Source organism: Aethalodelphis obliquidens, unplaced genomic scaffold (assembly GCF_003676395.1).
Source record: "Aethalodelphis obliquidens isolate GAN/ISIS:26980383/991018 unplaced genomic scaffold, ASM367639v1 scaffold91, whole genome shotgun sequence".
Classification (NCBI taxonomy): domain Eukaryota; kingdom Metazoa; phylum Chordata; class Mammalia; order Artiodactyla; family Delphinidae; genus Aethalodelphis; species Aethalodelphis obliquidens.
Window position 1 is genome coordinate 1,577,499 of NW_020838035.1, and position 143,078 is coordinate 1,720,576.

The following is a 143,078-nucleotide window of genomic DNA, read 5'->3' on the forward strand; positions in this document are numbered from 1 at the left end:
ACTTTTGTGTTCATCTCGGGAAGTGCAGAAGCCCTGGTGTTGCAGACGGGCTGGACCCCACCCGTAGACTACCCTCCGCGGAAATATTAGTTTCCAGTGGCACAGGCTTGCCTCGTCTAAAGCTCTTAGGATAGTAACCCAGAGCAGTGGCGGTTTCCTGGGAAGACTTCCTCTTGTCACGGATGACGGTGTAAAGAACTGTTGTGTGTTTCACATCAGCCTCTCCAGGTTCAAAGGTATGACGTTAAGCACACCTGCGTGGGCTGCCTCCACAAATCACCTAACTTGGGAGAGGGCTGCTATGACGTATCAGTCATGAATGCTGGGTCTTTCTCCCTTCTGAAGCTCAGAAACTCTGCCAGTAGTTTGAGGGGTAGGCATCTGCGCCACCCCCTGCTGTTGAGGACTCAACCCCTCTCCACGCCCGTATCCTTTCTGTGACCTCTCCTCCCTGCGTTATCCAAAAGCGTTTGGAGTTTCTTTCTCGAGGTATTGCTGGAGACCGTCGTCTGGCTCTTTAACTTGTTCTGTTTTTGACACTATAATAACTTTAGAGTATATGAAATGGTGTAAAAAAAAAAAAAAAGGATTGGTATTTATCCTATCCATTCATTGCTGCGTTCAACAAATACCTATGACCTGGTGTGCACAGTGGTGAACATGACATTCAGGATTCTCCAGGATGGAACACAAATAAATGACATCCATCCGTGGATGGGGTCGGCCAGTCGTCAAGAGCTGAGGGCCAGGTTGGTCAATATGCTTGGGTTCCCTCGCTAACTGGCTCAGAGCACCTGGGTACAAAGGTGGAGAGCGTCCATGTTCTCCCCAGTGAGTCATCACGGGTTGCCTTTGAGGTCAAGATTGTGCACGCTGACTTGCTTCATAATAAGAAAAAACGCATACAGTCTTTTTGTAACTCTGAATAACATTGGCATTTTTATAAGCATTGCAATCATACTATAAGCATAAATGCCTCATTAAAGAAGAGAAGAGTGAAAGGATGGGTATTTCTTTAAGGATATGAAATTATGACTGATTCATAAATAAGTATACATTTAAGAAATATGTCAACTAGGCTTTTCTTATGGATGGTGGATGTACATTGTTGTAGACTCAGTTTAATTTCATGTTCACATTAAAATAAACATGATTTTATCAAAGATCTGTCTTTTGAAAAATTGAATTTAAATTATGTGGCCTGGATCATTAAATACTTGGCATAACGATTGCTTTTTAAAATCATTTTGGAGCTCCCATATGAAGAAATCACAGTCCAACAGATTTTGAAATCAACAGAAAGATTTTATTTAAGGGCCAAAGGGAGACAATACCAGTGGAGGATTTGTTATAAGTCTGGGTCATAATGGGTTTGATTAACCCACTTAAGCTGTGGCCAAGTTTTTGCTGTCAAGATGCTGCAGTGAATATCTCTGTAAGCACATTTTTGTGGCTGTGTGCAAGTGTGTGTGTTGCATTAGTGCCTGAAGTTGGCTTTGTGAGGAAAAAAAGCATGTGTATATTTAATTTTTATGGACACTGCCCAGTCATCCCCCATAGAGGTGCAAATTCATGATACCCCCCAGTGATGTCAGATCTGTTTCCTCTGCCGTGCAAACTTTCTGATTGGTGCCAATCTGTAAGTTGAAAATGATATCAAATCAACTGCGTTTACATTGCATTTCTCTTAACACAAGTGAGATTGAGAATCTGTGTAGGGGGGACCCATTTGCATTCCATTTCTGGGGGAAATGAATGCATTTTGCCTATGTTTTTATGTGTTATCGGCCCTATCCTTATTGATTTGTAGGAACTCTTTACATATTAAAGATATGACTGTGAAGTAAGTAGCAAATACTCTTTTTCACTTTATCCTTCACCTTTTAACTCTGAAGTGATATTTTCCCCCATTCATTTTTATTATTTTTGCACAGTGAAGTTAGTTAATGGTTTCTGGGCTTGCTGTCATACTTCTAACACTTCTCTGGGGTTTTTTTTACATTAAAATATTTGATCCCCTATGAATGCATTTCTGTAAAGAGAATGAGGAAGAGTTTCCTTGGTATTTAGTTTTTTAAAAACCGCCATGGGATAATCCCATTATTCCCAAACCATTTATTGAATAATCCATGTTTTCCCACTGATTTGAAATGCAGTTTACATCATCCACTAAATTTCTGGACCTCCCAGGGCAGGAAGTATTTTTTTATTTTTTTCTGTCCTATGGGATCCTTTACAGAAAAAGGTTGGTAACACCTGCTTGAATACATAAAATACCCGTACTTCAAACTGCGTCTTGCAGGGGTCAGATGTGGTGGAGCAGGTAGTGGCCAGTTATAATATGAAAAAACAGCTATAATAAAAACAGTAGAGTTTTAATTATTTTGCTGCCATAACAAAATACCACAAACTGGGCGGTTTAAAGAAGAGATGTATTCTCTCCGAGTCCTGGAGGCTGGAATCTGAGATCCAGGTGTGGGCAGGGCTGGTCCCTCCTGAGGCCTCTCCTCTGGGCATGTAGACGGCTGTCTCCTCCCTGTGTCCTCACTCGGTGGAGAGTTGTCTGGTGTCTCTTCTTACAAGGATGCTAATCCCATCATGGGGGCCCCACCCTTATGGCCTTATCTAACCCTAATCACTCCCCAAAGACACCACCCTCTAACACCATCCCATTGGGGTTTATGGCTTCCACAGATGACATGTTGGAGGGACACAAGCATTTGGTCCACACCACTGGGCGATGTGCTCAGCACCCCCTAGAGGTGGTCCCACAGAAGCCCTGGGTCCCCCCTTTCTACCATGTGCCTTTCCCCCATCCCTTCCTCAGCCTCCACTCTCCATCCCTCCCCTCCCCTTCCTACCCAGCCTTTAAATTCAGTGTGAGGTAGGACTTCCCTGGCTGTCCAGTGGTTAGGGCAGGAGGCGCAGGTTCAATCCCTGGTCTGGGAACTAAGATCCTGTATGCTGGTATAAAATAAAAGAAGAGAAGAGAAAATCAAATCAGTGTGAGGCTACAACCCTCCCCAGAAGCCTCTAGGACACAAGCTGGGTGCAGAACCTCCCAGGAGCCCCCCAGCCTTGGTGTGCTCCCCCATATTACCAAACATTACACTGCAACCCTCTCCTCCTCTTTGTAAACAACTCTTCTTTCTCTGTCTCCACACAGCCGGCATCTAGCCTGCCTCTCTGGCTCAAAACAGCTGTGCGTCAAATGTTTGTTGAATGAATGCACGAGCTCATCTGATGTCCCACACTGTGGAGCTGGAAACTCTGGAATTTATAAATCTGGTGCTTCCACAGCTGCATAGCACAGGGACATCAGCTTGGGGCTTTGTGACCACCTAGAGGGGTGGGATAGGGAGGGTGGGAGGGAGATGCAAGAGGGAGGAGATATGAGGATATACGTATATGTATAGCTGATTCACTCTGTTACACAGCAAAAACTAACACCATTGTAAAGCAATTATACTCCAGTAAAGATGTAAAAAAATTAAAAAATAAAAGAACCTACTGTATAGCACAGGGAACTCTACTCAATACTCTGTAATGGTCTATATGGGAAAGGAATCTTAAAAAAAAAAGAGTGGATCTATGTATATGTATAACAGATTCACTTTGCTGTACACCTGAAACTAACACAACATTGTAAGTCTACTATACTCCAATAAAAGTTTAAAAAATAAAATAACTCTGGTGCTTCCAACCAGTTCTTTTTTTCTTTTTTGAAATTTTACTGAAGTATCATTGATTTACAATGTTGTGTTTAATTTCTGCTGTACAGGAAAGTGACTCGGTTATACATGTATACATTCTTTTTCATATTCTTTTCTGTGACAGTGTATCACAGGGTATTGACTATAGTTCCGTGTACTGTACAGTAGGACCTTGTTGAACCATTCTATATATAATAGTTTGCATCAGATCGTACTGTAATATATATACCGAGATGTATGTAAAATTTATACATTTATATATAAATAATATATATATCGCATATAATATAATTTCTATCTGAAAGGTGTAACTCAGGTGTATGCAACTGGAAATAAAATGCTTCCCTCCACACAGAGGGGTTATTTTCTAGAAGCCTCTATCCAACCACTTCTTACACAGCTCAGGTGGAAAACGCGGAGAGAGGGCCAGGTGAAATTTGCTTCTCTGGCCCCAGCATCCCCAGCCAGACTGACTGTCCCGGCCACCTACAAAGAAACTGAGGTTCACGGATGCAGCGCGACTCTAAAGGTACAGGGTCTTCAAGTCGTAGAAGCAGAGATTAAACGTGAGTCTATACTCTGATCGTTGCCTTGGCGCTCTGCTGGGTCTGGCGTTGGCGTCGCCCTGCAGGAGGGTTCAGGGGAAGGACCCCAGGCAGGGAGTGTCCTGCCTGCACCCAGGGTTGGCGCCTTTGATGCTGGTGCATCTCCCATGCCCGCGGGAAGCAGACCCAGGACACCCATTGGTGCGGGGCAGCCACCTGTTTCCCCAGCATCCTGAGGCTGGTTGGCAGCGTAGCGCAGGGAGGCGGGCTCCCCGGGACGCCCTTCAGCATATACGGGCACACGCCTCGCGGGCTCCGAGCCGTGCCATTTGGGACGGAACGCCCAGCCCTTCGGCTTCTGGCAGAGGTACTCCAGTTTGGTTCATCCTTTCTGCTTGGAGACATTGCCTGTTTCCCTTGCAAACTGGGAAGCAGAAGCCAGCACATCCGTCCAGCGAGGGTGGGGTGGCCGGATCGCCCAGCGCGCCCTGAAGGTTCACCTGAACGGAAACCGAGGATGGAGCCCTGGTGGGGCCTCTTCTGCCTCACGTTCCTGTGTTCTGTGATGCACGTCCGAGGTAAGGGAGGGTTTGCTCTGGGGAGAGCCGCGTGGGTGTGCATTTCTATCTGGCTGCTTTAAAAAAAAAAAAAAAAAAAAAACTCCGCCCCAAACCACTTCCACTCAGGAAATGGCTCGAAGGTGCCAGATAGTAGAAAAACAAAAAAACAGACCAAGTATGATGGCTTTGAGGGGAGCAAAAGGGGCCGGGTTCCAATTCGGGGTCTGGGAATTGGATCCAGAAGTGTAGGGTGCGGACTCAGTACTTAGACGCCAACTGTTTTTGTGGTCTGCTTTTGATCTCTGTGTGTCACACACGGAAAAAAATGAGCCGTGTTCCTGGGGCGTGTTGGGATTTTTCAATTCCTTGTTTTCGATTTAAAATAATCAGGGCTGCGTTTCTGGATGGGGACAATGGAGCTGAGACCCAGCTTGGTTCTGTGGGACTGATCACCCAAGATTGGGTTTGCTGGAAGGGCAACCTCCGTTCAGGTTTTTAGACATTTCTCACCAATGTCACCCCTCCTGTTGGCAAATGAAAAGCATCTGAATTGTTGACGCCCCAAACTTCAATACAGGTTCTTCTGGTGATGCCAGGATTTTGGTTTGTCGGGGAGCAGAGGTGGGGAGGGACCTAGTTTGGGAACTATAATTTACCCGTGACGTGTAGGATTTAACCGCAATTGGATAAGCTCCTTTGGTCCTCATTTGAATTTTAGGAGGTGGAGGCCCAGGCAGGATTTAAGAGTGAGAAGTGTTGTAGGTTAGGAATTGAAAGGATTTCATTGGGATGGCAGTCTTGTGACATTTCCTGTTTATCCTGTTTGAGGATGGTTGTTGAGGGGCAGATGTGGTTTTGTGAGACATCCTGGCACCCAGAGCCCAGGATCTTCCCCGAGACCCTTCCAGGAATCCTTGCTGTCTGCACAACGTGCCCCCCGGCACGTGGGTCACGCAGAAACGCAGTCCAGGCGCTTCTGTTTGCAGGGAGACGTTAGTCCCTGAACTGACACCAGGGCTGAGAAGAGCAAGAGAGCAGAGCTCTGATTCTACACAGACCCGCCCAGAAACCGAGACAGCAAAACCTGTCTGAGCGTTTATTCCTGCTGCTGTGCACACGGTAGGAACTGTGGGTTCACCTGCGGGCTCAGGCAGCTCCGCCTCCTCCCAGGCACAGTCGGGTTGCTCCTTTGGGGATAATGGGATGTCAGATTCCTTCAGCGCATCACGTATGTGCTGGGGAAACGTATTGTGGATTTAACCGCTGTTCTTCAGAAGAGAAAACAATGCAGGAGGCGGCCCTGGCTGACGTTAGCTGAGTGCTCCCGAGGATGCCCAGGTTACGTTCTTTTGATGAGGGCGTGACTTGCGACGGGCTCTGCGGGTGTTAATCGAGTTCATTCTCACACAGCCTTGGGCGGGGGCTGCCAGGCGTGGTGCACTTTTTCTGTCTCTCTTTCTTTTTAAATATGTTTCCTGTTTTGATCGAACACGGAACTTTTTTTTTCTTTTTGAAGATGATATTATTTTATTTTATTTTTGGCCATGCCGCACAGCATGTGGGATCTTAGTTCCCTGACCAGGGATTGAACCCGTGTCCCCTGCATCCCTGCATTGGAAGCGCAGAGTCTTAACCACTGGACTGCCAGGGGAGTCCCTTGATGCCCTTTTTTTTGGATGCCCTCTTATAGATGGGTACACGGAGGCACAGAGGTGTTCCATCATTTGTCTGAGGTCCCATTGCTGGGAACATGCACAGGCAGGAGAGGTGCGAGGAGGGACGGGAAAGGTAGTGAGGTCTGGATCAGGGTGCGTCGGTGTGAAGATGTTGTGCAGCTGGCCCGAGTCCTGGGTAGTTTGTTAAATGCATGGACCACCCCCTCACACCCCAAACCACCAGCAGCTGTCGGCGTGAGCGAGTTCACGAGGTCCCCAAACACTTCCTGCAAGGCTGTCAAGCTGCTTGTTACCAAGGCTCCGGAAGAGCAGACTATCGCTATGGTGAACGTCACTTAACGGTTCTTATAATGACTAAACTGTGTGTATAACATAAAATGAGAATTTGATTACAGTCCGAGGCATAGGGGTTTACAATGCGGCGGTGTCAGATTTCCAGTGTATGGAATTACCTTTCGCTATCAAACCTGGATGCACTTGAAGGACCGTGAGACCAAGACAGGTCTTCGAAAAGCTGATAGAAGCAGAAAATGGAAACGCCAGGGGCTGCTTGTCGTGTTTGGTTGGTTGAGAAAAAAAGCTGTCTATCTACCTTTCTATCTACCTACCTACCTATCTACCTACCTATCTAGCTTCTGTCTATGTATCTATCTATCAACTATCTAATATCTATCAACTATCTACCTACCTACCTACCTACCTACCTATCATCTACCTATCAACTATCTAACATCTATCAACTATCTAACTACCTATCTATCATCTAGCTAGCTAGCTATAATACAGGTATAACTCTAGATTTTGTATATATATATATACATATATATATATTTTCTTATATTCCCTTTTTTCCTGTATATCTATTGTATCCTGGGTATACATTACCATTTTCCTGTATCTATATTATACAGTGGCTCTGAAATCCCCTTCTACATGTATTGTATCTTCTTCTCCTATCAGACAAGACTAAACATCTGTGTGTGCTTAGACAGAGCTCCTTTTCTACCTACAGACTAAAAAAGTACCGGTATCCCCTGGTATTTGAGGGGGATTAGTTCCAGGACCCCCTGGGACACCAAAATCCATGGATACTCAAGTCGCTTATATAAAATAATGTCATATTTGCATATAACCCATGCACTTCCTCCCGTAGACTTTATTATTTTTAATTTTTATAAATTTATTTTATTTATTTAGTTTTGGCTGCGTTGGGTCTTCGTTGCTGCGTGCGGGCTTTTCCCTAGTTGAGGCGAGTGGGGGCTGCTCTTCATTGCGGTGCACGGGCTTCTCATTGCGGTGGCTTCTCTTCCTGCAGAGCACGGGCTGTAGGCGCGCAGGCTTCAGTAGTTGTGGCTCGAGGGCCCTAGAGCACAGGCTCCGTCATCTGCGGCACGCGGGCTCTAGTTGAGGCGTGCGGGCTCGGTAGTTGCAGCGCGTGGGCTTAGCTGCCTCGCGGCACCGGGATCTTAGCTGCCAGGCCAGGGATCGAACCTGCGTCCCCTGCATTGGAAGGCGGATTCTTTACCACTGGACCACCAGGGAAGTCCCCTGAAGTATATAGTATTTTTAAAGACAATGGAGCCAGAGTCAAAAGGGGCACCTTAAATTTGCCTGAAGGAAGTCGGGCTTTGTTCCCTGGGAGTCCTGCTTCAGCTGGGTGAAATCCCTCAAGGACAAGAACGTCCTACCCATGTATGGCGTGCAAAGTGGCTTAACCTGTGACCGCTGGTTCCGGAAGGACTGGCTTCAATTAACCCACGCTTCAAATGAAGCCTGTAAATTCCTATGTAAAGGAATGGAAAGCAATTGTCTTGAAGGGCAGCCGTTCGTGACACTGGCCGGAATAATAAAATCTAAGATCCTGCCTGCCTGTGAGGGGTGGGATTCTTGTCCCCTGATGGACCCACTCAAAGGTAATTAAATTCAGCACCTATAAATGCTGCTGCTAACGGCTGTAATTGGTGACAGGGCTTTAGATAGTAATCAGTTTTCCCCCCTCTTCTCAGAGCTAGCCTGGGACTGGTTTTCTCCTTCAGAGGGACTAATTCAGGGGTTAGTGAGTGGGAACTGGGACACGTGCCTCTATCGTGGTCGCCGTGGAGGCGTGGTGGGTTTTTTCTAGTGCATGGTGTCCTCCTCAGCGCCGTGTCATGATTATTCCAACAGCTCTGCCCTTTGCAAAAATTCCCTTTGTCCTGTAGGCTTGTGGGTCTGAGAAGTTCAGGGAAGCAAACTCTGATACAAAGCATCTTAGAATCTTGCTGGGGTAGAATTTGACTGGGGAGGGAGGGGATGGGTTACTAGAGATAACGAGAGAATTCCTCCAAGTGCCACTCAGGTGGTTTCGTCTCAAAATCCCTCCTAAATAGCTTTGTTTTTGGAGGGTAGGGGTTCTTGGGTATGGTGCTAAGACCTCCCGCCCAGCAGCATGAGTCCTTTTCAACGCCCATCTCCAGGACGTCAGCAATGGGTGACCAGCCTTATGATCGCAGACCCCACGCGGCTCCTTTCCCCTCGGTGTTTACAGAGCCCAGAACATGTGGGATCGATTAGCAACGGCTGAGCCAGCTAAACTAAGCAGATCAGAAACACGTCTTATGTTCCCGGCCCCGTCTTAGGCTCCGATTGAAAAAAAAAAAAAAGCTAGTGGAAGTAGTTGCCCTGAGGAGCTGCATCCCCCTGCCCCCCAGCTCCACCGAGGTTGAACCTCTGAATCAGCAGCGTCCACCTGAGTGATGTCCCTGGCAGGGCTGCACCCGGTGGGGCTACGATGTGAAGCACGTGGGGAGGGTCTGGGCTGCAGCCCCTCTGGGGCTAAACCTCTGGCCTGCGGGACTGGATCGTCGCCAAGTCCAGGGTAGGGGAGCGCCTCATACTGGGTACGGTCCGCCGGCTCTGTGCATGAGTCATGCCCACGGGCCTCCCAGCAGCACCACAGCTAGGGACAGCTTCCTCCACGACCTCCCCTCGTCAGAAGCATCTCCAAACGGAAGGAGGCTGCTGGAAAGAGAAGGGGACACAGAATGGGGTTAGGGCAGGGCGGAGGGACTTGGCTGTTCTCAGAGCCCCAGACGGCGCTCCCTGGCTTCCGGCCGTGAGAAGGCCAGCCGGCAAGGCTACCACATCCCCAGAGACGACCCAAGGCCCTTTTGGAAAACAGCTCCCGCCCAGCCCCGTTGGCTGTGCGATGGATTCGGGAGAGGCCGGGAGGAGACAGATAACAGAGGCTTTGATCATCTCAGAACAGGCAGTGGCCTGACGCTCAGGTTGGAGGACACTGTGTAGGTGCATCTTCACGGGACGCCTGGAACTCCTGGGAAGAGTCCGGTGAGAGTTATCTGTAAACTGCCAACTGGCGATTAGAATGCAAACTCCGGAGCTGCCCTTGTAGCTGAGGGGCATGGCAGGGTGGGGGGCGCCCTGCACCGGTATCTGTCCTTTCAAACTGGAGGGAGGGTCAGCCACACCCCCACTGGCAGCCCTGGAAGGGATGTGTCTTCAGAGTCCCCAAGGCTGACGCTGATTCCTGTCACCCAGCCCCTGCACAATGACCCAGAGCAGAGAGTGGCCAGCTTGTCCCCAGAAGAGGACCTGGCAGAAGCTGGAGGGACACAGACCCTGGCCAAAGAGAGGGGCGCTGAGGACAGATGCGGGACCTCCCTGTGTTAGAGACGGCTCTCCGGGGTTTCGCCTGTAAACGCACTGAGCCCCGGCCTCCAGTCCGGACCGTGAGGCTGCCGGCGGATGCCCTCTGACCTCAGCTCCTCTGCCGTCCAGTTTCAATTATATTGAATTGTATAATCTATGGATGCTGTCTCAACAGAGCTCTTTTCAAAAGCTCTTTTTTATCAGCCAAAGATGAGATACAAGTTGGTCAGCTCAGAGGTTTTCTGATTGGGCTCCTCTAGTTTTAGAGGCGGCGAAGGTGATGGGTGGGATGTGTGTGGGAAGAAGCCCTTAAACTGGCAGGAAAGGAACACTCAGCTCGTTAAAAAGGTTTTGTGTGTTTTTTTGAGATAAAATTCACATGCATCAGAGTCACCCTGTGAACGCTTTGAAAGTGAATAGTGCAGACATTTTTGTTTAGCATGTTCACAATGTTGTGCGACCATCACCACCATGGAATGCCAGAATGTTCTTATCACCCCCATAAGGAACCCCATACCTGTGAGCAGTCGGTGCCAGTCCCCCCGACTCACTGTTATCCACCCAAGTTTCTCCGAGTTGAGCTTGTAAGAAAACTGAAATCCAGCCTCCGCTTCTCTCCAGACCCTAGACTTCTTCATAGTATTTTTAGCAAGTCTGAAACTCGCACGCCAACAAAATATCTGGGCCCCTGAACACTGGGAGGGAGCCGGGGTTGAAATGTTTGGGAAATGCTTGCGGGGGTGTCACGGAGAGGCGAGGGCAGCGCGATTCTGGGCCTCAGTCCAAGATGCATTCTGTCTTAGCCATAAAGGAAGATATCCACAGTTCCAGCCACGGAGCCGCCACCGTACCGCATTTCCCAAAGGCATCCCCTGAGGTGTAAACTGGGGTCAGAGTGTCTCCCGGTGCGTAAACCACTATCTTCCACACGGCTCACATGTCACCTCCTCCAGGCAGACCTCCAGGTCGGCTCACACAAGACGTGCAATTGCCCCCGCTGCCTTGTGGTCCCCGCTACACCCTGTCCCCACCTTTAGGGATATTCACGGGTCTCTCTCCCCTAGAGAACCAGGAAGCAGGGCTAGTGTCATGGAAGGTCCCGTCCCCATTGGGTGACAGTGTGCCTCGATCAGAGTCGCAGTTCGTAGATGTTTGCAGGATGCACGGGTGCTTTGGCTTTCCAAGACGTCTATGTGCTTTGCTCGAGGCAGCTGAGATCCCAGGAGCATCTCCCTCCTGTTTAAGATGGGGATACCAGGAACTTCCCTGGTGGTGCAGTGGTTAAGAATCCGCCTGCCAATGCAGGGAACACGGGTTCGAGCCCTGGTCCGGGAAGATTCCACATGCCGCGGAGCAACGAAGCCCGTGCGCCACAACTACTGAGCCTGCGCTCCAGAGCCCGCGAGCCACAACTACTGAGCCCACGTGCCACAACTACTGAGCCCGCGTGCCTAGAGCCCATGCTCCGCAACAAGAGAAGCCACTGCAATGAGAAGCCCACGCACCGCAGCAAAGAGTAGCCCCCGCTCGCTGCAGCTAGAGAAAAGTCCTCACGCAACAACAAAGACCCGGCACAGCCAAAAAAATAATTAAAAAAAAACTTTTTTTTCCTTTTTTTTTTTGCGGTACGCGGGCTTCTCACTGCTGTGGCCTCTCCCGTTGCAGAGCACAGGCTCTGGACACGCAGGCCCAGCAGCCATGGCTCACGGGCCCAGCCGCTCCGCGGCATGTGGGATCCTCCCGGACCGGGGCACGAACCCGTGTCCCCTGCATCGGCAGGCGGACTCTCAACCACTGCGCCACCAGGGAAGCCCCTAAAAATATTTTTAATTAAAAAAAAAAGATAGGGATGCCACTGGCAGCAACATGGATGGATCTAGAAATGATCATACTAAGTGAAATAAGTCAGACAGAGAAAGACAAATACCATACGGTATCACTTATACGTGGAATGTAAAAAATAATACAAATGAACTTATTTACACAACAGAAACAGAGTCACAGACATAGCAAACAAACCTATGGTTACCCAAGGGGAAAGCGGTGGGGGGGGAAGAATAAATTAGGAGTTTGGAATTAGCAGATGTCAACTATTGTATATAAAATAGATAATTAGCAAGGACCTACTGTACAGCACAGGGAACTGCATTCAATATCTTGTAATAACCTATAAGGGAAAAGAAACTGAAAAAATATATATATGTATAACTGAATCACTTTCGCGTACAGCGGAAACTAACACTATATTGTAGCTTAACTATACTTCAATAAAAAAAAAAAAAGGACGGGGGTGCCGTCATCTTCCTTCGGAGGCGTCTTTGGTGAGGGGCCCAGCCTGCCAGGGGAGCCAAGATGTCGGCTTGACAAGCACACCACAGGGGACGTGGAGAGAGGGGGGGGGGACTTTGGTCTTCCGCTGACCTCAGCGGAAGGCTTGACCTTTGCACCAGGGGGGATGTCTGGGCAGGTGGGGCCAAGGGGGTGGAGACAGGTGTCAGGGGGCCCCGACGGTCCCGTCGCGGTGTGACCTAGCGCCCTGTCTCCCCACAGGTCAAGGTGACTTTGATTTGGCCGACGCTCTCGATGACCCCGGTAAGTGCCCGTCTTCTCTAGGAGATGCTGTGCTTCGCAGCCTCTGTCAGCTCTGTGGTGCCTCGGGGCTGGGGGTGGCGGGGATTCCGAATTCCAGGCAGTGAGAGCTCTGTTTTTCACCTAAGACACAAGCCCCAGGAGATGGACCTTCACATCCGGCCTTAGCTGTGGGGCTCGGTCTTATGTCTTGGTAGGTCTGGGCTCCCCAAGCCAGCGGTCCGCGCATACCCTGGAGGGTTTTCCTTCTCTTAAATGTGGTTCACCTCTATTCGCGGGGCATCTACGACTTGGAAGACCCCCCCCTACACCCCACCTGTGTGTGGCCACTACCCTTGAGGTCAGCTGGACCTTCTTGCCAGCAGAAAGGCTGACTGTACATCTCCTGGGCCCGGGAGGAAGGTCTGGATTAAGGCCCACAGCCAAGCTGGGTGGCAGGAGCGTTCAGACCTGGGGGCTTGGGGAGGAAGGAAAGGTTGTGACCTGCAGGCACAGTGGGAAGAAACATCAGTGCTTGTCTACTCAGAAAAATCAGCTTCTCCTGTCATCAGGAGAACCCCCGGTCACTCATCACACATCAATTACGGTGGATTTTCCGAGAAGTAAAGAAGGGACGTGATCACCAGACCCACTCAACTTAAAAAAGGATGACAACCAGGGCTTCCCTGGTGGCGCAGTGGTTGAGAGTCCGCCTGCCGATGCAGGGGACGCGGGTTCGTGCCTCGGTCCGGGAGGGTCCCACATGCCATGGAGCGGCTGGGCCCGTGAGCCATGGTCGCTGAGCCTGCGCGTCTGGAGCCTGTGCTCCGCAACGGGAGAGGCCACAGCAGTGAGAGGCCCGCGTACCGCAAAAAACAAAAAACAAAAAAATGTTCACGCAGGGCTTCCCCGGTGGCGCAGTGGTTGGGAGTCCGCCTGCCGATGCAGGGGACACGGCTTCGTGCCCCGGTCCGGGAGGATCCCACATGCCGCGGAGCGGCTGGGCCCGTGAGCCATGGCCGCTGAGCCTGCGCGTCCGGAGCCTGTGCTCCGCAACGGGAGAGGCCACAGCAGTGAGAGGCCCGCGTACCACAAAAAAAAAAAAGAAGCTTGAGAACCAGGGGACAGGGTGGCCTCCAATAGCAGCCTGTCACCACTTCTCCACTTACGAGCCGGGGAGTGACACTCAGCACTTCTGTACTCTCAAAGGAGCTGCTTTTAAAATGAAAACACACCTTAGGAATCATAGAATTTTAACAATATTTCTTCTGTAGAGAATGACATTTTGAAAGATATTCATTATCTAAGTTTTTACATTTCTGATATGTTGGAATTTTTACTACATATTATTTTGTAATCCGAAAACTTGCAGACATGTAAGAAATAGAAAGAACAAAATAATGGAGGCAAGACCTGCTCCCTCCGCAGTTTTCCCCACTGACTGAGGCTTTTGCTAGTGGTAACCGTGACAGAGCAGATATGAGATTATTGTCAGAGCACCAGACAAGTGTAGTGATGCAGGTCAAAGCTGACACGCTGCTTCCCCCGTCTGACTGCAATGGTGAAGGGCTCAGTCCTTCCCAGAGTGGACGGGCTGTGAGGTCAGGGTTATAGGAGGGCCAGTGCTTGCAGCCACACTGCGGGGCATTGGGAGGTACCGCCCCACATTCAGCCTGGGTGGTTGGCACAGGGTCTGGGATGGATAAAGAAGGAGCACGCCCAGGGTAGGGCACACACGCAGCTGAGGGCTGTGGTGCAGAATCATCAGAGGCGTTTTATCAATTAAAAAACGTCATCAACCTGTGAACTGGCAATTCCCCTCCTAGGAAGAAAGGGAAGGATTGAAAGGAGAGACTCAGAGGCATATGTGTTTACAGCGGCGTAACTCATCATCGCCAAAAGGCAGAAGCCACCCAAATGTCCATGGACGGATGGATGGAGAAACAGCCTGGGGTCCAGGCATACAGTGGAATGTGACTCAGCGATGAGAAGGCGTGAAGCTCTGACCCAGGCTACCACGTGGATGGCCCTTGAACCCACGATGCTCAGTGAGAGAGGGCTTTCTGCAGAGAGGAAGGACCCTGTCCACTGTGCACCCGGCAGTTCCAACCTCCCTCACCCTCGTCAGGGGCCACCCCTCGGAGCACCATCCCCCAACCTCTTCCTCCTGCCCCTGTCTGCCCACCCACACTGCACCCCCCAGACTCACTGAGCCTGGCAGACAGGTACGCTGCAGCTGATGCCCCGTCCATGAGTGCTGACCTCAGGGAACCGAAACCACCTGGGAAGCGGTGGCCCACCGCGTTTACACACCCCCGGCAACAACAGGCACTCCGCAAACTTTTGTCACGTGAAGAAACACGTGCAAGAAAGTGAGAGAAGCATCATCCTGGAATCGGGGGAAGCTTCTCTCCAGATCTGCCTTCAGCCGCCCTACCCCTGCTCTGCAGGCACGTTTGTGGGGCACCAGCTCTGCGCCCCCTGCCCTGGATGCTCTTTGCTCAGTCGGTCCTCCTGCTGGCGTCCCAAATCTCGCTACCTCACCTCCTGCAAGGCTCGGATGAAACTTACTTCCTAAGGAGCTTAGCCGACCACCCCAGGAAAGCTTTGCTCCCCCAGCGGGACCTCTGCATAGCTCCCGTGGAGACTGGTGGGCATGGGTTTTAAAGATGCTTTTGTTCTCCCCCCCCCCCCCCCCAATACAGAGTGGAATTTGTGTTCATATCATGTCTGTGTTAGCGCCTTGAAATTCTCATTGCTTATTAGCGCATTAACGATTCTTTCTTGGAGCTGCACGTAAATCCTCAATGCGTACTGAATGTATGTCCTCTTTCTCCGCAGAGCCCACCAAGAAGCCGAGCTCAGGTGAGGGACTCCCTGGCTGCACAGAAATGAGGCTGCGCCCCTGAGATGAGGTTTTTGAAGGTGTTTCTAGGGACGTGGAGTGTGTGAAAGAGGGGCAGGTGTTTATAGCAAAGCCTAGTCCTTGGGGAACTGGAAATCAAAATCACAGTGAGACGCCATTCCTAGTAGGACTGCTAGAATCAAAATATGGGCGATACCAAGTGTCGCTGAGGGTGTGGAGACATTGGAGCCTTCGTGCATTGCTGGTGGGGATAGACAATGGTGCAGCCTCAGCGGAAAACAGTCTGGCAGCTGCTCAGAAAGCTACGTATAGAATTTCCCTATGACGCAACAGTTCTACTCCTGGGTATAGACCCAAATGAACTGAAAACAAGGATTTCAACAGAAACACGCACACTTAGGTTGATCGTGTATAATTCCTACGTTAGTCCAGGAGAGAAAAATTAAGAATAAAGTTGATGAAAAGAAGGATAAAGTTGATTGAATGAAGAATAAACTTGATTAACTAAATAGAGAAAAATGAAGAATCAGCTTGATTAAATGAAGAATAAAATAAACTTGATTGAATGAAGAATAAAGCAAACTTGATTAACTAAGTAGAGGTCCAGAAATTTGAAAAAAGAAAAGAAAGGAAAAAAAATAAAATAGTAGGAATAACGTAACGTTAATTACTGTAGATGTAAAATGATTTAATGACTGTTAAAAGACAGGGCTTAAAGCACTTTTAAGTCGGTTATATGCTATTAAACAAAGTGAAAGTAAATGTTTGCGTGAAGAGTTGGAGGCAGATACCGGAGGGAAGTGGCATCACGTAGCAAATGTCGCACAAAATAATCTTCAAGGCATGAACAGTTTTTTGGGTTTTTTGGTTGGTTTTTTTTTTGCATACAATGTAAAGGCTAAACAGTTCCTTCTGTAACTGTGTGTACGCAGTCTTTTCTTTAAGTTCTACGTTCCGAGGTTTTCCTTCTAGCGGCTAAGTGATTTTTAGCGGCTCGATGGTGATCTGTGAGCAGCAACTGTGACTCAAATACAAGATCTAGTTCTTATTTTATAGGCTGCTACTGACGGAAGGACATTCTTCTCTTCTAAACATGCAGTGTTGTCTTCCCCACAGATACCTACCCAAAGCCGACGCCTCCCCACCAGCCACAGCCCGGAAATCCCGACAACAGTGGAAGTAAGAAAGTTCATTCATTTCAAAGCAAGTTTGATGAAAGGTGCCTCTTTTTTTTTTTTCCTTTTAACTATGAGTTTTCATCTGACCGCTTCTGAAGTAAGAACCAAGTCAGCTTTTATGGGGGCGGGGGGGGGCAGTTTGCATCATTTTATTTCCTCGTTGTGGACGCTTGGAGAATACTGAGCATTTGGGGACGTCGTGCATTACTGTGCTGCAATTTTAATCAGGCTGGAGGACGAGTCTTCTTCTAGCTGTTTCCGTGGTTCCTAATAAGTTCCCTTGCACTGTGCGTTTTAGGTCATTTATCTTCAGTTTCTCCTTTGTTTTAAAAGCTTGGCAGACACTACGCCTATAGATCACTTTAAAAAAAAGGGGGGGGGGCCGGGAGGGGGGTAATATTAGCCAATAGCCCATAAAGTCCTCAGCAATTCAAAAACCCTAAAGACCTAAAAGCTGACCAGGCAGAGGTGACCAGTGACACTGGCCAAGTTGAGAGCTTGCGGAAGCTTCCTGGAAGCTTGGTGTGGCCTTGGGATGGGTGGAAATTCATCTCCTCGGCGGTGGTGATGGCCATGGTGAGGGAGATGTCATGAAAAGTAAGACGTAGGGTTCTACGAAGGTGTTACCTAATTGCAAAGCAGCCCAGGCCACTAACTGCGTTCGTTAATGGACGCTTACGTCACTACTTTGTCATCCTTGATACCGAAACTTGGCCTCTGTACAGTGGTGCCAAATTGAATCTCAGAGACAGAGTTTCAGGTGAAGTAGAAAGAATAGCTTCGTTGCTTTGCCCGGCAAAGGGGGACACAGCGGGCTGCTGCCCTCGTAACTGTGTCCCTGGGCTTCCCTGGTGGCGCACTGGTTGAGAGTCCGCCTGCCGATGCAGGGGACGCGGGTTCGTGCCCCGGTCCGGGAGGATCCCACGTGCCGCGGAGCGGCTGGGCCTGTGAGCCATGGCCGCTGGGCCTGCGCGTCCGGAGCCTGTGCTCCGCAACGGGAGAGGCCACAACAGTGAGAGGCCCGTGTACCGCAAAAAAGAAAAAAAAAGTGTCCCTACCTGGGGTGGGATTCGGTGAGGAGTTTTATAGCAATGGTTCAAAGGGTGGGGCTGCTGAGAAGGACCAGGGTGCCTGCAGGGCCTGCACTCCTTCAGTCTAGACGTCACCTGGGCTCAGGTGCTCCCCTGATGGGCTCCCCTGTGCTTCTCAGAGGTTATCAAACTGTGGCCTTCTCTTTGGAATGAAGAATGTCTTATCAAGTAGTTAACATCGTCCATTTGTTGGGGTTTTCAGTATCTGACAAACAGTATGGTCACGTGTATCCCTTGAGGGGAAACCAGGACCTGCCCCCAGGCTGCACTATTGTGTCTTCACTGCTCCTCCCTTGTCTCTGCATCCCCTCCCTTCCCTGATTGGCAACTGTGAATCTGCCCTGTTGGAACTCAGGGAAGGTCATGGGGGCTGAAGGAAGCCTATTTCCTGTAATCAAGAAACGGGGGACACAGGAAGGCTTTTGTGCCCAGGAGCTCCACAGGGCCCTGCTCAGTTTCATCCCCTTTAGTTTTCTTTTTCCCCTCCAATTTTAACATCCCAGCTCCATCGATTCCTTTCTTGTAAAAATCCCTCCCAGCCTTTTCAACAAACTATTGTCCAGTGGAGCGCTGTTGTTCTACAAGGTGCGGATGGAAATCCCTCCTGGGGAGCGTTTCTTGCTGCAGGCTATTTGGGGATCTCGGGTTAAACGTATTCCCATGGGCTTCCCTCCTACGGGGTCCAGAGAATGTTGGATGCTGGCCATCCTGTAAGATGAGTCACCCGGACCAGGGTGACTCACCCACCCCAGGGCGTGGGTAGCAAGCCTCAGGCTTGGGAGGGGTCCCTCTGTGACTCAGGGTTCCAGCAGCTGACACATTCCAACGAGAGGAAGGTTGCTTTCTGGCCTTTGTTTTCAAGCTCTGCTAAAACCCAGTGGGGAGATGCCTTTACAATGGTACCCCCAAATAACGAATTTATATTTGATACGAGTTATATGGCTTTTGGTATCAGCCTGACTGTCCCTTAGAAGCTAGTTCTGCTGATGGTTTATTGTGTATTGGGGAACACGTCTTGATTAAGGGGTTTTGGAACACTGATGAGACTCAGTGAGTATACTTTCTGCCTAACCCGTTTGGAACGATTCATAATGAAATGATAAAACGTGTAAAAACAGGCACGCAGCAAACTCAACACACACAGCAAACGAAGAGGGGAAAGAACTTGATTAGAACTTAAGTATGGAAACAGCGACACAGGAGTAGACGCTCTCCTTAAATTTCACGCTTGCCCTCTGGCTCACCCAGGTCCTGCGTGTATCTCTTGAGAAGCAAGGTGAGTCATTGAAGGCAGTGGTGAGCAGTCCCTTGAATACAGGGTGTTCTGGAACATTCTGCTGTGCCAGAAAGGCTCTGCAGGTGGAATGGGAGATCCTGGCAGAGACAGCGTTTTGTGCCAAGGCTCTGGGGCAGGAAGCTTGGGCGAAGTTTGAAGGGCAGATTAAGGGCATTTGTGACAAAAGTTAAGATTAACTCCAGTGAGGGAACGCACACACGCACAGCAGGAAGGGTAACACGTCATCGAAAACGTGAGATGCTTCTGTCCTGGTACTGATGACGGGCTTTTGCAAACAACGTGACATCTGCGATAACGCTAAACATCGGAACGTTCACGGGGCGGCGTCTGCCAGATTCTTTTCAGGAATCCGTGAACTTCTTGCTTTCAGAACCAAAGGAGGAGGTTCTGGGTGCCAAGGTCAACACGGTGTTTAAAGCTTTGGAGATGTTGAGTACCAGAGGCTCTGTGAAGGCGAGAAACAGCAAATATAAACAAGCCGGAATGTCATGTTGTATTTCGGCTTTCTGTATTGTGTGAACGGTTCATTGCGGGAAGATGTCATTCTTTTCCTAACATCAGCTTGGTGTTTTCCAACAGATATCTATCCAAGGCCAAAGCCACTGCCACGTCCCCAGCCTGGCAGCTCTGACAACGGTGCAGGTGAGTCCGGAGTACTGAGATGCCTTCCGGAAGCATTGGGAGGGATGCAATGGACCATCTCGGAATTCTGTCCTCGGGCGCGTTTGAAATACGCAGAGGTTCTTTAACAAGGAGTCCACCTGCTGTTACCAATCTCTCTGTTGACGGAGGATGCGTTTTGTTTTGTTTGGGGCTGAAAGAATGCAGCGCGCCCCAAAGACATCTCACGTCACTATGGAGGAAGGGGATTCTCTGTGTCCTTGGTTGCCCTGTTTTGGGTGTTCCGTTGAGTTTTGCTTCCCCTGTCAAGAGCCGTTTGGGGCCACGTGGCCTGAGTTCCCACCATAGATCGAGTGACGTGTTGGGAATCCAGGCACCTGGGGGAGGACCGCTCGGGAAGGGATGCTGGCTCATGGTGGTGGGAGAATCGCAAGAACTCCACGGCTTGGCCAGACACGTGTGCCGACGGGTGGGTGCTGGGCAAAGCTCAGCTCTACGGGTATCCTCGTTTCCAGCTGGTTGGGCGATGGGGAGTTCCCCCATTTCCGATTCTCTTGAGATATTATTCGAACGTTGAATTCCTAGGGTGCAAAACACCGTTGCTTACGCCCAGCCAGACAACCTTCAGAGAGATCCAAGCATCCTTTCTCCCCTGCAGGTTTCAGCTTGGGGTGGGGGGCATGTCTGTCTCCAAGACCTGACCTCTAGATCCTAAGCTGTGATCCTTTCTCTGCATCCCTTTGCGCTGCAGCAGGAGATCATGTTATACTTTGTAATGTGCCATGCCATGCAATTGTGGTTAATTTATTTCCTTGAGTTAGAATGAAAAGTACACACACACACACACACACACGCGCGCGCGCACACACGCACACACACACGCAGGGATTTTTGCCTTTCCTCCACCGATGCATCCCCAGAGCCAGAAGCCAGACATGGCACACAGTAGGTCCTGTAAAGATCGGTTGCATGAGCAATGCCTTAGCTAACTTCGGCGACGGAGAGCTCACCCCTAAACCCCTTCATCAGGACACATATACCCTCCACCGTGTGGTTGACTTGAAAGGTCTAACGGCCCCGCCTCCAAAAGGCTGTGCTCTTTGACTGACAGCGTCCAGCAAGATGTTCCTAAGGGGTTCTCACAAAGCTGTTCTCTGTTCCAAGGTGTTTCAGGAGACACCCTTTTATCATTATCATTATTATTATTATTAATTATTATTGGCCACGCGTCACGTGGGATCTCATGGAAAATTGTATCCGGGCCAGATTTGAGGGTGATATCCCAGGTAGAGCATCTCAGAAAAGTCTGAGAGCTGTTCCGCCCCGTTTAGAAGTCAGGGCCCACTTCTGTAAGTTTTTTGAGACAGAGGGCTGGACCTCGCAGCGTGTACTAGTGACAGGTTACACAATCTAAGCGTCACTGTGGCCCCTTACAAGATGGAGAAGGAAGGTTACCTTGTTAGGAGTCGTCTTGCTGGCGCTGGGAAAATGCTGCCGTTTACGGTTGAGCAGATATTCCTGCCGATGGGGGAGGTCCGACCAACGCCTAAGGCAGGTACAGATGCCCAGCGAGGGGTGGAGAGAGGAGGCCAAAGGGAAGAGAAAATTTCTTAGGTTTAAATGTTTCTTGCGCTGCCATGAAACCTGAATTTTATTTCACATAAAGGATGATAAACGACACAGATGAACGGGCAGACGAAGAGACACAGGGCGAGGGGGTCCCAAGTTAGGAGCTTCTGGAGTTGGGGTGCCCTGCCTTCCACCGTGTAGATAAATTCACTCGCTCGGAAGCTCTCCAAACCCCGTCTCCTGGGCTTTTGCAGAGGCCCTGTCACGGGAGCCGGATGAACTCCTCGGCCACAGGACAGGGTGAGGCTGAAAGCCCCCACCCTCCCATCGCTGGTTGGTTGCCCTGTTTCCAAAAGTCACCTCATGCACATAAACTCAGGTGTGGTTCTGAATAACAAAAGACACCTTCATCTCTTTTGTCACTTCACAAAAGACCCCTTTATCATTCCTATCATTTAGGAAATTCCAAGGGGCTCTGTGTTTGGATTAGGGAGGAAAACCAAACACGTATATTTCTGATGAAAATCACAGTGTCCTGTCTGCAACCTCTTTGTAAATCTTGCTTGAGGCTAGGGGTGGAAGTAGCAGGTTGGGGTAGACCCGGCCCCCTCCACCTCCACTGGTCCCGCTCCCCTGCTAGCTGTAACGCCTGCATCTCCCCTTCCTAGCTCTGTCTGTCCCCACCTGCCCGCTGGGAGGCCAGCTCCGTGAGAGCAGAGGTTTGGTCTGCTCTGCTCGTGGCCGTGTCCCTATCAATTTCATGGCGCTGCAGCAGAAGGCAGCCCGACCAGCTCTTCCGAATAAATGAATGACCGTGTGCTTGTCCCCTTCTAGGTGGAGACGGCTACCCCTCGCATGGCAACCCACAAGGTAACACACAGGGACGGGGCAGCCCACCTTTCCAGGAGCGAGCTCTCCACATCACTGTGGGATGAAGTGGGGTAGACGTGTAATGATTTCAACCTGAGGGTGTTCAGGGAGCACCTACTGTTCCCATGCTCGTCTGGAAGCTCCTGAACACACACATCTGTCCTTCAAGGAGGGGTCCATCCTGTGGGGGTCAGAGAGGGAGGGCGAGGACGGTCCTCAGGCTGCAAGATGCCTCGGAGCTCCGAGAGCAGGGCTGGGGTTCGTGGACCTGCCACTGGGCCACCAATGGCGTCCCTTTCATTGACCACTACTGACCGGTGGCCAAAATGGAGAGGAGAGGGGAAGTCATGGCATTCAGCCTTGGAGAGCCCCCAGAGGGCACTGCCAGCCCCATCACAGGTCCAGAAAAGGGGGCTGGAGTCCGGATGGTGGGCTGTTGTTGTGTGTCCCTGGGAGGATGGGGTCCAGTCTCTTGGTCATCTGGCATTTGGGTGGAGAGTGACAGTGAATCTGCCCAGCTGACCCCAAGACTTTGGGAACAAGAAAGGTGTTGAGGTGTCTCTCCAACCTTCAGACCCTATCCCCGTGTGGAGTCTCAGTGCTGCTGTTTGCTGGGTGTAGGGACATTCTGGGGAAGTCCATGGATGCGTCTCTCCTCGTGGGCAGGAGGTGGGGCAGGAGGGGTGCATCTCAGGGCAAGAATCCAGGTCTGACACGTGGTTTGACGGGGTCCACGGCAGGACAGAGGGACTCATCCTAGCCTGGGGCAGAATGGAGGTGGGTAAGGATGCTCCTGGAGGGGACCATCTCCAAGGCCGGGTCTTAAGGATGGGTGGGAGGCAGCCAGGACAGGAGAGGTAGGTGCTGTGGTAGGTCGGGCTGGGTACACCCCCGGGAACAACTGTAGTGTATGGGGCCAGGGTGTGGAGTGTGATGGGCAGGGGGCAACACTTGGGACTGGCCAGGCGACCCCATGGGCACGTCTGCACTTTCTACATGCTCCATGGGAGAAAGCCTGCCCCTGTTTATACCTATGTGACGCATGGATCAGAGGGCCAGTGATGGTCAGGGAGATCAGTGTTAAGACCCACTTAGTTCCCAGACTAAAGAGGATGTTGTAGAGACAGTGGACATGGGGATAAGAGGTCAGCCTGGAGGACCATTTGGTAGTCACCATTGATATCACGTGGTTGATTTGTATGGGATGGCAGAGAGGAAAGAGGTGTATCAGTTAGCGGTGCTATGTAACAAAAGAGCCCCAAACACAGTGATTTTAAACAACCACCATTGATTATGATGATGTGAGTCGCAATTGGGCTAAAACCAGCCCACATCCATCCAAGAGGCCAGGCCAGGCTGGGCCACAAGGCAGCCAGACACGGTACCAGAGAATAAAGAAGAGCATCACAGCTTCATGTCTGCCGGAGGTGGAATTGTTGCAGGACGAATGGCAAGTTTCCCTCCCAATTTTATCTTCCCTAAGTGTAAAGCCTAATAAGTATATGAATAAATGTAACAAAACAGAAGCAGACTCACAGATACAGAGAACAAACTAGCGGGTCCCAGTGGGGAGAGGGAAGGGGGGAGGGGCAAGATAGGGGTAGGGGATTAAGAGATACAAACTGCTGTGTATAGAATAAATAAGCAACAAGGATATGTTGTACAGCATAGGGAATAGAACCAATATTTTATAATAACTTCAATGGAATACAATCTATAAAAATGTTGAGTCGCTCTGTTGCATGCATGAAACTAATAGAATATTGTACATCGACTATATTTCACTTAAAAAATTACTTTAATAAAATAACAACCAAAACAACTTAGGTCCAATAGACACACTGACACGTCTTCCCACGAATCATCTGTATCTAGGAAATTTGTTCTTAAGATGAAAAATGTTTCATTTTATTTAGAATTTATTACTTTTCAAAAAGTCCTTGAAGTCGTTTTGTTTTGTTTTTTTAACATAGGCCTTTAGAGCTGATTTGAAACCACACCTAAATGATGGCTTTTAAGATCTCTTCTTGTTATACATTTTTTTTAATTGAAGTATATTTGCTGTACAATATTATATGTTACAGGTGTACCATATAGTGTTTCACAAGTTTTAAGAGTTATACTCCATTTACAGGTATTATGGAATATTGGCTATATTACGTTATAAAATTCTTTGACAAATATACGTTACTTAATTTATTTAACTTAGGTAATGAAAGGCTAAATCCTTTTGAATACAATCTATCAAAAAAGTTCATGCAAAATGCATACTTTGATTTCGTGAGTAAAAGGTTTTGTGTCTGCTTTTGTTTAACAAGGCAATGTGTTTAAAAAGATTGCAAATAGGGGCTCCCCTGGTGGCGCAGTGGTTGAGAGTCCGCCTGCCAATGCAGGGGACACGGGTTCGTGCCCCGGTCCGGGAAGATCCCACATGCCGCGGAGCAGCTGGGCCCGTAAGCCATGGCTGCTGAGCCTGCGCGTCTGGAGCCTGTGCTCTGCAACGGGAGAGGCCACAACAGTGACAGGCCCGCCTACCGCAAAAAAAAAAAAAAAAAAAAATTGCAAATAGAGTTGAAAGCAGTCACCCGCGATGCACCTGTGTGAGCTGTGTTCAAGTGTCACACTCAATAAGTGATAACATATTTTGAATTAAAAAATACTTTCTGGGGTCCTTCGCTGGTAGTGTTGTTTCTGATACAGTCCAGTGTAGACCCCCTTGCATAATGGAGGGATGTTAAAGCTGGGCCTTTATTACGGACCCACGGGGGACTTGAGAGATGCTTTTGAAAAGGTTTTCTCATCTGTAAGATTTGGTTTCACTGCCACAGACCTTACATAAGTAACTTGCTTTTGTTTTCAGTGCACTTTCAATCACAAGGGAGTCGGCAAAGATATTTGGGTGGAGTCTGCAGTGTTTAGACCCTTCTCCCAAAAGAAAACCACAGAAGGACTAAATTGCAAACCTTTCTGTCGAAAGGTGCATAGACCCCAGGGAAATGGGTTGGGGCCAGGGCTGGGGGCGTGCTGGGACTTTCTGCTTCACCTTTGGGTCCAGGCTTCCGGGTTTGAAGAGTTACACGCCCAAGGACGGGTGGGTAGCCGTCCTTGGGAGCAGAGATCCTGTCTGCTGAATCGTGAAAGCCCTAAAGACATCGCTAAAGGGAAGATGGGCGGGGGGTGGGTGGAGAGGGGAATGCTTTATTGCAGAAACAGCAGCTCAGATGTTAACTCGGGGTCTCCCAAGGTTTGGTTCTGAGACCAACCGTGTCTGAATCTGTCTGTGTTTTGCCAGGGGGCCTCCACCTCCAGGAAGGAAGCTATGAAACAAAAGCCTGTTCCAGGAGTATTTTTTTAAGGATTTGGGCGAATTCAAAATCCCAAAACCTACCCTTGGCCTCCCTCTGCTGGTGGGTGGGTGGTACTGCGCAACCCCCTGGCCGGGGCGAGCCTTGGTGTACGTAACCCCGGACCCTGAAAGTTTGCGGGGCGGGTGGGGAAACAGATTATGAAGAACAACGTTACTTTCCGGGCAACATGCCTTATCATTACAGAGACACTGTGCATTAATTTCGCTTGCATCTTCGGCCAAACTCTGTAAGCACTTGTGACCCCGGGAGCTCAGGGCTGAAAATGGGCAAGGAAAGTGAGGCATCATCTCAGGCGCAAACGTAAGGGGGTGGAGGGAGCCCCAACGAGCGAAGTCACCAAGATCAATACTATTTTAGTGCCATATTTTTTTTTTAAAAAAATAACAAAATGGCAAGCTACAGCCTGCCGGCTTGCTGCCTGTTTATGTCAGTGAAGTTTTACTGCAGCGAGAGGCAAGTGAGGCATCGTAGACTGGAGCCCACGTTTATTTCACGTTTCGATACTATGCTCACGGTGGGCTTTTTTGGGCTTTCATTATGATTTTTTTTAAAAAAAACACTGCATTCAAGTATTACGACATATCCTGGGTTTTTTGGCACCTGCTACAATTTGGTGGCCACTCACCTCCCCCTATTTGAATTTCTGCAGCAGGGGCAGCTTTTGTTCTTTCTGGTTCATACCCTTCCCGTCTATATGAGGTGGAGGCCCTTTCTGGTTAAAGCAGTGTCCTGTCTTGAAGCTCTCTCCTGCCTTTTTCGGGACTAGATAAAATAACATGTCCAGCTGATTTACTTTGCTGTACAGTAGAGACTAATACAACATATTATAAAGCAACTACACTCAAAAAAAAAAAAAATTCTGTCTGCTTCCTCAATTATCGTTTAATGATAACTTCACCAGGTCCACGAAGGGACCGAATTTGGCTGCAGTTCTGTGAAAGTTAGCGAGCTCAGAGTCAAGACATGCTGTGACATCACTTGGGCACCCCTCCCACAGTGTGCAGGACTGATCCCTGCTGGGTGCAAAACCCGTAAACCGTCTAAGAAATATGGCAGCTTGACCTTCCCTCTGTGGTCCGGTGTTGATGCCCACCATGTGGCCAGGGAATGCCCACTCTCTCCCGAAGGATGGTGGGCACGTACGTTGGCCAGCTCTGCAGGGGTTAGGAGCAACGCACGACCTGTGCGTCTGTGTGCAGCCCAGTCCTGGAGCTTGTGTGTCTTGTAGGGACAGTGATGGGGATGGGGGCCTCTCACATGGCGACAGAGGTCCATGCGCTCAAGGGGACCGTGTGAGCCTCACACTTTGCCTTTATTTCGTCAGATGGACGTAATAGTAACTCCCCGTTTGGAGGTTATGAAGACTAATTCGGCCGCATCCCCCAAAGGGGTTTCTACAACTAGGAGTCGTCACCCAAAAGATAGAGTTACTCGATTCACTTAAAATGTTCTAAACCCTGAACAGATAGAAAGCAGCAGAAAAGATAGCAGGACTTTGAGATCAATCCGTAGAGTTTTTTTTTCTTTTTTTCCTGGCTATGACATCTTGCATCCAATCTTTCCTTACAGAACCAGAAAACATCTGAGGCCTTCAAAATCCACCCTTTGCTTTGAGATAAAGGCTCCACCCAGACCAGAACCACCCTCATCACTCCCGTGCCATGTTCCTTTCCTTCTCCGCTTAAGCAGCTGCCCTGAAGGGTTTCCCCTCCTGTTTGCAATAGACGTGCTACCTAACCAAGAATTCCTAATTCCTCAGACACATCGATCATCATAAGGTAGACAGCTGGACCTTGGGTTGTAAAATGACTGCTTGATCTGTTGGTTCCATCGTGAATCCGGACAGAGAGTCCAGCTCTGGAATGAACTCCGAAACTACCTCCTGTTGTGACCTCGGGCCATCGACGTGGTCACAAAGCACAGGGGCAGCAGGATAGCACCGGGGTCTCGGGCGGGAATGCCATCGGCTTCTAAAAGATGCAGACAGACTGCTGTTTGGGTTTCCAGCAAGCTGGGGTGAGAAGATTGACTGATGCCATAAGTTTCTTAGTTATGTCAGGAATCCAGACCTGTTCACCACCGCCCGTGAATCGGGAATGAGTGATTCCCGACACTAACGGCAGAATTTGAACGTTATGTCAGCTCCCAAGAGTATTGTCACCTGCAGAGGATGAGGCTGGATTTGGGAAATTTAAGTGCAAAATCGCTGATGTGGAAACCGTCTCGGGGAAGTGATCATGGGGTGCTTTTTTCCTGTGAAATAGTCCAGTTTCTACATTTTTTTGGAGAACGTGGGGTAGAAATAGAGATTTGCAGATGTTGTGGCTTTTCGTATTATTTTTGGTCTTTGATCCTCCGTGGGTACCAGTTCTTAAGGCGACGGCAGTGCCTTCCTTGGTTTATACTTTTCTTTTTACTGGACTAGATGATCTTCTATCCTCAAATATCTAAAACGCATACTAGCTGTTTGGTTCTATTTTAGTAATGCTTTAGGGGAGAGGGAAAAGGATGGTTTGGGCAGATTAGTAGAGTTTGATTCAACTGAGATTAATGCTGATAGAATTGTAGAGTTTAAATATTAGAACCAAAGAGGAAGCCAGCCCGCTAGAATCTGGACCTCATAAAGAGGACACGTTAACATTCCAAATATTTATGCCTTGAGCTCACCCTTAAGGATTGAGAGCTGGGTCTGCAAAGAGAAGTTGAAAGCAGAAGGCGTTTGCAAGAGCTTCCCCAAAATGGAAAAGAACTTAAAACTAAAGGTCCTGATGAGACGGCTCAGAATTGCATGCCTTCCCGTCCTGGATTTACAAAGATTTGAGCCATTTGAAGACTGTATTTCCTATTTTACGATGCAGGTCCTAGGACTCTTCCCAAATCTTGTTAAGCTTCCCCGTAAGTGAGGATGCCCGCTAAACATAATTTAACTCTTGTTCAAAAGTGTGTGTATGTACACACACAGATTTACACACAGATGTACATAAATGGAAGTTAAGCATTTTGAAAGGTAACTCCATCCCTTTTCTGTAACTGTCATGGGCAACTTTTCATCATTTAAAATACATGTAAGAGAAAAAAAAATCGGCCTTGTTGGTTGTGTTCTCTTTTCTATATTTTGCACGTATAACCATGAGACAGCGGTGAAAGGGTCAAAAAGTCATGAAGCTACGTAGCTTTGCATGTATCCAGGAAAGCCCTTTCTACTCCGTTGTGCATCCTTTGGGCGCATGGCCTTGGAGGCTTATGGCTGAGATGGTCGCCCCCCACCCCCGCCCCCAGCTCCGATGGACCCAGCAGTTGTTTGAGAACCAGAGGGGCATCTGGTTCCAAAGGAAGAAATGGTGTCCTCAGTACCCTGTGGAAGAAGATGGATTATGAACACATAAAGAAACATACAGTTGGAGAACAGCGGAATAAACATCACCCCGATGACAAGAGGAAGATACGGTTAGTGTTCAATGTCGTTTAAATTGAAGTATGTGAATAAGGCTCTCTCGGGAAGCCTCTCTTTAAGGCTTTAAGTTCTGGGGATCGAATGTCCAGCATGATGACTCTAGTTAACAGTAATGTATTCTATACGTGAAAGTTTTTAAGAGAGTAGACTTTAAGTATTCTAACCACAAAAAAATGGTAATTATGTGACAGGATGGAGGTGTTAGCTAAGGCTGGGATGGAAATCCTATTGCAGTGTATACACAATGTACACTTTATTGTATATATATTGTATATATCACAATGTACACCTTAAACTTCCGCAATGCTACGTGTCAATTATTATCTCAATGAAGCTGGGGGGAAAAAAAGCTCTTTCTGACATTTTCTTCCCGAAGCGTTTTTTGCTTGGATTCCGTAGGCATCCAGCACTCCACATGCACAGATGATCATTTCAGTGGCCTTGGCAAGATTTTCTTCTTTCTTTCCATGGCACATTCACTATAAATTTGATATTCTGTGATAGTTCGTTTTCTACACACATATATGTATCTGGGGGAGTGCAGCTCACTCAGTGACCATATGTTTCTACTGACGTCATAGAATCTGACTTTCAAATGATGTTTACTCCCGACGGCGGCGAAGCTTGTTCATTTCTGAGACCGTTTCATAGGATCTGCGTGTGCATCTGTTCTTTTATCTTCTTTCAGATAATTTAGTGTAGATTTGGTGGCTTTTTCTTGCAGACATTTGGACGACTCCTTTATCTGAGCTCATCCATCAGTCTCTTCGAAACTCCTTGTGATTCGCGTTCGAGAAGGTCTCCAACATCTCACGCATTTCAAATGCAAGGAGGCATCATCTGTAGTAGAATCATTTCTACCTTCAGCAAATGGTTTCTAACATTTTGTTTGTTTATTGAATTCACTCTTTCTTTGCACCCTCTGGTTTCTTACGAAAGCAGATTTACGCTCTCCCAAAGGTGGACACATTCATCCAAACCCTCTGTTACTTTTCTGGCTGTGTTAACCTGAGATAGTCATTCTTAAATCTCACCCATCTTCCTTTTCATTCATTGACAAGTGTCACGTTGAAATGTCTCGTGACGCAGGTGACAGATTTCGGATCCCCATCTGTAAGACCGCGAGCCTGGGGCAGGTGCAGATGAGTTCTGCTGGTTTTCAATAGCTTTTCAGAACGCAAGTTCTAATAGCAGTAACCAACCGTGTAATTCTCTCCTCGAATTCCTGCTCTGAACCCATCAACCTTTTCAGGACACGTTAATCCACGTTCACAGGGGGCTTGAATTTTTTTTTTTTTCCAATTAAGCCCACTCATAGTGAGAACCATAGTAAGGCAAGTCATCAGAAGCTAGTCACCAGCCTTAAAAAACCGACGGTTCAGCCACCGTTTCTGAGAAAATGATTCCTCTTTTCACTCGTAAACTCACGAGGGGACATTAGTTCTGGAAAGCTGCCTGCTTTGGTAGAAAGAACACAAAGCTGTCTTCTGATCCTGTTTCTTACGATGACGATGAGGCTGAAACCAGGCAGACTGAAAGCCCTTGTGGTTCCTGAAACCCACCATTCTGATGGGGCAAACTTTTCTTTGGAGAGCCGCCTTCTATGTTAAGGATGTATTTCTTGAATCTTCACATTTTGGGGACACACCCTTGGCGTCCATCACATCTCTAACCCTGGCAGCTTTCACCTTGGCCCCCAAAGCAGGTGGTACTGTTACCAGTTAGGGTTCTTGGCCTCCTTAAGCTATAGAAATTGATCAGAGGCCAGACAAGAAATTCACGCCAGGCTTTATTGGGGCCCCTGCTGCAGCGCGGGGCGGGGGCGGTGGGGGGGGGAGTGAGAACAAATAACAAGTTCCCTTGTTTGCTCGCTCCCTGGCGGGGGGCAAGCTTGTTCCTTAAGTGGGCTGAGGGTACGGGTGGGTCCAGGGGTCGGGCTGGAGGGGAGGCTTAGGTGGGCTGCCCACCCCTTAGGTGGTGGTGTGTGCAGGGGCCATGCGCAGGACCCTGCTTTCGCTCCGGGCTCTTCAGAAGTGGCAGGTGGGCTTTTTGGTCTCTTTGTATCTTATTGTTCATCATTTGTCCCAACTGCGCATGCACGCGGTTATTTTTAGTCCCGTACATTTTCTCTGTGTGTTGCTGTCTAAGAGATCTCTGTCCGGGCACAAGCCCTGCAGCAAAGGGTCCCGGGTCCCAGCCTGTCTCAGTACTTTAAAGGTATTATTATCTCTGCAAATGACTTTTTCAGCACTTTGCCTGTTTTATTCCCAGGAAATGGTGTTTGTTGCTTCTTGGGGTCCTCCAAACTCCCGCGGTTAGGAATTCTGTGGAGGGACCATCCATGAATCCAGGTCCGGTTGTTGTCCGGAGATCTGTTCTCTGCCTGTTGTGTAGGTGACCCCGCCACACCGACAGTGCATCTACTCAGAGCTCATGCAGAAATGGCCCCTTTCCCATCTCTTGGTCTCTTGGTTCAAAACACAGGGTGGGTAGTTACCCTGCAGACGGGTAAAGTGAGAGGTTCTGCAGTTTTGCGAGGATTTGGGTCTAGGTGATGATTGCTTTTTGAGCCCATCAGAGGCTGCTGTCTTCCGGCCCATGAGAGAATTGCATTTCACATTTTGCCCGGGCGGCCCCCTGAAAGTGTTCAGGGCTTTGTTCTGTGCAGAAGGGATACTGTATGGTGCATGGATTTTATTCCATGTGATAACGTTTCCATGCAGACGGGACCTTGGACCCCAGGAGAAAAGAATTAATGAGATGCAGAATTCCATGTGTTGTCTTGTGATTCTAATGACTTTTCTGTAAAGGGAGAAGATGTGTATATGTATTCTGTAAAAATAGAAAGATGTTTTACTTAAAGGGAGTTAAGCCTTAGAGCTGCAGAAATTTCATTTTTTTCCAATATATTATTCTTAGGTCTATAGTCTTAAAAATCTTTTAAAACAACCTGCACAACAATTTCAAAATTCAGTAAACAAAAGAGGAAGTATTGGATATTAGTTTTCACTCAATTTACTAATGAAAATTTCCCAAAACAGTGGCGGTCCTCCAATTCATATATCCCCAAGAATCTTATAAAGTCTCCTGACATTGTGAAAGCCCATAGTCATTTTATATTAATTAATTCAGTTAAATCGAGTTCCATTTTGTTTATTTTTACAAATAAACATTTTCTATGACACAAATGAACATAACTATGAAACAGAAAGAGACTCACAGACATAGAGAACAGACTTGTGGTTGCCAAGGGGGAGGGGGGATGGGGGAGGGAAGGATTGGGAGTTTGGGATTAGCAGATACAAACTATTATATATAGAGAATGGATAAACAGCAAGGTCCTACTGCAGAGCACAGGGAACTATATTCAATATCCTGTGATAAACCATCATGGAAAAAAGTATGAAAAAGAATATTAAAAAAAGAAGAAATGACACAAAAACCTTAATTATATAACATTTTAAAATATAAATCAATTGAAAGAAATAAACATTTTCAATTTGGCAGACAGAGAATGATTTATTAGATCATCAAGCCAATGTTAAATCTATCAAAGAGTAGCAACCTAGAAAGTGAACAAAATAACTGATGTTCTCATTAGAAACACCAAGTACCAGTTTGAGTAATAGTAACGTCAATGACATATACATATGTTCTATTTTAGTAGGAAGACATGAAAAAAAACCAGACTTTTAAGATACATTAAATATTTTACACATGTACACATACACATGGGTGTCGTTGACAGTAAATTGTTAGTAAAGGTATAACGAGTTCCAAGGTTGACGGGGCAGGTATAGTGTATTGTAGTCCCCACCATGCACCCTCCAGGGTGCAAGTAGTGACTATAGAATTCAGGAGATTTACAAAAGAAGTCTCCCCCAGAGTGCTCAATTACTTGTCGAGCCATTGTAAATTTGTGAAATGGCTTTAAAATTAGTTTAACACTTTTAAAAATCACGGTTAAAAAAAAATGGGTAATCATCAATACCTGGCACATTGCTATAGCCCACGCACACTAGGGAATCAGAGACTCCCAGTGGATGTCCCATGGAAAAGGTCACCATCTGCTGTGGTGTTTTTAACGTAAATGTTAGTCTTGGTGGGGTTATTCCTGCCTATTCTGCTTTCTTTAGAAATCCAACGTCTTCTAACACAGCTTCTGTCTGAGCCTGTTGGTGAAAGGCTCGTGAGATTTCCTGGGAAAGAAAGAAAGAGGGTCAAGGCGTTCATGGGCCAGCCCCATCCTGTGAACCCTTATTTGCAGGTCAGACCCATAAGGGATTAGAATTAGCTCGTCTGGTTTCCCACCACGTACTATTCTGGTTCCTGACACTAAAGGGCTTCGGTGATGTGGGTTGGCCTCTGCCCGAGTCCCATCTTCCTAATGGAGGCATGTCCCCCGCAGTTCCAAATATAAATGCAGTGCACATCTGTGCCTTGCAGCTATCTCCCTCCGCATCGTGGCCACCCCTTCTCACACTGGCATGCGTCCAACATAACTGCTCCTCTATGAATAGCTGGGGATGGATAAATGGTCTGTGGAAGCACAGACGACGTTCCAAACTCCCCTCAACTGAAAATAAAAACAGCACTTGGACCTGACAAACATGGAACATTTTGCCCCTGGGGTGGAGGGCTGGGGGCAAAGCTGACACGCTCACCTTTGGCCGTAGACCAAAGGGGAGTTAGTTAGCGAGATGGGGCCGTTGCAGTCCCAGCCCTTTCCCCGACCCTGCGCATTCCCTCACCCACCTCCTCTGCCCAAACTTTTGTTCTCTAATCTTGTATCCACTGCCCACATCTTATGCACTATAACTTTTTATTGTTTATTGCCCGGTTTTTCCCCTCCCCCCTGCCCCCAGAAGGTACATCTATAAAAGCATGGGTGTGTCCATAACTACTAGAGTGGTGACTGGCATGCAGTAGGTGCTCAATAACTGTTTATTCAATCAACACTTGGAAGAATGAATGAATCTGTCTCAGCTCAGGCTCCCATAATAGAACACCACAGACTGTGGGGATTCAACAACAGACGTTTGTTTTTCACGGTTCTGGAGGCTGGGAGTCTGAGATCGCCGGGTGGGCAGATTAGTTCCCGGTGAGGCTCTCTTCCAGATTTATAGACGGCTGCCTTCTTACTGTGTCCTCACATGGTGGAGAGAGAGCTCTGGTGCCTCTTTTGCTTCTTCTAAGGACGCTAATGCCATCATGGGAGCCCCACCCCCATGACTTCATTCAAACCTGCCCAGGGGCCCATCTCCTAACACATCCCATTGGGGGTCAGGGCTTCAACATGTAGATTTTGGGGGGACACACATTCAGTCCATAGCAGAATTTCTTTTTTTAAAACAAAATTATTTATTTTATTTTTGGCTGCATTGGGTCTTCATTGCGGTATGCGGGCTTTCTCTGGTTGCGGCGAGCGAGGGCTGCTCTTCACTGAGGTGCGCGGGCTTCTCACTGCAGTGGCTTCTCTTGTTGCAGAGCCGGGGCTCTAGGCTCGCGGGCTTCAGTAGTTGCAGCACGCAGACTCGGTGGTTGTGGCTCGCAGGCTCTAGAGCGCAGGCTCAGTAGTTGTGACGCACGGGCTTAGTTGCTCCGCGGCATGGGGGATCTTCCCGGGCCAGGGCTCGAACCCGTGTCCCCTGCATCGGCAGGCGGATTCTCAACCACTGCGCCACCGGGGCAGCCCCGAATTTCTTATTTAGGCCACAAACTTCACATTACAGAGGAGGTGTTTCCTCTTGTTATTTTAGCTAAAGACCTTTATGTGATTAGAGATGTGAACAAATGTGAGGTTTTAAAATATATATTATGAAATAAAATGTGCCAACATTTGGAACAGCTCCAGATGACCCATGCATGATGTTGCAAGATCCTAAGTGGATAAAGGATCCGTCTGAAGTTCAAGATAAAGCTGTGGATTCTAACTTTATAGAGTACAGAATTCATTGATTGGTCTCCAGATTCCATGCTGAAATCATGGAACCTTAAAGAAACTACCAATTATCAAGTTTTGGTGTGGCATCAAAGAAGAATGTCAATTGTGTGAAAACCCTATTAAAATATTCCTCTCTTTTCTAACTACCCACCTGGGGGAGGCCAGATTTTCTTTACCCATTTCAACCTAAACTATTATTGCAACAGAACAAATGTAGAAGTAAATATGAGAAATTAGTCATCTTCTATTAAGCGAGATATGAAGGAGATGTACAAGTGTGTAAATTAATGTTACTCTTTCCCTCTCCCCCAGTTTTTGTTTGGGAAAATAAATTTATTTTTCTGTAAAAATATGTTATTTATACAAAATGGAATGGGTTTATTATTATCTTTAAACTTGTTAAATGAATAAATATCAAATTTTTTCAGTTTTAGGGGCTTCCCTGGTGGCGCAGTGGTTGAGAATCCGCCTGCCGATGCAGGGGACACGGGTTCGTGCCCCGGTCCGGGAGGATCCCACATGCCACAGAGCGGCTGGGCCCGTGAGCCATGGCCGCTGGGCCTGCGCGTCCGGAGCCTGTGCTCCGCAACGGGAGAGGCCACAGCAGTGAGAGGCCCACGTACCGCAAAAAAAATTTCAGTTTTAATTTCTAATACAGAAAATATGGATACTTACAAATAAATATGTAAAAATTTCAGTTTTAAATTTGAATATAAAAAACAGATATTTATAGATAAATATCTAACATTTTCAGTTTTAATTTCTAATACAGAAAATATGTTTCTTTAAAACCTACATAAGCAAAAGTTCTTTGGGTTTCGCACTAGTCTTTCAGAGTGTCGGGAATCCAGTGACCAAACTGCTTGAGGATTTCTGCCATGTGGTATAAATTAGGATGCTTTTATGCTGAAGTAGCAGAAAGTCCATCTCAAAATAGCTAACACTATAAAGACAGTATCTTGTAAGGGGACTTACTGAGGTTTAGGGCGTCTGGACTGGGGATAATTTGAGGATTTAATGGTGTTCTCTAATGGTTCACCGGGTATTAACCAGTTTCACTCCTGGCAGAAAATGGCTCTGTAGCTCCAGCCATCACAGCCCCACCCACTAATATCTGCAGGCCCAATTAAGGCCATTTCCTCTTTTGAGAGTGAAGACCTCTTTCCAGAAGCCAGCAGCTAACCCCGCCTCCTTCCTCACTCACACACTGTGGGCCACACAGCCCCTCGCTGAAATTGGGACGCATATGTCCTGGATTGATGCGTCCCAATCCAGTTCTGTTAAAAACAAATAACAGAAAAATGAATGGCGGTTGAGTGGTTACCAGTAGCACGTGACGTAAATGCTTTGCTTCCTGTTTTCTTGCGGTTGTGGTCCTTTATATCTTGCTAGGTTAATGTGTACAGATAAAATACAGATATATAAGGACTTCCCTGGCAGTCCAGTGGTTAAGACTGCGCCCTTCCAATACAGGGGCCGTGGGTTCCATCCCTGGCTCGGGAACTAAGATCCCACATGCCGCGTGGCCAAAAAATTAAAAAAGAAACACAAACGGATCTATCATTGCAGCTGGGACGCACGCATATATGGACGTATACATACTGCAGACATCTTTTCTCTCCTTCTCGCACTTATCTTTCAAGGTAATTCACAGGATCTTTGTCACAAAAACGTGGCAGGTGACGCAGTTGGCTGGCATCTTCTTCTGGCTCCTGGGCTTGAACCATGTCCGCCGCAGCGCCCTGTAACTTTCCAACAATGTTGCAACCGACGTACCAACGAAAGGCTCAATTTCTCTGAATGGCTCCCGGGGAGAAGGCAGGGTCACCTTCGCCGCGGGCAAACCTCCTTCGTGCGGCACCCCGAGAAGAGACCGCCTTCCGCTGACGGCGCCCACGGCTCACCAGGTGCCCACCCTCCTGGCTTCCTGGAGACCCTCCCCCTCCCCCAGAGGCACCGGCAGCGCCCACGGCAGGATGCCTGCTCTGGGTTTCAAAACGGACCTAACCTTTGCCCAGGGATCTGGGAGGACTGCCTGTGGCTGACGGCCCTCTGCCCTGCTTTCCGGCCTCCAAGGCAGAGCTGGAAGGACCGGGTGGGCGAGTGTGGGGGCAGGGGCTGGGGGCGCGTCTACGGAACTGGGTGCTGGGAGGCGAGGCAACCTGCTCGGGCGTCCTGAGCCTTCTCTTTAAACATCTCTGCAGTTCCCCGCAGCTCCTGTCCGGGTGCAACTTCCTTCCCACCCTCTCTAGCCCCTCAGGCTGCCGCCGGTCCCTCCCCACAAAGCCCAAATGTCGGCAATCAGAACCGCGGTTGTCAACCTTGAGGGTGGATGGGGCGGGGAAGGGGGGGCTTGTTAACACAGGGTACGTATGAGAGACTCAGTTTCCTGATGTTCGGGAGACCTGAGAACGCGCATTTCTCAGAATTTCTCAGGGGATGCTGATACCGCTGCCGGTCCAGGGCTGACCCAGGGAAGCAAAAGATGGGAGGGGGGGCGAGCTCGGAGTGAAACACAGCCTGGGGGGGACCAGCTTGGGTGGGTGGATGGGTGGGTGGGAGGCGCTGCTAACTTCTCCCAAGTGTACCAACCGCCTGGCGTTATTTCCCGTCCTCCTGGGGCTTGGGTAGGATTCCGAATTCCTAGGATTCTTTACCTGCGGGAAAGCTTCATGAGACGGTGCGTTCAGGGATGGGGTTGAAGGAATCCGCCTGCGCAGTGTCTGGGTTTCAACTTGGCCTTGAAGGTGCTCATTTTCTCCCCAACCCGGCAAGGACGTGCCGTGATCCACGCCCCCTCCCCCAACCTGGACTGTAGCTTGTTAACCCCCTCTTCCCCTCTGGGCCAAAGAAATCCCCTCCTCCTCTCAGCTGGCGTCAAAACAGAGACACAATTGTCAAGCTGTCACAAGTGGGGAGGGGGTGCTCCTGGCACCTGGCGGGTGGAGGCCTGGGACGCTGCTTCACGCCCCACAGGGCACAGGACGCCTCACATCAGAGCCACCCAGCCCCAAATGTCAGTAGTGCTGAGGTTGAGAAACCCTGACTTAGCATCAGAGATTCTATCTTCTATTTACCAATCAACCTCTCTCTCTCTCTCTCTCATCTATATATTATAATTGTAATTAACCTACCTATCATCTATCATCTGTGTATCTATCCTGTCAATCTATCCACATGTCAGTCATCTATCATCTTCCATCATCTCTCTTTCTCCCTCTCTCTCTGGCTATAGTTCGCAACCAGAGACAACTGTACTCCCCCAGAGACACTTGGCGATGCCCAGGGACGCTTGTACTGTCACAGCTGGGAAGAGCTACTGGTATCTGATGGGTGGAGAGCAGGGAGGCTGCTCCGCCCCCCACAGGGCACAGGACGCGCCCATGACAGCAAAGACTTTGGTCTTTGCTATCTATCTATCTATCTTTGGGTCTATCACCTACCTATCTATTATCTATTATAATTCTATTATCGTTTACCTGCTAGATCTGTCATCTCTGTATCTCTATCTGTCTATGATTTATCTGTCTGTCTATCATGATCTATCTGCGATTGTAGTTTGAAACTCTGCATGGCTCTCTCCCCAGGGGCACAGTTGGTGATGTGTGGAGTCGCTTTGTGGGGTGTGGGTACCAGGGATGCTGCTTCACAACCCCAGTGCACAGGACACCCCACATCCGAGAGTCACCCACTTCTGAACGTCCCTGGTCCTGAGGTGGAAATCCTGCTGGCAGGTAACTTCTAACCCAGGGCAAAGGGAAAATTTTAGAATCTCACCACCACCCTGCAATGTGGACTGAAGGACGCAGACGCTGTCTGGGACGTTTCAAAGGGGACCTCTTGTTGTTGGAACGCTCTGGCAGGTCCTTTTCCCCATATCCCCAGTGTCACACATGAGCACTGCACCCCTGGGGCAGAAAGAGGCCAGAATGGGACCAAAGGGAATGACCCTGTGGCACGTGTGAGTGGGGACACTTGGCAAACACTGGAGACAACAGTCAGACAAGCACAGAGGCTGGGAAACCGTCCCCTTCCTCTGGAAGCCAGGGGGCCGCTGGGGGCTGAGGAGACCTCGGGGCTCAGAACGGACCCTTCCTGAGACTGTCCGGCTGCGTCAGAAGCACCTGAGCCTCTTTCAGGTTGGCTGGCAGGGGACAGAAACCCAGCACTGTCATATTAAGTAAGTCAGAGAAAAACAAATATCATTTGATGTCACTTACATGTGGAATCTACAAAAATGATACAAATGAACTCGTGTACAAGACAGAAACAGTCACAGATGTAGAAAACAGACTTCGGGTTACCAAAGGGGAAAGGGATGGGGGAGGGATAAATTAGGAGTACGGGAGTAACAGGTACAAACTACTGTACACAGAACAGATAAACAAGGACCTGCTGTATAGCACAAGGAACTATATTCAGTATCTTGTTAGAACAAGATGGAAAATAAATGGAAGTAGATTCTTTGTATTAATCTTTTATGAAAAAGCAATAGATTCTTTTCTATAATGGAAAAAGAATTTTGAAAAGAATATACATGTAACTGAATCACTTTGCTGTATACTAGAATGTAACACAACATTGTAAATTAAATATACTTCAATTTTTAAAAATGGTTAAGGAAAAAAACAAACCCAAACCAGCACTGACTGCAGGAAGAGTCTTCCCCTGGTTGTTACTCATATCCTGATGCTTCCACCAATGGTTCAGAAGCTGCAGGGATTTCGGGGAGACTTCTAGAGGCCCAGTAAGTCCCGCAGACATCTTGCAGCACCCCGATAATAAGTACGTGCACATAGTGCCCAGGGGGCGGGCAGAGGGGTCCGTGCCCTTTTCCTGGTTAGCGACATCAGCCACACTTTCATCGCATACGAGATCTGCGTTCTGCAGACAGCGTGATGAGGTGGGGTCCTGCCCTAGCGTTTTCCAGCCGGCCTGGCCCAGCTCTGTCACCTGGACGCGATTTCTGAGATAGCTCTGAGCCCATCTGTGACAGGATGCTGAAAACATCTGCGGCATCTGTCCCTCGAGGCCGATGGCTATCCATCCACGGTGCTGTGTCTGTGGACAGATGCCCTGAGGCTCTGGGCTCTTGCCTCATCTGTCTCCCCACATGGCACGGGGAATCCCCTTCTTATTCCAAGGCAAGTGGGCCCCGATGGCTTCTAAGCCTGCAAAGCCCCCTGTTCCCCATGGGGCATGAAATCCAGCAAAAAGCCCAGACAGAGATCCCAGTCTGCTGGGCGCTGGGTGACATGCACGCCTTACTGCGTCGATCGCTGACGAGGTTTAGCATCGGCTATGTCCTCTCTTAAGATTTTTTCTGTCGCTTCTTGAGCTGAAATTGTACCGGTTCCCAAAGTGTGAAATGTGGAACCCTGAGGGGGCGGGTTCCCTGAGATCAGGACATCCGCGTGGGAAGAACTCCTTTGTCTTTGTTAAAACTATGTTGACGTTTGCACAGACGGTGGAGAGGCAACACGGGGCGGGGGGGCGGGGGGTGAGGCCTGCTGGGGCTATACTTGGTGTAGTGGAGAGATGACCCCTCCCCCCCGGGACGCCTTCCACCCACCCCCCCCAGGTGACATTTTCAGAGCAGGAAGCCCCGTTACTCAGGAATGTCCATTCCTTCTGTCGATCCGTGTTCCCTGGACCCTTGATCCCGCAGGACATGACAACGTGCTGGATGGGCAAGGTCCAGCAGGTGGGAGAATTCCTGAGATACCGCCTGGTTTCTCGGGCCCCTGGTGCTTACGCGCTCCTATGGCCCCAGCCAGTGGCTGCACCCACCCTGAGGACAGCATCTGGCCCACTCCTCTCTCCTTCTCTACAACCCGCCGTGGCTCACAGGGTTCAGATGGCGACTCATCCACTCACGCGGGCATGCACTCACACGTGCATTCATTCATTCCATTCGTCCACTCCTGCATTCACACGTTCGTTAATTCACTCGCTCATGCATGCATTCATTCATAAATGTATTCCCTCGTTTATCTACTCCATTCATTCACTCATAATTCTCTCCCTCCCTGACGCACGTATTCAGCAGCCGAGGTGCCCATCACTCCATCACTCACTCATTGATTTTCAGTTACTCTCTCCTGCGTACACGCACCGTGCACGCTTGCATGCCCCTTTCCTTCGCTCACTGAGCGTTCGTTCAGTAAGATCACGTTTCCAGCGTGGCCTCTGCCCGGGCAGCGCGCCGGCCTTGGGCCCGGCCCGGGAGGCCACTGCAAACGTTTACTTTGGGGCTGGCCGGTTAAAGGTGAGATGTCCGAGCGCAGACGCCTCAGACTCCTGGATTGGGCGGGGAGGGGTCGGGGGGCCGGGGCGGGGCGAGGATGCCCGGCGGCCGCTGCCCCCTCCCGGCTCTCCTTCCGGGGCGCCAGGGGCCGGGCACGAGGCGGCGCCGGCCTGGCGCGGGGCTGCGGCGGTCGCGTGGACCAGCGCCCGGGGCGGCAGAGCTGGGGCGGGGGCGGGCTTCCGGAGCGCAGCCCAGCAGGCCGGGCAGAGGCGCTGGGGCGCCGGGGACGCGCGGTGGGCGCAGGGCAGGGGCGCCGGCCCGGGCAGAGGCTGCCGGAGCGCCGCAGGTGCCGGGGCGCAGGGGCCGGGCGGCGCGGAGGCGGCCTGGGCGCGGCGGGGACTTGGCGCTGCAGCTGCCCGAGCGCGGGGGAGGAGCGGGGCGGGGCGCAGGGGTGCGGAAGGCCGGGGGGCGGGGGAGGCGCCGGCGCCAGGCGGAAGCTTCGGGGGCGCAGTGGAGGTGCTGGGCCTGGGGAGGGGCGCGGAGGCGGCCTGGGCGCTCGGGAGGCCTGGGGCGCGCGAGCTGCCCGAGCGCTGAGGAAGGGCGCGGGTGGGGGGCGCAGTGGTGGTCGCGGGGCGAAGAGTATTCTGCGGGGCGAGGGGCGCCGGGCCAGCCTGGGACACAGGCTGCCCGGGGCGCGGCGAGGTCGCTGGGGACACCCGGGCGGGCAGGGGCCGGGGGACGACGGGGGTGTGGGCAGAGGCAGCCCCGGAGCGCAGAGGGAATATGGGGAGACCGGGGTGGGGAGGGGCTGACCCGGGGGAGGGGCTGTAGGGCGGTGCTGCAGCCCCGGGGGTCTGTCTGGAATGCCGAGCTGTCTCCGCAGGCCCGGAGCTCCGCGCGGGTCGCCTGGAGACGACGCCTCCGCCAGGCCCGGCTCGAGGCCGCCCCCGCGCCCAGGCGCACTTGGCCGCCCGGTGCCCACGGCGCGCTGGGCCTCAGACCATGCCGGGTGAGTCGGGAAGACCCCTCGTGCTCAGCCTCCCTGCTCTCCTGGCGCGGCTCAGATTGGCCCGCGCTCGGGGCAGCCCCCGCTCTGCGCGCGCAAGGTCGCCCCCAACCCCTCAGCTCCCACGGTGCGCCTTCCCAGTGTCCCCCGGGGCTGGAGAGCTTGGTGTCCCTGGGGCAGGTGGAGATGGGGGTCTCAGCAGCTGGGAGGCGGGCGAGGTTTAGTATAGTCAGGGGGCGCTGAGATTTGGTAATTTTCCTTCTGTATAAAAGTAGCCCTTGGAGATTAAATGGGCTGGTTTGTTGGCCAGCGTGGAAACGCGTGGGCGTCTCACGGACGCGGAGACCCGTGGGAGTTCGTGCCCCTATGGCTCTGGGAAGACAGAGCCTGTGGTTCCCCTCCCCCAGCCTCGCCCCTCGAGGTCAGACTGGAGGCAGAACTGGTTATTCCGGTAAAGATCCAGGGTTAATCCCGCAGCGGGGCAGCAGGCCGACCGTGGCCAGATGCTGGGACTTCGGCGAGCCCTGGCCCCCCAGGGCTGCAATTCGGTCCTGTCTGCCTTCTCTTGGGTCTGGAGTGGACATCCGATTTGGACAGTAGACTTCCAAAGCGTAGAAACGTGATGATGGAGAAGTTCCCTGGGGATCCAGTGGTTGGGACTCCGTGCTTCCAATGCAGGGGTCACGGGTTCCACACCTGGTGGGAGAACTAAGATCCCACATGCTGCGACATGGACAAAAAAAAAAAAAAAAGCTCCCAAGAAATGTGGTGATGAAACATAACCTCCACCCATGGGAAAGATGCCCGTCCCGTTTTTATCATGAAGACATCCCGTGCTTGCACCAGTCCGGGCCTGAACATGCATGAGCGCATTTTTCAGAAAAAAAAAAAAAAATGTGGTTATTTTTTATTCAGAGGAGCGATTTGGTAATTCAGGGAGCGGTTTCCATGCTTCTGTACCTCCTCTGTGCCTTAGAGAGGAGAATTGTTGGGGCAGAAAAGGCAGATATCCTGCCGTGTGCTGCGGTGTGCTGTCAGATTCTTCGCAGAGAAGCAGAAAAGTCTGTGTGTTCCAGGCGGCGGTTTGGAGCTCTGCAGAATGAAAAACACATTTTCTGCCAACCCGCTGGGGTCAATATAATGGTAGCATTCAGGAGGGTCGTTCGGACACATCGGCCACGGAATGTGCTAGAAAGAGCCCATCTGGGTGTCTAGCACTTTGTAGGGAACAAAAAACACCATTGAGTATAAGAGGAGGGGCAGAGGAGGAAGTCGGGATGTTATTTCGGGGGAGGGTCCGGGGGTGGGTTGTAAGGGGGGTGGGGTAGAGGAAGGCGAGGAAGAGAAGTAAACATTTCTCCCAGACCTGTTATAAAACTGTCAGCCACCGCCGTCTTCAGGATGAACTCGGTTTTGCGGCATTTTTTTTCCCCCCAACCTGGGGCTGGAGGACAGCCACCCGTTCTATTTCTGTTTTCCCACCCTGCACGCAGGCCAAAAGTCCCCTCCCCAGCGCCCTGCCTGGTGGAAACAAAGCCTTTCAATGCAGGAGGCTTGGATAACTGTGGCCACGCCCAAACCTGACAGGTGGGAGTTTCTTAGAGGTAAGGTGGTGTTGGAATCTGCAGACTTGTCCGTGAAGTTTTCAGCCTTTGTGACATTGACGTCCACTGGTCTGCCTTTGCACTTGAGACGGAGATTTTATCCAGGCATGATTTTACACCATCATGCCCCGGCCCCTGGGGGCTGGCCTTTGGAGTCATGTGTCTTTGACCTAGAACGTGATGTTGAGTCTTGGGGTCGCTGGAGAAAGGGGGTCTTCTCTCCACTGGGGCTGTCTTGTCATCCTGTTAGCAGAAGCCATAATCCCTCCCCCTAGCAAAGGGAGAGTCCAGTAGTTCTGTAAAACCTACTCTGCAGACCCAGCCCTGTCTGTCTCCTCCCCGAGAATCGGAAGCTCTGGACAGTTGCCCGTCGCTGCTGCCTGGTCCCACTGTAGCCCACCTGCCCCATGCCTCCGCCATCTGGGTCCCCAGAGACCTCCCAGATGATGTGGCTCTGTCTATAGGTAGAGATAGGTGATGGATATAGAGAAATAGATAGGTGATAGGTGAATGATAAACAGTTGGATAGACAGACGTTAGATAATGATAGATGGGCAGAAAAATGGCTGGATGGGTGGATAGCTAGACAGATATCTTTTGGGCTGCAGACTTGAGTTCTGAGGTCTGCTGTCCTTAATACTCAGCCCACAGTGGAAATGCCAGGAATTCTCATTCCCTCTTAATACAGGGTAATGTGTAGACAGGAGCTGTTGGAACAGGCACACTTGGGCGTTTACCCCAGTGGAATGTCAAGGGTACGATGCCAGCTGCAGGAAAACCGGCTCCAGAAGCTTGGGTCCTGGTGTTCTGTTTGGCGTGACGGTGTCTTTGGGCCGTGCTCTGGGCAGGGCACGGTGGCTGGAGGGGAAGACCGTCTGGTCTTTGAGAACTGAGCTCTGTGTGTTCCAGCCGTGGGCTGTGAATTTTAATTTCGGTCGACAGCAGGGGAGCCAAGGCCTGGATTTCTTGATCCCTTTGTTTTTATCCTGGCAACCAGCTCCTGGGGGTCCCAGACTCACACTGCTTCAAAGTCCCCGTTAAAGTCAATGTCACGAGTTCCCACTTAGATTCAAAACTGCCATAAATCGGATTGGCCGTCTGAGTTTCTTCCTCTGCTGTGGAGACATTAGGAAACTGAGAGCCTTTTGGTTAATGAGACAATATATTTTCCCTTCTCCCAACTCCTCGGCCTCATATATCCTCGAGTTGAAGTCTTTCCAACAAGTGGGTTGTGTGGAATTTAATTAATGGCTTTGGCCATTCCTTCTGAGAGCCCAGTTCTTTTGAGCTGGGTGGGAGTCCTCACAGTGACTCAGAAAATCCAAAGCTCTGTTTCCACCTGTTGCTTTGTGTTCGCCCAAGACCCACCTATTTTGGGTGAGTTTTTGAGACTTGAATGCAGAATCACGTAAGGGGTCTGAGCTATGCCCATTTGCTGTGTGGCAGCACCAGGAAGGTTTTTTAAAATTGAAGTCTGGACGATTTACAACGTTGTGTTGATTTCAGGTGTACAGCAGAGTGATTCAGTTGTACGTATATATCTATATTATTTCGACTCGTTTCCCTGATAGGGTATTACAAGCTAATGAATATGGTTCCCTGTGCACTACAAGTAGGACCTCACGTTTATTTTACGTACAGTAGTTTGTATCTGTTCATCTGAACCAGGGAATTTTAATGATGCCCCTCTTGGCTTTGTCTCACTCGTGTTTAGGGCTTCCTCTTTTCCTGTGTGTGTGTGTGTGTGTGTGTGTGGTTTTTTTTCTTTTTCTCGGTTTAAAGAAGAATTTTTTTGCTTTATTTTGAAACAAAAGGATGCATGTGAAATGTCCTCGATGCGTATCTTAGAACAGCGAACAGTTACTGAGTTAGAGTTGTGAAACTTGAGAGAATTGGAGGTGACCCTCAGCCCCGCCGTCCCATGAGACCCGTCGAAAACATAACCCTGTTGTTTTTGTCTGCGTCCACAGTGTCTGACCAAGCGTTTGTCACGCTGGCTACCAATGACGTCTACTGCCAGGGGGCCCTGGTGCTGGGGCAATCATTGCGGGACCACAGGGCCACCAGGAGGCTGGTGGTGCTGGTCACCCCTCAGGTGTCCAACCTGCTCAGGTAAGACTCAGACACACACCTGGTCCTTCCTCCCGAAGATGCAGGTCCCAGCCATGGTTCGTGGGCCCGGACCACCGGCTGTCCGGGGGGGCCTCAGACACTTGCACATTTTGTCCTCCGGTCGTTATTAAAGGAGGAGGCTCTGCCAGGGGTGTGGCCAACTTCAGAATCCTTGTAGACAACACGCTGTGTGGGGACCATGTCTTGTCTCAACTACGGAAATTCAGATGCCAGTTATTTTGGGGGGGGAGAGGGCAACTTTGAGAAGCAACTGTCCTAAGCTAAGTTAAAGATTTTTTTTTTTACGTTTTTATTGAAATATAGTTGAATTACAATGTTGTATGATTTTCAGGTGTACAGGCAAGTGATTCAGTTATATGTACATACATATATATTCTTTTTCAGATTGTTTTCCCTTATTGGTTATTACAGGATATTGAGTAGAGTTCCCTGTGCTCTACAGAAGGTCCTTGTTGGTTATCTATTTTATATATAGTAGTGTGTATCTCTTAATCCCCAATTCCCAATTTATCCCTCCCCCCTTTCTTCTTTGGTAACCATAAGTTTGTTTTCCATGTCTGTGAGTCTGTTTCTGTTTTGTAAATAAGTTCATTTGTATCATATTTTAGATTCCACGTGTAAGTGCTATCGTATGTTATATGTCTTTCTCTGACGTACTTCACTTAGCGTGACCATCTCTAGGTCCATCCATGTTGCTGCAAATGGCATCCTTTCATCCTTTGTTATGGCTGAGTAATATTCCGTTGTATGCATGTACCACATCTTCTTTATCCATTCATCTGTCGACGGACATTTAGGTAACTTCCATGTCTTGACTGCTGTGAGCAGTGCTGCTGTGAACATTGGGGGGTGCATGTTTCTTTTTGAATTAGAGTTTTTTCCGGATATATGCCCAGGAGTGGGATTGCTGGATCATAAGGTAGCTCTGTTTTTAGTTTTGTAAGGAACCTCCACACTGTTTTCCACAGTGGCTGGATGCGACTTAAATTTTAAACTTAAATACTACGTAGAACACTTTGCTGATAAAATTGAAAGTAGAAAATACTTGATCCTTCTAAGGAAATTCAGATGACCCACATGACACCAGAAGAAGTGAAGCCCTTCTGTGGACCAGTAACAGTGGGAGACATGGAGAATGTTATCAAAGGCTTATCTGGGGGAAGGACCTGGGCCTGGGCAATTGTAAGGGATGTTCTGTAAAACTGGGCACAATCAATTAATTTCCATGCAAAAAGAACTATCTGAGAGCCTAGGGGGGAAAAAATCAATGTGTTCCTTTATTTTAAGACACTGTGCTAACCTCGATACGGAAACTTGATCTACAGATTTGACTGTGTTTCCATATAGATGAGAAAAGCCCCCCAGTACAGGTTATCAACAAGGCAACTCTGGCCCTGGAGTAAAGAAATAAATGATGCTGGATAAACAACAGGGTCCTACTGTATAGAACAGGGAACTATATTCAGTATCCTGTGATGAACCGTCATGGAAAAGAGTATGAAAAAGAATGTATACGTATGTATAACTGTGTCACTGCTGTACAGCAGAAACTAACGCAACATTGTAAATCAACTGTACTTCGATAAAATAAAGAAGACAAAAAAGGAAAGAAATGATGCTTGCTATAAGAAAGCAAGGATAGTTCATGGTATAAACCTCTATCACTAATTCATCACGTCGCCGTGTCAGGGAAAGGCAATGGTGTGATCCTTTTATGTAAAAGTTGGACACATACCCACATGATTTCCAGGTAGATTTTGAAGATAAAGGTAAAATTTAAAGTGTAGGAAAATCTTAGAAGTCGAGATCTTGGCATGACTGACATCTGGGGCTGGATGACCCTCAGATGAGGGGCGTCCTGTGCCCTGTGGGGTGTGGAGCAGCATCCCTGGTCTCCACCCACCAGGTGCCAGGAGCACCCCCACCCCCGCGCCAACCCTCCTTGCCTTTGTGATAACGAAAAACGTCTCCAGATACTGACATAGATGATTGCTTCACGTGTCTGCCATTTTTAATTACACACAACAAAGGGTACCAGAACTGCTGTATGTCAGATGTATTTGTGTAAACGTAAAAGGTAAAACAAGCCAATCAGGGAGCCCATTTACAAAATTTATAACGAGGAGAGGGTGTTGTCCATAGAATAAGGAAAGAACTCTTCCAAATGGTAAGCAGAGATGGATGGATGGATACAGCCAGGGTAGACGGCATGACCAAGGGATACGTACTCTGTCTTCACAGACATTGAAGTCCTGTCACATCAGACAGCTCAGTGATACGTATGACGCGTCAGGCTGGCAAATGTGTTTTTAAACTTCGGTGTTTTGGGAGGGGGGGCGTGCACAGACCTTAGTCATTGACATTAAGTGTTGTCATTAGTCTTTAACCAAATTGGCCGTCACCCATTCTCCCAATAGTGTTTCAGATGAATGGATGCTCGAGGTGTATTTCTTCTTGTCTAAGATGATTCCTGCAGGCCCCAAAGAGAAAGAAAAGAGAAGAAAATACATTTGTGTGCAGCGGACGTTTCCCTGTGCCCGGGCCGCTGGGTCTTCAGAGTCAGACCAAGGGCTGCAGTGGAACCAGCGTTGGGAACGGTGACCCTGGGGGTAGCCACGCATCCTTGGGGGGACCTCTTTGTGGTCCCATCATCATCTCCTGAATCATGGTGTGCGTGGAACAGTTACACAGAACTGATAAAGCCAAAAAAAACCAGACATGTCTGTTCTCTGCTAGATTCCTATCTCCTCAGCTGTCCAAAGCTGTCAGCACGTTTTTTCAGTCTTTCAGTCTACTCATGATGAACTGTAAAATATTCAGGGACAGTGTCACAGAAAGACTGGGAAAGGCTCACTGAGGCAGACCTGGTTGCACTGTTGTAGAACCAGTTATGTATTTTGCGGTCGTTGGTAGGGTTGAGGAACGGTGCTCTGTGATGCAGTCAGGGCAGTAGGACATAAACAGTGACCTGTGACTCCAAATGACCAGGGGGCGGTGTTCAAGAGACTGCCATTCCTCCAGGCTGTGTGGTACATCCATGGCTGGGGGAGTCTTTCTGCAGGGAAGGGGACCCAGTAGCATGTGCTTGTAAGTTCACACAAATTGCATTCTTGAACCTTAATTCTCCCTCCAGGAATTTAAGTTAAGGAGGCAAGGAGAGCTGAGCAAAAGCCTATAAGGACATAGGTGCTACTTGTAGTAACGCAGAATGACATTTCTTGGCCCTCTACCTCCCTCTTTATACAATCTTGAGGATTGTATAGGCCATAAATGCCATAAATAACTGGGTAAAAAGCAGGAGGAAATTGGTGATGATGTGGTATTTTCTTAGAGAGTTACTTTGAATACTGTGCAACGTGAAAGCACAAATGTAGAGTAGAAGTGGAAAAGCTACTAAGGAATAGAAAAGATAGACTCAGAAGCTCCAGCATCTGTCAAGACTGGGAGTTTCAGAAAGGACAGGAGTGGAGAGAAGGGATTCAAGGAACTATTTCAGCTCTGAGGAAGGATTTTAGATTGTGGGTGTTCCCTGAGCACTGAGCAGAATGAATGAAGGAAACCCAAGTGTGGATGATACAGAAGGTACCATTTCAGAGCACGAAGAAAGAAGAAAAAGTACTAAAGGCATTTCAGGTCTCAGCCTGGTTGAGACAGCTGATGCCTCAAAGCTCTTAGACTACCTAATTTTGAAATGAAGTGTCTGTATTCAGCTACATGCAGTTTGAATGCAAAATCAAGATGTTTCAAATATGCAGAAGCTCAGCCGTTTTACCCCTCAACGACCTTTGAGAAAGAATTACTTGAGGATCTACTCAAGCACAATGAAATGAGAATCCAAGAAAGAAGAGATAGAATGTAAGAAGCTGCGCCAAACAAATAAACGCGTAGTATTGAGAGTTAATTGGGAATGTATTGGTGAATAATTACGAACACCTGGAATTAACAGTCCCCATGGGAGGCGGTTGGGGGTTAAAAGAGGAGGGAGACAGGTGAACGTACGCTAATATTCCTGTCTTGTCTGGGGCGAAGTTATAGATGATAACTGTTGTTACATGTGATGGGAAATAGTAAGGTTAAATAGATGCGTTGAGGGTTTAAGGGTGGCAACCACCAGAGGACTAGAAAGGGTATAAACAAAAAACACAAGGGAGAGAAAAAAATCGAAACCAAGCAATGAAAAGTAGGAAAGAATTACAAAGAAGAAAGTACCTTCTTCAGTGTGTGATATTGTGGAGTGTGTGATGTCTTGGTACTGGTGACATTAACCTTGGTCTCCTTTGGGGTATCTGTACTGTAAAATCATTATTTTTGTCTTTGTAATTGATAAATATCTTGGGAGAGGTACTTTTAGACTATGAAAACATGCTGTTTCTCCTCAAAACCTTTACTCGTTGCTTTTAGGGTTCATCCGTGAATTTTGTCTGCAACACTTACCACTGGGATGTTCATCTAATGGTGATTTTTCTCTTTCCATCATTCCTTCTACATTTATTACTTGGAATTCTTCTGGGAGGAAGAGCTACCCCTTTTACCCCATTTACTTATGTATTCACTTGTGATATCAGTGTGGATCCGTGAATATTCATTTTATACTTTAGGTTTTGTTGTTGTTGTTTTTGCGGTACGCGGGCCTCTCACTGTTGCAGCCTCTCCCGTTGCGGAGCGCAGGCTCCGGATGCGCAGGCTCAGCGGCCATGGCTCACGGGCCCAGCCGCTCCGCGGCATGTGGGATCCTCCCGGACCGGGGCACGAACCCGTGTCCCCTTCATTGGCAGGCGGACTCTCAACCACTGCGCCACCAGGGAAGCCCAAGAGTTGGTTTTTGTTTTCTTGCCCAAATTGCGTCAGCTTTGGCTCCTGGGACCTCCTCCTGATTGACTTACTGTATCCTTTTGACATGCCCCTATCCTTTTTCTAGCACCTTCTTAATTTTCTGTCATCGCAAAGATATTCCAGGCAATGATGAAGTAGAATTCAAGCAAAAAAAATTTTTAATGGAACAGAGGCACATTTCATTTTGATGAAATGTACATTCTTTCAAAATTTGAGTCTCAAACTTGTATGCAACGAGCAATGTAGGTTTTGAATATGTAAAGTAAAAACTGATGGAGAGCTTCTGTTGGTTTCTACCTACTCAGCCTTCCCTTCTCACTGCCCATGCACTTTGGAAAGAGAAAGTACCTTCCTAAGAGATGACCCGAATCAGTCTGTGTTAAGACAGTTTAATATGTCTTGCTTTTCACGTTTGCCTAAGTTTTAAGCATGAATGGAACGTGGGCAAAGCCATGAGACCCACATGGGGAAAATAAAGCCTGGTATGAAGACTGCAGCAGCAGGGGACAGCATGTCTCATGTTAGATGGTGGGCTGTTCTCCTGGGATTTGGCATGTCTTTTCCAGGGTGATCCTCTCGAGGGTGTTTGATGAGGTCATCGAGGTGAACCTGATAGACAGTGTAGACTACATCCACCTGGCCTTTCTGAAGAGACCTGAGCTCGGAGTCACCCTCACCAAGCTTCACTGTTGGACACTCACCCATTATAGCAAGTGCGTCTTCCTGGATGCAGATACCCTGGTGAGTACAAGGGAGGGCAAGGACCAGACCCTCCACCTGTTGAGGAACCCCCGACAAAGACCATGCTGCTCCCTCCTTAAGCAAGCTGCTAGCTCGTGCCGGTGGATCCCCACCAGGCAACGTCCATCACTATCACCAACATCGTTTAGTCGATCAACATCAGATAGAACACACCTACTGCAGTGGACCCTGCTGCGTACACTGGGATGCTTGAAGGCATGTTCCTTCCCGAGGAGGGGTTTGTAATCACATTATTTTATCTACACAAGGTAAAATATTAGAGAAATACTCTTTCTTGATTGTAAATTAGAGAGTCCTGAAGGGACTGGTACACCTGGCTTCTGAAGCTGTGGTGTCCCCCATTGTCATTTGGGGTAGTTGCCTTTGGTGTAGGAGCCCAGGATGGGCACGTTCGTGAACAGCCATTGGAAAGTCGAAATGTAAAATGAGGTTGGAGTGTCGGAGATACATTCGAGCTTGTCTTGGTTGTGCAAAAGCAGCTCTGTAGGAAAACGGGGGTGGAGAGGAAAATAAGAAGTGCGTAATCAGAGTAATTTCTTTCCCAAACAGCACAATTCAGAAAGCCGGTAGGTGTTGGAGAGAACTGCTGTTGGTGGTCAAGCTCTCGAAGACAGTGGATTATATGATATTGACTTGCAGACCTCTCTGTTTATGGATTTCCAGTCTTGTAGGTCACATTTGCTAGAGGAAAGAGAATATATACAATTAAGAGCACTTCATGGAGGATCTTAAGAACCTTGAAGTGATAAGTGCATTTCAGTGACGGTGTTACTTCAAACCCTTGAAGTAAACCAGGGAGCAATCTTACACACACACTCTTCTCTTTTGAATATAAGTCTAAAAGAAGAGAGTCAGGGGCTCCCCTGGTGGCTCAGTGGATGGGAGTCCGCCTGCCGATGCAGGGGATGCGGCTTCGTGCCCTGGTCTGGGAAGATCCCGCGTGCCGCGGAGCGGCTGGGCCCGTGAGCCATGGCTGCTGGGCCTGTGTGTACGGAGCCTGTGCTCCACAACGGGAGAGGCCGCAACAGTGAGAGGCCCGCGTACTGCAAAAAAATTAAAAAAATAAGAGAGTCAGTCAAAAAATTGGGTATAAGTTTCCCATCACTGAACGTTGTCTGGCCCATTGTGAAGTTCCTGTTGCATTTCTCACTAGTGCCCCCGAGGTTAAGAGAAGCGTCGCTGTTACTGAGTCCAAGCTTGTACTGCTCACCACACGAGACAGGCCAGTAAATTGAGAGACGAGGTGTTGGAGCAAGGAATAATGACTTTATTCGGAAAGCCAGCAGACCGGGAAGATGGTGGACTCGTGTCCCAAAGACCCATCTTCCCTGAGTTAGAATTCAAGCTGCTTTTATACTAAAAGGGGAGGGGCTGAAGTCCTGCTACTGGTCAGAATATCTTCCTTCTTGCAGCCTTTCACAGGTGGGCCTGATGAGGGTTTCCTGTGAGCCCAAGAGAGGTATTTTAGCTTAACACTCATTGCACCGGAGGCAGGGTTCCCGGAGATGGGCCATTATGTATTGTTTAAGCTTATGGGCAACATCCCTTTGGTGATTAACTTGCAGCAAAAGCAGTAGAATACAAAGGTGAAACTAAGAGAAACAGGTCTAATATGGAGTCAGATTGGTTCTTCCCTGTGAGATCGTACGGGTCCCCCACGCTCTGTTGCTCCAGGTGCTGTCCAATATCGATGAGCTGTTCAGTAGGAGAGAGCTTTCTGCGGCCCCGGATCCCGGATGGCCGGATTGCTTCAATAGCGGGGTGTTTGTCTTCCAACCTTCCCTGGAGACGCATGGCCTCTTGCTGCAGCATGCCACGGACCACGGCAGCTTTGACGGTAGGTGAAGGGCAGCTGGACATTTGTGGGAGAGAGTGGGGCCTGAACACATCCCTCTGCCCCACCGACAGCTATAGTCCCCACCACCCCGTATCTGTGAGCGGCAAGTTAAAGTTGGGGATTGAAGAACAAGTGCAGGAAGAGATGAAGATATAAGTAAGTAAGTACACAGTAGAGAGGACCATTGACAATATCTTCGATGGGTAGAAGGGAGAACTCCTCAGTCCTGATCACATAGGATGTGTGGACAACCTTTCTCTAAAGGGCCCTATAGGCGACTTCCCTGGCGGTCCAGTGGTTAGAACTCCGCACTTCCACTTCAGGGGGCACGGGTTCCATCCCTGGTTGGGGAACTACGATCCCGCAGACCTCACGGCGCAGCCAAAATAAAATAAAAAAGGACCAGGTGATTAATGTTTTCAGCATCGTGGGGCGTATCGTCTCTGTGACAGATATTCATCCCTGTAGTTGTAGGGTGAAATCAGCCATGGACAGGACTTAAATGAGCGTGGATGTGTTCCAGTAAAACTTTATTTACAAAAATGGGTGCAAGCCTTCGTTGGCCAACCCCGATATAGAATAAAGGGGAGAATGAACTGGAACCAGACAGTTGCCTGAACAGGCGTTAGTACATGGGGAAAATACTAGAATTTTTGTAACGGGAAAGAAAATGGTAGACTATTGAAAAATTGGAATGTAGATTGGTGCAGCCACTGTGGAAAACAGGATGGAGGTTCCTCAAAAAACTAAAACGAGAACTGCCGTATGATCTAGCAATTCCACTCCTGGGCATATATCCAAAAAAAAACCAGAAACGCTAATTTGTAAAGACACGTGCACCCCGGTGTTCATAGCAACACTATTTACAGTAGTCAAGCTATTGAAGCAACATCAGTGTCCACAGATGAGTAGATAAAAGAGATGTGGCATGTACACAATGGAATATTACTCAGCCATGAAAAAGAATGAAATATTGCCATTTGCAGCAGCATGGACGGACTTGGAGGGCATGATGGTAAATGAAACAAGTCAGACAGAGAAAGACAAATGCTGTATGCTGTATGGTATCACTTACATGTGGATCTAAAAAATACAACAAACTAGTGAACATAACAGAAAAGAAGCAGACTCATAAATACAGAGAACAAATGAGTGTTTATCAGTGGTGATGGGGGGCAGAATAGGGATGGGGGATTAAGAGGTACAAACTATTAGGTATAAAATAAGCTACAGGGACATATTGTACAACACTGGGGACAGAGCCAAGATTTTATAATGACTAGTAAGTGGAGTATAATGTCTAAAAGATTGTGAATCACTATTATATACCTGTAACTTACATACTATTGTACAGCAGCTATATCTCAATAAAGACATAATAATAAACATTGATAGAAAAAAGAAAAGAAAAATTCCTTCTAGGTAAGGACGAGGTAACAAAGTTGGCAAAATCGATGGGAACAGCGATTGTCAATACCAGATAGAATTCCCTGGGGAGGAGTGGAGAATTTTGGAGACCGTGTGCAATTTTATTATTAATTGTTTGCACCATCGGTGGAGAATTCTGGAGAAACTATGCACTTATTTTTATTTCATTTTATTTTCTTTTTTTGGCTGCTTTGGGTCTTAGTTGTGGCACGCAGGATCTTTGGTTGAGCTGTGGGCTCTTCTTTGTGGCATGCGGGCTTCTCTCTAGTTGTGGCGTTTGTGTTTTTTTTTCCTGTCTCTAATTGTGGTGTGCAGGGTCCAGAGCACATGAGCTCTGTAGTTTGCAGCACGTGGGCTCTCTCGTTGAGGTGTGCGAGCTCAGTAGTTGTAGCGCGTGGGCTTAGTTGCCCCATGGCATGTGGGATCCTGGTTCCCGGACAGGGATCATACCTGCATCCCCTGCATTGGAAGGCAGATTCTTACCGCTGGACCACCCGGGAAGTCCCGAGACTATGCACTTTTTAAATGAATGGTGTGGGTTATCCGTCACTTTTGAGACAACGACCATGTTTTAGTGGGTTGAGAGAAGAAATGTAATTTGTGCGCTGGGATACCCGTGTCTTTCCATGATGTCTTCAGACATGTCTTGCATTCTCTTGGTGCACTGTACCATTCTTTATTAACTTCTTTGTCTGTTTGTTAACTCTCTAGGGGCAGACCAAGGCTTGTTGAACAGTTTCTTCAGCAACTGGTCCACAGCAGACATCCAGAAACACTTGCCATTCATTTATAACATGAGTAGCAACACGGCCTACACCTACAGCCCTGCTTTCAAACAGTGAGTTTCATGCCAAGCCCAGTTCTTCTAGACCTGGTCAACCATCCTCTCTCAGAATCTAATATCACCTTTTGGCATTTTGAAGGAAAAAAAAAAAAAAACCAGATCATCCTTCTGCTCGCTTATTTATTGCTTTACATGATAGGTCATCAGGGCAGCTAGGCTTAATGAGAGTGGTTCCCAAAGTGTTGCCCAGGGAACCCCCAGGGGTTCCCCGCCCCTCTCTCAAGGGTCTTTGAAGTCAAAGCGCCTTTTAAAAACTTAATTTTCACATGTCATTTTCATCTTTTCACTCTTGTTTTCTCATAATTGGACAGTGGGATTTTACAGGAACGCCACGACATGATGTGATAAAAAAGCATGGTACTGTATGCAGGTGCAGATATGAGAAACCAACCGTCTCCTCGTAAAATAGGCAGTGTCACTCGTTTTACAAATTTTTAAAAATATTGTTATATAGAGAGTTATATTTTATGAAAAGATACGAAAGATGTGGCATTTTACGCATTTAAAAAATATATATAGTTATAGTTTATGAAGAGATATGAAAGATGTCACTTTTTACACATTTAAAAGATATATAGTAATGTATAGTTATAGTTACACTTTATGAAAAAATATAAAAGTTATGTTAACATATAATGGGCCCACGGTTTTTTAATGAGTTGGTACACGGGTTTTCTAATTTCTCAGTTTTAACTTCTGTTGTGGTGAGTATGGACAGATGGAATCCACGTGAACAAACATTTTTTGTTCCTCTGTGATTTGTAAGAATGTCAAGAGGTCCTAGAACCAAATGTGTGAGATCCTCTGCTCTAGGGGACATTGTTATAAGTGAAAATGGGAAATCTGAGAAGATTTTGAGCGTGCTTTTTTAATAGGGGCTGCACTGCCCCCAAGGAGGCAGACACTGGTTTGTGGGGTGTAAAGCCATCATATCCTTTTTAATGTAAAAAGCACGGCTGTACCTACAGAATGTCGATATACAAGGCAAATATGATATTAAAATTTCATAGGAAAGCAATTAAGAAAAAATTGTTTAAAAAGTTTCGAGGTTGGTGAGAGTGGTGATAATGAACAAAAAAAAAGGTCGAGAGGGTAAAGTTCACCATCTTGTACAAGAAGCCAGTTTTCTGGTCTGCAGCTTGTGTTATCTACTATAAAATCAACTTTTTAAAGTTTTTATCGTTTTCAGGATAAGATGATTTGGGCTACGGTACTGCCCATCTTTCTAAAAGACTCCTGATTTCTTCTTCCCGTTTTGGGGAACATCCCAAGTGAGTTATGATTATGTTTCTTGGTCTGTGGAAAATGAAAGGCTGCACACGTGGATTGATGAAGCAGTTATTTTTACTGCAAGTCTAGGCGGTCGTTAATGACAGGATCGTCCATAACTCGTTGAGATGCGTCTTTACGTCCCGCTGTCTGTGATGAGTCCTGTGGTTGTCACAGGCTCTCTGTGTGTGGTCACTTCCGAGAGGAAGGCCGGATGCTTTGTGTTTCCTCCTCAGATTCGGCTCGAGCGCGAAGGTGGTCCACTTTTTGGGGTCCACGAAGCCTTGGAACTACAAGTACAATCCCCAGACGGGCTCCGTCTTGGAGGAGGGCTCTGGGTCTGTCAGCCAGCATCAGACGTCCTTCCTTAACCTCTGGTGGGGGATTTACCACCGCAGCATTCTGCCTCTTTATGAAAATATCCTGCACGAGGACGAACAGACATCTCCAGGACACACAGTAAGCACACAATACCCTTGACATCCAAGAGTTCAGACCGGGGATAAACTCTCCGTGATCCACACCTGTGGGTTTTCTTCAAATACACGTTCCTCCCTCTTTTTTTGGAGTCTCTTCTCATTTTTGTTTATAAGTGGTTTTATTCTTTTTTAAAAATTAATTAAGTTATTTATTTTTGGCTGCGTTGGGTCTTCGTTGCTACACGCGGGCTTTCTCTAGTTGCGGCGAGTGGGGGCTACTCTTCGCTGTGGTGCACGAGCTTCTCATTGCGGTGGCTTCTCTTGTTGCGGTGCACGGGCTCTAGGTGTGCGGGTTAAGCAGTTGTGGCTCGCGGGCTCTAGAGCGCAGGCTCAGTAGTTGTGGCGCACGGGCTTAGTTGCTCCGTGGCATGTGGGCTCTTCCCGGACCAGGGGTCGAACCCGTGTCCCCTGCGTTAGCAGGTGGATTCTTGACCTCTCTGCCCGCAGGGAAGTCCCTCTTCTCATTTTTTATGTTTTAGGAAAGACAGATTTAGGATATCTTAAGCAATTATCAAGTTATATTTTTATTTATTTATTTTTAAAATGTCACTTTTTATTCCAAATTCTTTTTTTTTGGCTTACAGGATCTTAGTTCCCTCACCAGGGATTGAACCCACCCCCTCAGCAGTGAAAGTGCAGAGTCCTAACCGCTGGACCACCAGGGAATTCCTCACCAAGTTACATATTTTAAAAAAATCTGTCAAGGCCTACATTAATGAAAGAAATAAGGTTTTTTAGAAGTTCAATGTTTATAGACATGTTCATTAAAAAAGGACGGAATTAGAAGATAGTAAATAATGTTGATACACACCAGGAAGGGATCAGGCAAGGAAAGATACGTCATTTCGTCGCAAGAAAGAAAGACCATAGTTGGAAGTTAATGGCCAGCCCAACTTTAGGTCTTGTGCTAGTTTTCCTTCTGCGTCTACATCCTATATTTAATGCAGGAGGATGCTGAAGGAGGCAGGCAACTTTTTTTTCTTTTTTTTGGTGTAAAACCGTCAATGTTTCATGAGCAGAATTGCTGCTGTGATTTAACAGGGCTGATGCATAAAAATCATTATTTAAATTAGCCGCCCTCATCAGAGAAAGAGCCACTCACAGATTAAGTGGCTAAAGATGATTGATTACAAATGTCATTGGAGGCGGCATTTTCCACTTTCCCTCCTCGATTGAAGTAGCATTCGGAGGTGGTTTCTTTTTTTTTTTTTAATTTATTTTATTTTTGGCTGCGTTGGGTCTTCATTGCTGCGTGCAAGCTTTCTCTAGTGGTGGCGAGCAGGGGCTACTCTTCGTTGCGGTGCGCGGGCTTCTCATTGCGGCGGCTTCTCTGGCTGCGGAGCACGGGCTCTAGGCGCGCGGGCTTCAGTAGTTGTGGCTCGCGGGCTGTAGAGCGCAGGCTCAGTAGTTGTGGCACACGGACTTAGTTGCCCTGCAGCATGTGGGATCTTCCCGGACCAGGGCTCGAACCCATGTTCACTGCATTGGCAGGCGGATTCTTAACCACTGCGCCACCAGGGAAGCCCCATTTGATTTTTTATAACTGTAACCCTACATGCTCTCCATAGTAGAGTTTCTGCAGTGAATTTTTTTTTTTTTTTGGCTGTAACTGGTCTTAGTTGTGGCCTGTGGGATCTTTAGTTGTGGCACTCGGACTTCTTAGTTGTGGCATGCATGCAGGATCTAGTTCCCCGAACAGGGATCGAAGCCGGGCCCCCTTCGTTGTGAGCGTGGAATCTTACCCACTGGACCACCAGGGAAGTCCCTCTGCAGTGGACTTAACAGGGAGGCACCTGCCTTGCCAAAGACCTTTTATTTTTTATTTATTTTATTTATTTATTTTTTTTCGGTACACGGGCCTCTCACTGTTGTGGCCTCTCCCGTCGCGGGGCACAGGCTCCGGACGCGCAGGCTCAGCAGCCATGGCTCGCGGGCCCAGCTGCTCCACAGCATGTGGGATCCTCCCGGACCGGGGTGCGAACCCGCGTTCCCTGCATGGGCAGGCGGACTCTCAACCACTGCGCCACCAGGGAAGCCCCAAAGACCTTTTAAAATAAGGTCCCAGGAAATTTTATTTCCTGGTCAGTTTTTGACTAGTGCATGTATCGGTACGACGGAGTGCAGTGTCCGCAGATGCTTGCGTTGGGATCTTGAAACGAGTTCATATTTTAGCATTTTTACTATGGTTTCTGTTTGGTGCAAATGGGGCTGCTTTTCAAGAGAACTAAAGCTTCCTCTGACCATGCGACACGAGTGAGTAGGAGTTTATTCAGATTCTTGATAGGAAGTTGCTGTTCTTTTCTGCAAAGCAGTATGCGAGGTACTGGGTTGGCTAGGAAGGAAAATAAGACCAAGTCAGGTGGTTCTAAGAGTAAAACGTGGAGACCCTGTGCCTGGGGGTCCTTCTCACCTGGAGCAGTAATGTGAACGCGGATGTCGGCACTGGGGACCACTGGCCACACGGGAGGGGATGGGCAGTGGGAGATTGGCAAAGATGTCAGGAGGAGGACCTTGCTAAATGTGGATACCTTTTCTTGCAGGCTCACCTCGGGGGCGCTGGGGTGCCTTGTTCAAGTTCAGCGCCCACTGCTGAGGGGTCATGTGCAAATGCTGTGCCCCGCTCCGGGGAGCCCTGTACCAATTGGGCGGAGGGGCCCCGCCAGCCTTGGCCTGAGAGCACCATGGTGGTGGTGGAGGAGACCCCCGCTTCGCCTGATGCGTGCCCTGTGGAAGATGTAAGTATGTGCTCTTCGCACCGGTGCGATGGGGACACAGACGCTGGTTCCCCCGCGAGGTGAAGCAGAGAGGATGCTCCCTGGGGTCCCGGGGAGGGGCTGGGGGGACGGGAGGAACCTGTCTTCAGTTTGCTCTGTGGTATTAGGGCCTCCTGAGTTTCTTTAGAGAAAATGGCAAAATTGCACGTCACAGTAAAGCCAATGACAGCTACATCTAATCCCTGGAAGCTGGAAATGCTGCCTTATATGGAAACGGGGTCTTTGCAGGCGGGATTGAGTTTAAGGTCCTTGATGTGGGGACGTGGTCCTGGATTATCCGGGGAGGACGCAGTGTCGTCACGAGGGTTCTCCTAAGAGGGAGGCGAAAGGAAGCTTGATGAGATGGGAGAGAAGCAGGAGTGAGACGGGGAGCGATGGGAAGATGTGAGCTTCTGGCTTTGAAGGTGTACGGGAGCCACAGGTGCCTCTATGAGCTGGAAGAGGCGAAGAAATGGGCCATTGGCTAGAACCTCCAGAAGGAGCTCGGCCTTGCCAAGGACACCTGCCCAGTGAGACCCAGCGTGGACGTCTGACCTCCAGAACTGCTAACGTCATCAGTCTGCATTGGTTTTTTTTTGTTTTGCTTTTCACACTTCTTGAAGGTTGATTCTTTGCCAGGTGCAGCCCTAAGCACTGTACGATACACTGTTCCTGTTCAACAGCACCAGAGCACAATTCTCGTGTCCATTTTTTAAAACTAATTTCTTTTAGTGTGTAGTTGCTTTACAATGTTGCGTGAGTTTCTGCTGTACAGCTAAGTGAATCAACTCTGCGTATACGTATATCCCGTCTTTTTTGGACTCCCTTCCCACTTAGGTCACCACAGAGCATTGAGTAGAGTTCCCTGTGCTCTACAGTAGGTTCTCATTAGTGATCTATTTTATATATAGTAGTATATGTATGTCCATCCCAATCTCCCAATTCATCCCACCCTGCCTTCCCTCCCCCCCGGTAACCATAAGTTTGTTCTCTATATCTGTGTCTCTGTTTCCGCTTTGCAAATAAGTTCATCTGTATCATTTTTCTAGATTCCACACAGAAGCGATATTACACGATATTTGATTCTCTTTTTCTGACTGACTTCACTCTGTATGACAGTCTCTAGGTCCATCCATGTCTTTGCAAATGGCACTATTTCATTCTTTTTTACGCCTGAGTAATATTCCATTGTATATATGTGCCACATCTTCTTTATCCATTCCTCTGTTGATGGACATTTAGGTTGCTTCCATGTCCTGGCTACTGTAAACAGTGCTGCAGTGAACATAGGGGTGCATGTGGCTTTTCTAATTATGGTTTGCTCTGGGTTTATGCCCAGGAGTGGGCTTGCTGGGTCATATGGGTAAATACTGTTAGTATTTTGAGGAACGTCCATCCTGTTCTCCACACTGGCTGCACCAGTTGACATTCCTACCAACAGTGCAGGAGGGTTCCCTTTTCTCCGCATGCTTGCCAGTATTTGTTGTTTGTACATGTTTTGATGATGGCATTGTTGTAAGCCAACTAGTTTGTGTCTCTAAAAATGAGAAGGTCATTGCCCTTCTATAAGGAAGGGGTGCTTTTTTGCGGGGTGTGTGTGTATATTTCATTATTTTGCACTCCCAGGCCATCTTTGCAATTAATTATGCAGCATTGCTGCCACCTACCGGCCATCCATTGAATGATTCACTCTGGGTTCTTTATTTTGGGGATTTGGAACCAGTCCAAAAAACCAAAAAACGATTATTTTCATAAATCCCTGTAACTGCGGAAGAGCTGGGTGTCTGGATCTGGGATCCTTATTCCAAGTAGCAGCCTTTGTATGTATAGTCATGGCAGTGTCGAGGAGTAGGTCTCCGTTTTCAAAAGTTGAATATCTCGGGCTTCCCTGGTGGCGCAGTGGTTGAGAGTCCGCCTGCCGATGCAGGGGACGCGGGTTCGTGCCCCGGTCCAGGAAGATCCCACATGCCGCGGAGCGGCTGGCCCCGTGAGCCATGGCCGCTGAACCTGCGCGTCCGGAGGCTGTGCTCCGCGACGGGAGAGGCCGCAGCAGGGAGAGGCCCGCGTACCGCAAAAAAGAAAAAAAGTTGACTATCTCATTTATTTCCCATATAAAGGCATGTGTTAGATAAACATTTTTGCAGTTTGTTATCTTCTCAGCCAAGTGTCCTGTCCTATAGCCTCTTGGGTTGGGAAATGCAGTCAGTGGAAAGATTAGGGATGCCTTTCCTTGTTTTTTTGAAGTTGTTGGCTGTTTTTGCTATGGTTAATTTCTAAACGGTATCCTTGGATGAAAAGAAGTACCTAGTTTAGACCAATTTGTTAATGTTTCCTATATGAGGAGTGGGTTTTGTTTACCTTTTAGGAAATCTGTCTCTAAATCAGGGTCATAAAGCTCATCACCTCTGACGTCTTATGGATTTTGTATTCTTTTTACATTCAAGTATATAATTGATCTGGAATTGATGTTACGTGATGAATGAGTTTGGGGTCCACATACATCACTGTTATGTGTGGATCTGTAATGAACTCAGCATGTTTGCAGTCAAAACTGTTACATCTCCACTGCTTTGTCGTGTCTCCTTGGCCATCAGTCAGATACTCACACGTTACTAGGTGGATCTGTTTTTGGAGTCTCTCATCCTATGGGTTCCCCCCCCTCCTTGGGAAATGGTATGTATGTATATTTTTAAAATTGAAGTATAGTTGATTTACAGTGTTGTGTTGGTTTCAGGTGTACAACAAGGTGATTCAGTCATATATATATATATATATATATATATATATATATATATATACTTTTTCAGATTCATTTGCATTATAGATTATTATAAGATAATGAATATAGCTTCCTGTGCTAAACAGTAGGTCCTTGTTTATCTATTTTATATATAGTAATGTGTGTCTGCTAATCCCAAACTCTTAATTTATCCCCCCCCTTCCCCTTCAGTAACTGTACGTTTGTTTTCTATGTCTGTGAGTCTGTTTCTGTTTTGTAAATAGGTTCATTTGTACCATGTTTTTAGATTCTGCATATAAGTGATATCATATGGTATTTGTCTTTCTCTGTCTGACTTACTTCACTCAGTATGACAATCTCTACTTGCATCCATGTTGCTGCAAATGGTGTTATTTCATTCCTTTTTTATGGCTGAGTACTATTCCATTGTATATATGTACCACGTCTCATATATGTACACGTCTTCTTTATCCATTCATCTGTCGGTGGACAGTTAGGCTGCTTCCACGTCTTGTGAATAGTGCTGCTGTGAACATGGGGGTGCATGTGTCTTTTCAAATTAGAGTTTTCATCTTTTCTGGATACATGCCCAGGAGCGGAATTGCTGGATCATATGGTAACTCTGTTTTTAGTTTCTTAAGGAATCTCCATCCTCTTCTCCGTAGTGGCTGCACCCACTTATATTCCCACCGAGGGGATGGAATTCTTACTTGGCAATTCCCTTACAGTGACACTCGGAAGACGTTTCAAAATCATCTGACTTCCATTATTTCTCCAAGAATTCATCTCCCAGTCTTATGTTTATACATTTGAAGGTCATATGTCTTTTTGGTCTGCTTTTAACATCTTTCTCTTAGGCTCCGGTTTTTATCATAATGACTTTTTATTATCATTTGAATTTACCCTATTTGGGTTTGCAGCACTTCTTGAAACTGTATTCCTTCTGCCCGTCCTTTCTCTGTCTGTGTCTCTCTCCTCTTCCCACTTCCCTATCCTTCTGTGATGCCAGTGACATCTACAGTAGGAATTTCATCGCATCCCACGTATCTGTGACACACTTCTCCCATCTGTCTTCCCATACTTCCGTCTACTGGCCTGTTTTCCAGTTAACCAGTCTTCTCTTTGGCTGTGTCTAATCAGCTGTTAAACCCACATCCTGCACACTTTATTTCAACTATCGTGTTTTTAGTCCACATAAACGCCAAATGTTTACGAGGGGGTTTTCAGTACTCCCTTGAAACTCTCCAACTTGTCCCATCATTTAAAGTATTTTCCACGTTCAGTTACAGTCTGTGTGCCGTCCACCATACGTGTGCGTCTCACGTGGATCTGGTTTTGTGCTTTGACTTCGTTTTCTCTTGGTTTTCACGCCTTTGGTCTTGTCTCGCCGCGTGCTGGTTGATTTCTGATTGACTGCAAGACATTGTGTGTGGAAAAATGGCAGGGATCCTCTGAGGCTCTGAATCACAGGATCACCCAGAGAGCATTTCTTTTTTTTTTTTTTTTGCAGTACGCGGGCCTCTCGCTGTTGCGGCCTCTCCCGTTGCGGAGCACAGGCTCCGGACATGCAGGCTCAGCGGCCATGGCTCACGGGCCCAGCCGCTCCGCGGCATGCGGGATCTTCCCAGACCGGGGCACGAACCCGTGTCCCCTGCGTTGGCAGGCAGACTCAGAGAGCATTTCTTATGTGTTGTTTTTCTTTTTTCAGCAGGAAGTTTTCATAGAGATGGTTTGCCCACACGCTATTAGAGGTTGAGTTGGAGTGAAATTGGGTTTTGGTGTTTGTGAAGGTTGGTCTTTTGCTGGTTCTCTTTTCAGTGGCGTCCTAAATGAAAGCTTGTGTTTAGAGTGTCCCTCTTGGATACCTCATTATTTATGGGCTCCTCAGGGCTATAGCCTTTCAGTTGCCTCGAGGGGAAATAAAAGAAATGTGTGTGTGTGTGTGTGTGTGTGTGTGTGTGTGTGTGTGTGTATGTATATATATATATATATATATTTTTTTTTTTTTTTTTTGGTCTAGAATTTTAAGTTGCTTTTGGCAGGAGGTTTACCGGGAAACAAGTAGCTTCACCCATTGATGAAAGTGGAAAAATCCCTCTTCGGTTCTTGAATAGAGTTGTATATTTATACTTTTTAGTTTTCACCACCTCTTGCAGTCATGACGTTCACAAGATGATAGCCCATGATGCCAAGGAGTGTGTCTTCATCATGTGTCCTAAACTTACCTGCTCGGGCTGTGTGTGTGAGCATTCTGTGTCTGTCTGTTGGCGGTCCATTCCCTACACAGTCCGGCTTTACGATGCTCTCTTTCTGCTTTCATCTTTCTGGGCTTAGAGTCATTGGCTTCTCAAGCTACTTTCCATCCTTCAGCGGCTCTGTCTTCTTTGACCTGAGAATCCTCTGAATTGTTTCCAATCTGAGAGTCTCTCTTTTCAAGGTGACCCAAGCTTGCAGCAGCTAGTTAGGGGTATGGATAAGTGAAATACTGATCATCTCAGGAGAAAAATAAATGCAGAAGTCACATTTTACGTAGGTGTGTTCGTAAGCCTGCCAGCCATTGGCTGAAAGGCTGGCATTGCACCATCATAGTATCAAATCCTTGTCTTTGAATTCTCTCCGGGCTTTCTGCACATGTGAAGAAAGACGTCCCTATTTGTGGCTAGGAAGAGTAAGGGGAATATTTACTATTACTGTTTCAGTTTATATTTTAGTTGTTAATGTTCATTGTTTTCTTTTCCTCTTTTTTTTATTGAAGTATAGTTGATTTACAATGTTGTGTTAGTTTCAAGTGTACAGCAATTAAACATATATATGTACATATATTTTTTTTCATATTCTTTTCCATTATAGCTTATTACAAGATATTGAATATAGTTCCCTGTGCTATACAGTGAATCCTTGTTGTTCACCTATTTTATATATAGTAGTTTGCATCTGTGTCTAGGGGTCTTGTCCAGAAGTTTGTATCTACGTCTAGGGGTCTTGTTCAGAAATGTTAGCGTGAGTTGACATAACTTCTTTTCCTGTTTAAATTTGTAAGAGCCTAACACATCTGCAGAAGACAAGTGGAAAAGTTGTATTATTAGTTCATCCTTTCTTATCAAGTAAATGACCCTGAGTTAAATCTCTTCCAAGGAAGGATAAAGTTTCACGATGGCCCACGTGGAATTTATTTATGTGTTCTTTCTTGAGAGAAATTAAGCTGACAAAAGTGACATTTTCCTAATCCGGTTCAACTAATCTTTCTGAGATTACTCACATCTGTTGGCAATTAACCGTTTGCCAGGCCAACTGCTTCGTTTGTCCGTGACATCAAGTGTCCGTGCTGTGTATGATTAAAGAACTTGAGTTTCAGAGACAGTAAGTAATTTATCCAGTTTCTTTTTTTCAATGGGTGTTAAGATTCAAACTAGAAAATTCCACTACCCAACCCTGATTGGATGAGGAAATTATTTATTTTTATGGTATTTATTATTTGTAGATAGTGCAATTATCTCATTCGTCTTTTTTTTTCCCTAAAGGTTGTTTTGCTGTTTTGTACACCAGGGAGACTTAGGATGCATTAATGACGTGGATTGAATAGGGCTCGTAGAGGGCTTGGTAGTCAGAGAGGTGTGAATTCAAATCCCCCCTCTCTCCCTTGCTACGTCTGGCATGTTTAACGAGTATCTCTGTCTGAAAGTTCAACTTGTCCTCAGTAAGAGAAGGGATCAGACTCTCTACGTCATGGGGTTGTTGTGAGATTTAAAGGAATAATGCGTAACAAGTTTATGAGTTTAATTTAGGGACCAGTGTTGAACACCTAATACAAAGGAGCTGTTATTATCCTGGCCTTTCATGTTTTGGATAAAGTTATCATTTTATTTTCTACTGTAATTATTAGAACTTAATTTTATTTTTGGCTTTCACGTACATAATCAAGATCAGGAAGAATGAGCCCATATTTTTTGTTTTTATTTTTTTTTAATATTTTATTGAATTATAGTTGATTTCCAGCGTTGTGTTAATTTCTGCTGTACGGCGAAGTGATTTTTATACATGTATCTATTCTTTTTCATATTCTTTTCCATGATGGTTTATCACAAGATATTGCATATAGTTCCCTGTGCTCTACAGTAGGACCTTGTCATTTATCCATCCTATATATACTAGTTTGCATCTGCTAATCCCAAACTCCTGATCACTCCCTCCCCCGCAACCTTGGCAACCACCGGTCTGTTCTCTGTATCTGTGAGCCTGTTTCTGTTTTATAGATAAGTTCATGAGTGTCATATTGTAGATTCCACATGTAAGTGATATCATGCGATATTTGTCTTTCTCTGTCTGACTCACTTCACTGAGTATGATCATCTCTAGGTCCATCCATGTTGCTGCAAATGGCATGATTTTGTTCCTTTTTATGAGCCCGGATTTTAATTGGCACTTTCAAGTTGACGAGATAGAAAAAGCAAAATTTAAAAAGAGCAACTTTATGAACACAGTGTTCTCTTCTACATTAAAATTTTTTTTACTGAATTTCACCAAAAATGTACTTTTGTGCACTTTTTACTGCCAACTTACTTCAGTTTCCTGATGTCCTCCTTTACCTCTGCCTCAGGACATTTGCACGTGCGTGCTGTCCTGCTTTTCTCACCATTGTCTCTTTCTCCCCACGTCTCCTGCTCATCTTTCAAACTTTGTTCCAGATGTTACTGCTTCAGGAGTCCTTACCCCTCCTGACGAGGTCGATCTGACCTTGATAAACCTGCCCTTGGTTCTCCGTCATTTTCCTTTGCAGAACTTTACAGGATTGTCATCTTATAGTTGTTATTGGTGGGACATTCATCTCTCTCCTTAGACAGTAAGCTGCATGAGGGTGGCCCACTCTTTGGTCTTCCTGCTTCACCCTCTGTGAACAGCCTTTGGACGTATACATAGGTGTCTCCGTTAATACAGGGATGACCTGCGCTTTCTCCAAGACGGGAGAGCCGGTACCAGAGATTTGGGAGCTGGGAGTACGAGTTGCCAGCCTCCGCGTCAGGTCAACTCACTCAGAATCTCTGGGGCAGTGGCTGGGGAATCTGCCTTCCCAGCATGGAGACTGGTTTAGTTCTGTCTGACCGCCACAGTCGGGGTCAGCCCAGCCCACGACACGATTCCTGCCGTGTGTTTGCCGTGAGGATGGGCAGCTGTGTCCGCGTTCTCTTCTCTGTAGTTACATTGCTGGAGCCTTTGGACTTGAATGGGCTGCAGCCTGGGGGCGCGGCCTCGGCCCCCAACCCTGAATTCATCGGGGTGGGCTAGCTACTGTAAGAAATAGCCCCCCAAATACATACAAGTGTATTTCTGGTGCGTGTCACACTCAGCCCAGGCGGTAAAGCTGTGCTGTGGTCCACGCGGTCTTGCGGGGATCCAGGATTCCTCCCCTTGGCCTCTGCTCCATCACCATCCAAGGAAGCCCTTGTCCACGGCGGCTCCTTAAGAAAGGGTTAGGCTCCCACGAGGAAGCCACCCACCGCCTGTAATGCATTAAGTCGTGTCCTGTGCCTCTGGGATGATCTTTGCTACGTACCACCCTTGGGAGAGCCGAGAAACTAGTCGCTCAAATGGTTTTCCGTAGGGTTTCGTTTTCCTGTGGAATCCCGGCTGAAATTGGAAGAGGTTGTCTGCCAAGGGACATTGCTCTTCACCTGACCTGTGGGGACAGAGGGTAGGAAACGTGTCCCCCACCTCAGCACCCAGTCTGGGGCGGACTCAGGTCACATCTCCTCAACGCCGTGGGTGAGAATTCATCGCGTGGTCCTGCTTAGATGCAAGGAGCCCAAGACGAAGCAGCAGACACAGGCGTTGGCGAGCTCCTCTGAGCCATATTTGCCGTATTTGGAGGCAGAAAAGCATCGACTGGGTGTTTGTATTTGCACGAAGGGTTGTCCTAACTTGGCGTTTCCTCTTTCTTTTTAGATGATAGGTTGGCCGGAAATGGAGACTTCCGCTGGAGTGACGTGTGACCCGTTGTCACCACCCTCCACCCAATTCGCAGACTTCACAGGGACCCAAACCAGCTCGGTATAACTCACTTCTGTTTCTTTCTAATTCTTTCTTTTTTTTTTCCTGTACCACACAGCATACGGGATCCTAGTTCCCTGACTAGGGATCGAATCTGCGCCCCCTGCCTTGGAAGTTCAGGGTCTTAACCACTGGACCTCCTGGGAATTCCCTGCTTCTCCTTCTTAAGCATGGCCGTGTCTCTGCATGCCTGTCCATCGACCACCAAAGGAGATGCCCCATGGGCTTCTTCACCATCCCGTGACCTTTCTAAATGGTTTTTCCATTGTGTTGTGACGAGTCTCTTTATTTTCGAGGTGGATAGGAGACCTGGTTGTCTATTCAGATTTTCTTTCCCTCCTCCATCACTGAGTTTTGTGTTGGTCCTTTGGTCATTCTCTTATATCTTGCTTTAGGAAGACTCAGAAAAGAAAAAGATACAACATCAAAATGGCCTATATGTCTTCCTTAATTTTTGTTAAGTTTTCGGGACAACTTTGCACCCGTGTTTCATGTCACTGTTCAAAGGCTTTCCCTTTTTTTTCCCCCGCTAAATCTACCCGCATGAATCTGGGCTTTTGTTCCCAGGCATCCTCAGAAGATTAAATCCAGACAGACTCTTAATCTTGCTGGCAGACCATCTTAGTCAAGTGCTTCCGTAGACATTTGGTCTAAACTAATTGCCCCTCTCTGAAAAGTATTTTTGTTGCTGTTTTAAAATTTTTACTAGAGTTGATTTACGATGTTGTGTTCGTTTCAGCTGTACAGCAAAGCAAATCTGTTATACATACACATAGATCCACTCTTTTTTAGATTCTTTTTCCATATAGGTCATTACAGAGTATTGAGTCGAGTTCCCTGTGCTCTACGGTAGGTCCTTATTAGTGATCTAGTTTATATATAGCAGTGTGTATGTGTCAATCCCAGTCTCCTGATTTGAAACGTTAACCTTTACATCGCATGACAAGTGTCAGCATCTCATCTTGTGCGAGAGGAAGCTGGGGAGAAGTTTAGAGTGGCAGAGCACACTCAATGACTTATTTATGTAGCACAACCCATTCGTTTGGTCGTATTTTCCCAGGAAAAAGAGTTCTCTGTCATTTTGGTTAAGACTGCGGTCCTGTGAGGCCCCCTGCAGACTAACGATGGAACGGTTATGTTTCTAGCAGCCCGTGGAGAGCGCGGAAGGCGGCCCGCCTGAGGAAGCCTTGGAGCCACGCCGGGAGCCCCCTGTGGATGTCACCAGGGACCCCAGTCTCCAGGATGCTTTGGAGGTGGTGTCCTCATTGTCTGCCTTGTCCAGCTCTCCTGATGGACGCTGTGCGCTAACTCAGGGGCCGGCTGCGTACACGCACTGGCGTTACCCCCATTTCGAGCCTCGCTTGTGGAGAGAAGAGTCCGCCTGCTTCTCCCGCTGCCTGAGACCCGTTTGTCTTGCGTTTGCCCGCGGTGGTCGGTCCACCCTCTTTCCTGTCCTCTGCTCTGATAATCACGCCCGTTCTCTCTTCAAAAGCTGTTCTGCAGACGTTAATTGACGTTATGGGGCTGTGCTGTGTTTTCCCGCAAAGTGAGCTTGGAAGTTCATGCACACTGTCTAAAAGGACGAGCATAAAAGCTGGGAAATTTGGCGGTGGGGGGGGGACCTTTCAATCCACACCGAGCATGCGTTGATTTCTTCTTGAAGAAGGAAGTGAAAGATGCTTCCTTCGTGACTCTCCGTCTTACAGATGCTCTGGTCTCAAACTTCAGGCTGTGCGATGATGCTTTTAATGATGATGAAATGCTTTCATTTCTCTCTAACCATGATCTTAATAATACCTTTTGGTCTTTTAGAGCAAATACAGCTGTAGAGCTGAGTGTTGGGTGTAGGATGAAAATTCGTGTTGATTTTTTGGATTGTGTTTTTGTCTGTTGAGGCTGCGGTAACAGAAACACCATAGTCTGGGTGGCTTATGAACAATAAGAAATGGATTTCTTGGTGTCTGGTGAGAGCCCACTTCCTGGCTCACAGAGGGTGTCTTGTTGCTGGTTCCTCACATGGAGGAAGGGGTGAGGGAGCTCTCTGGGGTCTCTCTTCTTTTGAATTTATTTTTTAATTGAGATATAGTTGAATGTGTCCCATTCTTTCCAGAAAGTTTTCATTCCCGGGAACTCACGGAGCCCCAGTCCAAGCGCTCTGAGCGGGGAAACGTGCTGAGTTATCCTGGAAAAAGATCTTGTTTTCACTCTTGCAGTTTCTTTGAGCAACACGTTGGCAATGTTTCAATAAACTGTGCGGGGATGAGTGTAGAAAGCAGAACCTTATATGTAAAAACTCTTTGAAAGCATCGTGGCAGATAAACAGTGGAGAAAGTGTTGCATGCCTAGTGGATAGAAACAGTAGCATAACTGTCTGGTGTCCAGTACTGTCCACCCCCCAGCCCCCCTTTTGCTGATCTATTTGCGTGCCAACCAAAAGTCAGGGGTGTGTGTGTGTGTGTACACATTTGCGTATTTATAATTTTCCTCATACGTATCCTTTAAGAAGATGGAAACCCTGCCATGGCAAGAAAAAAAAAGATTTAAATTAGTATTGAAATGGTCTTGCCAGGCTGTCCAAAATGTCATACGCTGTATTTACACAATATGAACCTTTTCTTCATTTCACGTAGTTTGGTTACACTCAGGGATACAGAACGTGTTTTTTTTTTTTTTTTAACTTTTAATTTTATTTTGGAGTAGAGTTGATTAACGATGTTGTGATAGTTTCAGGTATACAGCACACTGATTCCATTATACATAGATCGGTATCTATTCTTTTTTCAAATTCTTTTCGCATTTAGGTTGTGATATAATATTGAGCAGAGTTCCCTGTGCTCTACAGGAGGTCCTTGTTGGTTATCCATTTTAATTATAGCAGATACAGAACCTTTTTTTGGTGGGTGGAAAGATTAAGATGATCATATAAGCGTGTGTGAAAGGGTTTAGTGGCTAGACATTAAAACAAGTCTTAGGAACAAGTGGACACAAGTACAATGATAAAGTATAAAATTTCAAAAAAGTCAGACCAACTAAGCATCTTCTTGTGAGAAGGTTGTATTAAATTCAGCGTGTGGTTTGTTCAGAAGCAAAGTGTCAGCACCGTCTCCCTGAGACGTGGTGAGGTTTGTCCGTGGAACCGATTGCTCAGCCAGGTGGATGCCCGGGCCAGCTTTCACTCTCTGACGACGGTTTTTCTAACACCGTCTCCTGTGGGCTTGTCTTCCCTAGGTGGACCTGGCCATCTCCGTCTCTGAGATTTCCATCGAAGAAAAGGCACTGAGTCCCGATGAGGAGCGGAGGAAGTGGGAGGAGGGACTCATCGATTACCTGGGGAAGGATGCGTTTGTCCGGATTCAGGAGAAGCTGGACCGCTTCCTGCAGTGATGGCGCCATGGCGTTGGGTGGCCCTGTTCCATGAACGTCTCGAGTCCTTTCCGAGGGAAAGACTCTTCCACGATGTGCCTCTCTTTATGGTTGACCAGCTTGCGTGCCTCATGTCAGTCACGTGGTCCATCCAAAACCCAGCTCAAAGGCCTGTGTGACCCCAGCTACCCATGCCTCCTGGGGGTTCCCCAGGAGGTTGCATCTCCTTTACACCTTGTCGGCAAAAGGGAACAGGAATAACCTTCTGGTCAACCCTGGGTCTCTGGTCGTGCTTGAAGGAGCTCAGGATTCTGTCCTGAGCAGGTCCTGCCGTGTCCATCCTACGTAGGGTTAGATGTCACTGCAGAGTTTCTGTCCCAGTGCCCGTAACACGAGGAGAGGTATTGAGTGCCCTGGGAACCTTTATTCAGTGCCTTGGGACTTTGCAGAATGAAAAGTCCTTCCTGTGAAGACGCAGCAAACATTCGGATGCCTTGAGTGTGACTCCAGTGTGGACTTTCCCAGGCATGGCTGAGAAACACCACAGCTGTGGTTCCTCTTCGGCAAAAATACCCAAGAGGACTTGCAGGTGCATTGACAGATGCCCCGTGGAGATGTGTCAGAGATATTTGGAAGGAAGCTTCCAGCTGGCTTGGGAGAGGTGACCGCTTCCAAACTGGTTGACCTACTGGTGTAGAAGAACCCAGGGTTTACGCTGAGGGGTGTCTGGTGGCCACGTGCTCACGGTAGCTGGATTTGGTCGAGGCTGTTTCGAGGCAAACCTGTATGCGGCCCAGGACACCAGGCTGCCCTTTGCTGGGTCACACTACCTCACTTCACAGTATGGAGTCACTGTGCTCTCCAAGCCGTGCCAACTCAGTTCTTTCGGGACAGTTCTCCGTTTGATGACACTAGACGCTTTATCCCATGAGAAAGCCTCCCCTCCAGAAGCATCCGGAAATGAATGCGGTACGTTGGAGCTTCTCCCAGGGTCATTGCTGGTTGCCACCGTAGGATAATTAAAGCCGGATGTCAGTCGCTGTACTGAAGAGAAGGAAATGTAGTTTTTAAATGTTGGAATGGTTTATCACGCGTGTGCAATCGCAAATCATGAGTTCATTAGACACAGGTGTGGAAGAAGCTTGAGAGGGCTGTGTTCAAATCCACCTGAGGTCTGGGTGGACTTCTGGGGTTCGTTGTGGCATTCACGTGTGTGAGGTGTGAGCTATGGAGGGGTTGTTTCTTTTTATCTATGGCTGAATGATCGGTCGTCTTGGTTGGTTTCACACAGATGATGCTTCAGGGGCTACTTGGAAATAGCCGTAGGGACATAGTCCTTGGGTGGGTTGCATGGGGTGATCACCAACCATTAGAGTTATCCGGTAACTTTGTGTTGGGGAAGGAACGTCTGTGCTCTGAGCCATAGTGTTGGACTAGAAGAAACGGGAGCCTGAGTCTGGCATCCGTGAGAGGAGGGTTCCAGGAGATGAACATCTGAGTCCGGTCCAGCTTCTCTGGAGAAGAGGATTCTCCAGTGCCTATGGTCGATCGCTCATTGGCTTAAAGTGTACGCTTAAAATGGACTTCCGGAAAAAAAAAAAAAAAAGGACTTCCGCTGTGCGTCCTAGGGTCAGTCCTCACGTTTGGACAAAGCTGGCACACTGCAATTAAAACTTTAAGACAGCAGTGGGGTCTCCTTCGGATGTGTGTTGGGGTGTGTTCTGAGCCATCAGGATAACACAGGAATGGGACGCCTTCGTCCTGCCATAAACTTAAATAACCAAATGGGTTTTTTCAGAATGGATGGTAGCAGTAAAATGAGTAGAACTGTTTACTTCTTACCTTTGGAAATCTCATAAGTTCTCTCCAGGCATGCTGCTACTCTCCTAGCATTGACACGTCCATTTCACCCATCCATCCATCCATCCACCTATCTGTCATCAATCTATCCATCCATCATCTATCCATCCTTTCATCCATCCATCCATCCATCATCCATCTATCCACCCATCACATGGTTTTTTGAGTTCTCTCCAAATGGCAGGCACTCTGACACGTGCTCAATCAATACATGAGAACGTACAAGAACCTGTAAGAACATTTTAACGACGTCTAAGTGATATCCACCCAAGAGGTGTACTACGAGGTTATTTCCTGAAGAATGCCAGTGCCAGGATTTGGGCTGTGTAATGTCAGGACTGCAGAATGAACATAAGTTGAATCTTTGAGAGATGTGATTTGACCTATACTATCACTAATATTTTGGTACATAGGAGTTTTTTTTAAAAAAAAAACACATTTAATTGTTCTAGAAATATTATCCAGTTATTTTGGGGCAGGATGAAATGGCAGGTGAAGAAGAAGCATTTCCAGATGCATTGACCTGGTGTGTAGATTTACAGGAACACAGCAAGTATTTTTGTTATTCAAGGTCACTTGGTCAAATCCTGGCGCTGAATGCACAGGAGTTATCCTAATGCTGCTGAGTTTCGGTGTGGAAATGCAAACAGCTTGAACTAAAATAGGGTTTCTTTTAGCCACCACACCTGAATTAGGAAAAGTAGACCAATTCTCCTTCCCGATTTCATAGACCTCTGCCCTTTAGAGTACCATGCCGTTTTTACCTTAGTGTCTTAAGGTAATGTCTTATATACCACTACTGTCTTAGTACGTTTTGTTGTTCGGGTATTTTTTTTTGAAATTTATTTATTTTATACAGCAGATTCTTATTAGTTATCTGTTTTATACATATTAGTGTGTACATGTCAATCCCAATCGCCCAATTCATCCCACCACCACCACCCAACCCCCGCTTTCCCCCCTTGGTGTCCGTACGTTTGTTCTCTACGTCTGTGTCTCTCTTTCTGCCCTGCAAACCGGTTCATCTGTACCATTTTTCTAGGTTCCACATATATGTGTTAGCATACGATATTTGTTTTTCTCTGACTTACTTCACTCTGTATGACAGTCAGTAGACAGCACCAATTGTTAACCAAGGTAATGAGCAGAGAGAATCAGCAAGTTTACTATAATAATCAAATTGTACGATTTAAAAAAGGGGGAAAAATGGGAAGGAAATCGCAAAAAGAGGTGGCATATGTATACATATAACTGCTTCACTTTGTTGTACAGCAGAAACTGACACAACATTGTAAAGCAACTATATGCCAATTAAATTTTTTTAAAAGTTAAAAAAAAACACAACCTAGCACTGGACTGTCGCCAGAACAAACCGCTAATCGGGGAGAGAAAGATGGGACTTGATGTCACGTAGACACTCACACAGCTTGGGGATGGGGACAGACATTCAGAACACGGAACAGGATGGGCTAGTGCACAGCACGGTGATGAAAGCTGACGATACTGTATTACGAACTCGGAAGTCGCTAGGAGAGTACATCTTAAAAGTTCTCATCACCAAAAAGAAAGGGCAACTATGTGACCTGGTGGAGGTGTGAGCTCATGCTTGGTGGTGACCGTTTGGCGAGATTTATAAACATGAAATCAGGGCTTCCCTGGTGGCGCAGTGGTTGAGGGTCCGCCTGCCGATGCAGGGGACGCGGGTTCGTGCCCCGGTCCAGGAAGATCCCACATGCCGCGGAGCGGCTGGGCCCGTGAGCCATGGCCGCTGAGCCTGCGCGTCCGGAGCCTGTGCCCCGCAACGGGAGAGGCCACAACAGTGAGAGGCCCGCGTACCGCAAAAAAAACAACCCATGAAATCAGGACTTCCCTGCTGGTTCAGTGGTGAAGACCCCGAGCTTCCAATGCAGGGGGCGCAGGTTGGATCCCTGGTCAGGGAACTAGGGTCCCACATGCCATGCAGTGTGGCCTAAAAATAAATAAATGGATCACAGAATTTCAAAAGTAAATAAATACATGAAATCATTATGTTGCAGCCTTCAACTTACACCATGTTTGCACGTCAATGATAATAGAGCTGGGGAAGAAAGAAAAAACAAATCACACGCATTGGTCTCTGGTGGGTCCCCCACCATGTTTGGGCTTGACACCCCCAGTCTGCGTGATACATGCACAGATTTCCTGGTGGGGTTAACTCTGCCGGCTTGTTGCTGCTTGTTATGCGAAATAACTTTTCTAGAAGGCCACTCCTTGGTATCAACAAAACGCACAAAAATATTTCTCTGGCCAAGTGCTTTGTAGGAAATGTTGAAAGACATGCCCTTTTAGAGCAGTTTCTCAAGGACTTTTTTTTACCCCCTGCCTTTTCCCGTAAGTTCTTGGAATGAGTCCTTTACTAAGTCATCCAAGAACTATTTTTCGATTATTTACTGTTCAAGGAACCAGGAACCTCTACAAGAGATTTGTAAAAATATAACCTTGGCAGTTTGGGAAAAGACAGTAGGAAAACAAGTTGGGAAGAAACCCTTATACTGCTTCCTTTTCAAAGCAATCTGCTCTGGTAGGTGTCCTTCTAAGAGGCAGAAGAGGAGAGACACAGACACAGAGGAGAAGCCCCAGGAAGACAGAGGCAGAGATGGGAGGGATGCGGCCACAAGCCCAGGGACGCCTGGAGCCCCCAGAAGCTGGAAGAGGCGGGAAGGACCCTCCCCTGGAGCCTCTGGAGGGAGCGCGGCCCTGAGACACCTTGACCTCAGACGTCTGGTCTCCAGGATGGGGGAGGATGGACTTACAGTGTTTAAAGCCTCTGGTTTGTGGTCATTTATTACAACCACTCCAGGAAACTAATACACACACTCTCTGTCAGCCTGTCTAGATCTCAGCTCTTCATCAAGACTGTGTCCTCCTCCAGAAAAGCTTTTCTAGACCTTCCAGGTTTCAGTAGTGGGCCAAGACCAGTATAGAGAGCGCCCAGTATTGGGGACCAGATGTGTACCAAGCATTTGATGTCCCTGATTATTTCATCTTCCAATACCCTGGGCATGGGCACCTACTATTTCCCGTAAGGGTTTGACCAAGTGCAAAGGCAATGCCTTAGAGAAAGGAAGGTCTTTTCAGCAAATGATGCTGAGACCACTGGACATGCATAGGCACAATGATACAGCTTGATAGAGGACTCTTAGAACGCTTGGGTGGGTCTTCTTGAGCTGCCATAACAAAGCACCCCAGACCAGATCCCTCAAACAATAGACATTTATTTCCCCCTGTCCTGGAGGCTGGAAGTCCGAGATCCAGGCGTGGGTAGGGTTGGTTCCTCCTGAGGTGTCTCTGTTGGGCATGTAGATGGCCGTCTTCTCCCTGTGTCCTCACAAGCAGAATTGAGGACATCTGAGCAAGACGGATGGATGGCATCCATGCCCATATTCTGGTTACCATGGTTACTCTATTACTAGAGCTGGATGGTTGAGGGGAAACAGGTAAAGGGCACATAGAAGCTCTGGTGTTATTTTTATTTCCTACAACTGCACGTGAATCTATAATTATCTCAATGTAAGAAAGTTTATAAAAAGAAAATAGACAGCTGTATACATCTCATGCTATAGTGGCATCAACTGAACTTGAGTTTCAGGGATGAACCCAAAGACATCATGATGAAGAAACAGAACAAGAAATTTGCACCCAAGACTGCTTGCTTCCAAACTCATATTTTTAACCACCCTGGAAAAAAAAAAAACCCAGTGGATGAGGGTTCTGATTTCTCCGTATTCTCACCAACACTTGTCATTTTTTTTTTTTTTTATTCTAACCATCCAAATGGGCATGAAGTGGTATCTCACTCTGGTTCTGATTTGTAGTTCTCTAATAAGTAACGATGTTGAGCATCTTTTCATGTGCGTATTGGCCATTCCTGTCATCTTTAGTAAAATATCTGTTGACATCTTTTGCCCATTTATTAGATCATTTGTCTTATTTTTAAAAATATTTTATTGGACTAGAGTTGATTTACAATGTTGTGTTAGTTTCAGGTGTACAGCAAAGTGAATCAGTTGTACCTATACATATATCCACTCTTTTTTTCTTTTTTTCATTTGTCTTATTATTGAGTTGCATTCGTTTGCGAATATTTTCTCCCAGTCCGCAGTATATCTTTTCATTTTCTTAATGAGTGCTTTGAAATTTGATAAACTCTAATCCACCCCGACAGATCAGGCTTTTGCTACCTTATCTAGAAAATTCCTTCCTAACCTAAGAGGACAAAGATTCTCTCCTAAGTTTTCTTTGGCAAGTTTTGTCGATTTGTCTCTTCTGTGTGGGTCTCTGGTGCATGTTGAGCTCATTTCTGTGCACGGTGTGATAAGGAGCTAAATTTGTCCTTTCGCATATTTTGAAAATCCAATTATGTCAACACCGTCTGCTGAATCCTCCACTGCGTGTTTTAACAGGCTGCCAAAGCTCTGTGAAATTTCCCTAGTTTGGACGTTTGAGTGGGTTCCCCAGACCCTGCAGAGCATACTCACACTCCTGCAAAGCTTTCCTTTAGAGGTATTGATGGGGGAAAAAAAGCACAACCTAAAAGGTGAGAATTATGCTTTATTCAGTGGACTTTGTGAGGATGGAAGCCCTGGACACAGGTTCTCAGATCGCTCTGAAGGACTGTTCCCAAGAGGTCCGGGAGGAGCCTGGATAGATAGGAAATTAAAAATAATAATAATAATAATCCCAGATAGCTGACCATGAAAAGATGACTGCTAATTAAAGAAAAACAGACATCTCAAGTGCGTGAATGTAGCGCTTTTCTGTGTGTGGGGAGATGCAAGAGTCTGGGCTCACGGAAACCATCCTGATGTGCACCTTAAGTCTCTAAGGCCAGGGTCCTGTTGTTCTCCACCCTGAATCCCCACCGTCGGGGGCGCTACAGAGGCTGAGGGCTGCAACATCCTTTGTTTCCTGAGAAGGCAGGTGACATTCTTTGCCCCCCGAGGCGGAGGAGACGGGGCAGGAAGACAAAAGTGCAAGCTGGCCAGTAACGGGGGGTCAGAAACAGCCCGTGCACAAGCGCCCCACTGCCCTGCCCGTGGACAGGGCTCTGAGAGCGAGTGAGCTTTCCAAGGGGCTCAGGCAGACCCTTGCTCGGGCTTCCCTGGTGGCGCAGTGGTTGAGAGTCCGCCTGCCGATGCAGGGGACACAGGTTCGTGCCCCGGTCCGGGAAGATCCCACATGCCGCGGAGCGGCTGGGCCCGTGAGCCATGGCCGCTGAGCCTGCGCGTCCGGAGCCTGTGCTCCGCAACGGGAGAGGCCACAGCCGTGAAAGGCTCACGTACTGCAAAAAAAAAAAAAGATAAGGCCCAGAGACGGGCGGGATGCATGAGTGATCACATAGCTACCCCGAAGCACGGCGGGGGCGGCCAGAGAGCCGGGGGTCTCGGGGCTCCGTCTCCCGTCCGGACCCCTGTCCCCCTGACCATTTGCGGGCTGTAGGGTCACGTCCAGCATCACCTCACTTCTAGGCAAGGAGGGAGAGCCTCTGTCGCTATCCCAAACCCAAATTGAGTCACCAGGCTCTCAAACCCTACCCTCGCCTGCAGACGAAAGCGCGAAGTGTTTAACCACAGCCGAAGAGGATACCTGTGGACGCACGTCGCCACGGAATCCTCCAGCTGTGCTCCCTCCGTGAGGGGTGCCTCACTGTCTGATGATTTAGGACAAAGGTCAGCAATTGATGGACAAATCTGACCCTGGGTCTATTTCTGTAAGTCCCTCTGGAGCGAAGAATGGTTTTCACCTTTTTTTCAAGAGCTGGACAAGGTAAACAGAACAAAAAGGAGGATATGTAAGGCGGACCTTATGTGGTCCACGCAGCCGACCAGAGTCCCGTGTGGTCCCTCACGACAAAGCACTGCTGATCTCGAGCCCTGGATTTGGAACAAAAAGGTCTTCCAGCGTGTTTGGTACGTATTTCTGACAAATACCTGGTTGCCAGAAAGAATTAGATGGGACTGACTTACAAGAGGAGAATGGCTTACGCCGGAAGGGTGAAGGATTTCATAGCAAATCACTGAGAGGTGAAGTTAAGGATGGTGTCCTGGGCGTGGCGTCCTCCTGCCTTGACACCGAAGGTAGTTTCTCTAAACCAGGTGAGTTGTACACCTGTCACCTTATGAGCTTGTGTTGGCAGAATGCCTAGACAGGGTGTGCCCTGCTTGCAGACGGGCTGGTGGGGCTGGTGGTGGATGGAGGACCAAGCGAGTCAGTAGGTTGTGGAAGAAGGCCAACACACCTAGTGGACAATGCTCTTGGGGTCTAGCCCCACAGCTGGACGAGGCATGCAGCAACGCCCGTGGCCAGTAGCCTCAGTGTTTTCCTCAACGAATCAATGACTTAAATGAAGACAATCCGAGGACTTCCCTGGCGGTCCAGTGGGTAGGACTCTGTGCTTTCACTGCAGGGGACACAGGTTCGATCCCTGGTCGGGGAACTAAGACCCCACAAGGTGCACTGTGCGGCCAAAAAAATACCAAAACAAATTAAGAGAACCTCCTTGCTGGCTATAGGGCGCCCCCCGGACCCTGCTCCCAATGTGCCTGCATTTGGGGTAGAAAGAGACAAACTACAGACATAAAATCACAGAGGCTGTTTCTACAGGTGGTGCTGGGCAGTCAGACCCAACATCTTGGCGGTTTTCAAGGTCAATCCAAACCCACTGGCCACAGAGGAGTCGACTTGGATCTAAATTGTTGCTTGCTTTGGTCAAAAGCTAGGAGATGATGTTCCAACGGAAGGGTTTCCTTGATGTAAAAGAAGATATTGGGACCCTAGGACCAGCCATTGTACTCCTGGTTTCTACCCAAGAGACATGAAACAAGCTGTGTCCACACAAAGATTTGTACAGGAAGGTTCGTAGCAGCATTATTGCTCAGAGTAAAAAAGTGGAAAGAACCCAAATGATCCATCAGCGCAGGAATAGACTCCTCAGTGTGTCGTTCCCATAGCAACCAAGATCCCCAATGCCAAGATCATGTGTCATTGTCAGTAGAATATTCGGTTTAAACGCATTCGCTGCTTTGAATTCTCAAGTCCTCAGAAGCAAACACACAGTGAGTAGAACCGCCAAAGAATCCCTGGACAGAAAAGAAAAAACAAAAAACGCACAAATAAACGTCTCTCCCTTGGAATGAAAAGTCGGCCTTTCAAACCAGGTTGCTGGGAAGGTGTGTGTATTTTTCCACTATATTAGGATTTAACAAAGGACGGCCTCCAGCTTTCGAATTCTTTGGTCCCAAAGACTGCCTAATCCCACGTGCCGCAGGGAAGTTGAACGCGCTAGCTTTTGGTTTTGAAGGTCCTGGTCGGCCCAGATTCGGTTTATTTCACTGAATGCATGCAGGCCTCCACCTTCCCATCGCTGTGTAAGTAAATTCTCACTGCAGGACGGGCGCGCCTTTCCCGCGTCTCCGCTGCGCTCCGGGGACGGGTCGCGGCCGGACAGCTGGAGAGGGGAGGGGGCGCCCAGGGGCGGACGGCGCGTATCCTGGAGGGTTTGGGGAACACCGCCACCCTTCCGGGGGAGGAGGGGGGGCTGTCCCAGTGCAGGAGGGGGTGCAGCTTCGTTTTGGGGTGGAGGGGACACGCCGGCGCTCGGGATGGATGTGGGGGGGGGCGTGGCAAGAGAATATAGGAAGGAGGATGTGGTCGCGCTGGGGGGCCGCCTGGAGGAGGGAGCCTAATGGGTGGCGCCCTAGTGAGCGTGGGAGGGGACAAGGCCGCGCCGGGGGGGCGGGGACCTGGGGGTTGGACCGGAAGTGTATGGAGAGCGCGGGGAGGGGGAAGGGGAGGGGAGAGGACCTGGGAGTTGGACCGGAAGTGTATGGAGAGCAGGGGAGGGGAGGGGCGGGGACCTGGGTTTGGACCGGAAGTGTATGGAGAGCGGGGGAGGGGCGGGGCGGGGACCTGGGGGTTGGACCGGAAGTGTATGGAGAGCGGGGGGAGGGGGAGGGGAGGGGCTGGGCCGCTCTCTGCCGGGGCGTGGCTCGCCAGGTCCCCTTCCTCTTCGCGGCCCGCCCTCTTTTGTTCCTTTCCCTTCCGATCTCCTCGCCACCCCCAGCCCCCCGTTTCGTGGGGCGAGCACTGCCCGCCTGTCCCCAAGCGCTTTCGTCCCGCGGGTGTGCAGGCCAGAGAGCCGGCCTCCAGCTGCCTTTTGGTGACTCCCGTGCCCCCAGCCCCAGGATCCAGTAGGCACCGGGGCGCAGGGTCCCGCGCACCTGGCGGTGGGCGCGGCGCGTCCCGTGTGCTCCGTGGGTCCCCTGGCCGAGCACAGCCTGGAGCGCAGGACTTGGCCGCGAGCGCTCCGTGTCCCGGGCCCGCCCACGAGATCCGGGGTGTGGCGTCCTCTCCCTCCCTAATCCGCTTAAAGTCCTGGGGCCTCCGGGGAATTGCTCTGGTAAACAGGTTTTCCTGGGTGGCTTTCTCGGGGCGGGCACTCCCAGGAGACTGGGGCCAGGAAGGAGCTGATTAATCCTGGCCGGGGCTGGGCACGGTGAGCACACCCCACCCCCCGGTCTTCCTCCTGCAGGCTGGCCACCAGGATGTGAATCCAGACTCACGAGGGTCCAGGATGCCAGACTTCTACTCTATGGCCAAGGGGAGAGGCGTTTAAATGTGGTAGCCTCGCTGGCCCCTCAGCCGACTTTCTGTGTGTGCGTCTGCGGGCCGGTGGGAGTTTGCCTGGTGGTCAGTGTTTACCAGATGGGCATTGGAAATCCGTGTTAACCAAAAGCCTGGGGCGTAACGGGGTGTTGGAATTTACAGAAATGGGGCTGGGGATTCTGTTTGGAGCAGAGACCTTTGCCTTTTCATGGGTAGATTTAGTTGGCTTGTTTTTGACGGGGTGATGGCTTTAGCTGGATTCATTCTTGGCCGTTGTTTATTGCAGGCGCTTTTATCAGTGGAGGACTTCTGGGGAAATACCACACAGATTGAGGCCAGGAGGGAGGGGCAGGAAGCCAGGAGCCCAGGAGTAGCTTTGCATAGAATTTGGCAAGGGTGGAGACCAGATTTGATCCGTTGAAGAAATTCTGCATTGGAGGCAGTCAAGATTCCCCAAAACTGTGCAGAACAGGAGCCCTGGGGACACTTGGGCCAAGTACCCAAACAAAATACAGGCTGTCCTGAGGGTTTTGGAATGGCAAAGAGGGATGGGGGTCAGGGAGCTGCTGCCCCGAGAAGTACTATTTGGGGGAGGTTGCATAAGCAGGTAAGAAGGAACCAGGCATGGCTTTGTTGACATAAGAGAAGCCATTTTGGCCTGAGCCATTTTGGGATCTAAGCCTGGCCACTATGCTTGCCCTTGAACAGGTCTTAGTAATGAATAATTTTTTTTTTAAATTAATTTTTATTGGAGTATAGCTGATTTACAGTGTTGTGTTAGTTTCTGCTGTACAGCACAGTGAATCAGTTATACGTATACATATATCCACTCTTTTTTGGATTTCCTTCCCATTTAGGTCACCAGAGAGCACTGAGTGGAGTTCCCTGTGATATACAACAGGTTCTCATTAGTTATCTGTTTTATACATAGTATCAATAGTGTATATATGTCCATCCCAATCTCCCAATTCATCCCACACCCCCCTTTCCCCCTTGGTATCCATACGTTTGTTCTCTATGTCTGTGTCTCTATTTCTGCTTTGTAAATAAGTTAATCTGTATCTTTTTTCTAGATTCCACGTTTGTTTTTCTCTTTGGGACTTACTTCACTTTGTATTACAGTCTCTAGGTCCATCCATGTCTCTGCAAATAGCAGAATTTCATTCTTTTTTTATGGCTGAGTAATATTACATTGCATATATGAACCACATCTTCTTTATCCATTCTTCTGTTGATAGACATTTAGGTTGCTTCCATGTCTTGGCTATTGTAAATGGTGCTGCTATGAACATTGTGTGGGGGGGTACATGTCTCTTTTGAATTATGGTTTTCTCTGGCTATATGCCCAGGAGTGGGATTGCTGGATCATATGGTAGCTCTATTTTTAGTTTCTTGAGGACCGTCCCTACTATTCTCCATAGTGGCTGTATTAATTTACATTCCCACCAACAGTGTAGGAGTCCCTTTTCTCCACACCCTCTCCAGCATTTATTGTTTGTAGATTTTTTGATGATGCCCATTCTGACCGTGAGGTTATAACCTCATTGTAGTTTTGATTTGCACTTCTCTAATGATCATTAATGATCTTAAGGGAACCAAAGAGCCAGCTGTTCTCAGGCAAGAGAAGGAACAGTAGCAAAGATCACAAACCAGTGGTGACGCCTCCCAGTTCTGCTTCAGTGGGGATTAGCCTGAAGCCTCAACCACCAGATCCACTGGGACCTAAAGGAGGAGGATGATACTGACCTTTTCTGACCCTGTGACTTCAGTCAACTAAAGCTTAGACTCTGTGGACCTTGGCCCCAGTGCAATGCTGAATTCTCCCCTGCTCAAGCCCCTTCATGAATATGCATGTACCACCCAAGCGTTTTCCCCGCCCCCGCCATAAATATACATGTACCCTGAGATTAAAGCTTCCCCAGTTTTGCTGTTCGGGAAACACTGCTTTGGGAAAGGGCCCCTGTGTTCTCCCTACTTGCCGCAGATGATAAATCCTTCCTTCTCCTGATTTTGGCTTGGTTGTGTCTTTTGGTTCCACACCCACCAAGAGGCGACCCCAGTTTTCGGGTCACGGTCCTGGGGTCTGGCCTTGATCTTATGGGTCTGAATTCACTTTAAGGAATGCAAAGACTCTAGTGGCTTCAAAGTATCAGGGACAAGGGTGTGGATGGGTCTGGGAGGGAGGTGACAGAGCACAGCTCCTATTCAGTGGCATGTGGGATCCTCCCAGACCGGGGCGCACCGTGTCCCCCGCATTGGCGGGCGGAATCTCAACCACTGCGCCACCAGGGAAGCCCTGATTCTTTTTTTAAAATAACTTTATTTTTTTAATTGGAGTATAGTTAATTTACAATGTGTTAGTTTCAGGTGTACAGCAAAGTGAGTCAGTTATACATATACATATATCCACCCTTTTATCAGATTCTTTTCCCATAGAGGTTATTACAGTGTATTGAGTAGAGTTCCCAGTGCTCTACAGCAGGTCTTTATTAGTTATCTATTTTATATATAGTCATGTGTATATGTTGATCCCAATCTCCCCATTTATCCCTCCACCCCCTTTGCCCGCTCGTAACAATAAGATTGTTTTTTATGTCTGTGACTCTATTTCTGTTTTGTACATAAGTTCGTTTGTACCAGTTTAGTATTGTATTCCTGAGCGGTGAGAAGCTGAACCTGAATTCGGTAACACTTTGTCTTTAGAGTTGGTGAAAGGATTCAGCCCCACACAAGCAGACAGCTTGTCTTCAGGCCATTTTATTTTGACCCCAACGGAGATCTCTAGGGAGCGGGGACCTAGTTTTCCCGGGCGGTCGGCAATTGTGGGTCAGCTTCCCGATCGCACCAGCAGAGGGGGAACCGACCACAGCAGGGCTGGAGCCACGGCTTCCAGAGGTTGTCCGGCATGTCCAGCTGCAGTGGAACCGGGCTGAGCGTCCGGCGATGGTCCTCCACGGCCTTTGTGATTCTCTCCATCACCTCATGGAATGAGGACTCCGTGTCTGGCGTGAGGGCGTGTGCCTCGGAAGGGTCTCTCGAGAGGTCAAACAGCAACGGTGGGTCATGATGGGCTACTTTGTCCCCAAAGCATGGGCAGACCCCTCTCCCGTAGCAGGCACTGGCTCCGTCTGGGTGGAACACTGGGGTCACGTAGTGGACTTTCCACACTGCCCCTCCTAGAGGAAGGACAAGAATTGGGGAGGGTTGGCATGGAGACACAGGACACATTGCTGGAGAGCTGGGTGATTCACAAGTGCCGGGGGCTGGAAGCAGCCCAGGTGTCTATCAAGTGATGGATGGATACACAGCATGGGGGCCATCCACACAGTGGAATATCACACAGCCATGAAAAGGAGTGAAGCTCTGACACAGGCTGCCACGTGGATGGACCTTGAACACACGATGCTCAGTGAGAGAAGCAGACACAGAAGGACACACAGTGTGTGATCCGTTTATAGGAAGCGTCCAGAACAGGCAAATCCACAGACACAGAAAGTGGGTTCATGGTTACCAGGGGCTGGGGGAGGGGGATTGGGGAGTGAGTATTTAATGGGTTTGGAGTTGCATTGTGGAGGTGATGAAAATGTTATAGAGCTAGATGACGGTGAGGTTTGCACCCATTGTGAATGTGCTGAATGTCACTCAATTTTTACATTCGAAAAGGGTGAATGTTATGGTGACGTGAATGTCACGTGAATGTCTGTGTGTCCTCCACCCCTTCAACCCCAGATTCATCGTGGAAGCCTTGAGCTCCAACGTGATGGGATTAAGAGATAGAGCCTTGGGAGGTGATCAGGGTTAGACGATGTTGTGAAGGTGGGGCCCCCCGGGATGGGATTTGTGTCCTTATAAGAAGAGAAAGAGGCCAGAGCTCTCTCTCCCCAACATGAGGACACAGGGAGAAGGCGGCCGAATCTGACCCAGAAGAGAGTCCTCCCTAGAACCAGACCGTGCTGGCACCTTGATCTCATACTTCCAGCCTCTAGAACTGTGAGAAATAAGTGTGCATTACTTTAAGCTCCCTGCTCTGTGGTATTTTGTTATGGCAGCCGGAGCTAAGATGGTGAGTGAGAGCGCCACAGAGCTGTTTACAAAAAAGAATGAATTACTTGTCTGGACGGTGGTTTCCTAAGTGAATTCTCAGTGATGTTTTTCCTGAGCTTCTCTCTAGCTGTGAAGGTTCCACCAAGAAAAGGAGGGAAGGAAGGAAGGAAGGAAGGAAGGAAGGAGGGAAGGAGGGAAGGAAGGAAGGAAGGAAGGAAGGAAGGAGGGAAGGAGGGAAGGAAGGAAGGAGGGAAGGAGGGAAGGAAGGAAGGGAAGGAGGGGAGGAAGGAGGGAAGGAGGGGAGGAGGGAAGGAAGGAAGGAGGAGGGAAGGAAGGAAGGAGGGAAGGAAGGAAGGAGGGAAGGAAGGAAGGAGGGAAGGAAGGAGGGAAGGAAGGAAGGAGGGAAGGAAGGAAGGAGGGAAGGAAGGAAGGAAGGAGGGAAGGAGGGAAGGAAGGAAGGAGGGAAGGAGGGAAGGAAGGAAGGAGGGAAGGAGGAGAGAAAGGAGGGAAGGAAGGAAGGAGGGAAGGAGGGGAGGAAGGAGGGAAGGAAGGAAGGAGGGAAGGAAGGAAGGAGGAAGGAAAGAAGGGAGGGAGAGAGTAGCATGCATCTGTAAGACATCCTCCAGCGTCTGAGAAGACTTACTACCTAGAGGTCAGCTGGCACCAGACCTAGCTCAGCCTCAGGAAGCGATTTTGACCAAACGGAAGGACTGAGGCTGCCCTCACACCAGCACTGCCCCCCGCCGTGGGTCAGACCCAGGACTGCACAGCCTGAGCCCTGCGGCTTCCTGCTGCGTGGGGAAGGAGGCCCCCACTCTCCCTCTGGCATCCCCCCGCATCCTCGCACGGCAGCAAGTCTGGGGAACCCACACGTGTAACCAGAGGGCAGTGAGCGGGACTCTGGTGGCCGTGCCTCTTCCAGGACCAGGCGGGAGGGCTCCCTTGGATCCTGGTGTAGGAGGACCAGGGAGGGAGACGGGGCAGGGCTGGGGCTGCTCCTGGGACCTGGACAGGAGAGTGAGAATGAGGCCAGGGGTCCCCATGCAGCCAGCAAGTGTGGGCAACCAAGACCTGTGGTCAGACGGGCATCCCGTTCCCTTCGTCCCCACAGCCACCAGATTTCCCTGCACGAGCCCTGGTTCCCAGGCTGGCACCGCTGTGGTTTGGTGTTTTTATGGGAACGCTGGCTTCTGTTCCCTTCGAAGCATTTATGGTGACCTGCTGTCTTTTTTTTTTTTTTTTTTTTAATATTTATTTACTTATTTGGCTGTGCTGGGTCTTAGCTGTGGCACGTGGGATCTAGTTCCCTGACCAGGGATGGAACTCTGTGCCCCCTGCATTAGGAGCGCGGAGCCTTAACCAAAGGACCCCCAGGGAATCCCTGCGACCTGTTGTCTTAACAAGTGTCAGTTTTCTCACCTGTGAACTGGGGACAGGAATTGTCATCTGCTGGGGTTTTCAGAGTAAAATGAGTTCATCGGCATCGGAGGACACTCACTCAATGTCCGTGATTGTTTTCATCATTCAGCAGATGAGTACAGAGAGAAGACAGACAGAGTCGTAGGGAGGGGACTCAGGCCAGAGAGCGGTAAATAGACACCAGAAATGAGAAGATTGCCAAGAGTGCCGGATGCCTGGAAGAAAATACAAGCGGTCCAGGTGATGGAAGGCGGACGTGTGCAAGGTGCGGGGTGGGGTCATGGTGGATGCGGGACGTGAAGGTCAAGAACGGAGGACGGTCAGCCTCCTGAGCATGTTCTCGATGGCAGGGACGGGTCGTGCAAAGGCCCTGAGGCAGTAACTGCAGGTTCTAGAATCACAGGGCATGGTTCTGCTGCAGCTTGGTGACCGGGGGCTCCTAGGGTCCGAGCTCTTGCCCCAGAGAAGGGGAGGGGCTGGCTCATGTCACAGGGAGGAATCGGTATGGTGGGTGGTCCTGGAAAGGTTTTCATGGAGGGCTAAGTGGACAATGGGAGTGGGATGAAGAGTGGACCTGGGGAGGCCAGTGAGGGGGCCGTCGAAGAGACATGGCAAGTAGGAACAGGGGACTTCCCTGGCGGTCCAGTGGTTAGGGCTCCACGGTCCCAATTCAGGGGGCGTGGGTTCGATCCCTGGTTGGGGAACTAAGATCCCACATGGCGCGTGACACGGCCGAAAAACAAAAAGTTAAAAAAAAAAAAAGTAAGAACACACTCCCTATCTACCTTGAAAAAAAAATTGAGATATTTGCCCAATAACTGAGAGAGGAGAGGTTCGGTAATGGGGCAGCCACGGGGTAAAGGAAAAGAGGATGAACGTTGCTCCCAGGTATCAGTGCCACTCACAGCAGTGCTTGAAGGTTGGGCTGTGGAACTGAAGGAAAGTTAAAAAAAACCCTTAAGGGCTTCCCTGGTGGCGCAGTGGTTGGGGGTCCGCCTGCCGATGCAGGGGACGCGGGTTCGTGCCCCGGGCTGGGGGGATCCCACATGCCGCGGAGCGGCTGTGCCCGTGGGCCATGGCCGCTGGGTCTGCGCGTCCGGAGCCTGTTGCTCCGCGACGGGAGAGGCCACAGCGGTGGGAGGCCCGCGTACCGCAAAAAAAAAAAAAAAAAAAAAAAACCCTTAAAAAGGGAAATCTATAATATGTGACTTTAAAAAATCAAAAGCGTAGCAACAGAAATCATCCCTAAGCATAAATGCTGGTAGACTGAACTGTGCAATGGAATGAAAGTTTTCTAAAAAATCGTAAAAGGGGAAATCTATAGTATGTAAGTTTAAAAAGGCAAAAATGTAGCAATAAAAATTATCCGTAAGCATAAATAGTTGTAGACTGTGCTAGGTAACTGAATGAAAGTTTTTGTTGTTTTTTTTGCCACGCCCCATGGTATGCAGGATCTGAGTTCCCCAACCAGGGATTGAACCCGTCCCCCTCTGCAGTGGAAGCACGGAGTCTTAACCACTGGACTTCCGGGGAAGTCCCTGAGTGAAAGTTTTTTTTTTTTTTTTTTAATCTTAAAAGAGGAAATCTATGTTATGAAATTCTTAAAAACCCAAAAATGTAGCAATAAAAACATCCCAGATGATGATACTACTGGAAAGGATGGACAGGAAAAGGAGGGAGATTTTTTAAAAATCTATTGGTAACTTCCTCAAATAAGGGGGATTCCAAAAGGTATTCTTTTATTCTTGTTTCAGACAACTGGACCTGTCCAGAGAATGGTTTTGAGGCATAAAGAAAAAAGAGTGAGTTGAATTGCAAGAGGGCTATAGGCCTTCCCAAACCCTGGAAGAAAACCAAGTCCTTAAGGCAAATCCACAAAAAAGGGAGAAAATGTCAGGGCAAAATGCAGAATAATAGAGAGGGAAACAGAAATGAAGAAAAGAGAAGAAACTCAGATAGCTGAAAGTCTGTTACCACAGACCAAGGCAGAGGCAGAACTCAAGCAGTTAGAAAATTTAAAAATACAGTTGTTTAGTAAATCCAAGAGCTGGATTTAAAAAGATTCATAGAAACAGAAAACCTCAAGCAGCTCCAGTCAGACGATGATGGAGAATCCAGCTATAAATATGGAAGCAATTAAAATACAATGAAATGACTTGGTAAGGGAGTAAAGTGCTTGGTAAAACGAATAGCTTTTCAATAAGAAGTGCGGAGACATAACATGCCTCAGTTTGGGAACACCTGATATTGTAAAGATACCACTTTCCCCCCCAAAATCATTTATACGTTGAAGACGATGGATATTGATATTCCTGTGGGATTAAAAAAAAATAGTTGCAAATGATTTTACAATTCTTTTGAAAGGACTGTTGGGTCACAACAGCCCAGAAAAGTTTGAGATGCAAAAATTATTCACTAAACATGTTACTGCTTGTTTTACAAAGTTATCGTTAATCTAACAGGTATGAGATGGTGTCATGAAGTTAAGACACGTGGAAAGCAAATATAGATTAAGAGGACAGACTGGAAAGCTTAGAATCAGGTTGGAACACCTGTGTGTGTACACGTGTGTGTGTGTGTGAGATGATAAAAGTTGCACCTCACCTCATGGGGCTGGGGGACGGGAAAGCCATAGACCAGAGAATTCCCTTCCGATCGCCACAGGATGATCGACAGTGAAAGGACGTTGCCGGCATCAGAAGAAAAATACCGCCAAGAAGGAAATAAAGGAGCTCGCGTGGACATGCAAAAGCCACAAAGAAGCAGAAAATGCGAACGGAGGCCAAGACATGACTCCTTCAGGCAGGCTACTCACTGTTCCGTTGGTGCCACCGGGCTGCGTGCAGGAAGCTCTCGCAGTAATGCATCAGGAACTCGTGCTCCGAGTGCTGGGCTGTCCCCAGGAGCAAGGGCAGCAGGTCCCGGCCGTCAATCACCCTACAGGCAGGAGCACAGGGACTCAGGGCGGGGCTGCTGGAAGGTGGGCGTGGCCTTAACAAGCCCAGGGCCGCCCCGGGGCAGTCAGCACCCCATCCGCCTGCACACAGCGCCTTCGGCTAAAAGATGTTGGAGGGTCCAGCTTGCTCGGCTGAAGTAATGGTCCCCCCAGCCTTATTCTGAAGCACAAATAGCTGAACAAAATGGAAACACCTGCTTGGTTCTGTATGGACTTGAGCTTTAAGTCGTTATAGAGCATGCGGCATTCTTCAACAAGACCTGGAATCATTTCATAACTATATATAATAAGAGAAATATATATGCATATGTAGTGTATATATGCAATATACATCATTATATAAAAAATATATACATTATATACACAATATATATCATTATATACAAATAGACATATATACACTATATATGCAATATATAATATATACACAATATATGTATTATATATTCAATATATACACTATATATTATATATACTGTATATACAATATCTATACATATACACATACCACATACATATATCATAGATATGTGCTATATATACCCACCATATATACATAAAATATATGCATACCGCATGGATACACCATATATATAGCACATATATATATATACACCATGAATATACACAATATATATCATTTCATTTCCAAACGTGTATTCATATACACATACATATGTTTACATATGTGTGTGTATAAATATATATAAATGTATATATAAATAAAACCAAGCAACAATATATGGCTGAATTTTATCTTCTAGCAAAATACATTTGTGATATACATGATGGACAAATTTTTATTTTTAAAACAAATGAGATATTATAAATTAATGTTAAAAATTAGCAGCCAATTAGGAGGGAAAAAAATCAACCAGAGACATGATATTCAATGTAAGAGAAGAGAAAAGAGGAGAATGTAATATTCAACATCTCTGCTGATAAAGCAGTGGAAATGATAACACACATATATGTATATGTGCATACACACATACTGTATGTGTCGTTTATATATATAATAAATAAATTACATGTATAAGTTAAGTTGATTTTAGTTCTATTATTTTAAAAACAGATGCTCTCACATACAACCAGTAGCAATTCCTAGGGAACAATTTGACAAAATGTATCAAGAGATTTAGTAAATGGCCACACACTTTGACCCAGGAATTCAACTTCCAGGGATTTTTACTAAGAAGGTAATTATGACAGGGAGTAAAATGACAAAGCCAGATTTTTTTTCAAAATGAACACGGTTGAAGTCCACCTGTAAGAGGTTAGTTGAAAGAATACTGTAAAGCCATTAAAATTTTTGTCCATGCATAAAGTGTCTAAATATATATAGATATGTACATATATATCTCTCTATATATACTAAATATTTTATACAAATATATAAAATATAAATATATAATATATCTAAATATATATAGTACATAGGTATCATATAACTTAATCATGTATTCATCTCTACGTTGTCAAGTTTACGAAATAATTTTATTTTCTTTCTATTCCTCCCAAATTTTCTATAATTTTTAAAGGAAGAAAAACTGGAATCGGGCTTCCCTGGTGGTGCAGTGGTTAAGAATCCACCTGCCAGTGCAGGGGCCACGGGTTCGAGCCCTGGTCCAGGAAGATCCCACATGCCGTGGAGCAACTAAGCCCACGAGCCACAACTACTGAGCCGCGAGCCACAACTGCTGAGCCCACGTGCCTAGAGCCCGTGCTCCGCGACAAGAGAAGCCACCGCAATGAGAAGCCCGCGCACCGCAATGAAGAGTAGCCCCCACCGGCCACAACTAGAGAAAGACCGCGTGCAGCAACGAAGACCCAACACAGCCAAAAATAAATAAATAAAATAATAAATAAATTAAAAAAATAAGAAAAACTGGGATCATGAAAAGTCCCTACCACACTACATCAAAAGGAATCTCTTGTGATGAATCGTTAGTAAATTCATTGATGCGTTTCAGTGACAATCGTCCTTATTATCAAATGGCTTCACTTAAGACTGAGAAGAGAAGGACATTTTGTGCATAAAATGAAGCAGACGTTGGATCCCAGCAGAGAATGATGAGCGTTCTTCCAGATACTGATCTCACGGATGTTTTATGCCAAACAAAAGTGACAGTGATGTTTGACATACATGTTGGCTCTACACAAAACGCAACTACCTTCTTTGGGCTGCTCTGTACCTGTCATGGGGCACCTGGCCACCCCCCAGCTGGACCACGGTGGGGAAGACATCCATCAGGCTGGTGGGCTCGTGGATCAGGCGGCCAGCGGGCAGCACCCCGGGCCACCGGAGTATCCCTGGGACCCGGATCCCACCTTCCCAGCCGCCCATGCCTTTGCCACCTGTGTTTAAACATGAACAGGAAAGAATGTGATTGAAAATCCAAAGTGGTTGCTTACCTGGGTGATTTAACCTTTCCATCTGTTTTAAATCTCTCTTTCTCTCCCTCCCTCTTTAATTACATGATGACATGTAGTTCCTCCCTGGCAGAGCATAGATTTTGTTTTATTTATTATTCTGGGTGTTGGTTTTCCACCACACAGGGGTCAGGACATGGATACCTTTGGGGACATTATTCTGTTGACCACAACGATCATTTGGGTTCCTTTGGTTTTTGTGACTTTGCTTTGTAAACTCCCATTCCAGAGAAAGCGTTGGGAATTATTGGGAAGAGATGAAGCCAGTACACATGGATCTGGGAATGTCTCACCCTTACCTTTATATATCCCATTCCAGCCACCATATTGATGGTTTCCAAACTGAGCCTCTAAGGATCCCCCATGATCCGACGTAAAATAAATGAGGGTACTGTTGGTCAAACCTTCCGTGTCCAAGGTATCAAGGATCTGCCCTGCAAGAATAGATGGGTGTGTGCCAGTCAAAATAGAAGAAACTCTTACACCGGATTTTTGGAACGCTTCCTTTAAATGAGTCTTTAGTGTTAAAGCTTAATGGGAGTCAGCAGTAATATAATTGTGCTATTCTCAGCATCCTTGATCTAAGATTGACATATGTCTTTGTATGTGCCCCATCCTGTTTCCAGAAAGTTTCAGGAAAGCTACAAGTGTACCTGCTGCATAGGACAACGTCGTGAACCCTTACAAATGAGGCAAAAGAAGATTACAGAGAAAAATAGGGAACAGGATGGTCTAGGAAAGACGGTGACAAAGGCATCTGTACATGGATGAAGAATAGTTTTCAGTGGCAGTTCTAAGTTTCTTAGAGTCACATAAAAAAATATCTGTACCCCCATGTTCATAGCAGCAGTATTTACAATAGCCGATACATGGAAGCAACCCGAGTGTCCATCGATGGATGAATGAATAAAGACAATGTGTTGTATACATTCAACGGACTGTTATCCGGCCTTGAGAAAGGAGGAAATCCTGCCACTGGCGGCGACATGCATGGACCCTGAGGGCATTATGCTCGGTGCAGTATGTCAGACAGAGAAAGACAAATACCGTGTGATCTCACTTACATGTGGGATCCAAAAAGCCACACCTACAGAAAGAGAAAACAGATTGGTGGCTACTGCAGGTGAGGGTGAGGGGTGGGAAAAAATGGGGGAAGGTGGTTGGTTAAAAGTTACAGATTTAAAAAAACGAGTGTATTTCTTTGGTGTTTGGGTGTTGCTTTTTTATACAGTCTGACCAGGTCTGCATTTTTTTTTTTTTGCGGTACGCGGGCCTCTCGCTGTTGTGGCCTCTCCCGTTGCGGAGCACAGGCTCCGGACGCGCAGGCTCAGCGGCCATGGCTCACGGGCCCAGCCGCTCCGCGGCACGTGGGATCTTCCCGGACCGGGGCACGACCCCGTGTCCCCTGCATCGGCAGGCAGACTCTCAACCACTGCGCCACCAGGGAAGCCCTGGTCTTCTCATTCTTTACATCCTTCCCTCCTGCAGTTTCTGGACGAGGAACCATCACTTTCTCATCTGGAAAAGGTACCTACCCACCATCCAATCCATCTCTTCTGTGTTGTCCCCGTACAGCCCATGGGGACTCCTCCCTCGGAAGTTCTCGGTAGTGATGAGAGGAGTGTGGACATGTAGAAAGGACACGAAGAGGAGGAAAGGTCCTTGCTTGTTTCTGAAAGTAGATACAATGTGATGGGAGTTATTTTTTGGCCAACCTGAGATTGAGCTCCACAGATGCTAAATACAGATCTTCATTGTCACGTCCTTACTCAGATACACGACTGTGCTGCTCTACCCACCAGCAGCAACTGCGGAGATCTGTTCCACGGCGTGATGTTCCTATGTCTGAGAATCTTCAGTGTGATGACTTTCTTCCTTCTAAAGTCTTTGGAAAAGTCCACACGAATTTTTTAATTTTTTGGCCGTGCTACGGCATGTGGGATCTCAGCTTCCCGACCAGGTACCGAACCCGTGCCCCCTGCAGTGGAAGCGCAGAGTCCTAACCACTGGACCGCCAGGGAAGTCCCTCCACACCGATTTTATACGTCTTTTTCTTCCTGATTATCGTTTTCTAACTCTATGGACTTCGGATGACGGAAAGTAAAATAGAATACCAGGATGCCATCTGGTCTGACTTTTATTTTATTGTTATTTCGGTATATTTTTTGATTTCCAACTTAGCTGAAAGAATAAGTGATTTGCACATTCAGTTTTCTTTACAACTGCTCTTATGCAATGAAGTTTAGGGTGTGGAATAGTCATGAAAAAACCCACTTTCAAAATGATGTATATGGGGTTACTAATCTCAAGTTGATTCTCCCCAATCTAGACAATTCCTCACCTTCCCCTGTCTTCACCTGATCTTTATGGTCTAATCTACACCCTTAAAGGACAGAAGCAAAGGTGAAGCTCTTAGACTTAATAAGGACACATCAGGTTAGTTTGTTCTAATTTGAAAGCCAAGTATTCGCTTCACACCTGACCCAGATTTGACAATTCCATCAAGAGCTCTCTAAGAGTATTCCGGAACATGATCACCACCCAGGTAAGTTGGGGTTCCATGGAGTCACCCACTCTACTGGAACCCCTTTGGGGAGCACGAAGTGGCCTCCGTTTGGTGTAGCTTTTCATTGTGTCCCTCCTGGTCTGGCCTGGTAAGTCTCTTTGTCACTGTCACTCACATTTACATCCAGGCTGAAGTTAGCCACAGGACCGCTTGGTCCTGATGGTAGAGCTTTAAAAATACTTAGCATTTATTGCAAAACCTACAGGTGATTCAGTTTCATATGTTCATTAAATACCACCCCTGTGGTAACCAGGGGTGCTCAAAGAATTGGACTGGCTCTTTTTTTTTTTTTTTAGCCATGCCACGTGGCTTGCAGACCAGGGATAGAACCCGTGCCCCCTGCAGTGCGAGCTCAGAGTCCTAACCACTGGACCCCCAGGGAATTCCCTGGTCTGGCTCTAAAATAAGAAGGCACAGCAGCAAATTTCAACTGACTGGTCAGTTGTTTGAACGGATCCAGTTGAGTTCCAGGGAACATCATTTATGCCCCATTTTACCAAAAAAAAGTCTTTCTGAGCTGGGACCGTTTCACCACGCCAGTACCCATTCCAGAAGAAGCAGATTCCGAATTCATTTTCATCCTGAAGCCACCTTTGATACTCACCTTTTGACAAAGGATGAGACCTCCTTGAGCATAAGAGCCGTCGTCCTTTGAAGGGACATGGGCTGCTCGGTGATGGCGTGATTTCGCATCAGAAAGCAGTCGGCGTGAACAATCAGGGCACCCATGAAATAGGAGGTCGTGAGGCACAGTAGGGCCACAATGGCTGAGCAGATGACCAGAGTCCAGGAGCCCGCTACCAGGCGAGTGAGTTTCCCAGCGGTGAGTGTAAAGGCGGCCAACGCCATGACATGCGAGCAGACGTTGAGTTTATGCTCCAAGCCTGCGCGCTTTTCAGACATTTCCCCGGGCTCACAGTCTCCCATCATGGAAAACGGCATTCCGTAGAAATGGTCAAAGCCATGGCTGAGCGGGTGGTGGCAGTAATCATCGGAGGATTCACAGTTGAGACCCAGATGCCATTTTCCTGAAAAGCAAGAAGTACGCACACGTGACAACGGTCCGACCATCCCTGGGGGTGTGGGTATGGTGTGCTTGCCAAGTTCTAGGCTCTCTGCTGGGTGGTGGGATGAGGTGGGGATGTAGAGGAGGTGGGGGTAGTGTTTGCTGTTGTTTGTACCACAGCCTGGCCAGGTCACTTCAAGGGAATGAGGACCTTGTGTAGCAGCATTTCCTGTGCTGCCGGAACGAAGTACCATAACTTGGTGGCTTGAAACAACAGGAATTTATGCTCTCACAGTTCTGGAGGGCAAGTCCCAAATCAAGGCAAGTGGGCAGGGCCGCGCTCCCTCCAGAGGCTCCAGGGGAGGGTCCTTCCCGCCTCTTCCAGCTTCTGGGGGCTCCAGGCGTCCCCAGGCTCGTGGCCGCATCCCTCCCATCTCTGCCTCAATGGTCTCACTGTCTCCTCTTTGTAGTCAGATATGTGTCTGTCTCCCTCTTGAAAGGACCCTTGTTCTTGTACATAAGGAAACCTAGATAATCCAGGATCATCTCCTCATGTCAAGACCCTTCACTGAATCACATCTGCAAAGGCCCTTTTTCCCTAGGTAAGGTTATATTTGCAGGTTCCAGCAGTTAGGACCTGCTACCTTTGGTGACCCTTATTCCGTCGACTCCACCTGACTATGCGACTGTCTACAGGAGAGCAATAATCAAGGCACACAGTGGTCACACGGCTCTAGAAAACTCCATCCGATGTGACCAGCATGAGCAAAAGATTTCCTGACTTTAGAATTCTCCGTCCCTTTTGCTAATTCATTATAATTACAGTCAGGGTGGTGGTGGGTGACAGGTTTTGCAGACCCCACCTGTCGTGTTCAGTCAGCGGAAGGTGATTAGCTCCCCTGCTGTCACTGCTGGAGTGTTGATACGCTCTGTGTACCTTCTAGCAGCCCAATGGTGTCCGTCACCCAGAAGACCTCATGTGATTTCCTGAGCGATATATCCACGAATCTATTGGATTCTATATTCAAAGAGCTAAAGAGTTAGCTTTGCTCTTTCTGATCGACAAAGGAGACTGTTAGCAAAACTTATTACTATAACATGATAATGATCATGACTCCTTGGGCCCCTTTCAAGAAACTGCCGTCCCTAATTTTCATTCATTCTACACACGACGTACGTGGTTTGTTGACGTATAGAAAGATAAGCCTGCTCTTTATGGAAGCAGACAGGAAGGTTCTAAGCTGTGTGGTCACATTTCTAGACAGGAAATGGGGAAAACCAGCATGATGAAAATTTTTGGTAATTTGGTAAAATTAGAAAAGAAATGAGAAATCCCACTGTGTCCCAACTATTTCATTTCCAAACTTCTTACTTGACTATAACCTCCCTATAAAAGTAATGTGCTCCAGGGAGATCAGCTCAGTGCTTTGTGATCACCTAGAGGGGTGGGATAGGGAGGGTGGGAGGGAGACACAAGAGAGAGGAGATATGGGGATATATGTATAGCTGATTCACTTTGTTATAGAGCAGAAACTAACACACCATTGTAAGGCAATTATACTCCAATAAAGATGTGAAAAAAAAAGTAATGTGCTTAATACTTAGAAAATGTCCATACCTATGAGTCCAGTGGCATAGCCTTTATCTTTCAATATTTTTGCAAAAGTTGTTTCATTTGGTGGAAGTCCTCCAGATACGCCCGTCCACTGAAGAACACGGTAACCATTACTGGACACCATACCTTTGATCAATCGTTTTCAAAGAAATGTTACAATCAGACATCGATTTGTATCATCATTATTATCACTTTAACTTAGAACATTCGGTGGAAATCTCCATTATTCAAAATTCAGTTGAAAATTTACTTCCAACGTGGGTTGGCCTCATGGGTTTTATTTTTGTCAGCAAAGGAAATGATTCATTAATCGAAAATGTTAGCGAGAAGACTTACGGTCCTGCTATGTCAAGGTTGTAAGCCGAAAGAGAATTAAATGAAAAGGAAAACAGAATTAAAAATGATTTTATGATTTCACCAAACTCTTGATAGAATCCAGTACTTCTCAAACTGGTCTGCACATTGGAATCATGGGAGGGGTTTCCAGAATATCCTGACACCTGGTTATCATATCACCCCAGAGACTGTGATATTAGTTGGTCTGGGGTGGAATTTGGAATGGTTAAAAGGTCCCCCCAAATGATTCTCATGTGCTGAAAAGGTAGGGAACCACGGACATAATTCATCCTGACCCTGATAGATCCAGGACCTCTACCCAATCATTTAAAAATGTAGGTTCAATATTTTTATAAAGCTCTGCAGTGTGCAGTTGAGAACCCACGATTTAGAAGATGCTCTTTGCCTCCTAGACCTTTTTGATGACTGCAGCTCAGTCTGATCAGAGAGGATCCACTTGGTTCAAAGAGCGAATGAAGTTCTCAGTGATCATGCTTTGGAAATTGGAGAATTCTGAGATTTTCCAAAACCTCAAGAATGCGTCTGGTTCAATGAAGGCTAGTGAAAACCAAATAGTTCTAGGTCAGGACAAAGAAAGTTGGGGTGTTTCAGCTTATGTTGTCGAGGATTTATTCTTCCCTGAGCAGGTTGCAGAGAACTATATATAGGAGGGTCTCTGGGGGTCACTTTGATGGGTCAACTTGACCAGGCTACGGTCCCCAGCCATGCAAACACTAGTCCATGGGTCTAGGTGTTGCTGTGAAAGTCTTGTGTAGATTGGGTTAACATCTGCAATCAATCGACTTCAACTAAAGAAGGTGACCCCCGTGCAGGTGGGTGGCCTCATCCAGTCCGTTGGAGGCCTCCAGGACAAAAGCTGAGGTTTCCAGACACAGAAGGGATTCTGCTTCAAGACTGCAACACCAGATCCCACCTGCGTCTCCAGCCTGCTGTCCTGCCCTGAGGATTCTGGACTTGCCAACCACACAGTCACACTAGCCAGTTCCTTAAAATAAATCTCTTTACAGAGTAGGAGACAGAGATGGTAGATCCTAAATAAATAGCTGATAGATTGATAGATGGTAGATGGATAGACAGATGATAGATGGATAGATAGATGATAGATAGATGATAGATGGATATATAGATAGATGATAGATAGATAGATAGATAGATGATAGTTAGATCTTGTTGGTTCTATTTCTCTGGAGAACTCCGGCTGATATAGGGTCTGAGGTCTGTCCCTACTCCCAGGAGTCAGCTTCAGGGTCAAAGGGCAGAAGGACATTATACAGACTTTCAAACTTTTAGTCTACTTTCTACCCAAATCCCCAGGGAGATAGAAGATTGGGAGAAAAAAACCCTCCAAACCCCTCTGAAAAACAAACAAAAAAAACCCCCAAACCAAAAAACCAAAAGGCCCCAAACCCCCCAAAAACAAACAACAAAAGAAAACAAAAAAAGCCAAAAAAACAAAGAAACAAAAGAAAACACACCAAAAACCTCTCAAGAAACAAAACTAAAACCAAAACCAAAACCCAAAACCAACCAAACAAAAACCCCGGAACTTTATAACAAAAGATCTGCAAGACTTTTAATGCAGAAGAGGATGGTTCTGGAGCCCCTGAGGTGGAAGGGGAGGAATATTCTGTCGACGTATTTCCCTCTTTAAAATCATTCCGAGGTCTCAGATCTTTTTCTTGGGGCCACAGAGAGCAAAAGAAATTCCTTTTCCACGCGGCGGGCAGAGATTTGGAAACAATCTTCGGAGACTCCTATCTCTTCTTCTTCAGATTAAACATATTTGGTTACTTAAACTTTTGCACAACCAGAGTCATGATAACGCCTGTTAGGTCCCTTAATATCCCTCGGGGTAGATTATTATGTATGTTATACTAAGGGTTGAAAAGCTATGCCCCCCGGGGCAAATGTTGCCTACCACCTGATTGCATAACCCCTGCAGGTGGAGAATGGTTTTGTACGTTTTATTTAATGGTTGGGGAAAAAATAAGAAGTCGTATGTTTCATAACATATGAAACTATATGAGATTTAAATTTCAGTGTTCATAAATAAAGTTTTATCAGAACACAGCCATGCTCATTTATGTATGTAAGGTCTGTAGCTGCTCTCAAGCTACAACAGTAGAGCTGTGTAGCTGTATCACAGGCTACATGGCCCACAGAGATGAAAGTATTTAATATCTCGCCCTTTAGAGAAAGAGTTTGCCAACGCCTGCCTTATATGGTTATTCACATCACAGGAGACCATCAAATGCACCGGGTTCTACCGGTGTCACCTCATTATCTATAGCTCTTACGGACTCCAATCTGATGGGGGACTTAGAGCGTTCTCTTCCCACTGTACTGGAGAATCCGCACACGATTAGTCAAAAAGAGCATGTTCCTGCCCACTGCGTGGTTAGACGGAAGGAAGGACAAACCTGATCGGAGAGGGTATCTGCCTGTTAGGAAAGCGGCTCTGCTTGGCGTGCACACGGAAGCCGCGGCGATGTGCTGGGTGAGCATTACGCCATCCGCGGCAAGGCGGTCAACGTTCGGAGTCCTGCAGACGGAGACGTTAACTGCTTTACTCCTTAGCACACAAACACAGAGGCTCTTCCCGTAAGCATAGTGACATCCTACTTAATAGAAAACTTTCCAGTCGCCAATTAACACATGCATGCGTTCTTAGGAACGAACAAAAGACAACGGCTTTGCAGAGCTGGGGATGGACCTAGAGCCTGTGATACAGAGTGAAGCAAGCCAGACGAGAAAAACGGATACCGTATCATATCTTTTCCATGTGGCGTCTAGAAACATGGTACAGATGAACTTCTTTGCAAAGCAGAAATAGAGACACAGACGTTGAGAACGAACATATGGATACTGGGCGGGTGGGATGAATTAGGAGAATGGGATGGACATAGACACACTACTATATATAAAATAGGTAACTAATGAGAACCTACTGTATAGCACAGGGAACTCTACTCAGTGCTCTGCGGTGACCTACATGGGAAGGGAATCTAAAAAAGAGTGGCTGTATGTATACGTCTAACTGATTCACTTTGTTATACTGCAGAAACTAACACAGCATTGTGAAGCAACTATAGTCCAATGACAATTAGTAATTTTTAAAAAGGCAGTGGAAAACCTTCAAATGTCTTCTGAAACGTCCAAGAAGTATCCACTGCGTTATCATTGACCAAGTTCCCACAATGTACGACTGCTGCCGAGGCAGAGACGATAAGAGATCCAGAACTGAGAGTCCAGAGCGACTTCTCACGTAGGACACAGTCTTCTTTTTCTCTTTACTTTTTATTTTATATTAGCGTGGGGTTGATGAGCCGTGTTGCGTTAGTTTCAGGGGTGCGGCACAGTGACTCAGCTATCCACAGACGTGTATCTATGCTGTTTCAGATTCTTTTCCCATTGAGGTCGTTACAGAGGATTGAGCAGAGCCCCCTGTGCTCTACAGAGGTCCTTGTTGGTTACGTATTTTAAGCACAGCTGTGCGGGCACGCTAATCCTAACTGGAAGATTTGACTCCACATTACCAGCGCACTGTCGGTGGGACGTGAGGGTGGGACTCAGATGCAGCGTCAGGGTAGTGCCTGTGCTACCAGAGACTGTGCTGATGGAGATCATACTTAAGAGTGAAGCGATTATTCACACACAGGATGCGTGTGAGCTGGCGTTCGTGCAGGTGTGGGAAGAAGGCGGGATTAAGGGCGTTCAGAGAAATGATGTGTGTACAATTCTGTTATAGTTTGAACTGCACAGACCGAGGGTCAGATGCGATAGCAGTGGCCTCTGCACCGGGGTGTCAGATGAGCAATTCTCTGGTCCTTGCCTTATGGTGTCGTTGCCATAGCAGCCGACATCTCCGATGCCGAGATCGTCTGCCATCAGGAGAAGGATATTCGGACGGGAACCAGATAGACTGCGGCAAGCTGAGGGCTTCAAATCCAGGAACACACTGACTGTCAGAGCCAGCCAGCTCCTGAAAAACAAGCTACCCAACAAGGCTTCATGCTGCTTTCCACCTTATCGACACTACTTCTGTAAGTGGGAAGTTGGGTTCCCTCTTTTAGGGGACTTTGATATTATCATCCCATTTCAGAAGAGTTTGAATACACCTCTTAGGCATTTGAATTTTTTCTCTCTCTTTCTTGCTTTTTTTTTTAAAAGTTAAAAACAACTCATCCTTTCATGGATGCCACCCTGGGCACGCAAATAAACAGCAGGACAATGGTGTTCCAATCCCCAGCAGCGTCATGAAATAAAGATGGAAATCTGAATCTGATGGAATTTGTGTCGTGGGCTTCCCGGAAAACCAGACACCGGCGCCATGGCAAGACTGGATGCACAGCTGCATCGGAAAGAGTGAGGTGGAATTCTTTCTGTAGCTGCCAGGGAGCACCTCCCAGGAAAGGGCGCGTGGAACGTGTATATTAATCGTGAATCCTCAGAAGGGAGTGATCAATTACTAATTTAGAAAGATCAGTTTACTATCAATGCATTCTGAGAAAGCGACATGAAGTCACACAGAGGCAGACCTAGAAGATGAACGAGTGCCCATCATCCTATCTTACCAAGAGTGTTCCAGACATAACATGTCCTCTCTGTCCTTGTATTTCCTGTAAGAGATAAAGAGGTTGATATTAACACAGGCAGCAGAAAATGAACTAATGCAGGAAGTCAAACAGTAAGTCTGTAAGGAGAAGGGAAACGTGGATTCTCTCTGATGCTATCAATAACATCTTAACTCCTAAAAACTCATCAAGGAATGAATGTTCTTCCCTACTCGAAAAGCTTTACGAATGCTGAACACTGTCTTTAGAACGGAGAACATGGCCTTTGTTAGCTCTAGCTTAGGTCAGAGTGTGATCGGTTTTGAGGCACTCTGTCAGAACAGAAACGTATCTCCCTGCAGGTGAAAGTTCCCGAGGTGTTCTAGATCCAGGAGTGGCTGCCAGGAACCATGTTTGGTCCAGATGGATCTTAAATCCCATACATGGAGCAAGGAAGCAAAGCCACGTTTCCGCTGAAGGTTCTGGAATTCTGGGGCCTCACCAAGGTCGTGGTTCACGGCTCTCACTTGCACGAGCTCTGGACAAAGTGGGTGTCCCGCTCCAGTGGACCGTGTTTCAGCTTGAGGAAGCTGTGAACGCCCTTGAGATAGGCCCTCGGGTGAAACGGAGCCAATGTGCAAATAACGCACCTGGGAGCAGAATGTAGGAGGCAGGCTGTGGGCAGAGCTGGAGTGGCTCCGTCCTGCTTGGAATTCTGCTCCAGCCTGACGAGCTGGAAAAACCAGCTGGTTTGGGGTGTCTGCCTTTGCGTTTGAGTCCTGATGTGACTTAAAAAAAAAAAAAAAAGAATGTGGGGAATTCCCTGGTGGTCCAGTGGTTTGGACTCCACACTTTCACTGCCGGGGCCGGGGTTCAATCCCTGGTCGGGGAACTAAGGTCCTGCAAGCCTCAAGGCGCGGCCAAAATAAAAAAGAATGTAGAACATGTGTTTATCAAGAGCCGATGGTACATATTTTGGGCTTTTCTGCCCAGATGGTCTTGTCGCTACTACTTCTCTCTGCCGTTATAGCATGGAAATGGCCATGGACAACCCAGATGACTGGCCCTTGTTGTCCTCCAATTAAACTTGATTTCCAAAAACAGGCAGAGTTTGCCAAACAGACCAGAGATTCCTGATTCCCGATATAGAAGGCAGGAGTATAAAGGAAAATGCAAAATTAAGTGAGAAAATATTGATATGAAATGATCTCCAATTCATATTTAAAAGATTTTTTGATTGTGGTAAACACACATAACAAAATTTCCCATCTTAACCTTTTTTTTTTTTTTTTTTTTTGCGGTACGCGGGCCTCTCACTGCTGTGGCCTCTCCCGTTGCGGAGCACAGGCTCCGGAGGCGCAGGCTCAGCGGCCATGGCTCACGGGCCCAGCCTCTCTGTGGCATGTGGGATCTTCCCGGACCGGGGCACGAACCCGTGTCCCCTGCATCGGCAGGCGGACTCTCAACCACTGCGTCACCAGGGAAGCCCTATCCAATATATTTTAAATGAAAAAAAAAAAAAAAAGAGTCAAGAGAGTATGCTGCTGTCCCTACAAAACGATCATAGGAAAGGGGAAGAACACGTGTATTTACGTGTCTACAAAGCCGTCTGGTGACAACAGCTACTTTCTGCAGATAACTGGCAACCCTGTCCCTTGATGCGTGAGAATCACACCTTGGGCTAACTTTCTAGCTCTGTTTCCCTGGAAACCCAATAAAGGTAGAATGTCAATGGGTGACTGGGCAACATTATGTGTAATAAAAATGCTGGTCCCTGGCAGCCTGTTTGTGGCCATGAGGAACCATGAAGACATGAGGGAAGCCAACTTGGGGCTTCTGGGGGTCAGTGGCCCTTGACCTGGCATGGCTTTTGCAGTGACCCAGAAGCTCTGCTCATGAGTTGTTTGAAGAGAAGTTGGCTCGCGTGGTGGGCGAGCTTCCGAGCTGGGGACGTCCAGCCTTTCAGAGTGACACCCTCTCCATCTAAGCTGTCCCCTGGGAAGGTGCAGACTAGCTGCTGGCTGGCTGTGTGTGCAGAGGCGTGGATCACTGTATGCAGGGCCTTCTCCAAGGAGAAATGCCCCAGTGTGCTTCCACCCTTCTCCTTCTGAGCTAGCCTGACATTTCCTGGTGCTTCATGTTCTCTGGACATTAGCCCTTGCCTGCAAGACAGAGGTGGCTCCTTCCAAGCTCACTTGCAGTTCAGGTGCTTTCTCACACCTCCCCAAGCTGCGTCCTCCTCAGCACAAGGACAGGGCAGGACAGGGCAGTGCACCTGTGGTCAGCCGGATGACCATCGCATGCAACTGGGACAGGGCTTGGGCAGCGAGAAACCCCGCAGACAGGTTTCTCTGGATGGCTCTCTGTGGTCACTGCCTCTGTAGCGGGGAAGCTTTCAGTTGGGATCAAGGCTGAGGGTTCCCATCACTCCTGGTGAGACGTACCGTGACCCAGGCTGTTTATTTACCTCATTCCTTTCGAAGAAGGATCTTAGTGAGGTGTGAGCTACCTGGCTTGCTGCCTCTTTTTCGCTTCTGGTAGCTGGTGTACAGGTGGGGGACCTGTTGCAAGGTGATTGTGTCTGTTTGCACAGACACAGAGTTAGCTTTAGGGTTCTTTCTCGGTGTTATACATCCCATGGGTGGACAAGGTACAATGCCATGTACACCCCGGCCCCCGCCCATTAGAGTATCATATAGAGTAGTTCCACTGCCCTAAAAATCTTCTGTGCTTTGCCTGTTCATCCCTCTTCCCATCGTAACCCCTGGCAACCACTGATCCTTTTACTGCCTCCATAATTTTACCTTTTCCAGAATGTCATGGAGTTGGACTCATACAATATGTATGTTGTGGATGAAACTACTCCACTCTCTGCTGGAAGGACAGAACACCAGGGACTTTGCCTACTAGACCTGTTTTAACATGTAGACAGTTTGGATGGCGTATCTCAAATTGAGCAGAGGGGGGAAGCTGGAAATGCTTTCGTTTCATACCATCGGCATTCGCCGTACCCTGTTTGTTCCATGTTGCAATTTTTGGCTACAAATCTTTACCTCTCAGGAGGTCTATATGAACATTTTAATTTATATGTATTTATATATGAAATAAATACATTTATGTATATGTATGTATAGATACATGTATATATAAAATATATACTACACAATAATCATATATAAAAATATGAACATATATAATATAGTATAAAGTAGATATGACTGTTTTCTTTACATCTATTTTAATCTTTTTTTTTCCCCCAGAAAAAGCATATTATGGGCTTCTTCTGACTTTTCTAGGGAATGTGACCGGTTATACTTGTTCTGCTGGTGGGTTAGAGTTGAGTGTATATACGCCGCTTGAGCACATGGTGGAAATGTCACACGAGGTTTAGTTTTATCAAATCTTTGGTTCACCTCTTCAGTGATAGGCTCTCTATACTTAGCTACACAGAAGGAGCGTATTCTTCTGTTCCAATGAACACAGCATCTTATCCCTTAGAACACTGCATGCTTTTCTCCATGTTGGCTACCAGAGAAAACTTTCCATAAGAAAGAGACAAAGAAAGAGCAGAGGGTAGGGTGGTGGTTGCAGGGGGTGGGGGGGTGGGAGAAATGGGAGGATGTTGAAGGATGCAAACTTGCAACATGTAGGTAAATACTTTCTGGAGAGCTGACCCACCCACAGTGATTACACTCAACGCTGCTGTAATGTTAAGTGTCAAAGTTGCTAAGAGACTAGATCTCAATTGTTTTCAACACAAAAAAGCAATGGCAACTACGGAGGTGACAGCAGCGTTAGCTAACGCTGTTGTCGCCATCATATTGCAACATAGCAATGTTATCAAACTGACCCTTTGTATACAGCAAACTCTCACGATGGTATCTGCTAATTATATCTCAATAAGCACAAGGCGATCAACTGCATGCTTTGTGACGACCTAGAGGGGTGGGGTAGGGAAGGTGGGAGGGAGACGCAAGAGGGAGGGGATATGGGGATATATGCATACGTATAGCTGATGCACTTTGTTATACAGCAGCAACTAACACAACAATGTAAAGCAATTATACGCCGATAAAGATTTGAGAAAAAAAAATACTTACCAAAAAAAAAAAAGTCAAATACTTTGACGGTTTAAAAGCAAAAAAGATACAGAAAAAGAGAAAGAAAACCCTGCAATGAAGTATTACCCATAATGTAGCCTTTGATGCTCTTCCAGGGGAGAAAGAATTACAACCCCTGGTTCCCCGCTGTCCTTCAGACCCCAGGCAGCTTTCTCCACTACACTTGAGCCCTGTTCCCAAACCCGGTTCAGTTTTTAGTCTTAGCATCTCTTCAACGTCCAATCCACATGCTCCCAAATCTCTTAGCATCTCGCGTAGTTACGTTCGCTCTCTTTCTGAACTAAATTCTGCATTCCTTGTAGACATCACCCAAGGCAAAAATCTGACATGCATATCTTTGCTTTCCATGTTTAAGAAAGTTGCCTCTAACATACGGCCAGATGCTGCCGTGTGCCCTGCAGCCACGCGTACTTAGGGGGGCTGCCACGGGTCGCTGGCCGGGCTGGAGCGGCCTTGCTAGCGTCTCAAGAAAAGCTGGTTACCTGAAGGGCTGTCTCTGGGCCAGGCCGGCTGTAGGTAAGCGAACGGCTGCTTCTCCGGTGGGGGGGGGACCAGCCCTCTGGGTCCTCTTGCCGGGAGACACGATCTCAGCTCTGAGTCAAGGACCTCTCTCCGGTGCACGCATGTGCCGGCTGATTCACTCTTCAGAGCAACAAGGATCGTACGGAAACCAAGTTAGGTTGTCCAGAGAAGGGGCCGGGAAGTCCCTGGCGTCTGTTGTCTGCGCTTTTCGGGTTTCTACAGAAGCCCTTCTGTTCTCATTTACAAACTGTAACACTTGCAGAGGGATCTCTGACAACTCTTGCTGGAAACAGGGAGTCTTTCATTCACAAGTAGGTTGAACCCCGCCTGGCCTTTGGTCAATTCAGACGGGGCATTTGCTGGCTGTGTCTCAAAGCAGGGAAGCAGTTGCCTTGAACATCCCTCTGGAACAGTCCTGAAACGTCCTGTTTCTGTCGCCTCTGGCATCCGCCTTCAAAATAAACAGAAGACAGAAAATAGCTCTGACTAAGCTGCAGCTACCTCTAGATACAAATGACGTTTAATTACCTGATAACGTGACTCTCGGTGGAAACTCGTTTTTGGCTGCACGCCAATTTCTTTTTCTTTTCTATTCGCTAATGTAAACGTTTGTTCTGTACGTCTGTGTCTCTATTTCTGCTTTGCAAATAAGTTCATCTGTATCATTTCCCGAGATTCCACATCTATGTGTTAATATACGGTATTTGTTTTTCTCTGTCTGACTTCCTTCACTCTGTGAGACAGTCTCTAGGTCCACCCGCGTCTCTGCAAATGCTGCAGTTTCGTTCCTTTTTATGGCTGAGTAAGGTTGCATTTATAGATGTACCCGATGTATCTACAAGCAAATCCGTTACCCCCCAAAAGACCCCTCCGGGGAAGAAGGGGGCATTTGGATGCAGGAGAAGACCTGACCCTAGCTTGCCTTGTCAATGTGACTATATCGCACCCCAAAGCTGGTGAAAACTGGGAAGAACTGGGATTGAAATTACTTATACCTGGTTGGTGGACTTTGGATGCAGCTTTCTGGGACCAAAAAAGACAACTTGGAAAACCTGCAGTCATGAGAACAGTGAACATACTGTGAGTCACTCATGCCCGTCTGATGCTAGGTCACCAGCACTTTCCTGAACTTTCCAGAAGGTGCGGCAGAAAGTTTCTGCACAGGTAGGTTGTGACTGCCACCTGGCTGCACAGTAAAATGCATCTCGAATTCAGAAATACTATCATGAGGGTGTTGCCAATAAAATTTCCTGTGCTGCGGGCTGTCTCTTCACTCTCTTGGCCGTATGCGTTGACACACACCGGTTTTTAATTCTGAGGCAGTAAAATGTATCTATTTTTCCCTCTTTGATCGCTTGTACTTTTGGTGTCATAGCGAAGGAATCATTGCCAAGTCCGAAGTCATGAAGCTTTAACCCTGTATTTTCTTGTAAGAGCTTTGTACTTTTAAGCCCCCTGTTTTAGGTCTTTGCTCCATTTGGAGTTCATTTAGGGGTCTATCCACGCAGTGGCATATTACGGTCGTCAAAAGGATTGAAGCACGGACACAGGCTTCAACGTGGATGAATCTCAAAAACGTGATGCTCAGTGAGAGAAGCCAGACACAGAAGGATACATAGTGTACGATTTCATTGATATAAATTGTCCAGGATAGGTAAAGCCATAGAGATTTGGGGCTGGACACGTTGAGTGGTCACCAGGGACTGGAGACAGGGGATGATGAAGGGGGACTCTTACTGGGTAAGGGGTCTCCTTTCGGGATGATAAACATGCTTTGGAACTGGATAGAGGAGGTGCTTATACAACATTGTGGGTGTGCTAAACCCTCTGAATGGTAGAGTTCACCATGGTAAGTTTTGTGTTATGTGTATTTTAGGACAATCAAAGAAATGAAAAAACAACCTGGGGATAAAAATGGCTGCTGTAGAACAGATAAAAATAGAGTTTGTAACTTGCCCCAAATTCCATTTCTAGTAAGTTGTTTGATCCTCGGCAGTGGTTGACCTGAACATGTCCACTTAATTATCCTGCCACTTCCCCTGAGAGAAAAGATGTTGAATTTGACCCCTTCCTTTAATAAGGACACGCTGGGTCCTGGGACCCTTTGTTGGGACCTGGGACCCCTTGAGGCAGTGCTGCAGTCCTTGCCCCTGGACACGCCTCTCCTTAAGCAACAAAATACAAAGAAACTCTATGGGACTAAAAATAACTGCGTGCATGCACAGTTGGGACAAATTCTGCACCCAACAGATACAAAGAGACCAAAACAACACAACTGCCACTATTGAAGAGCGGGGAGCAAACACAGGTGTCGGGAGCAAAAGCAGGGTACTACGCATGCCCCCTGCACACAGCACCACCTAAGGGGTGGGCAGACCACCTAAGCCTCCCCTCCAGCCCGACCCCTGGACACACCCCTACCCTCACCTCATATAAGGAACAAGTTTGCCCGCCCTTGTTCCCAGCAAGCAAGGGAACCTGTTACTTTTGTGAACTTCAAAATTAGTCTTTTATTATTTTTTTAAGAGGGTATCTATTGTAATTCTCGAAGGGAGATATGCAGCTCATATCATTGCAATGAATACATTAAATATTAAAAATCTTTGGTTGACACAGAGCCTAACAATTTGCCAGAGACAAGGATTTTCTTAGGTTACATTTACCTCGTAATGGCTCTAATTTAAGTTTTTATTAGTAGAATATTTCTTAGTGAAGAGCAAATGTAGAGGGATTGGGTCTGTCTCAGCCGATGCAAAAACTGGATTTATCTTAATTGTTAGGGAAAAAAAGAATGTTTTTAGTAACAGATGCATTTAAAATTTTCCATTTTGTTGAGTATTCTCTTCAATACTTTATAATACTAATGATTCAAGGGTCATCGAATAGCAGGTGGTTTGGAGGACCTTTGGAATTTACGTGAATCTCTTTAGAAATCTCTTGTATAATTGGGGAACCGTATGGTAAAGACATCACCCAATCTGTTAAATTCCTTCCGGTGAGGAATTAGTAAAATAAAGCAACGAGGAAACTGCCTCCTCACTTTTCATTATTAATGTATTTAAATTAGAAAAAAAGAATAGAATCACAGAGCTTCTATTCTGAATCAATAACCCTTTGAATGCGAAAGTCAGAATCTTGCATCATTCATATTACCCAAAAAGATAATAGTAAATGGGGACATTTATGGCTGTGTCACTATTGGGGGTTGAAGGGGGCTGCTGGCACGTGGTGGGTGGAGACCAGGGAATCTGCTCCACAGCCCACAGTGCCCAGCACGCCCCGCATCAGAGACTCATCCAGCCCCAGATGTCAGTCGTGCTGAGGCTGAGACACCCTGACCAAGCATGGAGACCCCGTCTGTCTATATGTCTTTCTATCTATGTATCAATCATCTATTTATTATCTATCAACCATCTAATATCTATTTTTATTTTATTTCTTTTTTTCTTCTTTCCTTCTTTCCTTCCTTCCTCCCTCCCTCCCTTTCTTTCTATTATCTATCATCTACTGAGTATGTATCTATCATCTATACTCATCTATTTATTTATCAGCTATTACTTATCTATCAACTATCTATCATCTGTCTATCTATCTATCATCTATCTATCCAGCCATCCATCACCTCTCTCTACCTATCTGTCTCTCTCTCTATCCATCCATCCATCACATCTATGTCTCTATCTCTCTATCTATCTATCTATCTCTCATCTAACTATTTATGTCTCTCTATCTATGGCAGTGATTTGCAACCAGAGACAATTCTACTTCCCTACAGACACTTGGTGATGCCTAGGGACATTTTTTATTGTCACAATTTTGGAGCTGCTCCTGGCACCTGGTGGGTGGAGACCAGGGAAGCTGCTCTGCACCCCACAGGGCCCAGCACGCCCCGCATCAGAGACTCATCCAGCCCCACATGCCAGTAGTGTTGAGATGGAGAAACAATGGTCTAGGACATTACCTGACTCTCCAGGTGTGCCTGTTCCCTTCATGTCACATCCACACATGAACTTTTAGCTCTTTATACATCACCGGGGAGTTTGGTTTATCCAAATTGACTCTCGCCCACCTCCAAGCTTTGGTTCTGAGCACAGAGCAGAAACAGAGGATGCAGAGGCTAAAATGGAGAGTAGCGTCAATTGTTCTTCTCCGCTTTGGTAGAAACTGCTGAGTTTGGCTGAATCGTGCCCGGAATCATGTAATTCTGGCTTAGCCTCACCGACTGTTCCCATCAGGATATCGTGGGGATCCCACTGGGCATCAAGCCATTTTTAGGGGTCCACTTTGCAGGTCGACTGTGGGTTTGGTAGATAATTACACATTTTCCAGGTGTGTTAGGGAAGGAGGGAAGGTGCTTCTCTTTCATTGGAAGAATACAGGCACTTCCGAGATGGGTGTCAGCTGGAATATTTTAGTTCGTGAGTATTAATAGAGGGAATTTCTAAAAATTAAAGTATATTTGATTTACAGTATCGTGTTAGTTTCAGGTGTACAGAACAGCGATTCGGATGTATACATACTCTTTATATATATATTCTTTTCCAGATTCTTTTCCTTTATAGATTATTACAAATTATTGAGTAGAGTTCCCTGTGCGATAGGGCCTTGTTGCTTATCTATTTTATACATAGTAATGTGTATGTGTTAATCCCTAACTCCTAATTTAGGGATAAATTAGGAGGCAACATTTTAATTCGTGGAGGGCTGTGTTTAAATTTATTAGTTTGACCTTGAGTTGCACCCTGCTCCTGTAGCCCATTTCATCAGTGGAAAATGGGATCAAGGATGTGATTACTGTCCCGCCTCATGGAGAAGTGGAAAAGCTTAGGGAGAGACCATGCCTGTGGCATTGCTATATCCTTGGATGAAACGTCCGGTAAAAGTAATTACTCTTTTCAGTTCAGCTACGATTGGGAAATGCTTACAGAATTACACAGCTTTACCATCAAAGAGACCCAGGAGATCAGGAGTACACCCTTCTTATTTTGAAGGAAGTTACATGGAATTCTCTAAGAATGAATGCATTCCAATTTATGTAGCCTTTCCTCTTCACAATGCACATTTCAGGTGATTTCAGTTTGACTCAATACAAAAATAGTGTTGCAATTAACCTCCTTATGCCTGCTTGTTAACTGTCTGTTTCTCCAAGGTGAAAGGTACAAATGCTCAGTTTCAGCTCACCATCATTAAAAAAATTTTAAAAAATATTTAGTGGCAACTTACGCTCATAAAAACTTTCATCAGTGCCGGGGGGAAGATAACGTTTTTTGAATCCTTGTGAAAACCACATACTTATCAAACTTGAAAAAATATTGGTGATTTGATAGTGAGGCATACTACCTTATGATTCTTAAAATTGACTTGTTTTCTCGTTGCTGAGGAAGCTAAGCATATATTTATGTACTTGATCTTTTGTGTGTCTTCTATGAATTGCCTGTTGACACCCTATGTCTTACTTTTCTGTTGTACTTTGTTCCTTTTCTAATTTTTTTCATAGATATTATCGTAGATGTCTCCTTCTTTGAACATGCCATTTTTGCTTTGCCGTGTTTATCTCTTGTCACGTGGACTTTTTTCTTAATTACTTGTATTTGTTTCCTGGGGCGGCTGTAACAAATAACCCCAAATTTGGGGGCTGGCAACAATAGGAATCCATCCTCCCCCATCCCCGAGACCAGACGTCTGAGGTCAAGCTGTCCCAGGGCCTCGCTCCCTCCAGAGGCTCCAGGGAAGGGTCCTTCCTGCCTCTTCCAGCTTCTGGGGGCTCCAGGCATCCCTGGGCTTGTGGCCGCCTCCCTCCCGTCTCTGCCTCCATCTTCACGTGGCTTCTCCTCTGTGTCTGGGTCTCTCCTCTTCTGTGTCTTAGAAGGATCCTGTCTTTGGATTTAGGGCCACCTTCATCCAGGAGGACGTCATCTCCCATCCATCACTTCATCACGTCTGCAGAGACCCTATTTCCAAATAAGGTCCCATTCACAGGAACCTCCATATAAGTCCCCACTGAGATATCCACGACTGATCCATGTTGCAATTTCTGAGTCATTGGGAGTTAACCACTAAAGACGAAAACATTAAAATCTGGAATATTTTTAAAACGTTTTTTCCAGCTTCATTGAGACAGAATGGACGTATAACACTGTGTAAGTTGAAGCTGTGCGGGGTGATAATCTGTTATCTGTAAACATGACAACGTGGTGACCATATCGAGGTTTGTTGACACATCCAACACCTCACATAGTTACAAGCTTTTCCCCTTGTTTGGAAGGTCCACTCCACCATCCAAAATACTGGGGGTTTGTGACTCTCTCTCTCTCTCTGATGGAATGTAGGACAAGCACATCTGCACAAGTATTTTGTACACCAGCATTTCACCCATTCGCGGATGTAGTTCTTGTGTTGGCTAATGTGTTTCCTCGTCTTTCTTAGGTGCAAACCATGAATAACACAGTCTTATCTAATAGTTTTTTGGGGGGTGCTTCGAATGAAGTAGGTGACTTTGGCCGCCTCTTTAAAGAGAGCTAAAAAATAACGCTAGTTTGTAAAATCGTATTTGTGTATGAAGTGTCAGCCTCATGCATTATTTACCTATCTTTAATAAAATTCTATGTTAAAATTTGAAAACAATATAGGAGGCTACGGGGGATGGGGTGGGAGTACAGGCGGAAGTGAAGCAGCTTTTGGTAGAAAGGGCCTTCTTGATATTTCTTAAAATCTGGAATTGTTAAGTACCAAATTTTGAGGCAATAGGAGCTCCCTTATATCCTGAAGATAACTTTTATTTCTTTCTATTTCACAAATAACTTTTATTCCTTGCCAGTTAGAAAGAACTTTCCACTGGCGGCTAAGACCGCCAGTTGTGACTCTTACCCATGTGGACTGGAGAGGCACTTATCAAATTTGGGTGGGAACAGCAATGACTGGTGAATTTTTAAAAAAGCGGTTCTTGCCTCTCTCACCGAGCTCTTGGGAATCTCTTGATTCCTTGCGTGTGCACTTACTGAAATGCCATGTCCTATGTTAAGCGGTGGGGTTGGGAAGATGAAAAAATATGGCTTTTCAATTTGCAGCAACATGGATGGACCTAGAGAGGATCATACTGAACGAAGTAAGTCAGACAGAGAAAGACAAATACCATATGATGTCACTTATATATAGAATCTAAAATATGACGCAAATAAACTTACCTACAAAACAGAAACAGACTCACAGACACAGAGAACAGACTTGTGGCTGCCTAGGGGGAGGGGGTGGGGGAGGGATGGAGTGGGAGTGTGGGGTTAGCAGATGCAAACTAGGATATATAGAATGGGGACCAAACCTAAAGCACAAGTCTTGACCGGGGGTCATGGGGCGGAGAGAATGGACCACGGGTCAAAGGCTGGGGTGTGGGCTTCACCAATCACTCCCGGGTTGTCAGCCTCTAGAGATGCTACATTGTAGCGCCCCACTGGAGGTCAAAGAGTAGAAGATGGCCCTGGGAATCGCACGCACACACACACACACACACACACACAAAATTGAGTCAGAGACCTCATATGGCATCCCTGGTCTTCAATTTACCAGCCTTGTGAAAGTCTTTTAAACTGTGTGATTCCCCAAGTCCCTGTTCCGTAAAACAGGACCACTAACATTAACCCTCGGAGGCAAGCCAGGTAAAGTGTTTTGAGGACCCACAGGGATCCCGTGTTGTAGAAATGCCTTGGGGATGAGGAAGCCCTGTGAACCGTTTGTTTGGGAGGCTTCACGGAATGTTCGTGACGAGGAAATCCAGACCCAACATTGTCCTCCTGATGGCGGATGACCTCGGGGTGGGAGACTTATGCTGCTACGGTAATAACTCAGGGATGTAAAGAAACCGCCAAGAAAGAAAGATAGGAAGAAAGAGAGAGAGGAAGGAAGGAAGGGGGGAAGAAAGAAAGAAGGAGGAAAGAAAGAAAGAAAGAAAGGAAGGAAGAAGGAAAGAAAGAAAAAAGAAAGAGAGGAGGAAAGAAAGAAACGGCCCCGCCTGTAGCTTGTAGCTGTGGTGCTCTGCCAGCCACATCTCTGCCTTTGAGGAGGGCGGCTTGTGGGGAGCAGTTTCCACTGAGAACAGCAGAGGGGGCCCTATGAAAGGTGCAAAACATCAAGAGAGCATTGGGGATCCCGGTCACCTGAGTCCATACTTGTTGCTGTTTTTATTTCTGTGCTAAAGTACACAGGACGCAAAATTCATCTTTTTAACCAATTTAAAGCTGCAATGCAGAGGCTTAGAGTAAATTCATGTTTTACAACCAACACCTCTGTCTAGTTCCAAAACATTTTCATCATCCCCAAAAGGCAACCCTGGACCCATTAAGAGTCACTCCCTCCTTTTTCCTCCTCCCAGCCACTCATCTCCTTTCTGTTTCTATGAATTTGCCCATTCTGGAAATTTTATGTGAATGGGATCATACAATGTATTAGATTGCTAAGGCTACCGTAACCAAGGACCACCGACGGGGGGAGAAGGGGTTAAATAACAAAACTTAATTTTTTCACAGTTTTGGAGACTAGAGGTCCAAGATCAAGGTGTTGGCAAAATTGGTTCCTTCTTTTATTTTGTACTGAATCTTGTTTTTCCCCTTCCCCACCGCCCCAGAATTGAGGTCTGAGGATCTGATTCAGAGTGAAATGCCCATTGACATTTGAATTTTGAATAATCAATGAATACATTTTTGGTACAAGTAATGACTCATGCGATATTGGGGATGTACCTATACTAAACAATTATTTGTTCTTCATGTGAAATACCAATATGACTGGGCATCCTGGTCATCCTAGACCCCAAAGGACATCTGCATTTGACATATAGGAAGAGAATAACGAAGTACAGAAAGAAAAGAGACTACCTGGGAAAGACTGGAATCATGGGGGTGCCAGAGGAGAAATTTCCAGGATGTTGGGATGAATCCTGGGGTTGTCAGAGTCTCCTAGAGTCCACGGTTCCAGGTGTGGCAAGTTTTACTGCATAAATCCCTTACTTCAATGAACTCCAGTGGGAGACCCAAGAGTTTCCATCCAGCCAGATACCCATCCACACGCACGTTCATTCATACTCATTGCATCCCCCATCATTAAAATCTACATTTGTGTATCTATCTATCTATTATCTATCTATCAATCATCTATCTATCTATCCATCTATCATCTATGCCTATCTATCTATATGTCTATCTATATGTCTGTCTATCTATCATGTGTCTATCTACCATCCATCTATCTATCCTGTATCCTGTATCCATCTATCTATCATCTATGTCTATCTTTCTATATGTCTATCTATCTATTATCTATCTACATGTCTGTCTATCATCATCTATGTCTATCTATCTATATGTCTATCTATCTATCATATCTTTCTATCATATCTATTATCTATCATCTACGTCTATCTATAGCTATCTATGTGTCTATCCTAACAGATCCTGGGCGACCATCTTGGAAACGATCCATTGACAAAAAGATACGTTCACAAAAGATGGAAGCATTTCTCTGCTGCTTCTTGTCCTAGGGGTTCCAGCACATCCTTATTTTATCACCTTGGGAGAAGATGCCTTTTGGATTCAGGATGTGGTGGAACAGAATCTTAGAAGTTTAGCCTAAGGAAGCTCTTCTGAGACCGGCTCACCTCTTGTTTGATGGGTGAAGGAAACAGGTTATATAAGCTGCTGTTAAGACCACATCGTAGAGCGAATGGGACTCTGATTGTTTCTCTCTTCCTTTCTAGTTCCTCTGGTCACATGTTGAATAAAAAGCTGCAGAAAAAGCAAGCCTTCCATTCGGCCTCATTCTCAAGTCCCCTCTGAGTACATACCTGTGAACGCACCTGACTACACACCAGCCCCTTCACCCCCTTGTTTATACTTTATTTTTTACATGAAATGAACAGAGGGCTAAATATTTGAGCAACGTTCCCAGGCAGTCCTTGGGAGTCTTTTTTGTTTTTATTTTTTTTAATTTATTTATTTTTTGCGGTACGCGGGCCTCTCACTGCTGTGGCCTCTCCCGTTGCGGAGCACAGGCTCCGGACGCGCAGGCGCAGCGGCCATGGCTCACGGGCCCAGCCGCTCCGCGGCACGTGGGATCCCCCCAGACCGGGGCACGACCCCGCGTCCCCTGCATCGGCAGGCGGACTCTCAACCACTGCGCCACCAGGGAAGCCCAATAGGTGTTTTTAATCATTAGATTATTTAACCACTAGGGGGCACACTCATATAGCTGCGAACTTGTCTGACTCAAAATCCTGAAACAACTTTTTTAAATGTATACATTTCTTTCATTTCTATAAAGGTAGCATAAGGTTTTTTTTTTTTTTCTTTTTAGGGATCTTGACATGGATTCTGGGACTACCAGGGGCTTGCTGGGGTCACGCAGCTGACCATGACGAGTCAGTTTAAACTTCATTCCTAAAAAAGGAATTTGCAAGGGAGAGACACGCTTTTCAACTTTTCACCTTCAATTGGATCAAGAAGTTCACCCCCACCTGCCTTGTGTATCTTAAAGAATATAATTTATAGATGCCTCTCAAACCGGTAATAACTTTGGTGGGATAGGCTGTATGATGTAGATGTTCCGATAGGAAGAGCAGAAAGCAAACGTTACAGAAAAACAGACAGAGGGAATAATCGAAGCGCGTGACTTAATATCTGGATTTTTCTGAGTAATAATATATGGATGACAATGTATTTGACTCATTCATCCCGTCGCTGGAGAGCGTTAATTGAGCACTTAGTAGTAGTCCAGCCGCCTCTGGATGGAGCAATGGACATTTTCCATTTCCCTGCTGGCGGGTGTCAGCCCGCTGAATCTCTCCTGGAATGTGAAACGTGGCCTCTTGGACAAGTTTCGGTCCTTATCAAAAGCATCTCTGAAATTTTAGGTGGGGCTGGACAAGCACAGACCTGCTCCTAGACTTTTCATGTTTAAGGTAAGAGCTTTATTTTGGTTGAGCACTGAGAGACGGAACAGAACCAGCATTGCAAAGAGCCGGGAGTGGAGGAAAAGTTGAGGAACTGGGGTTTATGGCCAAAGCGGTGTGGCGTCCAGCAACCCTGTGCTGGTCTTTGTAAAATGGGAGAATGATGGTGGAGGTCCCGAAGATGACGGTAAGCAGTTTATAGGATGTTCTAAGTGGGAAGGGAAGACCTTGGTGGGTTATAAGGAAAGCATGGCTTTCCTGACACTCATTCTAGCTGCCATGTGGGGAGATGCAGAGAATGGGTGGTGGGAAGTAATACCCAGTAAATCGGGGACTGTAGGGGACATGCTGGCAACAGTAGGCTACGTGGGCGAGGATGGTAGACCTGCCCGGAGTAACGGCACAAGAAAGGCCAAAGAACGCCATGACTGAGGAAGCCAGCTGGTGTGGGTGGAGGCAGTCTCCCGTATATTTGAGACCCATATTGGCAATGGGAGTAACCAGACTTGCTGGTCATTGATTGTGGGCTGGGGTGCAGAAGAACGGACAGGATGCTCATCACTGATGACTTCTTGTTTTCTTGTTTGAGCCACTGGAGGGATGCTGGTGCCGTTTGCAAAGATGGTGCTCGAGGGAAAAACCTACACACGGCAGGCTCTGAGTTCGAGATGCTCTCACCAAGAGACCCAAGTGGAAATGCCAAGGGAAGGCTGGATGTGAGGACCCCGTTGGTCTGGAGATGAGAAAGAAGCTGTTGGGGAGACTGGTTCCAGCCACCCCTGTTGGTTTCCTTGATCATGTCCTGTGCTAGTTCAAACTGGCTCTTGCCTTCTGAGGACATGAATTCAACAAGTTCACTCTTTATTTCTCCTCTGAGGCTCCAAGAACGCCAACCGATGCTCCTTTTAAGAACAGAGTAAATTCAATGTCATTTGCCGTCTGTGCTGATAAAGTTATTACCTAACTTTAGGTAGAGGTAAAGGGACTGATGCGTGACCAGGTGAAATCAGGGACTGACCATCTCTCTTGTTTTCCCCCAGAAAATCATTGCCAATTTAATTAAGAATATTTAATATTTTGGGTGAACTAATATAGTCACGGTACCCAAATATGTTACCCAAAGGACTCCTTCCTTAGTGTTACTGCGCTATGGACAAAATCTCATAAAAGCATTTCTGTAGAGCAGTTTTTGTTACCTTAGCAGAGCTGCATCTGTAGCTAGATCGTGAGATGGCATTGTGACATGGAACTGAGCATTACGGCGATCTTAGATAAAATACTTTTCTAGGAGGGTAGTGAAGTGGTGGTTCCTGGTGGCATTTTAGGAGAAAAAATCAGAAGCTGTTTCTACATTTCAACTCTTAGAATATGACCACACCTCTTTTTTTTTTTTTTTCCGATTGGCAATATGACATTTTTTTTCTTTTTCAGGTACTTCAAAGAACTTGCCATGATATTCATGATAAAGAGGTCCTGTTAGTGCTACCAGAAAAAAACCCTTGTGAAAGAGGCAAGTAAATACAATTCAGAACAGACAACGACCTCCAAACCCAACTTCATCGCATGGAATTGAGATTCCAGAGGAGTAGAAAGTAACCAGAGGCAGAGAACCATTTCTTATGCGTGATTCCAGCGCTCAAGAGGATGAAAGAATTCTTATTTACACGACTTATGACCACATCTGTTTTGATGTCATTATTTTAGCTCATGAATTCAAGGCAGCTCGGAAGCCGATCTTTCACCTGTTTTATATATTCATTCAACAAACACTTAGGAGAGTGTGCTAAGGACTTGAACAGTTCCTACCTAATGAACGCTGGGAGAAGTGAGTTTCCATAGGATGCAAGGTGGATGGACATATAGTTACACCCTCCTGGCTGTCAAGTGGGTTTTGGACTAAACAAGAGTGGGTCTTGAGGAGATGCCAATGAGAAAGGCATTGTAATCAGGAAAGTAAGAGATGATAAAACCTTCAATCTGGCCCCTGGCACCAGAGCTGGAAGGGTTTAGGGAAAGTGCCGATGAAGCCCAGACATACACAGTATCACTTCAAAACGGCCACACAGCCTCTTCCTCTTTTCCAGGAGAGGTTTCTGCATCAAGGGACCAAGGAGACGGGTGTAGCTAAAAACTTAAAAGGCAGGAGTTCCAAGAAAGTGTTTGTATGAATTTCCTGGGGCGGCTGTAACAAAAACAGCCACAAACCGTTAGCTTAAAACCACAGGCCTCCATCCTCCCCCATCCTGGAGACCAGACATCTGAGGTCAGGGTGTCCCAGGGCCGCGCTCCCTCCAGAGGCTCCAGGGGAGGGTCCTTCCTGCCTCTTCCAGCTTCTGGGGGCTCCAGGCGTCCCTGGGCTTGTGGCTGCATCCCTCCCATCTCTGCCTCCGTCTTCCCGGGGCTTCTCCTCTGTGTCTGTGTCTCTGCTCTTCTGTCTCTTAGAAGGACCCTGTCATTGGATATAGGGCCACCCTCCTCTAGATGACCTCATTTCAAAATCCTTCACTTTATTCCATCTGCAAAAATCTTTTTTCCAAATAAAGTCACTTTCAAAAGTTCTGGGCTTAGAACCTGGACATATTTTTTTAGGAGTCACCATTCAAACCACTGCAGTTTCCATATTAGGTATTTGCCTGGCGGCCAGTGGATTAAGGTGGGTTTCTGTGTGTTTTTAAAGGTTGAACAGGCAGCAATAATAATAATGTTATTCCTGACATACGTCTTGGTATGTTACCACAATAAAATTTCCCTAGATTTGCTTAATGAATCTTTACAATAAACAGCAAGGAATCGACTGTTCCCTGTTTGATTTGAGTCTTGGATGCAGTGAAGGGAAATCTTAAAAGTCATTAAAAATCTCACTACCTCCTGATGGCTCACCAGACACCTTTCGTGCTTCAGAAACAGCAAAAGAAATGTAATTTCCAAGAGAGAAAGCGAACAGAATTCCACGTCGACATCCACGTCAATGGAAAACGTAGCTCGGTAGACATGGCTAGGAAAACGAACAGAGAGTAATTTTCAAGATTTCCTTTCATTAAAAACAAAGCTTGCTGGTTCAGAGATAAAGGAAAGTAAAGTGCATTTTTTTTTTTTTTTTTTTTTTTGGTAAAGGAAAGAATCCTAAGATTTGGAGTAAACTGCTTGATACTGGCAGGAAAAGCGTGGCTGGAAATATAAAAGTGCTATCTTAGTTCAAGGTGACTCTGCAATGGTTCTTTGAAATTCCTCTTATAGCCTATGTTAATCTGATTGATCTATGCAGTATAAGAGCACAGGAAAGCCATAGGGACCCACGCTTTACACGTCCATGTGGGATTCTGTGTATAAAAAATGTGTCTATCAATACAGGTTATTGGTAAAATTAAATAAACACTCTTGGTCATCATGCCTTTCTGGGTTTGCCAACGCTTGGTATACACCCAACTCCAATTCTAGAGGATGTATATTATCTCTCACATCATGGATCAGAGCAGATTTTCAAAAACCAAGCGGAAATTCCACTCCAATGAAAAAAAATTCTTCCATTTCAAACAGTATAAGCCCAACTGGTGCTTTTGAAACAACGGGATCAACTCAGAGTCTAAACTCTACAGTTCTCTACTCATCAGCTGTAGAGCTGAAATATTAACGGAAATTGCTAAAATGTTGGAAAAACTCTGAACAGATGGATATACCGTAAACCATAAGATGTCCATGACCTTTACCAAAAGCAGGGGAGAGTCATTTTAAAATTTGATGATGAAACGACAGCTAGATGTTTTTAAAAGGTCTATGGCAAATTTTATTTATATCAGACAAATGTTAAGTTAATCATTGCCTCTAGTTAATGCATATCCCAGATCTTGTGACGTTGTGCATGAAATCTAGACTCACTCGCTGTTTTTGCAGAGTTACATGGAATTGTTTACTGAGTCTAAACGGAATCACAGCTTAGCTGCCTTCCGTGCTGAAGGGCTCTGATCACTTCCTGAAGGGAAAAGAATGTGAACTCTTTGCAAAAGCATCCTACACAGCACATTCTCTCGGAAATGCAGTGGCTATTAGGTTTTTCATGTTTGTGTCCATGTGGTCACTTGGAAATATCATGAATTTCTACAGATAAATAGTTAGATAAGACATAGATAGAGGGCGATAGATAGATAGGTAGACAGAGATAGGGATAGACATAGATAGATAGAGGTAGATGACAGATAGACAGATACATATGATAGATAAATGGCTGGACAAGTGGGATGGAAGAATGGATGTATGAATAGGTAAATAGATGGGAGATACAGAGATGACAGATAGGTAGATAGATACATAGATGGACGATAGGTAGCTAGAAGATGGACGATAGGTAGATGACAAATCACTTAATGATATTAGAAGATGGATAGATGATAGATAGATAGATATAAATAGATAGCACGAAACGTCTGACCAACAAGATAAAGGACAGAATAAGTCTACTGAACCTAAGCTTTCCACATACCCCCGCGTCTGCTGGCCATCCGCTTTCTCAGGCGCAAGGGGTAGTCTCAGACTTTTCACACCCAGAGCCCTCACACCTGGCCGTTCTCTGCAGTGAGGTGCATATTTACACCAGGAATAGCGGCACTTACGATGGGACCGTAAAAGTAAATGCAGAAGCTGCCTTACGGTGGAGGGAGGGCAATGGGACTGGGTTTCAGCTACCGTAGCACCTGTCCTGTCTGTTTCTCTGTCCTGCGTGACCTCAGCCCTCGGCCAGGCAGTCCCCCTGACTCAGCTCTAGATGGGCCCCTGTTCTTTATGCCTCACAGGGACCCACAGGGAAATTCATAGAATATCCCATGAGTAACCGACATGGTATTTAGTAGCATCATTCATTCACAAGTCAATCAGATTGAAGTGAACACATTTGAATATGCTAAGCCCGTCGAACACAGAAATCCCTTCCGGTGAAGCAGAATTGCGTCATCGAACCAGTTACGGTGAGGAAAAAAAGTCATACAGTCAAAAAGTTAAGCTGCTTTTAAAAATATATGTGATTTTATTTAGAGTTTGTTTTACACATAGATGTAGGAAAGCATGGAGGACTTTCTTTTTCTAACTTTTTGTTTTATATTGGAGTACAGTTGATTTACAAAGCTGTGTTAGTTTCAGGGGTACAGCAAAGTGATTCAGTTATACATAGACATGCATCTATGCTGTTTCAAATTCCTTTCCGATTTAGGTTGTTGAATAGCACTGAGCAGAGTTCCCTGTGTTATAGGATAGGTCCTTAGGGCTTTCTGTCTTGTATGCCTTGCACGCAGAGTTCGTATCCCATAATAAACACCTAGGTCGAGTTTGTCCAATGAATCAACAAATATGCAAAATGACTGGTGTTGAGTCCCGGACCTCGCTTGGCATCGGGTACAACACAACGTTTTCCAATATACGTCAAAGTTTTCACAGATAATAAACTGTATTATTATTATTGTTAGTAGACTTTACTTTTTAGAGCAGTTCTATGTCCACAGAAAAATTGAGCAGAAAAGGGACTTCCCTGGAGGTCCAGTGGTTAAGACTCCATCTTCCAATGCAGGGGTGCGCGGGTTTCAGCCCTGGTCGGGGAGCTAGGATCCCACATGCCGCGTGCAGTGTGACCAAAAATTTTTTAAAAATTGAGCAGAAGATACAGAGATTTTCCATACGCCCCTTACACCCCAGCACCCATGCACAATCTCCCTCACTATCAACATCCCCACCAGATGGTACATTCTTTATGAGTGATGAACCTACATGGACACATCATCATCACCCAGAGGCCATGGTTTACCTTAAGTTTCACTCTTGGTGTTGTACATTCTGTGGGTTTGGACAGATGTGTAATGACATTACAGTGTCAGAGTATTCTCACTGCCCTAAAATTCCCCTGTGGTCCACCTATTCATCTCTCTTCCCTTCTTAACCCCTGGCAACCACGGATAATTTTACTGTCTCCCTAGTTTTGCTTCTCCCAGAATGTCATAGAGTTGGAATCCTACAGTACATGGCTGATAATCAATTTTTGAAGTAATATACCAAATTCTTTTCTTGGAAAGGAAACGTTTCTTTCTTTGATCAAAGCAATGCTTGAACCGCCGCCATGTGTCCGACATTTTATTGACATTACCTCATTTAATTATTCCAACATCCTCGTGAATTAGGTCTTAACATCAGCGTAGCTCAGAGATTCCAAGTTCAGGCAGGATATGAGGGAGGGAGGGCTCTGAATTGCAACCCCTGTGTCATTCACTCCATCGTTGCTTAAGGACACCCTAGAGTCTGCTGTTGACTTTTAGGGTCAGTGACCTTACACTCACTCTATCCCTAGCCAATCATGTGTTCTGAGACCCCTTAACATCTCCTCGGAGCTGAGATTTCATAGAAGTTAAATGTCCTAAGGTGAGTGGTCTTATTTAGGAGACAAGAACAAGGCTACCTGAGTATACAATTCATGTTTTATCATTCTGCTTGATAGCATTTCCTACGTACAAGTGGGGAAGACCCAAATAATTTTGGACACACGCCTTGTGCAGACACAGCTATTAGAAAAATCAAAGGAGGCAGGGCCTCATTTAATAAGCAAAACGTTCTGCCTGGTTCTATGCATACACGGGAGAAGTCTTGAATTTTCATTTGGTAGCATAATTGGAAAGAATTCTTTCCTCTCTCTTGGGCATCATATATGGATTTTAACCCTACCTTACAGTTTTGGGCAATCAAATAAAACACAAAAAGGTTATGGGTCTTGTCATATCCTGCCTAAATTAAACAAGAGAGCGATTCAGAAATTTCTGAGGGGCTCCGGGGGACTCATTGGGTCTGTCCCGAGTGTGTGAATTTGTATGGGAATCCCAGAGTTTCCTCTTTCTTCAGATCCCCTTCCCTTCAGTCCTCTGGGGCCCCTTCTCATAATTAGTAGCTTGCAAGTCCCTTCCTGCCCTTCCACTGAAGTCCCTATAACCTCACCGCATGCAAATAAAAAAGGGAATATGCGATGTCTACGTACAATAAAGGAGAATTAAAGGTGAACGAGCTCTGTTATCATTGGTATGTCCGCGTAAATGCTTGGGCGCGGGATTTCACCAAGCTTGTGTGAAAGTAACCACGTGCTTGGGTTAGCTCCTACTGAATAGATCTGAGTTTAAGAGACATAGGAAGGGAAAACGCCATTTGCATAAGATGGTGCACACATGAGGCAAACAACTGGAGGGATGGACACACAAATATCATCAAGGGGTAGGAAAATAAACACAGATGACAAATATTTGTGTAGGACAGTCCAACGGAACATCAGATGGACATAGCCACAGGCGGCCAAGAAAAAGCACAGATGGTGAAGAGATGTCAAAGAAAGCAGAGACTGTTTTCACCCTGGAAGCGCGCATGGTTCTACGTGTAGAATCCAGGTAGGTTCCCGTGTCTTGAGCGCGGAAGCAGGGATGCCGAGGTCAGCAGGAAGCAACCGCTTCCCCTGTCTTTGCGGCCCCACACTCTCGCGCTCAGGTGTTTGCGGACAATAAACGTGTCAACGTGCGTCTGTGATGTCCGCCCTGGGTTTTTCCCCAAAACAAAAGCAGGTCTGCTCTTGAGCGCTCAGATTCCATCAGTGGCGCACTGCCAAATGCTGAGCTATGCAAACAGGGCAGGTCCTCCCTCCAAAGAGGGGAAAGAGGTCTCAACGTGTCTCAGAACCTTTCTGATTAGATTGATTCCGTGGTGCTTTGGCTTCCAAGTTATTTTTCAAGCTGTTAGCTCATCCTAAAGTAAATACAGCTAATGTTCTGTATTCACTGCAAATGGATTCAGTACCCAGTACGGCGGTAGGATCCAATTGATCTTTGAATCCGATCAACATGATGTTGTCAAATCGTCCATGAAGATTGACGTCCAAAATGTTTTTAAACATCCAAAAGAGAGAAGTTTACTTCTGTCAAATTTTTTCTTTTTTTTTTTGAGCCTCTCTGCATCTAACTCTTGTAAAGACAGAAGTAACCAGCAAGATTATTTATAAATAATGTAAGTATGATGCTAAATCCTATGATAATCCCCGTAACTTGAACAAAAATGATTTCTTGTCTTCACAGCTTAGGAAGGATCTCATTGGACACTGTAGATAGATAGACAGATAGATAGATAGATAGATAGATAGATAGATAGATAGATAGATAGATGATAGATAGAAAATGAATAGATGATTGATGCCTAGATGGATAGATAGATGACTGATGGATAGATAGGTAAATAGATATATGAATGATAGATAAACAGATGCTGGACAGTTAGATGCATACGAAGTTACTTGAATTTTACTATGTAATTGAATCAAGATTTATACAAACATGCCACATTGCGAACAAAATATCTGAAAACAATTTCATTTCGAGAGCTGTCTTGTTCCGTGGTGTATACGGATCTCTCCTTGGGTTTCCCTGGTGGTGCAGTGGTTGAGAGTCCGCCTGCCGATGCAGGGGACACGGGTTCGTGCCCCGGTCCGGGAAGATCCCACATGCCGCGGAGCGGCTGGGTCCGTGAGCCATGGCCGCTGAGCCTGCGCGTCCGGAGCCTGTGCTCCGCGGCGGGAGGGGCCACAACAGTGAGAGGCCCGCGTACTGCCCCCCAAAAAAAAAAAAAAAAAAAAGAATGTCTCCTTCATCAGAACGCTCTTAACTTCATCACTAACTGTGATAAGAACACTCTTTGATTTGTAGTTTCTTCCTAAGATTTTTTGGCCATCACGTCCTGTCCATTTGAATCAGGCCATCGGTTGCTCACATGCCCAGCAGAACTTTTCGAAAGCTGGCTAACGGTCCATCTGTTTCCCGGAGGATTACGTGGGGGAAAAATATTTTATTGCCTTTAAGTAACCTCAAGAGTTTTAAATATTGGCAACCCTTTGTCTCTCTTGTCAACAATTTTTAATGTGACCTTTCCTCTTTGACTCTTTTATTCCTTATGAACCTCACATGTGTTCTCAGTCCATCGTCTTCTATTTGTATGAGAATTTGCTTCACGTGTAGAACCCGAGTGGGGTCCTAGCCTCCGATCACTCTGAAAGGTTTTTCTACACAAGCACGTGACGCGCCACCTATTAGCCGACGTGCGGTAAGCGGTGGGTGGTTCCACATCACGTGATAAGCCTGCTGTACCTCGTCTAGAGGACACTCCCCACAGATGACAGATACGAAATCATTCTGAACACAGCAAACGGCTCCCCCAGATTTCCAGGTCTTCCTCAGGGAGACCTCATGCCACCCCTCTTGAGAACCAGCGCTCTGAAGACTTTTAAGAGAGGGAAGAGGGTGGAAGGCATTCAGAAAGGACTCCTTGTAGACTCAGAATGTATACAAGTATCAAAATTAAAACTAAAGAGTGGATGGAACGTAAATTTCCGCAGCCACTGTGGAAAACAGTATAGAGCTTTCTCCAAAAACGAAAAATAGAGCTACCATATGATCCAGCAATCCCACTCGTGGGCATATATCTGGAAAAGACAAAAAGTCTAATTCGAAAAAATACATGCACCCCAGTGTTCATAGCAGCACTGTTTACAATATCCAAGACATGGAAGCAACCTAAGTGTCCACTGACAGGTGAATGTATAAACAAGGTGTGGTACATGCATACAATGGAATATTACTCAGCCATGAAAAAGATGATGGACCTAGAGATGATCATACTAAGTGAAGTAAGTCAGACAGAGAAAGATAAATATCATATGATTTCACTAATATTTAGACTCTAAACAAATGATACAAATGATTATTTGTAAAATAATAAAAATAAAAATAATAAAAAAATAAAATAACATTATTTCCAAGACAGAAGCAGACTCCCAGACATAAGAACAAACTTATGGTTACCAAAGGGAAAAGAAGGTGGGAGGGATAAATTTGGGAGTCTGGGATTAGCAGATACACATTACTATAAATAAAATAGATAAACATATATATTCTTCTTCAGATTCTTTTCCATTATAAAATACTGAGTAGAGTTCCCTGTGCTATACCTCCTGCATATATAGCACAGGGAAGCCTACTCAGTATTTTATGATAACCTATAAGGGAAAAGAATTTGAAACAGAATATGTATATACGTATACATATAACTGAATCATTTTGCTGTACACCTGAAAGTAACACAACATTATAAATCAAGTATACTTCCCATTTGGGGCCGTGCACATGGTGGAGCTGACCCAACTCTCCCTCCACCCCATGGAAGCCCAGGGGAGGGTGTGGACGCATTTATACAAGGAGCCCAAGGTTTCCCAAGACGGATGGCATCCAGAAATTCAAGCCTTCCCAAGCATCTCTGTTAGACTGAGGCCAGCTGTCAAGGATGGAAGACAAAAACCCCTGACCCAAACGCCAAGCATCGTGAGCAACCCCCGGGGCAAAGACCACAGCAGTGATCCCGCAGAGGCAGCAGGGAGCGGTGGCGTGAAGCGAGATCTTGATTCCCTGCCCCGGAGTTGAACCTGGGGAGCCTGGATGAAAACCAGGAATGCTAGACACCACACCCCCTGGCTCTTGCCCCCAGTTAAAAATGCATTTCTCACAGAGGTAAAACTGTAAAGACAGGTGCAAAGTTTATTGTTAGGGACACAGCACAACAACAAGTGGGAGAGCACACAGAGAAACAGTTTGCTTAGTTAAGATAGACGCAGGGCAGAGACGCACACCCGGAGAGAAAGGGTGTGGGCGTCCCCCCTAACCAGGAGAAGCCCTTTAGTAAAGAGGCGGTTAAGTCATGTATACAGGGCAGTTCTTCCGGGTCTCTGTTTACCTTTCGCCAATTATCTGTTTATTTTTCCACACCTGCCCTGCCTAGGACCCTCCTCAACACACATGCACAACTTTTTTCCAAGATGGATTTCAGCCCAGAGGCCTATGGGACGGCCTTAGCATCACCTATTATGGGGTGGTGCCCCTTCCTTTTTGACCCCCAAGGAGCCTCAGTAGTTGTGACGCACGGGCTTAGCTGTTCTGCGGCATGTGGGATCTTCCCGGGCCAGGGCTCGAACCCATGTCCCCTGCATCGGCAGGCGGATTCTTAACCACTGCGCCACCAGGGAAGTCCTCATCTGTTTCAATAACCTAACTTCTTTTCTCTCATGCATGGTGACGGCTCTGGAGAGTGTTGACAGGGAAAGGCCACCTCTGAGAGAAGAATATGATTTTTACAAGCTGCTATTGACAGAACAGCAAAGTAGAAAGAGGGTCAGTGAAGCACAGGGATACGGCCACACTCCTTGAACCAGAGGCAACACAGAACACATCTCGTAAGCCCAGGAATTCCAGCAACAGGTGCTGCCTGTGATTTGAAGTCTCCCCAGCTGCCTCATGACAGTACAGACAAGAGGAGGACATTTCCCTCTACCCTTCCAGGCTCCTCTGGCTGGTCTAAGAATGAAATGGACATGAGACAGATGAACAGGAGAAAATCACACAACGTTTAATCACACGTACACATGGGAGAGACCCGGGAAAACTGAGTCACTCACCAAGATGACTGAACCTCTCCCCTTAAATACCATCTTCAGTTAAGACAAAAGAGCCTGTTGGGATAGTGATTTGGGACCTCAAAGGGGAGGAAGGCAGTTCCCATGGAGACGGAGAAGCAAGTGTTTGCTGGGCCTGCAGAGACAGGGGGACACAGAGAGGACTCTGATCTCTGGGCCCGGCTGAGTTTCCATCCCCCTACATGCCTGGTCCGTATTCCTTGCAGACACATCTGGCGATGCTCTGTTCTGGGAACAGACGTTTATCTAAATTTTCTAGGGAGTTAAGTTGGGGGTGGAGGTGAAAGAAAGACCTCGTGAGTTTTCTGTTTCTTCAGAGTCGTCAACCACGATTTATCCTCATTATCAAGCCAAAGAGATACATTTTGGGGCCGCAAATCTCACTCCCCTACACGATACATCGCTATTAAATTCCTCTTTCGGATGAAAGAAAAAAAATCCTCTCCAGGAAAACAAATCACGCGGCTCTGCTTCCAGCTAAGGGAACTTGCTCCTAGGCGGGAGAGAAAAAAAAAAAAAAAATCCTGGTGCCTCGCTGTGTGGACTTACTCCTTTTACTCATTCCCGAAGATTGCACTGTCATTTTGGGGAACCTCCCCAAAGGCCGGAATTTTCTTAGCAAGTATCATTCTTAATGCAAACCATCTGTTCAATTAAAAAAGAAAACAGAATGACCTCAGTTTGCTTCAAAATAGACGATTCTTTGGTTTTTCACCAAGAGGCAGTGCACTAATTAATTTTCTAAATGCTGACCTCGTTCGAATTATTTCAGTGCTTTTGATGAAAACCATGTGTCAGGATGGGGTGTGTTTTTACTCTTCTATAGGCTCCAAACTGCTGGGTGTTTTGGTGCACAGCAGTGTCAGGTTACTCTCAGAACAAAGACCTGCAGTGTGAACTTGGGGGAGGCTGGGGTGGATTTTAAGGAATAAAGTGAGGGGAACGAGTAGCAGAGGTGAGAGAATTAAAGAGAAATGCGCCCAGTTTGTAAATGTGTTTACAGCTGGCCAACCTATGCCAATTATACAGCCGATTCGGCCGAGATCAGACCCAGAAAATGGGGGAAAAGAAAACGTGAATGACCTCATGGGAGAATAAAATGAAAAACTGACAGTGATGAATGAGGGGCTGCAGTGTAATTCAGCAGGGGTGTGTGTGTGTGTGTGTGTGTGTGTGTGTGTGTGTGTGTGTGTGTAATTGATGATCAAAACTTTACAGGTCATTGAAGAGAATGTCAGTTCAAATTACAATGAGGTTTGAATGAAGAGATTTATAATTTACTGGCTTATCTTAGGCTTGTCAGTCAAATGCTTTTCTGAGACCCAAAAATAGTAGTGATATTTCAGAATAAGGAGGAAGAATAAAACTAGAGCCCCAGGGGTGGGCCACGCCCTCCCGGGATCCTCAGTGTCAATCACGTTTCCATAGTAACTATACTTTCCTCATAAGGAATTAAATGAGAAGAAAGCTATGGACTACTGTGCATATATAAGTCATTTTAAATATTTTAATATTTTCTTTCTGCACCTTTGGTGGATTTTCTTAACACCATATATAGGATTTGTGAGCAAGAAACATCAAGGCCCTTGGAAAGGTGTAAGTAGGGAGAAGTGGTCTTGGTTAGATGGCATAAATTACGATTTCATGTTTTCTATACCATAACGAAGGCTTAAGGGCTGCAACCAATGTAATCAGTTCTGATGAATTTGAAATCCATCTACTTGTTGTTAGCACCCGATAAAGCCCAGACATCGTGAGGTCAGGCAAACCGTGACTATGTAACATTTCTGAGTAAGGAACTCCGACACATAATGTTGTAATGTTTGGTTTTCTCAGAAGTATGTTTTGCATAAATGGGGAAAAATATGGACAAAGGAATTTATCGAAGACACTTCAGTGCCAACTTCAAAGCTGAAAACACTTGGCGCTCTAAACATTCACTTACGTTGTATCGCCGTAGGTGGGGAGGGAAATATTGGTTCTCCAAAAATGAGTTAAGAAGGGGGCTTCCCTGGGGGCGCAGTGGTTGAGAATCCGCCTGCCGATGCAGAGGACACGAGTTCGAGCCCTGGTCTGGGAGGATCCCACATGCCACGGAGCGGCTGGGCCCGTGAGCCACAACCACTGAGCCTGTGCGTCTGGAGCCTGTGCTCCACAACAAGAGAGGCCGCGACAGTGAGAGGCCCGCGCACTGCGATGAAGGGCGGCCCCCGCTCGCCACTAGAGAAAGCCCGTGCACAGAAACGAAGACCCAACACAGCCAAAATAAATAAAGAAATTAATTAATTAAAAAAACAAATGAATTAAGAAGATAAATGACTTAAGAAAATAAAATTAAGATTTGGGGAAAATGCCATATTCAACAAAGGTTGGAAAATGTTCTTATTCTATTAGAAAGAAATGCTCTCATAATTTAACCGGTAAAAATCTCAAGGGTGATATCAAATATAGAAACAGTAAGAAGGAACACTCCGTGGGCTGAATCTGCACTTCGGTGATGTTAACCCATCAACCTGACTAGATAATTACCAAAGGCCACCTTATTTTACATGTAGAGATGAAGACTATGCCCCTTTTAATACGATTGCTGAAACATAGAGAAAACAATGAAGGGATATACAATTATGTATATGGTAGACGCCACGTCACTTGGAGGACAGGAGCTGGACATATACTATTACATATACGGTAAAGTCCACTCCACCTGGAGGACAGGAGCTTGGGCATATACTATTATATATATGGTAGACTCCAGTTCACCTGGAGGACAAGAGCCAGGGCATATACTATCACATATGTGGTACATGCTACTCCACCTGGAGGACAGAAATCTAGGCATATACTATTACATATACGGTAGACTCCACTTCACCTGGAAGACTGGACCCTGAACATAACCTACCATATATATCATAGTAGGAGAGCCCTGACCATAATGACACCATTAAAGTCATCCAAGGACCTTTCCATTCCAGATATGGGTGCACGTGGATTTGGTCAACAAAACCCTACACAGACCCCCAATCCAGTAGATGCAGTCACAGGCTCAACCCCACTTACCTGGTGTGAGACTATCAAATAGTGAAAAAACTCATAGGAAACTCCAGCACCCAGTTTGGGATTCCGAGTTATGATGTGGACTCTTTTCCGGGCACTTCCTTGGAAGTCACCTTGAGTTGCTTTTCTGCAGAGCGGACGTCTTCCTTGGAGGGGACACATGCACTGGTGGTGAGGTGATGGCTCAGTTGCTTCTGTGTACCTTTGCGCTCGCCAGGGCTCTCCAGAGAAACAGAACCAACAGATACACCTGCACACGCAGATGTGTTTTAAGGGATCGGCTCATGTGATGATGTGAAATCTGTAGGACAGGCCGGCAGGCTGGAGACCCAGGTACACATTGAGGTTGCGGCCTTGAGTCAGAATTCTGCAGGGCAGCAAGCTGGAAACTCAGGTAGAAATCGCCTTTTTGGGACCTCCCTGGTGGCTCAGTGGTTAAGAACCCGCCTGCCAATGCAGGGGACGCTGGTTCGAGCCCTGGTCCGGGAAGATCCCACGTGCTGCAGAGCAACTAAGCCCGTGCGCCACAACTACTGAGCCTGTGTGCCGCAACTACTGAAGCTTAGAGCCTGTGCTCAGCAACAAAGGGAAGCCACTGCAATGAGAAGCCCGTGCACCACAACCAAGAGTATCCCCTGCTCTCCACAACTAGAGAAAACCCGCATGCAGCAACGAAGACCCAACACAGCCAAAAATAAATAAATAAATTTATTTTGAAAATAGCCTTTTCTTTGGGAAAGACCAGTAGTTGAAGGTCTTCACCTGATTAGACGAGGCTCACCCACATTACCCAGAATCATCCGCTTTATTAAAAGTCTACTGGTTGTAGATGTTAATCCCATTGACTAGACACTTTCACCTGGTATTTGGTATTTAACAAACACCTGGACTAGGTATTGACTGGACAACTGGGCTTTATACTCTGGTCATGTTGTCATATAAAATTAACCAGCACAGCCTGCATTGAGATTGTAGACTGGAGGAGAAGAGGACAGGTAATTACCACTTGGCTAACAAGAGAGCATCAAGGACGTACGATGGTTTTCTTGTACGTGTGACCATGGCAGGGCCACCAGCTGTCCGGAGGTCTAGTCAGTATTATTCTGGGTGTGTCTCTGATGGGGTTTCAGGGTGAGATTAGCATTTGGATTGGTGGCATGAGTTAAGCACGAGGCCGTCCCCAGGGTGGGTGGGCCTCGTCTAATCAGTTGAAGGTCCAAATTGAACAAAGAGCTGCTTCTCCCCCAAGTAAGAGAGAATTCCTCCTGCCTGACTGCCTTTGAACGGGGACATCAGCTTTGTCTTGCCTTTGGAGTCAGCTGAAACATCAGCTCTTCCTGGGTCTCCAGTTTGACAACTCACACTGCCTGCACATCTTGGGACCTGTCAGTCTCCATAATTGTGTGGCCTGATTCCTTGTAATATATCAATCTCTCTCTCTCTTTATATATATATATATATATATATATATACACACACACACTCACGTATATATTACCAGTAGAATGTGTGTACGTATAGATATATGAACTATAGAATGTGTATATATAGAGATATAAATGTATAATCAATAGGATGTGATATATAAGTAAAACCAAGATATATATAAAAGCAATAGGAGGGTGTATCCATCTATCTATAGAAATAGATATCAATATAGAGATATATAGAACCAGTAGGAAGATTTGAACCTATCTATCTATCCAAAACCAATAGGATGCTTGTATATTTATAAATATCTAATCGATAGGATGGGTGACATATATATCATATATATGAGATGTATATATATATATTCAATAGGAGGAGGTATATATTTGTGTGTGTGTGTGTATATATATATATATATATATATATATATATACCCACACATATATACATATGGTTTTATATATATATATATAAAACCAATAGAAGGATGTGCATCTCTCTCTATATATATATAATATATAACCAATAGGATGCATATATATGTATAACTATATAAGCAATAGAACATATGACAACTTACTATATATATTTGTGCGTGTATACACATATATATCCCAAAGGATTTTATATATATATCTCCAATAGGAGGGGGTATGTATACATATAACCAATGGGAAGATGAGTATATATTTATATATATAACGAATAGGATGTGTGTGTGTGTGTCTCTCTCTCTCTCTCTCTCTCTCTCTCTATATATATATATATATATATATATATAACATGTAACTCCATGGATGACCCCTTACAGCTGTCCTCTCTTGCAGCCCCAGGAAGAAGTCCTGTGTAGGGACAAACAGGGCTGCGGCGCCCTTCCATGTCAGGCCTCCTGATGGGGGAAAGTTGGGTGATGGCTGCACACAGGTGCAGTTAAAGCTTCCCCGCTCCACATTTTTTGACAAAATGATGAATGCCTCATAATAACGTGAGGTTACCGTGTGTCCATCATCGCGCTAACCCCTCTACAAGCAATCCTGTTAGTATCAGCACACCTAGTTAAGTCCCTAACGCATGCTGTGTGCGGAATCTCCTAAAACCTTGCTAAGTTTCAGCTCACGTGGGCCACTCAGCCCCGAGAGGGTGTCATTATTAGGAATCCCATTTTGCAAATGAAAAAACTGAGGTTTTATAGAGGGGATAACGGAGCTGGAGGCTGTCCCCATGCTGGGAATCAATCAGATTCTCAGGTTACTGTCTGTTGTCAGCACCTCTGTTTACTGTCTGAACCCCTCTGTTCCTCTTTTCAAGGAATAGTTCCCTTCTTGTTATGCATATGAAGAAAGAAAGATGCCTGGACCTGCCTTGAAAATTCGCAGTCGTTTGCTTTCATGAGTAGAGAACAAGAAACCAAGTCAGGGGCACCATGCTTCTTAGAGAGTAAAAACTTGTTTGGGAGGATTTCTCCACATAAAAAAACTTCAGTCAACTGGCCCTAAAGCAATATTCCTAACTTAGTGCCAAATGGTCCAAATGAAGCTGTAGGAAAGCGTTCAGCCCTCGGGCGGACTGGGCTTCTTCCTGCAGCCAGACCCCCCAGGGACTCCACTGGCAGCCCCCGCGGTGAACAGGAAGGGAAACAGTGGGCTTAATCCCCCCGTGAAACCCTCCAGCCTGCTTGACCGGAAAGGAGGCCTGTTACTGGCACGTGGGGAGAAATGAGATGCGTGAACCTGTTTCTTAGCAGAGAATATACTTTTACTAGAGATGGGGAATGAAAGAAAGTCGGCAATAACACACACACACACATACGCACACATTTTATATATATACACACACACGCACACATACATACATACACTATGTATATACACACACATTGTATATGTAAACACACATATATAGACACACATATACAAACATGCATTATATATACATGCACGCACATATATAAACACACAGTATATACACACACTCATATAAATATACACACCCACTGTATATATACACACACACATATATACACATACACTATATATATTTACTTATATATAAACACACACATACTATATATATACACATATATATACCCACAGTATATATACACTTATGTATAAACTCACAGACACACTATATATGAACACACAAATATACACACGCACATATATACACACATTATATATTACACACATATAAATATATACACACTATTTACACACACATATATAAACACACAAACTATATAGATACTTATACACGTTTACACACACATATACATTCATATATGCACACATATAGTGTGCGTATACACATGTATATATGTATATGCAAATATATAAATACATACAAGTATACCTACAAGAAATGAGTAAATACGTTCACCAAAGAGCATGAACTAGACCTTCCAAAGCAGCACTGTTTACAACTTCCCCGACATGGGCAGGAACCCAATAGTCCAACAATCATCTAACGGACAAAGAAACCACCGTGTGGCCTGCATATTCTACAGTGATGAGGAACAACAAAGGAGTACTCCATGCCATGGCACAGACGGATTTTCCAGGCGTGATGCTGAGTGAAAGAAGCCACACGCAGAAACGCGTACCTCTCGGCCCCGTGGAGGGAGGCCCTTTGGATGGAGGCCCCGTTACCAGGCCAAGCTCTCTTGCCCTCGGCACCACGATCGCGGTCTCCTTGGTGAGGGCTGCTGGAATCTGGGCCGATCTTTGTTTCTCTTTCTGGGTGCAGGTAATATTTAAACTTGTTCACATCATGGAGGAAAGTCCAGTTGTCTGAAATAAACTGCCAAGAAGCAGCCTGACAGGAGAAAAGGTATACCCATGTATTCATTTTTAATAGGAATTTATTCAAGTTTAATAAAAATAATTTTAAAATGTTTTCCTGAGATGCAATGGGGGCATCTCCAAAAGAAAAAATACAGAATACCAGAAAATCTAAACGGTAGTGAGATTTGAGAGGTTATATACGGTCTTTATAGGGGGAGTGGAGGGGGTAGGGGCCTTTCAGGGGACAGTGGATGGTTTTCAGGAAAGATGCTGGGTCCTTAGAAAACACGTGGCGGGTGTGACCATTTGTGACAATGTCTGGGTGTGGGGCTGCTCTTGAGACGAGAGTCAACCTTCCTGGTTGATGGAGGCCTTACCTCCCCCCATCCTGCGAGGACTGATGACAGTTGAGCTCCTTCTGGGGAAATGGGCGCGTACATTCCAAAAAGCATCTTTCTGCATAAGCTGATTTTTCTAGTGCCTCCCGTTCAAAATAATCAATATACCAACGCAACACATATTGGGGTGGCCTGTCCCAAATTCCTTCATTCACTTTTCCCCAAGGGAGCTTTGTTGCTATGCAGTGTTTTTACCTGAAAAGAGCACGTGCCAACGTATTTCTGGTGTCATGTGTGTGGACCCAGAGTCCCTGTGTGTTCGAATGTGAGTGTATTTGCGTATTTGGTTGGGTGTTACTTTTAAATGTGATTTTATTTTCGTGGTCCTGTTTGCCTGCTATATAACAGTGTGGTGTGTGTGTGTGTGTGTGTGTGTGGTGTGTGTGTGTGTGTGTGTGTGTTTGGTATTGCTGGGCCATGTGGAATGCATAATTCATTAAAACTGTATTCTTTTCTTATGCTAATTTAAATGGATTATACTGTAGAGCTAATAATGTCTTCTATTAAAATGATTGACATGTGAGTTATTGAAGCCAGGGGCTGCGAGTTTCAGTTTTCCTTTGGACAACTCTTAATATTTATTTTATTATGCTTGAAGCTCTACTCACTGGATGAGTTTCTTTCCTTCCTTCCCCCCCCACCCCACCCCCCGCCTGCCTTCTTTCCTTCCTTTTCCCTGAATAGCTTCACTGTTGCATGATTAGTTTTTAGTCCTTTTCAACTTTCTTTTGGATAAGGAGTCAAACACGCTTCTAACTTCAGCCTGCGATTTCTTTTCCAGACACTTCACCAGCTGCCCCGCACGGTTACTCAACACTGCTTGTCCCCTCCCTCTGTTTGAGAAGAGCTCTGTTTCATACATTAATTGAGAATAAACTCAGACGTGCTGGGCTGATTGAGAATAAACTCAGACGTGCTGGGCTGATGTTCTCTGTGGTCCTGCAGCTCCTGTCTTCATCCATTCGGAATGTCTCACGCCCCAGGAGGCAGATGCCTGTGGATGCATGGAGAGAATTCAGGTTCATGCCTCCAAACGGAAGCAAGGGGAGAAAATGTGTGAGGCAAATGAGGCAGAAGTGAGGGGGTCCGATTCCCTCACTTGCCTCCCTGCTGGTGAATGCATTATTCTGCTCCAAGGAAATTGGAGAAGGAGGATGGGGAGGGAGGGATAAATAAAACCAATAAATTCACACGGTGGGGGGGGGACTTTGAAAGTTATCCATGAAGGAATTAAAGAATAAGATGTAACTGATTAAGCCCGACTCAGTCTCTGTCTTCTTATGGATTGATGGTGTCAGACTCCAGCTACAGAGAACTAGGGTGGGGGGTAGACTGAGCTTTAACCTAATTATCTACATTCTGGTGCACATCCTTTGTTGTGCGATGCTGGATGGAATCACTTGATTCTCTGGAGTCCAGCTTCCTTAGCTCCGTAACAAAAAGGTGTACCTGTATCATCTTGACTGTTCCTTATGAAATTCTCTGAGTCCTACAAGACAAAAAGCAAGATAATTTCCCCAAATCACTCTTTTTTTTTTTTTTTTTTGTAATGTAGAATGAGTTCCCTCCTTTCTATGTTTTGTTTCCAATAAAATTTGGGGAATGAGATAGTGGACTTCTATGGGTTACTCAAGGTGACGTCCCCCTCAAAGATCAGAACGCATGATTCACTGCAGAGAAATGTTGAATGACCCATTTACCACCAGATTTTAAGACGGAGTAAGAAGTATAGTGTGTCTTCACCCAGCTTTTGATTACATACTACATACGACTCTTTAGTAAGAAAGGACAGAGCATGTTAAAAAATGTAAACATCATGTAATAAGCATATCCAGGTAGATAAATGTACGTCGACAGATGAATGGATAAAGAAGATGTGGTCCATATATACAATGGAATATTTCTCAGCCATAAGAGAGAATGAAAGAATGCCATTGGCAGCAACATGGATGGACCTAGAGATTGTCATCCTGAGTGAAGTAAGTCAGACAGAGAAAAACAAATACCATATGATATCACTTATATGTGGAATCTAAAATATGACACAAATGAACTTACAAAACAGAAACAGACTCACAGACATAGAGAACAAACTCGTGGTTGCCAAGGGGTGGGGCAGGGCAGGAATGGATGGGGAGATTGAGGTTAGCAGATATACACTATTATATATAAAATGGATAAACAATAAGGTCCTACTGTATAGCACAGGGAACTATATTCAGTATCTGTAATAAACCAGAATGGAAAAGAATATGGAAAAGAATGCATATATACGTATAACTGAATCACCTTGTTGTACAGCAGAATGTAACACAACGTAGCAAATTAACTATACTTCAATAAAATGCATTAAAAAAAAAGAACATCCAGGTATTGATAGAAACAGGCTTAAATTTAAAAAGAGAGGAAAAAGAAGCGACCTTGAATGCTAATTGTGTATCCAACAAAGTGGATCCCACTAAGAGAAGGATAAAATCCAGTTTGGGAAATCAAGGGACTCTTCCGAACCACAGACAGAAGGGTAAAATACTACCTTGTAAATGATCAGTAATGATTGATGTGTTAAGTGCTAGGAATTTTAAACGTTTGTTGCTTTCGAGTTCTCAGCCCCAGAATCGAGCCTTCTGGCAATAAATAAATAAATAAGGCAGAATCATGGCTCGGTCGCGGGTTTGACCTGTGCGTGTACTGATCTCTATGACTAAAGAATAAAAGGAATGAGAAACATGGTAATACGTTCCGTATTTTAGGAATTGGTTTTTGTTTTGTTTTGTTTCGTTTTGCTCTTCTGACTTTATCTTGGCCTCAGTTACCCTGTAGCCTGACTTACTGATTTCCTTGAAATGTGACAGTATGCATTGCTCCATTCCAAAGTAATTCCAGAGAGAAGATTTGAAACTATAAGTATGATTCTTTCCTACGCCTGCCAAGAATTCTGTTATTCTGATTTTCCTTTCTTTTCTAATCTATCCATCCTCATCTTAGGGAATAATTTTTCATGGAGTTAAAATTGGGATCTCTTCCTAACCACAGTGCGTTTTATACAGAATGTTGATCAAAGGGGACTTCCCTGGTGGTCCAGTGGGTAAGACTCCACGCTTCCAATGCAGAGGGCCTGGGTCGCACCCCTGGTCGGGGAACTAGATCCCACATGCCGCAACTAAGACCCGGCACACAGCCACAAAAACTAAAAAAAAAAAAAAAAAAAAAAAAAAGTCAACCAAAGGATTATCACAAGACTCTTGGAGCAGGTATACTTTTTCTTCTTTTTTTCTTTTTTTTTTTGTGGTACGTGGGCCTCTCACTATTGTGGCCTCTCCCATTGCGGAGCACAGGCTCCGGACGCGCAGCCTCCGTGGCCACGGCTCACGGGCCCAGCCGCTCCGCAGCATGTGGGATCTTCCCGGACCGGGGCACGAACCCGTGTCCTTTACATCGGCAGGCGGACTCTCAACCACTGCGCCACCAGGGAAGCCCGAGCAGGTATACTTTTAAGTGGTCCATACCTTCTCAATGGCTTGAGCTGAGTTGCACCACACGCAAATGCTGCTGAACCGGGCAGGCTCTACTGGGTCACCGATCCACACTGGCTTGATCGGTGGATGCAGGAGTTTGAGACAAGGCTTCTGGCCAGTGCTGGACAGAGCCGGGGAGCCGTGGTGTGATGGGTTAGTTATGGGCGGGTGAGCCTCGTCCAGAAACGTCATGTGGTTAGAGCGTGTGCTGGAGTCCATGCCATTGTCTCCAGCTGAACCCATTGAATCGCAGGCAAAAAACAGAACGCCAGCCAGAGGGCTCCTGTATACATGTATTTCAATTAATTTGTAAAATCAATTCAGTACACATATTCACGGTCACTGTCAGGTATCAGCCCGATCTGCCCATTTTCTCCAACTGGGAGGTGGACGTGGGAAGCTGAAGGGTAGTCAGGCAGATCATTTTGTGCTCACAAAGGCACATGATGGAAGTGATGTGAATGTTTTCTGGCTTGAGATGCAACAGGATTAGAGAGTTCATCTCTATTTTTATTATTATTTATTTTTGGCTGCGTTGGTTCTTCGTTGCTGTGCGTGGGCTTTCTCTAGTTGCGGCGAGTGGGGGCTACTCTTCCTTGCGGTGCGCGGGCTTCTCATCGCCGTGGCTTCTCCTGTTGCGGAGCACGGGCTCTAGGCGCGTGGGCTTCAGTAGTTGTGGCACGTAGGCTCAGTAGTCGTGGCTCGCGGGCTCTAGAGCGCAGGCTCAGTAGTTGCGGCGCACGGGCTCAGTTGCTCCACGGCCTGTGGGATCCTCCCGGACCAGGGCTTGAACCCGTGTCCCCTGAATTGGCAGGAGGATTCCCAGCCACTGCGCCACCAGGGAAGCCCCATCTCTATTTTTAAAAGGGGTGCACCTCCTTGGAAGTGTGGACTTGACCTCAGAGGGGCAGTGTTCTCTCCTGCAGGCAGGGTAACGCGTGATCTATCAACCTGGTCTCTACGGATTTATTTTCCCTTTTATTTCACCACACTCCTTGGGTGACACACTGTCTCTTTCTGGATATGCTAATACC

General features: G+C 46.7%; 3 protein-coding genes and 2 long non-coding RNA genes across 26 annotated transcripts; 3 read left to right on the top strand and 2 right to left on the bottom strand.

Annotated features, from left to right (window-relative positions):
• The first annotated feature begins 3,976 nt into the window (after positions 1-3,976).
• XG (Xg glycoprotein (Xg blood group)) lies at positions 3,977-23,621 on the top strand. Of its 6 annotated transcripts, none has more exons than XM_027095509.1 (6): positions 4,095-4,836; positions 12,693-12,734; positions 15,552-15,575; positions 16,693-16,795; positions 19,722-19,784; positions 22,167-22,220. In XM_027095509.1, the coding sequence occupies exons 1-5, from the start codon at positions 4,776-4,778 to the stop codon at positions 19,771-19,773; spliced, it is 282 nt and encodes a 93-aa protein (XP_026951310.1). In that variant the 5' UTR covers positions 4,095-4,775; the 3' UTR covers positions 19,774-19,784; positions 22,167-22,220. The 6 variants fall into 6 exon arrangements, with proteins under 6 accessions (XP_026951309.1, XP_026951308.1, XP_026951306.1 ...); XM_027095504.1 differs by having other exon boundaries at positions 4,114-4,836; positions 16,693-16,755; positions 22,167-23,621; XM_027095506.1 differs by lacking the exon at positions 4,095-4,836 and adding an exon at positions 5,944-6,156 and having other exon boundaries at positions 22,167-23,621.
• A 14,903-nt stretch (positions 23,622-38,524) lies between these two features.
• Positions 38,525-73,860, top strand: GYG2 (glycogenin 2). 10 transcript variants are annotated; one of them, XM_027095466.1, is made up of 11 exons: positions 38,525-38,702; positions 42,099-42,224; positions 45,796-45,937; positions 51,358-51,532; positions 53,228-53,390; positions 55,530-55,656; positions 57,168-57,390; positions 59,951-60,145; positions 68,844-68,948; positions 70,094-70,201; positions 72,177-73,860. In XM_027095466.1, the coding sequence occupies exons 1-11, from the start codon at positions 38,540-38,542 to the stop codon at positions 72,330-72,332; spliced, it is 1,683 nt and encodes a 560-aa protein (XP_026951267.1). In that variant the 5' UTR covers positions 38,525-38,539; the 3' UTR covers positions 72,333-73,860. The 10 variants fall into 10 exon arrangements, 9 of the variants coding, with proteins under 9 accessions (XP_026951267.1, XP_026951268.1, XP_026951269.1 ...); XM_027095467.1 differs by having other exon boundaries at positions 70,097-70,201; XM_027095475.1 differs by lacking the exon at positions 38,525-38,702 and adding an exon at positions 41,130-41,236.
• On the bottom strand, positions 43,119-43,693 carry LOC113614151 (uncharacterized). The gene is made up of 2 exons (XR_003430482.1): positions 43,588-43,693; positions 43,119-43,438 (listed from the first exon to the last, which is right to left on the bottom strand). It is a non-coding gene; the product is annotated as an uncharacterized LOC113614151 (long non-coding RNA).
• Positions 73,861-85,273: 11,413 nt separating the features above from the next.
• Positions 85,274-108,984, bottom strand: LOC113614141 (arylsulfatase E-like). Of its 8 annotated transcripts, none has more exons than XM_027095456.1 (12): positions 108,367-108,964; positions 104,414-104,551; positions 103,785-103,829; positions 103,043-103,149; positions 101,631-101,752; positions 98,857-98,979; positions 96,837-97,260; positions 95,202-95,338; positions 93,966-94,100; positions 93,429-93,591; positions 91,093-91,214; positions 85,274-85,990 (listed from the first exon to the last, which is right to left on the bottom strand). In XM_027095456.1, exons 3-12 carry the CDS (start codon positions 103,800-103,802, stop codon positions 85,611-85,613), a joined length of 1,731 nt encoding a protein of 576 aa, XP_026951257.1. In that variant the 5' UTR covers positions 103,803-103,829; positions 104,414-104,551; positions 108,367-108,964; the 3' UTR covers positions 85,274-85,610. The 8 variants fall into 8 exon arrangements, 6 of the variants coding, with proteins under 6 accessions (XP_026951257.1, XP_026951254.1, XP_026951256.1 ...); XM_027095453.1 differs by having other exon boundaries at positions 103,043-103,204; positions 108,367-108,963; XR_003430464.1 differs by lacking the exon at positions 104,414-104,551 and adding an exon at positions 88,278-88,492 and having other exon boundaries at positions 85,878-85,990; positions 103,043-103,204; positions 108,367-108,984.
• A 10,374-nt stretch (positions 108,985-119,358) lies between these two features.
• Positions 119,359-122,136, top strand: LOC113614153 (uncharacterized). The gene is made up of 2 exons (XR_003430484.1): positions 119,359-120,312; positions 120,774-122,136. It is a non-coding gene; the product is annotated as an uncharacterized LOC113614153 (long non-coding RNA).
• The last annotated feature ends 20,942 nt before the right edge of the window (positions 122,137-143,078 follow it).

Bases quoted from the DNA above. Each gene is read 5' to 3' on its own strand.
- XG (XM_027095504.1), top strand. From the start codon at position 4,776: ATGGAGCCCTGGTGGGGCCTCTTCTGCCTCACGTTCCTGTGTTCTGTG. The intron at 4,837-12,692 runs GTAAGGGAGGGT...GTCTCCCCACAG, and splicing joins TTCTGTGATGCACGTCCGAG to GTCAAGGTGACTTTGATTTG. The intron at 12,735-15,551 runs GTAAGTGCCCGT...CTTTCTCCGCAG, and splicing joins CGACGCTCTCGATGACCCCG to AGCCCACCAAGAAGCCGAGC.
- LOC113614141 (XM_027095452.1), bottom strand. From the start codon at position 103,807: ATGTTATGTCTGGAACACTCTTG. The intron at 103,205-103,784 runs GTAAGATAGGAT...CTTGTTGGGTAG, and splicing joins TTATGTCTGGAACACTCTTG to CTTGTTTTTCAGGAGCTGGC. The intron at 94,101-95,201 runs GTAGGTACCTTT...CTATTCTTGCAG, and splicing joins AGAGATGGATTGGATGGTGG to GGCAGATCCTTGATACCTTG.
- GYG2 (XM_027095466.1), top strand. From the start codon at position 38,540: ATGGCTCTCTCCCCAGGGGCACAGTTGGTGATGTGTGGAGTCGCTTTG. The intron at 38,703-42,098 runs GTAACTTCTAAC...CTGTCTCCGCAG, and splicing joins GGTGGAAATCCTGCTGGCAG to GCCCGGAGCTCCGCGCGGGT. The intron at 68,949-70,093 runs GTATAACTCACT...TTATGTTTCTAG, and splicing joins CAGGGACCCAAACCAGCTCG to CAGCCCGTGGAGAGCGCGGA.